This window comes from Taurulus bubalis, assembly GCF_910589615.1.
Source record: "Taurulus bubalis genome assembly, chromosome: 2".
In the NCBI taxonomy this organism is placed as follows: domain Eukaryota; kingdom Metazoa; phylum Chordata; class Actinopteri; order Perciformes; family Cottidae; genus Taurulus; species Taurulus bubalis.
Genome location: NC_136590.1, coordinates 13,504,576 through 13,648,754, shown reverse-complemented (window position 1 = coordinate 13,648,754; position 144,179 = coordinate 13,504,576). Strand labels below are relative to the sequence as shown.

At 43.8% G+C, this 144,179-nt stretch overlaps 2 protein-coding genes across 2 annotated transcripts; both read right to left on the bottom strand.

The window, feature by feature from the left end:
• Positions 1-14,497: 14,497 nt before the first annotated feature.
• nog2 (noggin 2) lies at positions 14,498-16,018 on the bottom strand. The gene has a single exon (XM_079234661.1). The coding sequence runs from the start codon at positions 15,819-15,821 to the stop codon at positions 15,189-15,191; it is 633 nt and encodes a 210-aa protein (XP_079090787.1). The 5' UTR covers positions 15,822-16,018; the 3' UTR covers positions 14,498-15,188.
• An 18,347-nt stretch (positions 16,019-34,365) lies between these two features.
• On the bottom strand, positions 34,366-135,881 carry ankfn1b (ankyrin repeat and fibronectin type III domain containing 1b; the record flags this gene model as incomplete). The annotated part of the gene is made up of 23 exons (XM_079234185.1): positions 34,366-34,671; positions 34,764-35,488; positions 35,645-35,852; positions 35,970-36,136; positions 36,266-36,434; positions 37,405-37,555; positions 37,764-37,930; positions 39,075-39,290; positions 39,456-39,575; positions 39,772-39,904; positions 40,270-40,369; positions 42,741-42,848; positions 46,509-46,599; positions 47,655-47,752; positions 47,936-48,049; positions 48,716-48,913; positions 52,448-52,655; positions 52,922-53,141; positions 67,440-67,562; positions 83,015-83,055; positions 124,717-124,955; positions 128,879-129,060; positions 135,763-135,881. 23 exons carry the CDS (start codon positions 135,879-135,881, stop codon positions 34,366-34,368), a joined length of 4,203 nt encoding a protein of 1,400 aa, XP_079090311.1.
• Positions 135,882-144,179: the final 8,298 nt, after the last annotated feature.

The following is a 144,179-nucleotide window of genomic DNA, read 5'->3' as shown; positions in this document are numbered from 1 at the left end:
AGCATCAATTTAAAAATATTATTGTATTGGCGTGTGGTTGCATCATGATGATGGCAGTGTGTGTGTGTGTGTGTGTGTGTGGGAGAGAGAGGGAGAGAGGAAGAGAGAGAGAGAGAGAGAGAGAGAGAGAGAGAGAGAGAGAGAGAGAGAAGAGCTTCGTTTTGGCACAGACAATGTGGCCCTGAGCCTTCGGCCATGACAGCAGCACATTAACTCATTAACTGCATGCATATGGCTTTATACCTCTCTCTCTCATGTGTAGGTTAAAGAGCAACACTTACATCTGGTTCGTCATGATGAGTGTTTGCAATTGTATGTCGCCTATCAGAGGAGGGTGTGCGTAAAAGCGCACTGAGAAGGTCACTGATTTACGTGAGGACATTTTTTTTTAATTCAATGTTAGACTCATGAACCCTATTAGCCTCATTGACACGACGTAAAGCAGTGGGAGAACATACGATGGAGACATTGATGTTAATATTGTCTCAGCCAATCGCCTCTGACAAGCACAATATTGTAAATACGTGTAGAATAACACGTTGTAAAACCAGTCCAATGGAGGCACAAACGCCCACAATCCGCTTAATGCATTCCGTTCATTTATGCGCGACAGCCCGCGTGTTGCTCTCCGTGTTATTGCAGGTGCAGCCTTTCTACCGACGGGTCATTATTCGAGACTCACGGCCGATCAAATCCCGAAGCACCTCCCGGCTGCGCTATAAGCTGATCAACATTCCTCTTGTATTTGCTGTACCATCCTCTGGGGGTAACAGACCGGCCCGGCCCGGCTCCGCTCGGCCCGGGACCGAGCTGCGCTCCAGGAATTCATCTAAAAACAATAATAATAATTAATTTAAGATAATAACCCCAATCCTAATTGTGTGTGTGTGTGTGTGTGTGTGTGTGTGTGTGTGTGTGTGTGTGTGTGTGTGTGTGTGTGTGTGTGTTCATTAGAACACACCTGCAGCCGACACTAATTAAGGGTGCAGTGACGCAATGGGACAGAAATCAAATGAAAAAGACACCGCCTATTAATGGGCATAAACACAAAGGGGAAAGTGGTGCAGCGTCATCAAAAGCAGGCTACAATTAATTAAATTGAAGCAAATTCGAGACAAAGTAAATGAGTTATTGTAAAGAATTGCAGCAATAGTCGGATCGTGAAAACGTGACACATTTTCTTCCCATTTATCTGCCATCAGACTATATTTGTTTTTATGACTCCTTTTGCACTTCTGACATTCTATTAGACTTTATATAGTTTTATGTTTATGCTGTCTTTATTCCTGACTGTAAAGCGCTTTATGCTGCATAGTAAAGCAGTATTAGCCCTTTTTATTCATTTATTTGTCTGAACCCAATTGAAATGCTTCTCTCCTTGACAATTAAAAGAAACATATTTTCAAGGGCTTCACAGGAGTCTAAATTGTTCTACAATTAATCCTCATTATTATCTTCTATTGGATTTCCCCCCTGGTGTTTATTTCTATTAATAGGAACTTCCTGAAATCTCTCATAGCGTGATGCAACAAACACACTGCTATCATTTGCTTTATATGTTTTCAATTAAAACGAGAGTGGGCCAGTGAAGAGAACAATTGGAACAATCACGGCAGGCTTTCAATAAAGCAACTGAGTTTCTTGGAATGGAACAAAATGCTGCACATCTTTAGTTCAGTAACACAACAACACAATACTGTCAGCTTCTCTCAGCTCATTTGTTTAGATGTATGCAGTGACAGTATAGTCCATGTTCACGAGAATCCTCCATACAGGGACAATTTTGACGCGTTTCTTTGAAATAAAAGCCAGCCACTAATCTAGTTAGATTATCTCTCCAATTACAACTGGAGGAGATTAGACTGCATTAAAGACATAATGAAAGAAAGCCAGACTAACAACAGGCAACACACTCACTTGCTGTCAGGCGGGGAGCTCTCCTCGGTCCTTTAGAGTTGTTCTTGGATCAGTCTGCTGATTTTAGTCTACAAAACAAGCCTCAAGTGGTCTGTCTGTTCAGAGCCCGGCTCTCAGCGGCGGGTTCCCTGCGGCGGACACCCTGGAGAAAATGTCAGGCTTCGACTCTTTCCTCGCTTCAATTTTTTTGGCACCCCTGCTGTTGGGCGCGAGGACAGACGCTTACCTTGTGGGGGGGGCCTTACCTGGTTTCTTGTGGTAACGTGGCGCCATCTTGTGGCTGATAACGAGTAAAGCGCCGTCAGGTTTTATGACCAGGGATCCGCCACACAGTTTATATTCTGTAGCATTGAATTCACTGTCGTTCTTGTCCTCTTTATATTGAATGAGTTAAACCCTGTTCCATTTAGTTGTCCCGCTCAGTCAGTCGGCAAACCGGGTATATTTTTAGTAGACGAGAGCAGGACAGTAACATTGGGTGAGGCCGGCATCGAACACCGGTAACAGTTAAAGGTTAACATATTTTACTTTTTTAATTTTGGCCGCCCACCGACATGGAATTTACAACCGGATGTTATGTATCTGGCTCACACAATAATACATTTGTTTAAGTTTGCAAATATTATGACAAAGCTGTTTTTTAACTACATGCATCACTAGAAAAAATGACATACAATTGTAACAGCGAAACATTTGTATTTATATTATTTTCCATCACCACGTTGCAGCAGCACATCAGTTTAGATCCATGTGGACCTGTAGACACCATGTGTGTGTGATACGTTGGGATCACATCCCCCTGTTGTATTTTCATTTTCACTTAAAAATTTGCTTTAACTTCCTGAAACAAGATTATTTGAGCATTCCCACGCAGTAGGCCGACTGCATCTCCTCATTCCAACATTCACTTAAGAAGTGTCTGAAATTCAGTAATTAGGTTCAAGTATTTATGGGCAATTTGTTCAAACGGAAACAATCTTGAAGTGCGATGAAGAATCATTTTGACATGTTTTCCCTCGTTGATCAGAACGCAACACAAGGGGTGTCTTGCCATGCATTTGTGATGATGAGTTCAACACTTTTTAATGACTTCATGTGGAATTATAAAAATGCTCTGGTAATCTTTGGTCTCTTCATTGTGGTCTTCAAACTCCCAGCAGAGATCATAAAGCTGTTTCACCTGCGTAGCGTCACTACCACGCTGTTCATCCACCTCATACTGTATGTACAATACCACTGCCATTGGCTACTATTCTTGTAACCTCCATAAAGGTGACCTTATTAGTACAGTATGTGGCATTGTCGTATGGAATGAACAAGGGTACGAGTTAAGCTCACAGCTTAAGTATCCAATATGTCCACGCTTCTGCACAAACCCAAACACCTGACTCCCACTGTGTCGACGCTGTTCTTCATTGTTGTGCGGCCTCCTGCTGATGCCTTTCAGTTCAGCGCCGAAACTCTGTGCCGTCGAACAGAAACATGACACTGCACATCCAACGCGACTTTACAGTCAGTGGTGGAGAAGTGGGCCAAACACAGGGGCACGGTGGAATCCGACCGACTGGTAATTAGTTGCTGCTGGCAAGAATCCCAGAGGGGATGGGGTAACATCGGGAAGGTTACGGCAAGGTTTTGGGGGGAAATGGGAAAAGGAAGTCAAGAGAGAGATAGAGAGAGAGAGAGCACTGAGGGCACTTCAAACGACATTGAGGTCCAATGTAAAAATAAACAGCTTGAGCCCCTCTCAGCACACCCCCTGTTTATAACGACAGCCGCTTGGGGAACCCCGCCTGTTTACTTTCCCTCTGCCGACTCATCTTAAGTCGGGACGGCGTGTTGGCGTTATTGTATACATCCTCTCACACACTCACTCACTCAGGGCTCAGCTGCCACTCCACTTCAAAGACTCAGGGCCTGAGTGGGAACGGAAGAGATATTAATGGGTATAATACCAGCATGTGCTTGTGCAGCGCATGTGTGTGTGTGTGTGTGTGTGTGTGTGTGTGTGTGTGTGTGTGTGTGTGTGTGTGTGTGTGTGTGTGTGTGTGCAGGCGAAGAGTCTCTCACACACACCCTCACATCCATCGCTTGGGGTGTGCGGTATCAACATGTCAACATTAAGGAAAGAGAGCTATCAATAGCTCTTCTGCCAGTATTATTGTCCCATCCATCATTTTGACATCACACCACTGAAGGTGGTCTCTTCCCAGCTCACACTGATGACTCAACCGCAGAGAGTTTTTAAATGAGGATACCTTGAGGCCGCAGCTCGGAATCTGCAGTAACCCAATCTGCAGTCCTGAAGACTCGGAGGATGTGTGCCGGCAGTATGTGTGTGTGTGTGTGTGTGTGTGTGTGTGTGTGTGTGTGTGTGTGTGTGTGTGTGTGTGTGTGTGTGTGTGTGTGTGTGAGGGGGTTACTGTTGACTTGCTGTGGGATTATTTTTGGGTTAGCTGCTCACATTTGACAGCAGTGACGGTCCAGAATGACGGTGGGAAATTGGCATTCCCTGCACTCAGTGTGCAGTGCATGAGGGAATAACCCACTGAGGGGGAAAAAAGATTACTTGGATGTTTTTACATACATGCATGTCTGTGCATTGAGGAGAGGGTTCAGGTACCTCTCTGGTGGTATTTAGACCCTTCATTTGTGTGGAATCCAGCATCATTATCCCAAAGTGTTGCCAGCTGGAAGCGCTTGGGAGTTCCCATTTGAACTCTATGTGTGTTCTGAAGATGTAGAAAGAGCAAAAGAGCCGTAACACTCTAATGAACGCTCACGTTCTGGTTCTCATTCCGCCTTGATATTCATGAGCGGCATAATCTGGCACTGTCTTGTCGATTAGCTAATAAATTGTGCGGCCACAACAATGCCACCCAAGTCTACAGAGCCTCTCTATGAAATAGTTGGAATTCAGTGAGTTGGAAGTGGATGATGATGAAGGTTAATTTCAAGCAGACTGATAAATAACAGCCACATAAATCCGCAATCTATTTGAAGAAACCCCTTAAATGTTTGAGTTGTTCCCCTCTTGCCTAAATTCATCAACATCAAACATGGTAATTACTAACAGTTTTGTTTGCTGGGTTATTACTCAGTGAATGAACCTGTGGCAAGGGGAAAAGTGAAGACACTAAATAAATTCCTATATGTAATGATCAAGTGTATACTATTGTTTGTCCTTCACTGGGACCATTAACCCCTCAGCCACCAGAGCACCAATTCCCTTTGCCTTGTAATTGAAAATGGTATTAATAATCTTCGGAAGCTCTTGGGATGGCGATGCCATTTTGGTCCAGACTTAAATATCTCTATGATATTCATGATTTTGAGAGGATTGATCTCAACAACTTTACAGCTCTAGCAGCAGGTCAAAGTTGTCACTTACACTGTGAAATCAATATAATCTTTATTGAATAGATTGATGTGGCACAGACTTTGGCGGCAGACTTTTTCTCTATAGCGCAACCATGAAGTTGACTTTTACAGTATTCAATGAAATGTCTCAACAACTATTATATTGCCATGACATTTGGCACAGACACTGAATCAATATCAGTTTGGTGATCCCTTAACCGTCCATCCATCAGTTGAAAAATTTAAATGTGTACAATACCTTGGTATATCACGAAACACCTGCTAATGACATAAACATTGGTCTTTATCTTGCTAATGATAGCACCCTAACTGAGGATAAACTAAGATAGTGACCAAGATAAATGTGACACCTGTAATCACTTTACAATCGAGAGTTTTCTAGGCTATCCAACCTGAATTAAATTGAAGATGTGTTATTTAACTTGTTTGTAAATGAGTGAGATCTCAGTCAGTTTATCTGATTATAAAGCTACATTTATGCAAGTTAACAGACTGGTTTAAAAGGTAATCAAAGGGTTAGCTTCTCACTGCCTATTTGGGATCACAGTTATAACCACAGTGTAGTCACACTGCTTGGAAGCGTACCCATAAATACAGTGAGCAATAGCACAAACCCTCACCACTAGATGGCAGTATAGGTCTAGTTTGACATGTTCCACCTGTTTCAAGGTTTGCTGGGCAGGTTAAACTATAAGACCATTGGCCGAGACCATATCCAGTCAAAATGGTCAAAGTTGTCACCACTTCTATGCAGTGATTTGCTGTCATCAACATAGCTCTTGCAATTGTTTCTTTTGTCTCTTTGGATTTCCGAAAACATTCAAAAGTAGTGATTGTATTTAAGAAAGCCATGGGCAGGTTCAGTTTATTTTTTAATGAATAACTTTACATAAAGTCTTTGGCCATTGTTGATGTTTTCTGGAGGGTTCAAGTCTCAAGTATCTTTGGATAAAAAGTCTTCTTTGTCAGGCCCAGTGGTCAGCTTATCGTAGTCATTTACATTCACAAAAGGGTTATTTATCTTCAATATGGTTAGCATAAGCTGTAAGGAGGCTCGGGGTGGGTCAATAATTACAATGCAATTCAAAACCAGCCCTCCCATTACTAAAAAGGATGTTTCTTGTCACCAGTTCAATAATATTAAATGGGCATAATGGTCTGGTCTGACCCATGCCTTTTCTTGGAACATTTTAAAATCTCTATCATAAGTTAACACAAACATGACTTTTTGCTGTTTTGTTTGAGGGATGAAAGCAACATTTTTAATGTATAACATGTATTTTTACAACAAGAGAGAGAGAGAAAGAAAGAGAGAGAGAGAGAGAGAGAGAGAGCGAGAGAGAGAGAGAGAGAGAGTATGGCCTATATGTCTTAAGTGGCGCGTACACAGTTTTGGATAACACTATGGGAAATTCACTTGACAATTGTCCGGCCAACTACTAGAGTATTACATTGTCTTGTTCATTGTGGCCTCTCTCAGTGTAACATGAACCATTCCTAAATGAGACTAAATGCCCTCTGATTCAAACAAGTTCATAGCAGTGTTCCCATGGGGTCAACCCTTGTGCAATCTGAGCTGAAAAGCATCCCATTCGGCTCTCCCTTTACATTCAGATCCCATTGACAAGTGCATGCAGGAAAGCACGCAACAACACACACTCACACAAAAACCTGCCCCCTTTGAGTCTAAACCTCTATAGCCGTATATGTCCATTCCCTAATTGGTGGTTCTTCTTTCAAAGGAGTGATTATGTGTGTATGTGTTTAGAGGCGTCCTCTCTATGCAAGGCGTCTCGATTCAGTCCATCTCCAACGCCAGAGGGGACAAAAGAGGCACCCGTTCCTCCTCTCGGGGCGAGGGGCCGTTGACACCAATAAATCCCCCTTCCACTTCCTCCCCGGTGTGTTGGGGTTATGTCAGGAATGTCCTGGGTCCTATTGTCCCCTGGTGCTCTGTTTTTGGTAACCCATCACCAGGCATTCTCTGCTGCTCACAGCGCCTCCTCCCTCCCCCCGTACACACCAACACACACACATACATGAACACACACACACACACACACGTCCACACCCCCTGGGTTGTGTGTCCCCTGGTCCCTCACTCTGAATAGACCACCTCGGGTGAATACGACAGACAGGCAGGCGTCAGGACATCAGGTTCAGCGGCCCAAGTCGTGCATGGCGGCCCGTTGGGTAAAATACAGCCAGTTGTGTTCACCTGTTTGGTTCCCTCGCGCTCTTTGTCTTATGGGAGAAAGAAAGTGAAATAATGGCCTGAGTGTTTTAGACTCCACTCTTAATGCTGTTCATTTTAGTGGAATCTAGTACACTGCCCTCTTCTCCCCTTTTATAGTGATCAGTGCTAAAGAACACGTTCACTTGATACCTTTACACTGTTATGTATATAATCCATCATGCATGGTGCTCCAAGTTATATTGTCATGATTTCCATCGTCTCATCTACCTCTACCTATATTAGTGAATTCCTTCATGTCCCGTAAAGAGAATTGAGGCAGAAGTTGTGTTATTCAGCTTTGGGTTGTGTGCACAAAACACTGACTGCACCATCTTTCGCCGGAGTTGTCTTGTTTTTACACACTGTAGTTTTGAAGTGGCACCAACGTTTTAGCACCTATAACATGTCTTACAGGCGGCCACAGATTCTGATCAATTGAGTTGAGCTTTGATGATTTAGTGCGAGAACATCTGCTTCCTCTACAAGGGGTTTCACACTGTGTAATGGCTACAATAATTGACTCCACTGAGGCTTTACTGGAAACATAATAATTCAACAACACATTGTGTTCTATCGAGTCATCAGCAAGGACAGAGAAACAATGAACAAGATATTAACATGCTGAATTGTTTTGCTAGGTTGTCTCATTCCACTGAAGATGTGATAGCATGCTCTGATGCACATCATTTTCATTTTGTATTGTAAATGTCACTTCTGTCTCGTGCAATTCATCTCACCAAGATCCATGTAAACAAGTAAAAAAACAACAACATGAATTACCTCTAAATTCAGGTGGTACAGAAACAGGATTAAAAGAAGCATACACCTTATACAACGTCTCTCCAGTTGACATGTATTACACGTCGCTCTTTGATAGCACCCATTTAATTAATTGTTCAAGCACTGCCTCATTCATTAAATAACCTAATTTCTCAAGGGACAAAAGAATAATTTAATAATAAAAAAATGAATGCTTATGAGGAACCTGGTATGAAGAGACTGATCAAAATTATTAAGGGTTGACTTAGACTTCCTTAAATTGCGGTCTTTCTACTGCTCAGCAATGTATTGCTGACCCTTGAGTTTTTTGTGAGTGTCTTGTCATGATTTTGAAAAAGTAGGCTACATGCTGCAGTGAACACAAGCCAAAGCAAAGGACAGGACAGTGTGACCAGGAAGGAGTTACCAGCCATCAGAAATCCAACTCTCTCACACATAGTGTCCATGCATTCCCAAATCTTCGCCAAATGTCACGCGTAGCCATTCAAGACATCACGGGTCCATTCATTACGAGCCCTTCGTGCATTCAATAAACCTCTAATAGCGCACAGACTCTCTCCTCTGGCCTTTTTTTTGGGCTTCATCTGATCCGCTCACTCCGAGCACAGGAGCGATAACATCACCTTCTGCTCCCTCGTGTCAACCGGTTGCATTAGAGATTGCGCCGTTGCCAAACCCCAAATACCAGAGGTTTGATTTGTTATTTGGTGGGAGCAATGTATGTTTTCTGTGCGTGCATGTGTGTGTGTGTGGGAGTAAGAGGGAGTAGGTGGGTTGTACACATGTTACAAGCGAGGCGCCATTGCGGCCTAAAAAACTATTAGGCTCTGTAAATACACACTGTGGCGAAAGTAAACATTCTCAGCATGCCATCTAGGCGCACAGAGGGGTACTGGGAGACAGCCGCCGGACAGACTGTGAGGGGGAGGTGTGTACGAGTGTGGGTGTGTGTGTGTGTGAGTGTGTGAGTGTGTGAGTACAGCGGCAATCAGTGAGCTGAGAGGAGATGGATATGGAAAATATAGAAAACTCATGAGTGTGTATATAATCGAGCTGGCGCACTAACGATCAAGTTGAGTAGTCGAGTATACAACTTAAAGATAGTTTACCTGTGTGTGTTCTTATGACGACCAGGGACCAATTAGGCATCCGGAGTGCTCTTGGACCATCTAGTGTTTGTGCGGGCTGTCCAGTTCTAATGTCGATCCTGAGATGCCACAGTGTGCGCTTGTGTGCGTTTGCGTTGTACTCACTTTGCCGGGGCCGGGGGGTCAACAGACTTAAAACAGTCTCAATGCTGTGTCCCGTTTAACAGACAAGCCAGGTTTCTGATTTTCGTTTGATGAGGTAAAGATGGTAAAGTCAGTAGTGGTTAGTGGCGTATTTGTGTCTACACATTTTTAGCCCCGGGGCATAACACCCGAACACGGTCCACAAACCTTAACGCACGTTTCCTGATTGGTGAGGGAAAAAACACGATAAAAAGCTAAATTAGGCCATTCTTACTGGGATAAAAACACGACCATTGATGCAAAGGGACTATTTTCTGAATTCGAGACCCATGCTGGCAATGGGAGAAAGCAGAAGTAACCATGGAAACAGAGCTCAGAATATGCACTATTCCCAGCACTGCAAGTGCCACGCCACCCGCAGCTCTATTTTTAGGCCTTACTTTGGGCTTACAATATCTGTTACATCTAACAAGAGTTAAACTGAGTAATCAGCAAGCATGACTACAGAAATGTGACTCTGACACTATGCAATGTCTGATTAAAAGGGTAGCAGCATAAGAGCATACAGTACCACCAGGCTCCTACTGCAGCCGGTAAACTGAGGGCTGCTTAACGGGAGCTCCAAGGACACAAGAAGTAATCAGATAAATTAAGTTATTTTATATGATTATGAATCTTCAAAGTGCTGGTGTCAAGAGATTAATAGTGTGGGCGAAAGGGTTAATAAGATAAATTGGGCTCAAGAGGATTTCAATAGGCAGCAAACAAAAACAAATAACTGTGTGCATGGAGAGAATTTCAAACAGGAGCCTGGATATTGAAGGCCTGGTGAACTTTGACCTTTAGCCTTTCCTTTAAGCAGCGAGCTTGGTATCACAAGCTGCTCTTCACGCTCTTCAGATTTGCAGAATACCGAACACAACCAGTGTTGAGAAATTAAGATTGAAGTCCTGTGAATGATGAATGTACTCGTGACTCTTTTTGGCATTGCATGCATTTCCAGTGCATTACCAGTCTGCTTAATTGTCAGAAGCGCCACTTGCTGGCGATGGCCAGGAGTTTGATTACAATCACCTGTTATTTGACTACAGTCACCTGTTGTTTTTCGGCAAAGATGGCCACTGTGTTGATGTAAGGGCATGTCATGAGTTCAGTGGCCGCTGCTGCTGACTCCAGGTCGAGTTGGTGAGCTCTTTCAGAGATTGATGGTTGACATCACGATGCTGCGGCTGATCTCGGATCAGTTTCGAAGCACTGCAAGTGTGTTCAGAGGACCTTGAAGAAGTTCCCATCTTAAACACACGATAAAAACCCACACATTTTTCACACATAGCCATGTTGACAGAAGAGGGTCATTAACCAATCAAGGCCTTGCTGTGGCTTTGAGAGTGTCCAATCAAATGAAGACCACCAGGAAGACTGTAACGGATCTGTGGAAACACATGCACTCATGCAGCATCACTGCATGCATACATCTACAGCTTCTCTTTACCACACACACACTACAGGCACACTGTCTCACATACATCTCCTACGCATGAACAAATGCTTGACGCCCACACACACACACACACACACACGCACACACACACACACACACACACACACACACACACACACACACACACACACACACACACACACACACACACACACACACACACACACATACACCTCCAGACACCACAAGCCTGGGTTGGTGGTCTGAAGGAATGCCGGGTATCATCTGCGGTGACTCCGTTTATGTCTGTGTGTGTGTCTGTGTGTGTGCCCTCCCTCCCCTCAGTGCTCCATCTAATACCCTGTCATCATCAATAACCTCAGCAGTGCTGACTCACTGGCTTTTACAACCATGGGGTTTGGGCCTTACTTACAGCCACAGACCCTTGTCTCTGTCTCTGTCTGTCTGTCAGTCCGCTGCACACACACACACGCCAGAGATGTGTGTGTGTGTGTGTGTGTGTGTGTGTGTGTGTGTGTGTGTGTGTGTGTGTGTGTGTGTGTGTGTGTGTGTGTGTGCGTGTGGCTGATTGTATGCAAGCATTCAGCATGCTCACTTACTTACACACGTTTTCTTCAGCGTAGATCCACACAGGTATGTATCTTTCACATGTTTGCTTGAGTGAAAGTCAACTCAGCCCCTTTACCACCCACCCACTGACCCCAATCATGGCCAATCGGTACACATGTATCAAAATGGTTCAGTCTCATCAGCAGAGAGCCTCATCATCTCCACCACAAATCTTGCCTCCCCTCTTCCTCCCTCATCATCCCGATCCTAATTGTCTCCAGGCCTTTATTAGGTCCCCCTTACAGGCTGCAAATATGCCCTTTATCCTCTATACTCATGAGGGTTTAGATATGGAGCTTATTCCAAATAGCTTCCAAATATACTGTATGTATTATTGTGGGGTCATTGTAGCCCATTTAGTTTGAGATCTATGCTGATGAATGTGGAGAGTGTGTCAGACTATAATGATGCAGAGTCCGACAGGGTAAAGGCCACTGCCGTGACATTTTTATGAACAGTGTGTGAATGCAGGCTGCTCTCACATGCATGCAGCACTCTGGTGGTGTCGATGGGGCGACATCTTCTCCTTGCTGTTTGCAGCAGTGAGGATTGTACATGTACATGAAGGGAATTTTGTGTGGACATTTGGTGATTTGTGGATGAATGAAAGTGTACATTTTGAGAATGGTCTGAAGTTGTGACACAGTCAACGTGGCTATTTTGCATAACGTGAAGACAGGAGTCTCTGACAGTTGCTCATTTGAGGATTGGCATTTTTTCTGCATGGTGTAAGAAAAAGACTACACGGTCCATATTTAATCTAAAACCGTGTTAGATTCCTCTGCATTCAAAAGGTTGCTGTTTTTAGGATGGCTTTCATTTAGTGCGTGCACAGTAGTTGAAGTTGGAACTTTATTTTGAGTATAGAAGAAATGTGAGATGTGATGAGAAGTAAAAGAATAAACCCAGAATGTGTAATTTAATGTATGTGTCCTGATCCTACGTATAGAACATTTGTATTTGGTTTAAACACAACATGACAAACATTAAGTCTTTGACCTTCATGTGTGTGCAGGGACTCACTAAGAAGAGTATAGTTGTTCATTTAATATCTGGCATTGATCCAGATTGGAGTGATTAATGCATATAACTGTCAAAATTAGGGTATTTCTAGTGAATCAAGTACTTTGTTGAAAATTGTCGATTCGTCATTTTGCTGAGGACCCCCTGGACTCCCCTCAAGGACAACCTGGAGGTCCCCGGACCCCACTTTGACAACCACTGATCTGACTGGCTGGCAGGGTCTGTTTCTAAAAGGTGCGCACCTCACTGGCTGGAGCTAGGGCGGCGTATTGCCTTTCACACGCTTCTAAAATACTCTCCGGGCAGAGCCTGAAAGGGTTACTGTTTCCCAAAGTGCCTCATTCTGCGCAGTCGAGAGGGGGCGGCTGAGTGGCGCCGTCGAGTCAGAGACGCAGTTTCTAAAAACCCCGAGACATCATCAAGAAAGAAGCTGACAGTAAGGAAAGCAGCCCCCCTCCTGCTCCTCCTCCTCCTCCCCCTCCTCCTGCTGCTGCTCCTCCTCCTCCTCCTCCGCTGGCATGCTGCCGTTCTTCTCCTCTGCTTACCAAATCCCCTCAGTGGTTCTGTCACAATAACCGGGCGGCAAGTGTCAAATCCAACTCTGCCCGCAAAAAAACACAAATCACTTTAACGCACACAAGATGCGCTCAGTGGAAACAGTTCGCTGCTTTTAGCTTTCAGACATTCAGTCATGGCTCTGTTTAAGTCGTTGATTGTATTTAAAGAATAATATAAACACCATAAAACCCCCTACTTACAGTAAATGACTCCTCGCTTTTCTTTTCATTGTTAATTTCCCTGTTAGTCTCCAGAGCGTTTAATTGGCCATATCTCTTTAACTTGCAGACAGCAGAACCCAGCTCTCCAATTAATAGTCTACTAACGTCAAAAACAGTTGACCATTGTTTTATGGGCTTTGTGTTTTTCTTTTCTTCTTCTTCTTCTTCTTCTTCTTCTTCTTCTTCTTCTTCTTCTTCTTCTTCTTCTTCTCTCTCTCTCTCTCTCTCTCTCTCTCTCTCTCTCTCTCTCTCTCTCTCTCTCTCTCTCTCTCTCTTTCTCTCTCTCTTTCTCTCTCTCCAGGGCGGTCAGACTTGAATAGGCGCCGGTCTGCTCCAGTCCACCTCTATACAAATACCTCAGTGGAACTTGTGTGGAGCTTCCAGAGGAGAAGGCTCAGACCCCAGACGCCCCTGGCTCGCGCACAGACGCTCGCCATTTCATCATCTGACACTGTTTGAAATGTCTGAATCATATTTTACCCCATTATGTTAACACCTCGCAGCACCCGAAACGAGCATGTGCGCAGACAGGGGAGACGGATGTGCGTGCCCTCTCCCCTCCCTCTGGCTGAGACAAATGAATGCCAGTGCTGTGGAGGTGCTGGAGGTATGTGTTGCGCATTACACGGCGCAGTAAATCAGCCCTTTCTAAAATCACTGTGACGGCGTGGAGCGTCAGGCAGTCCACGCAGAGTCACTGGAGCTTGAACTTACTGTGCAGTTTGGAAGTCCACTCCACTTCGGAGCCATCTACACTGCAAAAATGTCAGTGGTAAACAACGGGTTTCTTAAAACGTGGCTCAATTTCACTTGTTTGGAATTTCAAGAAACTCATTTTTCTTTCTGAATCAAATAACATTATTATGACACTTATTTGTGGAGAAACCGCGAAATTCAACTCTATTGCAAACAAGTGAAATGATTAAGGCCATCGGGAAACGTTTTTTGCAGTGAAGATTTTAAGACTGAATGAGACAACACGTTCAGATGATATTTCTTACAGCGTACACGCCCCCTGGATATAGACACTCGTTATAAGCAACATGGCTTGACACTAATACACGTTGACATGATAGACTTTATTGCTAAAACGTGTAAACATAACATGTACACTGATATGTTTTACTTTTGTATTTGTTTTATTCATTTTTTTTTATTTTTAGAAATATTCAAGTAGACATCTCCCATATTTTTTCTGGTATACTCTGCTATTCTCTTTCCTTATGCTCTATACTCACAATCGTTAAAATAATAAATAAAACGTACAGATTTGTTTATTTCTACAATACTATGTATTCCAAAAAAGCTGAGTTCACGCCTTTATATATATTTTTAACCTCAACTTTTTTTGTACAATTTAATTATTATTGATATTAATATTATACAAAAACTCTAGGCAGCATTGCAGTGAAATAACAGTCAGCATCAATGTTCAGTTGAAGAAAAAGTTCACCTCTTGGAGAAGTGTAGCATATGCATTGCATCTTCAATGTCTCATAAAAAATATCAAAAAAAAGCTCTTCGTTATGAAGTGCTCGTGTTCCCCCCAAAACACGTTTCAGGGTTGAGAATAAAATATGGTCCTGGTTCAATTAGAAAAAATAGCTGCATTTTTCTTAAATATGTACAATGTTGGTATTTCACTTAAAATGCTATATAAAAAAATAGATTTGCTATGGTGCCCACCTCTGTAGAGAGTTAACAGTGCAATAGAAACCGTATTTCCAGTCCACTCCCCCTCGACCTCCACTATACTTCCTTAGAGAAAATCAGCACGAACACTTGCACTCTGAGATGATTGGGTATTGCACCTGTATCCACGTACAGTACTGTCTTAGAAACCCTTGACAATACCACCGGAGGAAAATCTTGTTGATTGACTTGACGGGTTTGCAAGACATCCCCTCAGGGAAGGAGCACGAGCGCTCAGAAAAACAGTTCCCCTCCTTGATGTAACGTGGCCAGAACCTCACGCCCAAATCCTTCCAGGTGTGCACCACTGGGCAGTGCGTATAGGTCCACAGCCACTGCAGGAATTTCCTGCGGGCTTTCTTGCCCACTTTTACCCGCTTTCCATATGGGGTCTCTGTAAGGTCCAGCTTTTTAATCTCGTTCGGCATGGGCCCCTGCAGCTTCACCTGGTTGTCTAGCGCGGAGAGGTTCACCAGCATGGGCGAGGTGATGGACATGAAATTGGGGTCAAAGTTACTGCCGAGCTTTTTCCTCAGAGTCCTCTCAGCCAAGTCCTGCTCCCGGGGGTCGTACTCCGGGTCGGGGTCCTCTTTGAGGTCGGGCACAGGGAGGTGATCGCTGGGCGATGGACGGAGGCGAAGGTAATGCTGGGAAACTCCAAGGTGAACGCAGAGCAGCACGTAAAAGAGTAGCGTGTGTGAGAGGCCCATTATTCCTCTGGTTTTACGCACCGGCTCTTCTCGCGTAAAGTAGTGTTCAATTCTTTTCCCGGGCACTGTGTTGTCTGCAATGACTAGCCCGGGGCTTCATAAATAGTAGAAGTTCAGTCACCAGCAAGGCGATACTTTTAATAGACCACGTCGGGTTTGAATGACATGGAGCGGAGTGCTTTACTTTTTAGGGCTCCGTCAACTTTGCAACTCTGCAGCGCCAAGCGGTGCCGCAGCTTTGCAAAAAAAGTGTTCAGTCTAAATAAAAAAAAAGCACGAAACAAAATGGGGAAAACTCTATTCACGCTCTCTACGGCCTCACCCCGCTCCCTTGGATTCACTTTGGGTTTCTTTCGGTTGTCATGGTTACCCCGGGGACTCGAAGCCACGACAAACTGTCTACACTGGATGACAGCGGCCGAAGCGAGAGCTGCATGGAATGAAGTGTTTTCTAAAGAGACAGAATAGATCCGGAGCGTCCCGAGAGAGAAGGGCTCACAAAAGAGTACTTCACCAAGTTTTAAATGTCACGCGCCCGGCAATGAGGGGTGCCTTTGGCCAATGTTATTTTTACGCACGGCTTTTATAAACGTGGCTTCTCTTAACGTCGCCTGACGCTCTCGGCTTTGACAAGGTCCCAGGGCGCACTATCCATGGATTGAGGAAATGTTCTATGCAGTCAGTCCCCTTGTGATATTCCAGCCGTCGGTCTATATGCACATCACTGAAAATGTCCACAAAATGGAGAGAAACACGCGCCGCAGTGGGATGCAATCGCAACCTATGAATTACCAGCCATTTATCTTTCCATAGGACGTTCCAAAATCTTTCGGATCTTTACATGCAAGTCTCAGGCTGTAGTAGTCCCACAGAAATCTCGGCTGTGCCTATAATAGGAAAAAAAATGCTGAAAAACGGAGTTACAGCAAATTGCAGTGTCAGTGCATATCAAATGCAAACTGCACACAGCCAGTAAACGCTGTTAGTTCAGAGTTCCTTTCACTGGGGTAGTGCTGAATCCTTTCAGAAAAGCTCCAGATCCCACTGCCGCTGCATGACGAGACAGTCCATAATCTGGAGCCTTTTTGCCCGGTCGATGCAAGCGGTCAATCCCTGAGGGAACGTCTTCACTCCTTTGATACAGAAGCTCCTACTGAGTCGCTCCTACTTCAGGAGTCTGAGAGACTTGGCGCTGGAGCGTTTCTTTGCTTAGGCACACTGTGTGTGAGTGTGTCTGTAGCGAGTGGTGCTCAGTCCCAAGTTAAATATCCCCCTCCGACGGTACAAAGTGTCAGAGGGGCCTGCCCACCCCGGCCACTTTCACTATGATTGACAGCCCCCCCCACCCCACCACCCCCCCGGGCCGCCCCCTCCCCTCACAACGTGGAAAATATCAGCCACAATCACAAGGATCAACTGGGTCCTAAAGCACCAGTTTTATCCCGTATTAAAGCGTACTGTTCCACAACATGAACAGTGTTATTATATTACAGAACGTTTTAAATCTCTCTCACACACTTTAAGTGCTGTAGCAACTGTTTTGTCCTGAGCGTTTCAACAGAGTGTCTGTGATGCACTAATAGGTTCAATACGCTGTCAATATTCAGCTGAGGCGTTTAAAAGAGTTTCCTTGGCTTGAACTTTCCCATGAAATTGATGGGAAACGTTTAGTAGCTTGTCTAAGGAAAAGGGGCATCACATTCCACCTTTGTTCGTCAGTATTTGGGTCCACACAGGAATTGGCCCGTTGAACTCAGGGGTCACAAAATAGGCGCGTAATTAAGGGCTATAAATGGCCATGGATAACTAAGCGGTACCTTTCCCATGCTAAGCAGTCATTAGGCCATGCTGGACTTACTTCAGTCTGAACAATGTTGGTCCTCTTATAATGTCACTTAAAATATATCAAGCAAGTTTCATTTATTGATTTTGAAGTTAACATTCACCTATAATAAGCTGACATTAAAATAAAGTAATTTCATGCATAATAAATGTATAAAAAGGTTTTTAGTTCATTAAAATCAGCTATACACACAATGGTTATATTGAGCTTCTCCATAATTTGATCCTGGCTCTATGCGTGTTGTATTTATCCTGCCGTTTGGGAAGGCTGACCAGGTTTATTGGTCATTTTGACTTGTCATTGTGCTTGTCTTTTGTGGTGGTCACTAGAGGGCGTCGATCCAGCACGGTGTGGACCTGCAGCCAGACTCTCTCCCTCACTGTTTGACTACTCATGTTTGAGTGCATGTGGAAGGAATGTGCGCTCATACATAGTTATGGTGCGGCTCAAGATAATATGCTCAAAGATCAAAGATCTAAAAGCCAAAGCAGGATGCATTATGCCAAATTGAAGTAATAAAGCTGAATCATCCATATGAGTACAATGAAAAAACTCTCCGGCTGGAATCACTTTTATCATAAGAATCACTCTAACTTCAGTGTCTGGCAGAATTAAGATACATCATTTACCAATCTCAACTGCTTTTAAACACATTGAAATAGTTGGCAGCATACTTCTGCATCCTATTGGTAAATTACCGTTGATGCCTCCAACCTGCATGCAGACAGTCATAATGTGGTTAATGATTAGGGTGCCAGCTCAGTGGGCAGCGTGGACAGTAAGGCTGAGCTGGTTACTGTAGAACTGCCCATTTCCATTGTCTCCCTCCACAGGTCTTGGGGTGTTGGACTGAGAGAGAAAACCCCATGCAGGGAGAGACACCTCCCTTCCTCCTCGTCTCAAGCACTAATGCTGTCAAGCAACCTCGCAATGAAGTCCACCCCCATCCCTGGCTAATTACCGGAGATAAAGACAAGGAGAGGATAGAGGAGGGGACCGGTAAGCACAGCGGGGAAGGGTGGTGCTGGTGATGATGTTGAGTAAGTGGGGGTGAAGGCAGAAGAGGTGGTGGTGGTTTCAGCAAAGAGAAGAGGATGGGGTGAGGGGTAGTGGTGGTGCCGGATGGCAGTTTGCTGTGGAATGGCTAATTAAATAACGCCATAAAAGGACCCGGCTCGCTTTAACGAAGCCCGTCAACCTCTGACGAGTGGGACTGGGGTGCTGGGATGGGGGGTGGGACACATTATGGAGGAGAGAGGTGGGGCTGGTGCTGAAAACTGGGCTTGTATAACAAGGGGACTTAGCTCTTTAGTTTTGCAGTGATTGTTCACGCTCCCTTAGGTCTCAATGGGGCGCATGGTGAGGGTGCGTTGGGGGGCAGCCCTTAGGCACAGATAGGACCCCCTTCTCCTCTTCTGCCGTGAATGCTATACACACATACACACTGACACGTAACACATACACAAACACATACACACACTATAACACCCCCACGGCTCCATACAAAGGCCTCTACCCAAGGTCCAGGCTTATCCAGTGCAGGGGCACAGCAAGGGGTGGACCTGGCCAGACTGGCTGGCTGTGCCCACTGGGGACTGGTAGAATGGCACAGGGGGGTGGATGGAGACGGACAGCTTGGAGAGGACAGAGGGGAGTAAGCAGTGGAGACTCAGAGACGAAAAACATCAGCCGACAAAATCAACATTGTTTTTTTCATTTCATATCTTTTTCTTGCCGCATTAAATGAGCTAATCTCAAGAGATAAGTAAAGTTGAGGAATTTGGCAAGGTGCTGGGGCCATTTAGAAATAGTCTTGAGTGGCAAAGAAATCCCCAAGCCCCCCTCCTTCAAATCAACAGATATGCCTGGAGCACGTCTCCTAATTAGTTGTGTGTTGTGGCGTCTCCAGCAGAACACTCACTGTAGGATCTTTGGCAGGCTGACAGATTTCTAAACCAATCAGCTGTCAACTTTTCTGAAATTGTCAAAACTGCTGAAAAATTGAAAAGTATTTGAACTAAAAAGTCCAAGCAGCCCTGAAATTGGAACCACAAAGTATTTGTTTCTGGTGAAATCCAGTCTGTAAGCCCATTGAAGTATGTTGTTGTAATAGCTGTGGAAAAAAGATCAACTTATTGTATCTTTGAACTAGCTAGATTGATAGTTATTGACTTGCATACACATACACCCCATGCCATAATAATTCAAAACAGACCAAATGTAAATAAATTGCTTTCCACCCCTGCCTGTCAATATTCTCTCTATTCCCTGCTGCCCTCGCCATCTTCTCCAGTCTCACTCCCCTCTTCTCTCTCCTCTATATTCAACTCTGTCTCCGAGCCTTAACCCAAAGCAGATGGCTTGGGAAGCATGTCAAAAATCTGTCTTCCGTTAACGCTACTTTTGAAGCCCCCTCTACACTTTTTTTTTTCTCCCCCCTAAAATTCATCATAAAATATTTTTTTGCAAAATACCCAGTAAACAGCATCAAAGTGATATCCCCCCCTCTCCTCTGATGACACGAAGAAGAAATGAATACAGCACTTAGTAAATAGCTCATTGCTGTTATTGAAACTCTGATGTGCAATCTGAAGCCAATCCGAGTGTGGCCCCCATATCCTGTGTTTCTACTATGGCATTCCGGTCGTGATGGAGGAAATGTTCCTCGATGCTTGATCACAAGCTGTGATTAATGGTGATCATATCGCTCGGTGGCTTTGTGAGGTGATGGCGGGGCCCACTTTGAACTCAAGCGAAGCCAGAAAAACATCATACTCACACTCTTTAGATTTTATTTATGTTCAGCCACAGTTGAGGCTGATGGGAGTGTCATTCAAGCAAGTATAGTCATAAACTATAGAAGCTACTAGCAAATTGAAATTACAACCTGATGTCACTACATTAAAAGATCAGCGACGTGATTACAATTCATCCTGGGGGCAACATAAATGTCTGTACCAAAGCCATGGCAATCTATCCAATAGTTTTTGAGATATTTCTGTCAAAAAGGGTTAGGTTTGTGTTAGGGTGGCGCTGCAGGAAAAGTTAGGGGATCACCAAGATCCGTATGATTCATTCTCTGTGGACCATGAGTGTCAGTATAAATTGTCATGGCAATCCATTTAGTAGTTGTGTCAGTCAATGCCAAAGTGGTGGAAGGAACAACCAAACGACCGATTCACCAACAGACCAACCGACATCCACGTATTCATGCTGCTGGCTTGGCTAAAAGAAATATGAGCTAACTTGTGGAATTGTCCTTTATATTTCACTCCTTTTCTTGCAAATTACTTCTGCAGTTCTTGTGGACCTCTTCAGAATGAATGTGTTGGACCGGTGGGGTTACTTGGGTTAGTTGGCGGCTGTTCCTTACCGTAAGCCTATCCCATCTCTTTCTTCATGAATCACTATTAGTCTCCTGTAATGGTGCCCAGCAACTCTTAATTGGGAGGTCGACATGACCTCCAGGCTGATTATGCTTATTCACATCTTACAAAGTTTACATTTTAAAGCAGGATCTCAACAGCTTGGATAATCTTTTCCTCTCATTTCGGTTGATTTGTTTGAGTGGCCCGTCCTTTTTCTACTCTCTGCATCTCCTCCTCCTCTTGCCCACCCTCCTTCACCCCGCGACCGGGAGTGATGAGGAATTAAATTGATCACCGCCTTCCGGAAAACAACAGGAAAAAATAGTGCATTCCGAACGCCAGGAGGGCGTTCCCCCTGGTCTTCCCTATGGCAGGATGACATCATTGGCCTGCTGCCCAATTCCCACTGTTCACAATAGGGTCACTGTTGCCTTCTCCATGGTGGCATAACAGCCAAGAGAGAGAGAGAGAGAGAGAAAGGAAGGGGGAAAAGAAAAAGGTTGCCAGCTATGCTAAGACCTAAAGGCCTGCGCTCTACACACTAGAACACACAAAAGTCTCCAGACTGCCACGCTGACCAGCACTCCACATTCCTCTGGACAAATTTGGCAGGTTGAAGACATCAAGCGGCGTTTGAATGAACGCCATGGCAGAGATATGAGAGCTGTGATAGTGGAACATACGGCGTATCACAGTTTATTTGGAGAGTTAAGTCATGTGTTTTCACTGCTCGCGACTCCTCAAGATTCAATCTGTCGTTGTAATCTACTTTCTCATCAGTAAAATCACTGCTGGCATGCTTTATCGATCTCACTCGGCATGCTTGTTGTTATGACATTACTTCCAGCGCTCGTGGTTTGCACAAGATGACAAATGGAAAAGTAACTACAATGGAATAAAGACTTCAGACGAAACATAATTTGGAATGAAGAGGTTACTTGAAACTCTACAGTTCCACTTAAAAAGATCACATTTTGAAACACAAAATGTGTCAAGACAATGTCATTATCCTCTTTTATATCCCTAACTAAAGAGTGGTTTAATGTAAAATGTGACCACATGTCTCTCAGAAGCTCTGTCCAACTTAGGTAAACCCTGACCACAAGTACTGGCAAGTCGGTCATTCTCCCAACCACTAAGCCATTGTGTTGCCACAGGCCATCTTGTTGAAATGAAACAGTTTGCCCACAGCCACTGACCACAACAGATGTTGCCTTGCCTGACACTCTCCTCAGCATGTGTGTTCTGTTGAGTCTAGAGCCAAGATACTCTCATAGACTGGCACTGCCTAATAAAAACAAAGAGAGGGGAAATTCTACAATGGCGTCTTCATTGGTTTGTGACAGGATTCAGATTGAGGTAGCCCTGTTTAAACCTGGCCGCCCGTTAAAACCGCATTGAAAACTCCTGTGTCCTGGATGGAATGCAGTCAGATAATCACTGCAGGTTGCACAGACATGATGGACCGCATCGGTGTCACGACCTGAACGAGCCCCGCCGCCCCTAACCCCAATCAACCATGTCGACAAGCGGGCAGCGCTGGCCCCCGCCGCCCTTTGGCCCTGTTGTATGTTTGTGGAACACGCAGGAGGGTAAGAAGGTGACAGCCTGCCGAGATGCCAGGAGGACTGGGAAGGCTTTGGGAAATGTCTCGCCCATGTGTGAGCGCGCACTGCCGCCCAGGGGGTGCCTGCCTGCTTGGGAACGGGACGGAAAGGAACGGGGGTTTGACAACAGGCTGAGTGTGCGCTCAGTGAGATAGTTTGTCCAAGGGATGTACCAGATGTTGACTCACATTGGTTTGCTAATCGGGAGCCACAAGCCCCTGGAGCCATGAGTAAACAGGAGCGTCTGCCTTACTCTGTCACCGCAAGGAAATGGAACCGGGCTTGAGGGGTACACATGAAAACTGAAGGAGAGTAATGAAGTGACAATGTCATAAGAAATTGAAATGGTGCTATGGTTAAAGAGCAGCAGAATGGCACAGGCCTACAGCCCCCTTAGACCTCAACCTCAAACTGCTTGTGTCTCAATCAAGGATTGAGGTGTTTTTTTAACTGTGTACTCAGTGGGAACACCCATTCCCACCCACAAGTCACTGTGAACAACAATTTCTTCTTAATTAACCGACTGCTGAAATAAATGTGAGCGAGGGAGTTTAGATACAGACAGCATAATTACAATGACTGACAGGATTCTACACGCTGAACTACAGTACCTCGTAATGAAACTTGGGAGAAAATCCTCTTTTGTGATATTTAAACTGTGACAGAAATTGATTTAAAATGGTCTGATTGTTTTTTAGTTTTGGAGAACTATGCCTTGTTGAAAACAACACTGCTAGCATTGCCTCTCACTAGTTCAGTGCAATCTTTTATCCAATTGGAATAATTACATTAATCCTAGTTTTATAATTTAACTGATTTCCTGGAAATGTTCAGCTACTGTCACTGATAACTGAGGCAGGAAGCAGACAACACTCAGGGGTAGCACTCTCCATATGCAGGGCAGCAGACTAAGGCTGTTTAACACATTTACACTCCAATAACTTTCACAAGTCAGAGAGCGAGAGAGTGCGATAAAAATGAAATGCATTATTATTATTAGAGAGAGAGAGAGAGCCTGGCCAAGTAGATCAACAAGGAGCTATTGATACCAAGGCAGATCTGTGCTGGTGTCAATCGGTTGAGATCCTAACAGGATCACAATTGTGGTTTGTGCCCATAAAGTTGTTGACCTTATTTAACCTTGGATTTGGCCAGTTGAGAACTCAGACTACAAATGTCCATTCAAAATCAAAATTGGGAAATCCGCGTCTGTGTGAGAGCACACTGAATCTGACTATTCAGATAGACTCTGTGGCAAATAGTATGTGGAAGCCAGTGTGTCATGGTCTGGGCAAGGCCTCTTAGATTCAATGAAGGGGAATCTTAATGCATATATAAGGATGTTTTAGAAAATGTTGTGAATTCAATTTTGTGGCAATATTTTGGGGAAATCCCTTTCTCACATCAACTTGATAATGTGCCCATGCACAAAGCCCAGCAAACAAGTTTGGTGTTAAATAACTTGACTGGCCTGCACAGAGCCCTGACCTAAACCCTTTTCAACACCTTTAAGGTGAACTGGAAAAACAACTGAGCTACTCCTTATTGTCATCAGGGTCCAACCTCACTATAATGCTCTGTGGCTGAATCCAGTCCAACAACCAGGATATTTTCCTATCCATAATCATACACAGACATTGTAATGTATTTAGAAAACATTGGCATTGGAAGCTTTTATTGAATGTCATTTTTGGGACTTTTACAATTGCACACTATCAGTATACTTCTCTGGCAAATGGGTTGAATGGCAGCCAGGCTATAAAGCCTTCAGCAAGTTGAAGCTATTATGATATTCATGAGTGCACATACCTCTGCCCATGTTGTGTTTTGTTTCTGTTATTCTGTACCAGAGGTCCCTTTTTTAGGTCACCTCTCTAGAAAAACGATTGCAAATGTAGTTCTGAGGCGGTTCAGGTGTGTGATAGAGGATGTCGAGGTGCACATACAACTATAATTCAGGAGCTGGGCACCTTTCTCAGTCTGTCTGGTAACAGAGTGTGTGCATGCATGAATGTGTGTGCGTGTGCGTGGTGTAATTACAGCCAGGTCCCCGGCGTGGAGCCCAGTAGAAGTATCGTCAGTCTGTCTGTGGCATGCGGTGGTGCTGACCTTCCCTCTCTCCTCTCCTCTCCTCAGCCTGGTGACTCTCTGACTGGCTCTGGCTCCACCAGACCCTCCACCCCCACCACCCCACCTCACGCTCACACACAGGTGCTATCAGGACAGCTGGCTGCTTGCTTTGTGCGTTACATGTCCGGTGAAGTCGTTCCTATGCATGCATCAGACCTTAATCATGTTGAATTGTGTGCGTTCTGATGTTTAGTAAATGTTGATGCACCAGGCTAAATAAAATAGCTGTTACCTTCATTGTTTTGTAAACTTGAAGTTATCAGCGGTAACTGTGTTCAAATCCATTCCCAAAATTAACTTTTACTAAGCCGTTATATTATCACGACAGGAAACTGGGGATTCAGTCGGCTCCCGACGCTATTTTGTTTGTCTAATATTTGGTCGGTTGATCCAACTAGCTAGCTCTTACATCTTCATGCTGGGCTGTGAACACACACACACACACACACACACACACACACACACACACACACACACACAGAGAGAGCCTTATAATGAGTGAGTCTGACAGTAATCCGTAAGGGTTTGGTCCTCAGCAGGGCAGGGCTCAGGGCCTTGAGGATGAAGGTGAGCTGGACATTTGTGATATCACACCAGTGAAGAAGAATAGGGGAGGATGATGATCAAACAATCTGGTCATTATGAGTCACTAAGATCCCCTCAGGAAGTCCTTCCAGTCAAATCTAAATCCTGCACGGCACTCTATGCAGTGAGTGCCTATTTATTTGCATGTGTGAGCATGTTGCTAGCAGCGCTCAAAGTGTGTATGTCAAAGAGCGTGTCTGTACAATTTTGCGTGTCTCTGTTTGTGTATATAGTGTGTTTGTTTAAGTGTGTGTGTGTGTGTGTGTGTGTGTGTGTGTGTGTGTGTGTGTGTGTGTGTGTGTGTGTGTGTGTGTGTGTGTGTGTTTGTGTGTGTGCAATCAGCAAGTCTGGAATGTCTCATGGCATTATGAATCCTGATGGTCAACATTGTGATCCTGTGTTACATGTGTTGCATGCTCAGGGCACGCTCACCCAAAGTGACTCAGACTTCTGTCCTTGTGCGACGAGGCCCTCCGTCGTGTCTGACGTAGATGCAGCTATTTAGCATTTATTCAGTGTACAAAATTAGCTGAAAGTATAACACTTAGGTTTCAAGCGACCTGTCAAGGCAAGGGATTGTATCCTTTTGGTGCATGCCTTTTGGCTTATCTGGCACATTGCATTAATGTTCGTTAGTGTTTTATTTACTTTTAAGTAGCAAACTTAAAAAGTAGTAGTAACCTCAAACAATGTTTCACCGACAGACTGACGTGGGCACTTTGAAAACTGTGTGAAAAGCTGAAAAAAAAAACACACTTAAAGAGAATAAAAGATGTAGGTAAAGTTGAATCACTGAACAAAGCTGTTTAAAGGTTATGGCAGAAGATGAAGCACAGACAGAAGTTGATGTAGCTCTTGAAACAGAAGCACTGAAGGAAATTGAAGTGTTAGTTAAAGTGGAGGCGCTGGAAGCGAAGAGACGAATGTAGGATGGTTTTAAAAAGCCACACGAGGTCATGTAGACAAACTGTCTATCTGGCTATCTAGTTATCCATCTAAATGTGAGTATGAGATAGCTCAGGTAAACAGGCTCAGTGTGTGTGTGTGTGTGTGTGTGTGTGTGTGTGTGTGTGTGTGTGTGTGTGTGTGTGTGTGTGTGTGTGTATCTGTGTGTGCGTGTCCGCATGTATGCCTGCAAACTCCCCCCTTCCTCACTGCATCCAGGGGGATTTATTTGACCCCTTATTGCCAGCGGTGAGCCTGTGGTGGAGATGAAAGCATGCCTTCCCAGTGTGGCCCCAGTTTCTATAGCTATGGACACAGACTCACACTGGTCGGGGACAATAGAGGGGCCCTGCCACTCGCCCCTGCCAGAGCCCTCTCCTCTCCCCACCCCATCCGTCACCGCAATCATATTTTCAAAACAATAACACAGCCGGGGGGGTAGGCATGATTGAAGTGTGTGCGTGTTTGATCTGTTGGTATGCAAGTGTGTGTGTGTGTGTCTTTTGAGTGTGTATGCATGTGCATCGTTTATTTGTAGGCACGCGTTTGTTTCATCTGAGTGTGAACATGCTCGTTTGACTTGTGTCCGTGTCTGTGGGTCCGTACATACAGTCGGGAAGCAACTGTGTGCATGCATACTTTTGTGTGTGCAGATGCAAGTGTGTGTGTGTGTGTGTGTGTGTGTGTGTGTGTGTGCGTGCTGTGAGCCGGGCCTTTGATGGCGTGGCCGAAGCGTGCCTAATGTGACTGCTTGCTGGGGTGGGGTGTGGTGGGGTGGGGGTGGCAGCGTTGAGCCTCCTGCCCTCGTACTGTCTACCCTGCCATGGCCCAAGTCTCCCCCTGCAAACTTGAAAGGACCAAAGGAATCCCCCCTAAACCCCCCGACGCCGCCCCCCACATGTTTTCAGAAGGCATGACATCATCCTTTGCACAAAGGGGGCTGGAGCTGGGGTTAATATGGATGTATGTGTGAATGTGTGTGAGGTTGTGTGTGTCGGGCACAAGCCCATCGGTCACAGCATTTGTCCAAAGCCGAGCTGGGTTTTTGACTTCCTTTCTTTTCAAGTCCCTTTTATGTCGATGACTTTCTAAATGTCTGGTGAAAGAAAATAAATTGCTCTCAGGTTCTTTGCTAGGCGCAGGATACTGAAACTGTACACAAAATACCCTCGGCCGGTCATTCCTTCTCTCATCTTTGGCAGCTTCTTAGATTATTTTTCTTGGCATCAGTGTTTGCTCTCTTCGGACCAACCCACTGGCTCCTCTGCATGCACCCGACTTTCACTGGAGACCCAAGCTGTTGTTTTCCCCGGCATACTCAGCACAGGGTGGGCGAGGGAAGTTTGGAGCCTTTTCAAACTAATCTGTGTGATTCATAACTGTGCGAGTGGTTGACACGGGAAGCATCTGGGGTTGCAGTTACACACTACAACAATGTTGGATGAATTGCTTTTTCTTCGCCCTCCCACAGGAGACGTTTTATTTCCAGATATGACAGCTTTCTATTTTAGGTGACAGGAATTACCAAACGCATACATGCTCCCATTAGAAATATACATCAACTGGACAGCACTTGTTGATCAGATTCCGTTTACCACCTTCTACTCAAGCAAGAAATCCAAGTGAATTACCAAATGAGAGTCAGATGACGTGTAAGAAAATAAGATATGTTCCTGTCAGCCTTGATTAAAAGGTGAGAATACAACACCTCTGTGACAATGGAGTTTGTTGAGGGTGAAGGCACAGTGAACGCTACCAGCATGGCTAATGTCATGGCCACTGAGTTGTAACTGCCACTCCCAATACACACATACACACACACACACACACACACACACACACACACACACACACACACACACACACACACACACACACACACACACACACACACGTGTAAATCAGCATTCACACACAAAGTAGTTAGGTTTTGCATTTTACAGACACATTCACACATACAATGTACAGTTCCAAATTCCTTGATTACTTTTATCTCCTTCCCTCTCTCTCTCTCTCTCTGGCTGTGTCACACACTCTCTCTCTCTGCTCTTACAAGTGTTGCTTAGAGGTGAGGGCTCACCGCCCTCGCCTGTTTAATGGGCCGTCCGTTTGCCAACTGTTCCTTTGAGGGGGCCAGTGCGTCGGGCGTCGGAGCCGGGATTTGGGAGGCAGGGCCGGTGCCGCTGGATTGGACAGATGGAGGGGGGTCCGGCTCCATTCATTTAGCTCTATGAGAACAACAGAGCCCCACTTCAAACAACAAGGACGCAACACGCTGGCCCCATCGTCTGCGAACGCATACGCAGGCATACGCAGACACACACATGCTCCAACACATGCACGCTTGTGTTGAAACACATGTGCTTTCATTAGAACTTTCTTAACTCGTATTTGATTTGTTGTGTCTTAAATCTACCTCAAGGACATAAACTCAACACCCAAAGATAAAGATGTCACTATGGCTGTTCACACTGCATCTGCAGCTCATCTGCCACCCTGACACACACTTGCATGCATGTACACACACACACACATATGCACCACACGCTACACGCATATGCACAGGGGAGCATAAAAACACAGGCTCCACAGTGCCAACCCACTTTCCCAACCCCTCCCTCCCTCCCTGGGACTCCTCTCCTCCCTCCTCTGCTACCAAACAACCCCCCCTCCCGAATTCACTGGCACTTCCAGAAAGCTCCGAGGCGCCAGCGGAGCGGGGCTCATCTCTTGGGAACAATAAAGCCAGATCTTCATAAAAACTTCAAAAAGGCCTCGCCAAGTGTTTTATAGGTGCTTTAAAGGTTTATGGGCCCTGGGGAGGGAGGGAGAGAGGGAGAGAGAATGAGAGAGAGAAAGCGAAATGAGTGATTCAGTAGTGGCAGGCTTCAATTTTCCCACCCAGTGCACACACACACACACACACATACAAAAAACACACACATGCCAGCGTACACATACATATATGCCACTGCTAATCCGCCAGTAAGTGCCAGGTGGTGCTGGATGTGAGGGGTTTAGGGATGACAGGAAAACAGGTGATCAGAAAGAGGGATGTCCCTGTGGCTGTCAAAGCTGCTCATATTTTAACTAACTTCTGCAAAGTGTGAAGTTCAAGCACATGAGAGAAGTGTGTTGATCAGCACATGTAATTTATGTCTGTATCCTGTCACATGTTGGGACATACATCTATACAAGACAGTTGTACATGTTGGGTAAGCGTGGCTTTTTCTGATTCATATAAGCTTGAAGGTGTGTGCGTGTGTGAGTGTGTGTGTGTGTGTGTGTTCGTGCATGCGTGCGTGGGTCGGTAAGGTTATCTAGCCAAGGCCACCCTTTGGCCCATAAGTAACGAAACTCAGGAAGGGTCAAGTTAAAGAGCGCCGAGGTGGGGCACTCTGAGCCGGAGGAGATTAGGGCCTGAAGCTTTCTCACTTTCAAGATACATTGGTTGCTGTTTTGCAGGCGGATCGGTTTATATGTACACACACTGGAGCACAGGCTCATATGCACCGAGCAGTGACTCTTCCCGTCAACGGCCACCTGCTTCACTGCCAGGGGAGGTGCTGACGAAATCCCCGATCAAATGAATGTCCAAGATGCACAACTTCCCTTTGTCGCTGCAGATATTTTGATGAGTCACAAGTCGCTGCGCTCGCACACACCACTTTGAATTTCTTTTAAGTGCATGAATAGCCACTATTCAGGGCGTTTTGGGAATGTTTTCTTTTTAGGTATTCAGCTGTATGCCAGGATTTATATTTAGCTCGGGTCCTCCTGGAGTCAGAAGGTTTAAAATTAGGAGGTGTCAAAATTCCAGTACAATTCTTAAGTTACTGTCAATAAACGGTAAAGGGCTGCTCTTAAAGGCGTAGTGTGTTGGCAAGGATGCCTCACGGGATAATTTGTGTATGATAAGCTGCTTGGGAAAGTGTGTGTGAATCTTTCTTGATATAGTACAAAAGTGTAAATCCTCTACATGGTATCATGCGCATTTGCACATCTAAATATCAGGATTCCTGAGTGCATGCCGCTTGTGTGCACCAATGTGTGTTTGCATGTGTGTTTGTGCGTCCATCTGCACATTAGTGTTTGTAGGATCTGTTGACAGGGAAGCATGCAGCATTTTATTTGCTCAAGGGCTGAAAAAACACATGGCGCTAGCAAGGGAGCGGTGTGATATGAGCCTGCTGAAAGCAACCTGGCGAGCCAGATTGCAACCCTGGGATCACGATTCAACTAAACATAAACTCAAACTGTGTAATTACAGAGCTGGCAACAGAAAGCTTATTTATGTTTCTGCGTGTATTTATGGGTATGCAAAAATGCAGATATTTTTAGATCCATTATTTTTTATTCTAAAAAGAATATATTTCTTTGGACCAGTACTACCAGGACTAGCTTTCAATAGTAAATATGTATGTGAACTGGAAAATTTGTATTAGCAAGATATTTATGGAAATGAATTCTAACATTGGGTTCAACGTCTGGCTGCAATGATACACAGGTGTAGTCCAGGACACTGGGACATCATTGTTGGGTGTGGTCACAGGGAAATACACCGAGTAACACACGCATACTGGTGTAGTCAGAGGTGAGACTTTCAAAATAAAGTGTTGTATCAGTGTGGATGGATGCCTTAGTTCTGAAAAAAAATATAAATCATCTGATATAGGACTTGAGTGTTTTTTTCTTATTGTCTGAGAAACAACATTATTTCTCACTGAAAAACTCTATTTCAATATCTCATAAAAAAAAGGCATCTATGCCTTATTTTTGTGTTAAATGTATTTCTACAAGCATGCATATCTCATCTTTACAGTGCTGCATTGAGAATGTAGAGCTGACGTAATGCACATCACCCTGAAACTGGTGGAAGGGGTGTCATTATGTCAAGTATTTTCCTAATGCCAAACCTAAACTCTATTCAAACCTGTTACAAAAAAAACCCTCCATCAACATCGGCAATAGTAACATCATTGTTCATCCCTGGTGAGTGCGCGCTGCAGACTTCATGTGGCCATGCCCACCACTTATACTGGGAGATTCTGTCTGCAGCTGCCCACCATTCATTTTCATCAAGTGGCAAACACTGATGAGGTCATTGCAATATAGCATCTGTAGGAACATGTGCCCTCTATTTGTCATTTACTTTCATTCGTATCAGATTAACAGGCAGCGTTTGGGTATGTATCATACGTGTGGATGAAACTCCAAGCTAAAAGAATAAGCCCCAAAGAAAATCTGATCTGCACACACTTGAAATATAAGCTTGTTCCTTATGGCGGATGAGGTGTGCCAAAGTATATCGTGAATCCCGGGGACACTTTCAGCTCTCGACCTAAAACAATGTAGGGCAGTTAATGCATGCACTTTATCTCTCAAACAGGAAGTGTAAAAAGGTCAGTATCACATAAAAAATGTTGTTATTGCTCAGTGGGACTCACATGAACGTTAGAAACTTCCTACACTCGTGTGCGGTGATCTGTTAAAAGAGAAGAAAACCCTCATAAACAACCAAGGCTTTTATTTTGTAATATTCATTTATTGTTCAATAAAAATAGATTTTAAAAAAGTGACGTGATGTCTCCTTCATGACTTCGCCTGATGGATCTGCCAACAGCTCCTTGTAAACATGGGGCTTTACTTTATTTTTCAAGTGGAAGGGGAATATAAACCCCCCTCTTCCCCTTTAGCTTAATCTTAAGACAGACTCCTGCCTATAACTTCACTGACCTTTGACCTCAGTAGTGATGACAGTCCCACATTCACTTACTTTCACATTTAGGGCAGATACAGTACATTCATCCCCTGGTCTTGTTTGTCTCTGTACATGGTTCAGTTTCTGGTTGTGTGATTTGTTTTTGCAGATGTCCCTCGTAAAAACGGCTTTTAACAATGTGAATAAAGAAGACATCTAAGCGCTAACACAACAGTTCGAGCCATTAGTGAAAACAATTACAACTTATAACATCAGTTTGTCTTAAGACATCTTTATACAGTAGTCACACATAAACACATCTTTGAAGTGGAAGGAAACTAAACTCTTTAACCACACAGAGAGAGAGTGAGCTCTCCGGTGACAGGAACTTAAATCGCTACAATAACGGAGGCCAGGTCCACTGACATCACTCATCAAATGCTCCTCTTTTGGACCTTTCTGGTGCTACATTTGGAAACGCTGCAGGTTATTATAACGGCAAGATGTTGCTGCGTTAGAAAATGTTAATCATATGCTGAAAGATAAAAACAAAGAAACAACACAGCAGCCTGCAGCTGTAGATGTGGAGTTTGATGTAAACCAAAGTAAAGTTGTGAGGCTTCACAGACTGGATGGTGCGAACAGAGAAATATAAACTTGGTTCCTAAAAAAAAGCAAAAAAGGATGCTTTAGATTGTTAAGAGGCCTTATTTATTGTGTAGTTAGAAGCAATGCTATTCATTTCAAAAATATAAGTCGTTTGTAATGGACATAATCCACATATAAACCACACTGACTGTGAGTGTGACAATGTTGTTGGATGAGATTATATTCTAAAGCTCCTGCTATATATGCTATAGAAAATTAAAAATAATAATAATAATGAAAACAGATGTTTATTGATGTTTTGTTGATTGACGAGAGCCTTTGATTAAATCGAATGAACTACAAATAATGTTCAAGATAGATATAATTCCATCACAAATAAAACACCTTGCTGTGCGTGCATCTGAAGTTTCTCTCATAATCATTGTTTTTACATTTGCCATTTGCCATTTTGCCATTACTATTCTCCATTGGTCATTGCAGGTCGTAGCGGTTTGTTCATGGGCTGAAATGTATTTTTAGCCATCTCGTCCTTGCATATATAATTAATCTGAAGTCTGGAATATACAATATGTTCCTTCGCTAACAAACACCGGCCTCTTAACAACTGCAGTCATCCCTTTCCCAGTAGAATCCCTTTGGGAGACCCGCTCTAGACTGGTGGGCACCATTTTCTCATACATCTGGGAATACCACTGAACCAAACACAACAAAACACTGAACTGGTTAACAGTTAGCACAGCATGAACTACAGTACTTAAGAGGTACTTAGCACAATTCTGGAAGGTTAACATGCTTTTTTCTCCATCTATTAGAAAAACAAAACTCAAGTATTGCTTGTGTTTTCTCTGTTGTGAAAATCCAAATGAGCTGGTTTTATTTTGTGTTACTTCACAACATGAGTATTTGTTAGCTACACTACGACTGAGTCTACTATACAAAGATTTTACTGCTGCACAAGGGAGAAAAAGAGCACCGGAGAACCAGTGCCAGGTTCTGAAAGATGCAACCTTCCTCCTCCTCCTCCTCCTCCTCCTCCTCCTCCTCTCTCACTCTCTGTTAAGCTCTCTCTCCTTCACTTGGCTGCTTCGCTACCAGACAGCACAGTGGCCAAGAGCAGTTGAGTGACAACCTGACGGGCCAAATCGCCAGGCCGATTGCGTCCTCAAGCGGCGACGCCAGCCCCCCTCTGTACTTCTCCCTTCCTTCCTGGCCTCTGGGTCCGGTCCAGAGCCCACATCCTGGGGACGCGGGGCCGGGTGGCTGCAGCCGACAGCTCTTTGGGAATGACACAATGAGAGAGTTCATAGCAAAAGCTGTGCCCGCGTGTGGCTGGGTCGGATGATGCGGCCCATGTCGTTTTGGCAACGCGCACGGCCCAATGTGCCGTCGATCGTGCCAGAAGTCAGAGTGACGCTCTATTAATCTCCCTCAGCATCACAATCGTTTTCACAAATAATTCCTGACGGCACAAAAACATATTTTCTCATTGTTCCATTTGGTTCATTTGGCGTCCATGTGGGAGTCTCTGATGTTCGTAGGAAAAAAAAGTTCCAATGAACGGGAGAACACGTCATGGAAACAGAAGCGTTTCAGATAACAAGAACACAGACATGTTATAGCTGCAGTTGTTAACACCAGAGTTAGGGAGAAGATAGAGTTTAGGAGCCTGTTCCTTCATTTCTATACGCATTTATCCAAAGAGAATCTGGCATGAACTCTTAAAGTATTCACTATTTCATTTTCTCTTGTGGAACTGTCACACTGTGGTGGCCCGGCTGTGTTTGAGCGCTAGTGGTGAATACTCCTTCATGCGAACGCACAGTTTCCCCCTGAGCCAGGGGTTCTGGAGCTCCAGGGGACAGAAATCATCCTGAAGCCACTTTTCTCTGTTGTCCACAACGAGCACGAGGCCAAAGTGCTTCAACTGTTCAGGACTATAGTACACACACGGCTCCTGTTCTCCGTCGCCGCTGCTACCGAGCATGCGCCGTGACACAACGTTCATCTCCTGCACCACTAGCTGGATCATCTCCCGCGCTGACGTTCCTGGAGTTGCACAAAGCTGAAACACAGGAGGAGATGATGAGACTATTGGCACAAACACCACAGCAGTTTAAAGGTGAACTGCTTCAACGTGCCAAAACAGATCTATACCTTAACACTGGTTTCCTTAGGCAGGCCTGTGGGATACTGTGGGTACAGTCTGAGTGTGGCATGACAGCCTTTCCTGAGGGCAGCGGGTGATTGCGAGGAGAGTCTCTGTGTGCCGCTGTCTTCTGATAAAGTACGTGCTGGTGGAAGCTGTGGTAGGCAGCGCTCAGCCGAGCAACAGCGGTCCACTGACGAGGGCCTGGGCCATCTCCGCTGTGGCGAGGTGGAGGGTGAGGGGCAAGAGGTGTGGTAGGAGTAAGGCTGGTGGGCTGAGGTGGTGGAAGGGAACTCCAGGCTGCTGGTTCTCACACAGAAGGCCTGTCTCTTCTCTGTGATGTGCAGCAGCTCGATCTGCCTGCTGGGCAGGATGAAGTCACTGTCAAAAAGCTCCGGGCCCCCCCTTCGCCTTTCCACTCCGCACCGAACCCCTCCGCCACACCGCTCACCTTCCCTCCCGTGCTGCGGCTCCGAGGCCTGGAGGACATCTGGCGTGGAGTCCCTGAGCGACCCCGCTACGCGCCCACCCCCGCCGAGACACATCCCTCCTCCAGAGCCGCTCCCGTCACTACGCAGGAAACCGCGGGACTCCAGTGGCGCAGATGACGAGAGGGGGGAGGGGGGCAACAGGTCCAGCTCACGGGGGCTCTGCGCACGGCTGGAGTCGTAGTCACTGTCGGTGGTGAGGAAGACTTCAGAGGAGCCCTCCTCGTCTGAGAGTCCGGCAAAATCTGCAGAATGTGAAGAAAAACTGCTTGTAGTTATACTGTATTGACATTGTGTATGTAGAGGTAAAAAACGTCATTTTTCGAAGTTGCATATGGAATCGTACATGTATAACAGCACCATAAAACCCCCATGTTTTTGTTGCAAGAGTTGATTCAGACCTGAGTGCTTGTGGCAGGGTTCGGGCGAAGGCATGGGCGAGGGCATGAAGTCTGGCTGAGAGGAGGAGGATGAAGGCTTGTCGGGCAACACTTCCTTGGAGAAGTCAATTATCCAGCTTATGGAGATGCCTCCTGTTGGCTGCTTGTAGCGGGCATACTGCAGGGCGTCCATGATCCACCTCGCGTCACGCCACACCTCCTCTGTTTGCTGTTGTACAGTCAACAAGATCATAATAGTTGATCTCAGTAATAATGCAATTTATTATTGGAATAATTTGTATCTATACACATATATATATATATATATATAGCTGTGTTATGTTACCTGCATGTGCTCCTGGACCTGCCGATGTTTCTTCTTAGCAGCGAGGAGCTCGGCCTCAGAGAAGGCCTCCCTTAGGGCCTGCTGGGACATGAGGGACTCCAGTTCCAGCAAAGCCGACACTCTGCAGTACTGGCCAATGAAACTGGGGCAATATGCATTAAAGTGGACTGTGGAAGAAAGGGAATCCAACAAGGAAAAATAAATGTACACAAATGAATGTTAAACACAGGAGGAGCATATAGATGTGGAAAAAGCAGTTGGTGTTCCCATTTCTGCCAAAAGTCTGATATACTGACCCAGTTCAAAGATCTGCAGGGGCAGGGTGAGGAAGCCAGAGCGGGGGGAGTACGGGTTATTCTGACCAGGAGCTGTGCACACTTCATCTGAAGGTGGCAGGAGAAGCACGAAGGATACTTTCTGCCCAAACTCCACCACTTCCTGGCTGTAGATACGGAAGTCCTGCACCTAGACACACAGAGACAGGTGATTTTAGGGGGCCTTTGGAACCAGAGGAATCCATTTAAGGAAGTCTCACCTTAAAACAATGAAGTAATACTGACATCATGTCCACTCAAATCAATCAGTTTAATACAATGTTCTTTCTGTGCAAGATTTGCTCGACAGCTCCTTTTTATATTTGAACGTATATTTGTTTTGAAGGTTATTTCTGCTTTTCTTTGATAAATAGAAATAAAGGGCCGGCGCCTGGTTGCACTCAAAGGACGGAAGTCACAGTTATAGGGTATGGATCACAGGCCGCTAGGCCTCCATGAAGTACAATAATAACTATGTATCTTGAAAATGGAAATGGAGGCTCCAACTCCAATAGCGGAAACCAGAAATAAGAAATATGGCAACCGGATGGTTTGTTGTAATTAGTGGTTACTGCATACCACTAATCCACTGTTGGTTTCTTTAATGGAGCAGGTCAAGAGCAAAACTATCACACTGCCAAACCAATATTTGTTGTTTTAACATCTGTATTCCCTCTGCAAACAAATAAAGGTTGTAGCTCTACATTCTGATGAGTGTCTATATATACATATTCATGTTCATATTCGTGTAACTTTTAATAGTGCAGTTGTCTCTTAAGTTCTGTATATGGCTTGGTAAAGTGGGTGGTAAAAGGTTGAAGTCAATTGGACAATGATTGCCATTGTGCTGGAATTCAAACCATGTTCTTTTACAGAAATCATGTAGAATTAGTGGTCTAACCAGAACTGGCTGAATAGCCGTTGGAATCATGTTCACTGCTTTGCCTCTGGAACTTGGCTGGATATTTTATATCGAGTTTCATCTGGTTCCATGATATCAGTCAAAATCAGATGTATCAAATGTATTTTTTTTTGTATTTGGTAAAGAAATGGCTTTACATGTCACTGTAGAATTGTATGCTTATGAACAAAGACACAAAGTGCTTCAGATTGACTCTGACCTGATTGCCAAGGACATTGATGTGAGCCATCAGCTCTTTGATGGCGCTGCGCAGGTCCTGTAGGAGGCGATGTGGAGCACTCTGTTCTTCTTGGTCCATTTCCATTGCCTCCTCCAGAGAGCTGACAGCCTGCAGCCACTGCCACTCCTCTCTGAAACAACACACATGTAGAACACACCATTAATCCACATCATAGGTATCTTTTGTCATTGTTTTGCCTGAATGGTCAGGTTTCTAGTCAAAACTCTTAACTTTCAATCTCAGCCCTATACAAAAACAGACAAAGCAAATCCATTGCGCTTCACACCCATCTCAAACCCACATACACTGACACACATTAAGCGGCGTATGATCCCCACCTGGACACGTTGCTGTTGTCCCGAATTTTGGTGTGACAGAGGACGTTGGGGAGTTTCTGGGGCACCAGCGCTCTGATCTGCTCCACTGATGTACACAGCTTCAGGTAGCCCAGGTACAAGCCTGGAGACAACAGCTTCCTGCTGCGCCTGTGATACGCCAACTTCTCCTGGGAACAGCAGGTGGAGAGAGACTCAGTAAGAGGATGGTATTGCATTGTTAACTAGGGTCGATTGTGTGGTGACACTGATTCTAATTTAGTCTTTTACGCAACCTCTCATTCATTTGAATGATTCGGTTTTTATTTTTTGCTGTTGTTGGTCCTTGAGGGACTTCAGTCTAAAGTTATTCCAATATGTTTAAAGTGGAAGTCAGCACGGCAAAATAGCCCAACAGCACATTTTTATGTATTTCACCATACAATGTGTTCATAACTGGCCACAAAACAAATATTTCAGTGAATTGTGGTTTTGCCAAAGGGAGTCTCCACCATTGTTTTGGAACCACAAGGCCAAACTAACTTACGCTGGAGACAAAACAGCATTCCATCAATGGTATCAAGTTTACCGGGCTATATAGACAAAATCAAATTGTGGTTTGGTTCCAGATTGTGATCGCTCTGAGCAAAAAAGCCACACAGCATCAGTTTCAAAACACAAAACAACAAACATTTGCAAGATTATCATCGTCAGGTCCACAATGTTGAAATTCAAATTCAACCTTCCAATTTTCGCTGCCTGAATGAGCAGCTGTTAAAAATGAAGTGACTGAGATGATTTATATTCATGTTGGGTTGGTATATACCCAAGATTTGACCTGAAAGCTGGCTTTTAATTAGTTTGTCATTTCAATGTGTCTCTAGAAAGATGGTGACAAATGGAAGAAGAGAGTCATGATGATTAATGTTGGTCTAAATAAAGAGCGTCTGCACAAGCAGCACTCGTAATTGGAAGCACATTTCAATTTACATTCCTATTGTTTCAGCCGTGGAGCCTCGTGTTTACTGGCTTTGGTGAATGAGAGTTTAAAAACATTCGAGCGATACCAATAGATAAATGTTTTCCAGGGTTTTTGGGGTCATTTTGTTGTTGACAAAGTGCCTCACACTACACTGTTTCATCTCGCTAAATCTATGGGTAACAAACAAATGCAAAGAATGATCCTGATAAAACCCACAACCACTGCTTACAAACCCTCCGGTCATTCCTAACTGCTGTGGAATCAGCCTGTCTCCAAAGCAAAAGCAAAAATAAAACATTTTCCAAAACTGAACTAGCTACCAATGGCTGCCCGTCTATTCCTGTAGGACTCACGTGGAGTGTGATGAGCAGCATGTCCAAGGCGGTCGGCTCTTCGGGGGACGAGATGGACTTGCGTTGAAGCTGCAGTTTGCAAAGCTGCGTCCAGCGAACCCCATCCAGGTTTGGACAGGCATTCATGTCCTTGAGGAGCACCAGCAGGGCGTTACCATGCTTGTCTTTGATTGGCTCAAAATACACCTGACCAAGGTCCTGGGTTCCCAGCATTCCCTGAAGAAAGATGACAGATAATAATTGTGCTACACATGCTTTAAAAAAAAGAGGGTAATAATTAAAAGTGTTCAGACACAGAGGTCACAAGGTCATATTTACCACAACCGACACAATATAAATTGCACAATCATAGTCCCAGTAGTCTACTCAGCATTTTCCTACCTGTAGTTGGGAGACAGCCTGCAGCATCTTGAGTCGTGTCTGCAGAGTGCAGGAACAGGATGACTGGGAAGGAATAAGACACTGCTGCAGCCAGGGAATCTCCTCCCAGAGATAGGAAACCTGGCACATGGATTGTATTAAAAAAAAATTGCACTGCAAAATATAAGTTTATAATCTACTGTTGTGTCTGTAGCTGAGTATCAGTAACCGACGGATTATGTAATAATTTGTAGTTATATGACTATTGTATTCAGGTTCAATCAGGTATCTAATGAATATATAAAGGTTCTCTCTTTCTCTTTGTATGTCTGCCTACCTTGGTAAACCAGAGGAAGTCCTGCATAAGGGAGCTGGAGTAGGAATCTTCAACCTCTACGATAGGAATCTGGTCCTCTGCAGTCACCAACACATTGTCATCTCTGTAGAGTATGGATGTCAGATAGAGGCCTCTGGAAAGGAACATAGAAAAAGTACATGTGATAAGACAGAATCACTTTTATGCTATCTTTCCTTGACGTCTGAAGGTGTTTGAAGTTTGATGGACTGGCATTAAAATGTGTTCTCAAAGTAAGAAAATATAAAAAATAAATACATATAATTAAAAATGTGATTATTAGACCCATGAAAACCATGACACCATGAAGGCAGTAGTATATTTAATAATGGATATAATGGGATCTCTCAAAAATGAGTACTCATTACAAATATATGTGAACTAATAAAATAAACATAATGTTGGTAATACACACATTAATTACAATTCCTTTCATATCTAAAGTATCCCCAACTCTATGAAGGTCAACAGAGCATCTACCTTTTCACACTTTTAACAAATTTGCTGGTGGGTTGGAAGAGGTGGCGGAGGCTTTTGGATACGGAGTGCTTCCTCCCTTGCGGTGGAGCTTTACACTGTTCTGTGTGGAGAAGACAGACACAAGAAAAAAGAGGGTTGTTAATTCTGTAGCAACAGAATAAATCAGTTAGAATACTCTGCTTGATGCTTCAAGTCAACACACTTGTGAGAAACTGTGGCATGAGTCTGATTGGCTGTCTGATTTTCTTGCTAACACCAATGAATACCTCTGTCCTGACAAACTGGAGAAACATCTCTTCTAGTGACAGGCCGTTACCTAATTGACAGCAAACCTGACACGTCCAACAACGCGGTCAGAGTGGAATGTTTTTCGACGTTTCATGCGCTCCAGTGGCGCGACACCATTTGACTGGCATGCTGGCTGCCAACAGCAGACTATGGGCCTTGAGGGAACCACTAGCTCTCCTGTCCCAGAGGGACACTAACTTTGTGTATATGTATGTGTGTGTGTGTGTGTGTGTGTGTTTACCTGCACATACTAAAGCTGCTGGACCATGGCATGTCTTGAGCTCCAGCCTTACGAGTGGAGCCAGGGAGCTGCAGTAATTTGTGTGTGTGTGCCTGTATGTGTTTTAACCCTTTGCCACTCACTGACAGGGAGGTCAGTTAAGTCTGTGGGGACATGTTTATTTTTAGTGGGCCTGGAGGGGGTTGGAGGCGAGAGTGAGAGGTGTGTATATATATATGCATGTGTGTGTGTTTGTGTGTGCGCCTGTTGGTGAGATAACGCACCTCCCAACTCATTAGAAGCCCTGAGTCCCAAACCCTTCACAGATTCCCTCTCCTCCCCTCCCAGGTGCTCTTACTCCAGCCCCAGGCCACTTAAAGTCAATAAATCCCCCCATTCAGGACCCGAAAAAGAACTAATTTTCCCTTCAGGTGGACGAGTCGAGTTGGAGCAACAAGAAAAAACAGCACCCCTCGACCCCTCTCACCTCCACAAATTTCTCTTTACTCGCGAGTCTGTTCACCTCTAGTCCTCCTGGCCTCAGTCCGTGTTTGACACTGAGTAAGACAGACAGGTAGGGCTGACTGCTGGGGTGCCTGTGTTAGTCAAGGCCTCTTTCACAGTTTAATTAATAGTGTTTGGACAAGAGGGAGAATGTGGCGTGGGCTATAAGCCGGGCTGCGCCGGGCTGTGACGGAGGTGCGTACATGGACATGTGGGAGAGAGTCAGAGCTGAAAGAGAGAGCATGTACTTGAATATTTGTGTCTGTTTCTTGTACATGTGTATCTATGTGTGTGCCTGTCTATCTTTATGTGTGTATATGTATGGACAGTAGACAGGAGGCCTGGTGGGCTGTGGGGGGTGGAGGAGGGAGGCAGCAGTAGTCAGTGTTAATTTATGCCCTCTCCCGACTCCAGCCCAGGACTCGTCTCTTACAGGAATAACAAACATGACCCCGGGACACGCCACCTTGGCTACCGTGCCTGAACTCTCAAGCTCAATCAGTCGCCGTCTGAAGAACCAAGAGCCACTCAATACTGACTATTATATTGCGTCTCGCCCTATTGCAAATATGGTCTGGCCACAGTGGACAATAGTAAGTGGGAGAGTGTGTTTGGGCATGTGGGTGTGCGCGAAAAAAGAGACAACTTGCTCAATGCTAAATGCAGTTTGCCGTCATGTAAAAGAGTCAGTGTGGACAGGTTTTGACACTTATGGGAGCAGCTTACAGCCTGCAGTGTTTGGGGATATAAACAGCCTGAGTGTGAGAGAAGTTGATCTGCATTTTGTCACAGAGAGAGAGGTATTCAACAGAGGAAGGGCTGAGTCATGGAAAGATGTAAAAGGGTGTGTGTGTGGGGGGCGGTTGTTGAGACAGAGGGGAGGGTATTATTTTTGAGGTGGCATGCCGTCTTAGAGTGTATGGCCCCCAAAGTACTTGTCGTGCCTGAGATTGTAAAGTGTCCGTCAAGGTGAGATGAAACACAGCAATTGGTGAGACGTGTTACACCTGCGTGTTGAACCGTCCATTGCTCATGTTTGTTTACGCCAAGAATATTTTTGAAACATGAACGAGACGGTGGCTGAAAATTCAGATGTGTTTGTTTAAAATGTGACAGGCGCAGTGAAAACGACTCAGGTTTATGTCAGGAGCTCAAAGCACAGCTCAGGGTGCATTTCACTTCACTCCAGCTGATACCAGACCTAACAACAGATCTTAAGGTCATGCACTTTCAAGTTCTAGAAATGAATGCATATAATTCCATAGTTAAACCCAATGGCAGTTTAAAACATCTACTGTGGTATATCATGTGTATATCTACATAGAGTACAGCAAGTCTCTATCTCTACAAGGTTTGGGTTTCAGCCGGGGTCAGCTATGTAAAACGCTGAAGTTCTCATATTACTGGTCAGCCTTTTAGGTAAACACGGCCACCAAATCGATCAAAAAGTTGTTGATACCATGGCAGACACAGTGGCGGTGAGCTTCTTTTATTTGCCCGAGCAGCTGGTCTAGTGCCTCCTTCTGGCCTCTCTGACGTGGAGCACGGCCATCGATATCCCTCCAACCTGCAGACAGAGGTGAGAAAGATGACATTAGAAGAGCGACAATGCAATGTTCCAAATGTATCAACAGTCAGAGTGCTGATTCAGGATATCTAGACAGCTGTACTCTGCATTAATGATGGAGAAGCAAAGCATAGCTCAGGACAGCAGTGTCAAATGGTCGGTCCACCACATTGATCCAGAATTAAATATCTCAACAACTATTGGATACATTATCATAAACCTTTGTAGAAACATGCATGGTCCCGGGGGCATGAATCCTAAACCTTGTTACACAGAACCATCTGATAATCAAGAGCAAAAACATCTTTTCCATAAGAAAAGCCTTCAGTGCCCTTATTTTCTCTTCTTTACATGGATACATACTCTAGTTCTCTTTAGTTCTGAAGCTATCGCAGCATCTATGCTCATCTCTTCCATCGTTGTTGTTTCAATTAAACAAACTGGTTCTCTGGTCACAAGCGTGTTACATGAAGCCTGCCCAGATGGGGTGCGTTCCAATCTACAGTGTACATAAATAGTACACTCACTACTCCCTGTACAGGGAATGTCTGTTCAGGAAAATTACCTTGACAATATGTCTCTATTCAAGGTATACAGAGCTGTAACTTCAATATAGGTTGGGCTTGCAACGCCCTATCATTGTGTTCCAGAGAGGCGCAATGATAGATGGGTAGACTTTCTTGTCAACTTGTTCAGTATTTTCCTAGCATTTTTGGTTCCTATTTGTAATCTTACTCAACATGGCTGAATACCCTTTATTAGAGAACTATGAGGAATGCAGCGATGGATTTTGTTTGATCACTGATTCTGACATTCTGGCATGATCTCATGATATTACGAGATTCCAGTTATTGTTCACGGTAAGAGCCTGTGTTCACATATTGCTTTTATTGGCAAAAATGCACCCGCAGGGGGCTGGCAAGCGTTCCTCTCAGTGGGTCATCAAAAAAGCTCTCGGAGAGCTTAAAGATATCTTTAACACGAGTTTGCAGAAATGAGCTGACAAAAGGGAGTGCCCGCTGTATGTTTGGTCCTGCAAAAAAAGGTATTTAGGTATATCAGGTCATCAGTGCGTATCATGAAACTTCTAATACTCCAAAATGGTAGTTTGAACACTGAGACAAAGAGAGACGTCCTTCTTTGTTTTCAGAGAGTCTTTGTTTTATTGTAAATCAGTCCTGAAGTTGATTCTTCTTCTATGAATAAATAAACATTGACAACCCTTTTTTTGTTCTGTCAGCCTTGTCACGTTTATATTATGGACAGGCTGCTACTGGGGAAACATGCAGATTGTGCTAAGAGTAGAATGTTTGAATAACAGTGTTTGGTTTATTTGAAATAGGTAAACCTGGATCTATGGACTGTAGAGCAATAACTTTGGTTAAATGGAAATAAACTGGACTTAAACTGACACTTTCACTATTGTATGACCATACAGCGCTGACACATACGTCAGTGGGACTCTCTGTGAGGTTAGTCTGGGGATTGGGAGGGAGTTAATCAAATTTGACATGGGACCCCAACAATTCTTGGGCTGGCCCTGTTCCTGAGGCTTCCAATAGAAGGAGTGTGAGGTGTGTGAGACGGCCTGCTTCTCAAACAGGTCTTGTGTGTACTATAGGAAACAGCACCCACCCCAGTGTGAGGAGGCTGTGGTTGGCTGACAGACAGACCCACTGAGCACCACTGCTACTGGCTGCTCTGCTCACATTTGGGCTTGGAACAGCCAGTATGCACACACACAGACACACACACGCACATGCGCGTGCGCACACACACACACACACACACACACACACACACACACACACACACACACACACGCACGCACGCATGTAGAAAGACACACAAACATGGTGTGGCTGTTTAGTAACACACCACACATCCCGCTCTGCTTCTTCTGAGCAAAATACTCTGAAATTACAGTTATTGTAATACAACCTGTTTCTATTTCTCTGTGTGGTTTTCTTCCCAATCATATACACTCAAAAACATACTTTCCTTTCTCTCCTCATAGATCATATCTGCAGAAAACGATCCTTCAGCACCTTCTGCCTACTCTGGTAGTAAGCCAGCATCCTTGCTTGCTCACTGGAGGACATGTCAGCGATAACCCGCCCCCCTACCACCGTCAACCACCATCTTGCCCCCCATCCCATCCCCCCGACCCCGACTCCCTCTCCTTGCGCCCCCCCGGAGGGCGCGTGGGACTGAAACACGGTGAGCTCTATTCCCGGAAAGGTGCCTGTCCCGACAGGACAAGCGGGCCCTTTAATGGGCGTCTACGGCCCGGTATAAGGCCCCCACTGTTGGGGCCGCGCCGCGTGCTACAGCACAGACATGCAAATATTTCCAGTGGTAGGCCCAAATGGAAAACACAAACACGCAACATCGAAATTAGCTCTGAGAGAGGGAGGGAGGTGGACAGTAGAAAAAAAAGAGAGGGAAAGCCCAGTCTCCTAAAATGAAGACGCACACACACACACACACACACACACACACACACACACACACACACACACACACGCACACACACACACACACACACACACACACACTTGCTGAAAAACACTGTGTGCTGATGAGGACAAACATGTTCATGTGTTCCCCAGATGTGCCCTGAGTGTGCCAACACACTCATAGTACCTATGTTCACTCTCTTACAGTAGGTGGGTACTGACTGCACAGACCAAACATGCTGCATACAGCTACAGTATCACGAAACTCAGCTCATGAATCAATACACTGAATTAATCCCTTCACATACATTAATTAACTTACTTACAAGTCAGCAAGTGCCATCTTATGCTATTTGAAAGAAAACATTTTAAAACTCTGACCGAAATAAAAAAATTAAAATATAGATAGACAGAAAGAAAGACAGACAGAGACAGACAGACAGACAAGACAGACAAGACAGATATATAGATAGATAGATAGATAGATAGATAGATAGACAGACAGACAGACAGACAGACAGACAGACAGACAGATATATAGATAGATAGATAGATAGATAGATAGACAGACAGACAGACAGACAGACAGATAGATAGATAGATAGATAGATAGATAGACAGACAGACAGACAGACAGACAGACAGACAGACAGATAGATAGATAGATAGATAGATAGATAGATAGATAGACAGACAGACAGACAGACAGACAGAAGACAGGGAAAGGAAGAAAAAAGGGTCAGAGCTGCTCTGGTGAGTCAACACCTCAGCTGTTGTTGCACATGACTTCACGGTTAACTTCTTGGCTGAACCCGTGCAGCTTCTTCTGCCAGCCAGCCCCAAACGCCATCCTGAGGCTACGGTTACACACTCTGACGTCCACAGAGGGGGTCCCGAAACCCACACAGCCTGCTGGCCCTGAAGGGTCCAGCTGTTGTCCCTCCCCAATGATGTCAAAGCAACGTTGAAATGACGTTGGCATTATCAAATCATGTCTCTCTATGTGTGGGAAAGCTATGAATGATTGCATCATTCATGCAAGACGCACACACACATCTTGCAGCTAAGCTTTGTGTGAAGACAATTTGTTCAGAGGTGTTCATTTAGTGAAGGAAGCCAAAAGCCCTCATGGCTCTTGTTTGGACTGAAAGGTTTATGTATTAGGCACATACAAGAACACACACAAATGCAACACACTTACTGGAAGGTGCAGCGCAGGCAGGGATGGAAACTACTGGAGGCCCCCAGCCCTTCATGTTGTAGGCTGACACCTGGACATAGTAATAGGTCCCCTGTAAGGACAGGACACATGACAGTTAAGGCACCATATACATATGTATGTGTATGATTCAGTGCATCTGTTTGTCTCCTGCTAGGTCGCTGTCTGTCGTCATTTCAGTGTGTGTGTGTGTGATGGCTCTGTCTGTTTCGGTGCCCAGTCTGCAGACAGCAGGCCTCTGTCTCTCCTTTCTCAGCCAGATCAATCAAACCAACCGCCGACACTTCCTGACCTCGCCTTGACCCCTGTCATGTGACAGGAGTGAGCTTTGGCTGGCAGCAGGGGTCTTTAAGGGGGGAAGGGGTTTCTCTCACACAATAACAAACAACCAGTGGAGTGTCCATTTGTCTACATGCCCGCTTAAAAATGCCAAACATAAATCAGGTGGCAGGCTACCAAGCTGCTCCTTCCATCATTTTGGAGGCTGTTTGGCAACTGTTGCTTATGAATGGTCAGCAGCCAAGACTTTCAACAAATAACAAATAAACTGTGTTTTCCAATTGTGTTTTTTAGCAGGGCCATAAGTCTCCCCCTGACCCATCATTTAGGATTGATGGTGACTGAAACTTGTGTGGAGTTGGATGTCTGTAATAAAAGAAGAGTCACTTGGGAAATGCCTTCATATGTGACCGAAGCAAATCTTGCATGTTAATAAAATCAGAGGACTTCGTGTGGATGAATAGCTTCTACATTTTAAATCAGTGAGTAGCAACAGCTGGAAAAGCTAGAGCTTAGTGCTTCCTTGTGTAGCTCTGTGTCACACATAAAGTAACAGATAATACATGATTGAATTCTTCTTATCTGGTAGTGCCTAGGGACTGAAGTGGAAGAAGAGAAAATAGGACTACAGGACAATAGGTTCATACAAAAATGGCATGTGCAGGGGAGGATAGAAAAACATGAATCTAAACGCTCAAAACAAGTCTCTAATGTATTTTTAGTGCAGCAGCTCCCAGTGTTACCTTTTGACAGCAGATTTACTGTATTTTGGATTCTTTCGGATTCCTACTGATTGAATCGTGATACTGAATAACGGTTCAGAATGTCAATTATATAGTGGAGACTTACAGAGGTGAGTCCAGTGATGTTGAACTGTAGCAGAGTGGTGTCCTCCAGCACCATCTCCCCTAGCAGAGGACTTAATGAAGGAGCACTGCTCCAGCTCACTGCAAATACATGCAAACAAAAACAGAACATATTTATTTTACTTCAATATACACCTTAAGAGAAAATAAATTGGTAAATAAAAATGCTTGTCATCTGCATCTCATCCAACACCAGAGCTTTACATATTGTGATATTGAGAAAATGGTTCTGAATGAAGCGGTGGGACGAGCACGGTGGCTGACCTTTGTACTTGGTAACCACGGCAGAGTTGACACAGAGAGGTTCCTGGAGGTCCACCCTTAGGCTGGTGCTGCTGCTGACAGACAGGTGAACTGCACTCGGGGCGTCTGGAGGGCCTGTGGAGGAAGACAGACAGAAAGGTGGCAGGTAAAGAAGTGGAGAGACAGGCAGGTAAACACAAGCAAACACACAACCTGTCACTGCGTATTATTACCATTATAATGGAGCGAGCCCATGCAACTGGCAGCTGACAGTAATGACATCATTTAGTCCTCCTGGTCTGTTGCACAAGGCATTGCTCAGTTTCAGAAATGGGAAAAGTTTAAAGTGTCAAGTAGGGCTATAGTCAGTAATGGAATCTACTATCTTCACAAATGAATGTTGATTCAGTCGAAACTGAGAAGAAGCGAGGATGTCATTGATTTTAACTACACAAACATCATTTTGACATAGAATAACAACGAGAGGACGAGCTTTTTTGCATCAAAGTGCGAATTTAGATGGAAGGGAGGAGTGTGTGCGTGTGAGTGAGTCTACTTTCGGGGGTGGCTGTCTACCCTGCCACTAAGCGTGTCATGAAATCCCTATAAAGAATTAAAGCAGGAATACAGGCGTGTTGTGTTTGCGCACACACACACACTCACACACTCAGTCGTGTGCTATGCTTTCCAGCGTGGAAGCCATTAACTTGGCCCAGACAGAATGCCAGCAGAGAAAAAAGGAGCAAAAATGAAAACCAAAGACGACCGCTCGTATGAGACTTCACGTCTTCCCAGCCTTACTAGCATGTTCGAAGCCTGTCTGCATGCGTCGGAAGAGCCGGAGCCTCCACTCCCAGGCCTTTAGTTGCCTCTCCCGGTCAGATCCCTTCAGATCACCAGGACCCTCGCTCTGAACCTGGGCCTGAAGCTCCGAAACCCGCTGCTCGGCCTCCTGCACCAAGGTGGCCAAATGCACTGCTCGGCCCTCCAGACTCACAACTAAGAAACACGCGTGGGAGACAGTGAGAGAGAGAAAGGTCAACACATGCATACTGTATTAATTGGAGAGTTGTATCACCCTTAGGCACGTGTTAAAGGGACTCCAATAATTCAAACCTACTTTGATATGCAGAAAAGCAGCTCAAAGCTAAGCAATGATGGACAGTACATTTGAGTGGGCTCTTTTTTCAACCATGATTCCAATCGTAATGCAAAATACTGTGAAAACTATTTCAGAAAAACATCACTTTTTTGTCGTAGCCATGTGGATGTTTTGAGGAACAAAGCATGTGTTCATCACAAAATCATTTACTAACATAATTAGAGACGTAAATATTTTGTTGGTTTTACTTTGATCAAGTGCACATGGCTATACCGATATTACAGTGGCCTGCAAAAGTGGCCTACAAAAGCAAGTGAAATTGCTTTTGCGGGGACTCTTTTTTAATGTCTTTGTTTGCCAAAATGCTGGCAAATTCCTCAATAAACTTCATTTAACTGAGCAGTCCCTCTTTAGGAATGACATCACCTAGAAAATGACACAAAATGTGGCAATGAAAGTGAGAGGGGCAAGAAAGGGAGGAGTATTCTTCTTTGGCGGTTTTAAGGGAACGCAAAATGGTGGGAACATGCATACGCATCATTTTAAACGGCCATTGTAAAACTATTTTTCTGCAAACTTGTGGAAAAATGTGCATAAGTCATCTATTTATATTCATATGCCACAGCCTCACACAGCCTCCATCAGAGGAATGTTTTTCTGAGAGCAGCTTGGGTGTTACTAAAATGTGAACAATGATGTTTACTTAAACCAAACAAAAATCACTATAGCTGCACATAGCTGCAAAAAAAAGGTAGTTTTCATTTATCTCCCACAATCCTTAATGAAATTTAGTGGAATTATTAAAATCATGACTGTGTAGTTAGTGATAGTGGCTGGTGGTGGCATAACACAGAAATCAAAAGATTCCAACGTGGACAGATTCCCTTTAATAAAAGAATATATCAGGTAATGTACAGCTGCTAAGGTAAAACAAGACAGTAGCACACTGTACTGTACTTCTTTGGTGGCTGGTCAGTCTGGGAGTGTTTGGGACTGGTGTGTGTCTGTGTTTAGTCTGTGCGGTCTGTGTTTGTTCATTGTAGATTCCACTGTTGAGCGTTAGATTCCACTGTTGACAGTAAGTTTAAAGCCCCGTGTCAAAATGTCCATCTGGGTGTTTAATTCTGCGGTGTCTCCTCAGTGGCTGTGAGCTTCTCTTTGAATCTGAGTGTCTCTTCTGGGTGTCAGTTTTGTTGTTCTCTTCAGCCTGTTGTGTGAAGACTTAGAGGCTGACTGTCACTTAGAAAACAGGCAATGCCAGGGTCGGGGGTTAGGGTCAGTACTTAAATTTGGGATTATTACTGAGAGATCCTTGAATTTATAATCTGGGACAGATGGAACTATCTGTTAAATTTTGATTTACATTTCCAGCCCTTGCAGGGATAGAGACCGGTTCAGATGCTGTCACAAGTGTGTACGTGTGTCTTGATTTGTCCTTATTTCCCATCAAGGCTGGGATTCTCTACAGCACATTAAAGTGTCTTTGTCCTTTTGAAAGCCACCGAGGGATTTATAATGTGAATATGAAGTTGCTTTGGAGAATTTGTTTGATAGTTTTCGTCTGCCTTTGTCTCTCTGGTAACCACACACTGTGTAGTCAAGCATGTCAATATCAATAAGCATCAGAGTCAATTCCTTTCAAAGCTAATGGAAAAATCTGCAGCGACTTTGATGTAAATTCTCCTCAGATGGAGTTTGATTAGTAGGTGCTTATGAAAATAGAAGCCTTTACTTTCCTTATGGGCTGTTGTTCTCTCTCTTTCTTTGTGTTTCAGTCCTGTGTACACACACAACTCACACTCTCTCATGAGTTATTTGAGTTCTGGAGAGAGAGCACAATCAAAGAGCAAACTTCAGTAAACATCACTTTCCATTCAAGTGTTTTCAATTTAATGATACCTTTATAAGACGCCTGGCTCAGCTCTGGAGAAGTGTGTGTGTGTCTGTGTGTGTGTGTGTGTGTGTGTGTGTGTGTGTGTGTGTGTGTGTGTGTGTGTGTGTGTGCGCGCAACTACAAACACAAACAGCCTCGGAGCCTCACTGGCGAGTTCTAATCATTAACAGAGGAAGGGAGCGGAGGCTCAGCGGATCACAGACAGTGAAAAGCGCTTATGAAGATGACTAATATTACATCATGGTAACCACCCCTTCATCGCCTTTAATATGTTTTCTCTGCCTTCACAGAACAGAAAGAGATGTGTGTGTGTGTGTGTGTGTGTGTGTGTGTGTGTGTGTGTGTGTGTGTGTGTTTGTCTGAAGCAAGTGGACAAATGCGTTACTGGTATGCACAATGAGAGATTGTGCTTTGCGTTGTGTGTGCGTCGTTGCTTTGGACAACACCTGCGGTGGCTTCGGTGGCAGCCGACGTCCACATTGACAGTTGAATCCCATTCAAGAGTCTGTTGACGCCCAAACAAACTCTGTCTGGTATCAGTTATGAGCCATGCTAGAGATGGAAATCTACATTGGAAAAGAACGATAACAGATCTGTCAGGAGGTGACAGTTGTGGTTTGGGACCTCGCTGGCGTCATAAGTTGTACAACTACCGTTGGCTTTTCTATATATCACACGAGAATTGATTGGTGAAAGAATCGGGCAAATCAACTTGCTTCCTGTTTAAAGCCAAGGTAGCATTTGCTATGGTATGAATCATCTGTAGGCCAGCCAACATCCGAACTAAAGTAAAGAGCTGTCAAAGTTTACGAGGAAAAATACGACTGAAGCACTGAAGCACTGAAGCATTGCTCTTTTTAAAGACATTGTGGCAACCCCTGAGATCTTGGATATTTCTTACAGAAAAAAGATGAATAGAGCTACTTGAATCAATTTAATGTTATAATTATCTTTGCTCTTATAGACTGTAAGAGGCTTAATAGTAGCTTTTGGCAACTTTTTCGACCTCCCTTTCAGTCACAGAAAGTGAACACACTCCAACAAGTGGGTGTTTGTGACTTGCAACACATTATGGCAGTGGCGGGCCGTCAGGGCCTGCTAAGCCTTCTCTGCTGGCCTAAACCGAATCACAAAGTTATAGCTATTTTCTAATTTAATTGTTTTTCACAAATACACTACATGTATTATACTTATTTTTCCCTATTAGTTTATTTTCTCATTACTCAGCTCCTGACTTGTCTGTTCCTCAGTTTCTGGCTGCTTAAGCGCTCTGCTTAACGCTCTTGTCCAATCAGATTTCACCTCTGTTTCTCTCTACGGTAGAAAAGCCGGTTAAACTAGCGGTGCAGGTAGACAATCCACGGCCCGCCACTGCATCATAGTGTCATGATACTACAGTGTGCTACTATCTGCGTGATTGCCAGATCCGATGCAACTACACAGCAAGTGAACGAAGCAGATTACGTCTCGAGCTCTGTAGTTTTGATTCGTCCCAGTGAAATGATCCCCATGTGACTGCGTTGGTTCCTCTACTCACAGTGGGGGCTCTCCTTCGCACCAGCTCGCAGTAGCAGCTTGGCCATGGGCACGTTGTTGGTCATGATAGCGATATCGAGGGGCAGGAGGCCCTCACTGTTTGGGGTGTTGTGGTCCAGCTCTTCCAGACTGTACTGGGACAGAAGCAGCTGTACCAGGTCCAACTCCTGGTGCTCTACTGCCTCAAACAACGCCTCATTACTCTGGAACTGTAATACAAAGAAAGCAAACGTTTAAAAAAAGCTTATGTTCTGACCTCGGGCATGTCAGCTTGTATTACTCTTCCTGCACACAACCATATCCACATATAGGACGTATTTTCTGTCTTGCTCTACAATAGTGAGATGGCCGGGTGCAGGATTATACTACCTGAGGTTCTCTTACTTTCCAAGTCTATATGTTTTCTCAGAATATTTTTAGACTACAATATTCCTGGGCTTATTATTTTTTCCTTCCATGTCTCTCTCTGACTTACTATGGTGGTTTTGCGCAGCCTCTCCTTGTCTCCTCCCCGTCCTGACACCACACTGTCCTCCAGGGCAGGGGGGTTGGTGCCCACACGGAACTTTCCAGACAAGTTGCGGTATAGGCGGCGAGCCGCGCTTGGCGAGGACAGGCTGGCCGACTTGCGGGTTGGGGCCGGCTGGTGGGCCTGGTCGCCCCTCATGGGCTGCGTCATCTTGGCAGAGTCAGCCCTGGAGGAGAGATGGATGGGTGAGAGACAGGAGGGATACTGCAAGCGAGAGAAAAGAGCGAACTATGGCCTTTTCACACAAAGCATGGGCACAGTACTTCTAAAAACCAGAGAGCTTACACCCCGAGAGAAGAACACGGCACTCAAAGACAAATGCTAAGGTTTAGATTCTGGCTCTGGAAAACAGCACCAGGAATTCATTGGGCTCAATTTGGCAAAACTGGTTTAAGCGCCAAAGCATTAGTGTCTTACATGACTCATATTGTACTATATATCAGCTCTACATATGAATTGTTGAAACACAATTAATGCCGAGTGTTGATATAACAATATGTATGGCAGAGCCTGTCCATATGGCATTTTAAAGCGGAGAAATGTCAACAGCCACAAGGTTTATATGGAGAACGTTGAACAGCTGACCAAATACTTAGTTTGCCATTTGAGCTATTTTGATTATCAGAAACAAAATGTTGACATACAAACATCTTTCATAGTGTTTCCCATTGTTATCACAACTCAGAAAATGATCTTCAACCCCCTGGGAAGGAGGTTCAAACACCTGGCTGAGAACCAGTGATCTATGGCATTGTGATACATTACACTGATCTGCCAGATGGGCACCATGCTGGCATTATCAGTTCCCAGTCACAGATGCCATATGAGTCATGCTGCACTGGTGATGCCAGCCTGGTAGCCGGTTTGCTGCTCTGTAATGTCATATCTTTCTGATTTGTTTCAAAAGATCAGCATCTCTTGCCACTGCTGTCTTGGCTTCTCTGGTATGGCGACTATGCCGCCCCTCTCCATTCTGCCATGGGAACTATGCAGATGACAGTGAGTTTCTAGGGTGAGTCTGGTACGTGGCGTTCACACACCCTTGACTGCTGAAGGAAATATCAGCAGGCGATGGTGACAGACTCTGTGACGGGTCCCAACGGACACAGGCAGGGAGATAAATGAATTCCTCAAGGACGCACTTTCAACAGCTTTCTTTCCTTCTTTCCCTCTCTCTCGTCTCTGAACATCTTGTGAACTTGTTTCCCTTCCTATTGTCTCTCCCCCTCTCTGTTTCATTGCTCTGTTCCTTCCCTTGGCTCTTGACCTTTCACTCATTGCCCTTATCTACTTGTTGCCTCTCATTTCCCTCACCATCATCTCCCGCATTTCTTTCTTCACCCGCTCCTTTGTCCCTAACGGCTCTCTTCTTACCTTGATTCTACTCTGAATCATCTTTTTATTGCAGTTTGACAATAAAAAAATATTTCTGATCTTCCATTCTAGCATTACGAACCCACTTGAAACATCCATACTCAATTCATTTTAATACCGGTTCTTGAAAAGTAAAAAGATTTCGATGTGAACTGAAAGTCAATTGAGTAAATAGGTCGTACAACCATTTTTAAGACATTTATATTTCAAAACTAAGAGATAAAGATGTTTAATATATTTGATTTGAATGGGAGCTGTGACATCTTTTGGCATTTTTCGGGAAAATTTTTCCAGGAAACAAACGTCCACAATGTGAATCCCTACAGCAGTCAACATTTGTCTTGTGACACGTTTCCTGTTCGAGTCCTTGGAAAATGCTTGCTAGTTATCAGTCACTCTAGAAAACATCATCAGTTTAATACCGCAGATGTAAATGTTGTTCTTAAAAAGCGATGGGCAGGGAGAGGTGGAGGAGAGTAAATAAAGGTTGAGTTACGTTGGTCCATCAGGCCGTTTGCCAAGAAGTATCACGAAGGCCAAAAACAGATTTGTCAAGGTGAGAACATCTGTAGGAAAAACTTTATTTATACTCCTGCTCTGCTATGGACGCATGAGCCCCCCGCCCCCCACACACAAAATCCCTGCCCCAACACATGCAGTTTGTACAACAGCTGACGGTCAGCCAACATAGTAGACTTTAAAGCAGCTCCAAGCCCCCGCAACAAGCCCTTTTTCACAGGGCCGATACACCTAAAATACCCGCGATCCCCATCCCTTCCCGCTCCGTCCCATCCATCTCCACTCCATCCCGTAATAGAGGCCTTATTTTAGACATCCTCGTGTTCCCGGCTGGGCATAACCTATTCCAGGGTTCCAGATAAAGCGCGGCAGGTATTTGGAATAATTTTTCCATGGGCCTGGCCCGGAAGATAAAACAAGAGATATATTTGTAACGCGTGTCGGTATCCCATTTCAAAGAAAAAGCCCATTGGAATCTGGCCCCGGGCTTATTGTTATTTGCCTGAGATGGAACAGACAACTTTTTTCTGTCGGCAGGATGGTGCCCTATTACTCTGTGACGACATTAGAGAGTGTGTAACATGGCGTGTGTGTCTTTACTTTCAAAGAGATGCTGCATCCTACACGTGAGACAATAATTACATTAAAAAAAGAGAGAAAACACACGACGCAATCAAACAGAATGTATCAGACAGAACGGGAATGTGGGGTGAAGAGCAATTAATACGACGATTTTAACACTAAATTACAGTCACACATTTATCCATACTGTGAGTTGATGACCCTTATGATAACGTTATACTTTTGACACCTTATCTAATCAGTGGCCATAATTGCAGTCACAATCTGTTGTCAATAAATGCTGACAGTGACCATGTCTTGTAGAGACATTTGATGGACATCAGCCTAGGTTTCCTGTGACTGATCACAATAAAAGTCACCCCATGTTTCGCTAGTGAGTGCTTTTAATGTGAACTGGCATCGATAGCAAATGTTTGGTTTTATACAGCACTGATGCGGCGTTTAGTAGAGTGCTAATGGATTACATGCATGCATCGTTTCCTGTGAATCCTTTGTGTTTAGGGGAGGCAATTTGAATCCGGAATGGCGGAGTCCACCACTTATGATTAATACTATGTAGAGAGGTAATTATAGAATGCAAATAAATTGAATATCTGTTGCTGAAAACAATGCTAGTATCAAAAAATAGGGTCTAGTACTGTTACAATAACGTGAATAAATGAGGAGAGAGTCAAAAGCTCAAAGATATCTCACATACACACACACTAAGTCTATGCCACACAATTTCCTACACTTTTACCAGGTTTGGGAAACAGGAAGCAGTTGTTCTGGGAAACCAAAGTCTCTTCCAAAAGCCAGGCTTCATGTTTGGCCCTCGATCAATCCCACATCAAATACACCCAGTCTGCAGTGAGACTGCATCAGTACCGAAAAAACAATCAACACCCCCAAACACACATACACACAGCATTCGCTTTATTAGTTGTATCGGCTTGTTTACACAAACAGCTTAGTCCTCCAGACAGTGAGTCACATGTAAACAAAGACTACAAATAAAATGCAGACAGAGTCCAGACAATTACTGCTGTAAAGTCAGATGAGGAAAAACCTCTGACTTAAGAAAATGTAAAAAACAAATAATAATTCCCACCTTGCAGAATTTCCGAGATGTTTGTGTGAGCTAAAAAGCAGCCGCAAGTATGCGCATAACAGCTCATAACAGTTTTGTACAGAGGGAAATCTCAGAAAACCTTCAAAGCAAATCTGAAAACTGAAAAAAGGCAGTAGAGTAGAAAATGTTGCTTAGTCTGATGGCTCAGTTTATGTTGCAACATATAAATTACACAATCTAAACAGTACAGGCGTGACCACACACACACACACACACACACACACACACACACACACACACACACACACACACACACGCACACACACACACACGTCGGACTCAGCTGTTAATAAGATTTGATTCCCAAATGCACATCTAAGTATCTTGGTGAGCTAACAAAGCAATGACATCATCCACAGCCATTAGACACCTGACCCATGTCATTCAGGTAAGAATGACATGACATAAAACTGAAATTACTATTTTAAATCATTTCATTGTTCGGCCCTACTGGGTAGTGCAGAAATGGGAACTTGCATGTGAGCATGTGAGCAGAAAATATGTTCTGACCAGAGCTTCTACAAATATAGATAACTTTAATCTAAACTATAAACAATAGAAAATGTCTTCACAACACCCACCCACACCAAAGCACGTTTTGTTGCAGTGGTATACCTACAGGCATGTGTGTGTGTGTGTGTGTGTGTGTGTGTGTGTGTGTGTGTGTGTGTGTGTGTGTGTGTGTGTGTGTGTGTGTGCATATGAGCATGAGCACGTACGTGCCACAGAAAGACATTACATGGACTGCTGACCAAAATAACAACGGCAGCACATATTAGGATATTTTGATAGTGAGGCACGACAATACATTTATGTTAAAGTAACTAAAGCACACAATGCAACCATGTTTAGATAACTACATAGTTATATTTGTTCCAAAGACCTTCAGAGCATGGAGCTGTGCAGAAGAAACTATTTACATCAATGCTCTTGGTCAAAACCTGTTTTAATCAGTTTAATTCTCAATTCTCTTTTCTTTCATAACACCACCTCCACTCTTGCCTATGCTCCATCTCCTTACCCAACTCCATCCTATGCTATCCCATCACGGTGTGTCACAAGGTCTCTTACTGTAGGTCAGCTGTGTGCTGACACACACACACACACACACACACACACACACAGACACACACACACACACACACACACACACACACACACACACACACACACACACACACAACCAGAATTCTCACCAGTGGCTAGTTTACTGCCGCGAGAACACATAAATCTCTGTTGTATGTTAGTGTGTGTCTAATCGTGTTTATTACACACAGGCACAAATGACCATTTATATTAGTTGGCATGTATTGTATCGTTTGTCTGCATAGTTCAAGTCCCACAAAATAAACAAAGAACTGGAGCTCAGTTGATGGGTAGAGAGAGAGAGAGAGAGAGAGAGAGAGAGAGAGAGAGAGAGAGAGAGAGAGAGAGAGAGAGAGAGATGAAGAAAAGGCAAAGAGCGGCACCAGAGGGACAGTGCTCGCAGAAAACAGGGTGGTGGGAGTCAGAGAGGCAGACAGTGAGAGGAGAAAGTTACTTGCACACACACACACACACACACACACACACACACACACACACACACACACACACACACACACACACACACACACACACACACACACACACACACACACACACACACACACAAAGTACGCTGGCTGCTCTAAATGTGGCTTGTAGAAGGAAATTCTGAAATCTGAGTCTTGGCACCAGACAGGCTGGAAGCAGGCAGGCTGCTGGACGCACAGAGGGACAGGGAGAGGGAGAGGGAAAGGGAGAGATGGGGGTATTACTAGAATTCATATAGCTATCCCCTCTGTTTGGCTCTTATCAGCTTATAGGCAGAATCAGGCCATCTATGTCAACCACTGTGACCTGCAGCCCCTCATGTAAACTAAGTTGTGATGGCAACACAACAAATGCAGACATACACACATGAAAACATACACAACCCTGTGTAGAGATTTCAGACAATCAGAGTCACCCCTTCGGCTCTTAGGGCTCATATTATATGGATGAGACTTTTGTATCAATGGTGTGCACGACTGTATTAATGTTGTGCTGCCAGTTGTGCTTTTGAATAGTGGTAGACTGCCCTCAACACAATGTACCCAATCAGCTGTTTACATGGACTGTGGTATTAAATGGTGTTCCTTTGATAGCAAGCAGCTGAGTGCTGAGAAAACATCAACCAGCCTTTTGCATCACAGGCAGCAGACAGCACAACTGATGCCAGACAGGATAAAGCTGTTGTTTACACCAGATTTACATCTCGACAATATTGTTGCACTGTGCCACCCGTTTCTGGTAATATACTGTCCACCATAGCCTCAACGTCCTTCTTTTTTGATAAGCTGCGTGTGCCGAAATCATGCTCTCCATATCACTGTTGTTCTGAGGTGATATTTATTTGCCGTTAGCTTTGTCCTCTCCCCAAAATCCCAGAACATTGGTTGACTGTGATGTGCTTAAGTCTGTGCTAAGATCCCTGGTACTCATGTTGGCGTGTTCACATCTGCTGTTAGTCACAGTTAGTCAAAAAGTAACTGAAGTGGAAAACCCTGAAGGCATTCGTTTTTTACGTATGCTTTCAATTCATACGGAGCCACTTTGAAGTGTGAGCTGTGTGTATAATTGGGGAGTCGGAACAAACTCTGGACCAGGTATAAACGCTACAGAATACTGCATGCTCCCACTGTGCTTTATCTTGCGACTATTTACAGTCCTTTTTCTATCTCCCCTTTTATCTTGTCCTCTTCTCCACACTTTCTCTCTCCTCCTTCTCCCTTGGGAGAATGGCAGAGAAAGAGTGGGCGGTCCTGTGTATGTTTAACCTTTGAAGTGGGCCCGCTGTGCCGAGCAAGGCCTGCCACCTGTTGGCTCTGTGTGTGTGCATGTGCTGTGTGTGCATGCAGAGGTAAATCTCTCTAATTTTGATGAGCAGGGACAACAGCGGAGTCACCATGGGGATATGGTGGCGGACAGCGGCCGACGTTCTCAGGAGTGGGGGCGGGTGCTTCCAAGGTGGGATCACACACACACACACACACACACACACACACACACACACACACACACACACACACACACACACACACACATACACACACACACACAGACACACACACAAACATACACACAACCCCTCCTCTGTCAGAGGCTTGGTGACACCATGTCTCCCACGGCGATCGTGGGCCCAGCCTGGGTGGCTCCAGGCCTTCTGTGTGTCTCTCAGAGTGTGTGTGTGTGTGTGTATGTGTGTGTGTGTGTCACACCAAAGGGGTCCCTGCCTGGGCCGCCATATGCCACCCACCCAGCCAGGGAGAGGGGCGGGGGCGACCCCTGGCCACTGAAGCCACCAGTTGGCCCATTCTCTCAGTCACACGCCGGCCGGGCGCCATGTTTAAAGTCCCACGGCTGTTTATCTGGGATAGGGATGGAGGGAGGTGGTTGGGTGGGGGGGGGTTTAGCCTCCTGACTTTGATAAATCCTTTGTAAAAAGGATAACGTGCATTCTCACACACAAATATGTGCGCTCCTGATTAGGATAGATGGATGGATGCTTGTGAGAGTGGAAAGAGTGGCAGCCTGCTCCTTCATGATAACACAAACTCATCTGACAAGTGTGTGTGTGTGTGTGTGTGTGTGTGTGTGTGTGTGTGTGTGTGTGTGTCTGTTGTTGGGAATTGGTAGGAGCGGGTATAGTTGTTATCAAGTATACAATGTAATTTTTTATACAATTATTAATATCTATAGGATTATTAATATATATTAATAACGGGGCACCACCCTGGGATTAAGGACCAATAACCAAAATATAAATACTTATGGTATTCCACATTTAGAGTAAACGGTGAAGGGTTGAATTCAAGCACAGACTATAGCTACCAGGTATTACAACACCTATGCACAGAATAATCACAGAAAACCGCTTCTTAAAATAGTTTATTAAAAATAGTTCATTTACTTCAACAATACTGATAAATATCAATAATATAAATCGAACTATCTTTTATACAATTATGAAAGCATACTACCTAGAAGCAATAAGCAGTCACGTGGTGAGGGGAGTGTGCGTGTATTGAAGGGGGAGAAGGGAGAAAAAGAGAGAAAAAGAGAGAAAAAGAGAGAGAAAGAGAGATGGCGGACATAGTCACATAAATGACTTTGCCGCGTCAGACTTAATGGCGACGTGGCCCTGATTATTTAAACTGAGGAATTCAGCGCACAATGGAGGCCGCGCTTAACACACCACGTGTGTATGAAATAAGCGTAACAGCGTGTGTATGTGTGTGTGTGTGTGTATGTGTGTGTGTGTGTGTGTGTGTGTGTTAGTTTGAAAGGGAAACACAAAGTAAATCCTCTCAGCAGCAGTAAAGTACAGTAAATGCAACTTTATCACACAGAAACTTGACTGGCGAACTCAGGTTTGGCAGCCTCAACATCATTGGTCATCATTGGTCATCATTGGTCATTTAAGTGAGGAAAAATCGCTACAGTCTCTCGACATTATTTGTGGTGACCGATCTGAACACGACAAAGCTCAGCATTATTAGTCACGGTGGGGCAAAAAGTCAACTGGACCAGGTAAATCTGACAAGTGCACAAGGGATAATAGCGGGAACATAGCAGATGTATCAACAACTTATCAGACAAGACACAGGTGGGCAGACGCGAGGGCCGGCTGAAAGCTGATTGGTGGAAGAAACACAAGGGAACAGAGCAAGCTGACGAGACCAATACAACAAGAAAAAAGGAGGGAAAACCATGAAGACAGGAAAGCAAGCTACCAAAGGACACAAGAGGTAGGGGATTTGTACAGTTTACTTACTACACTTAAAACAAACAAACAAGGTTACAAAGAAACACACTATGACCTATCTCTGTCCAGATGAAAGCCTGACTTGAGTTTACTTTGTTTGCGATTGACTTGTATTTCTTCGGACTTGTTCGGCTGAGTTTCTCCAGCGTGCAGATCCTCCGTATGTGGCACTTGGGAAAACAGCAAATGTTGCTCGACCAGCGAGGTGGGGACGACCGATGTTTATAGTGTATAGTGTAGGCCTCTCTCTTTGTTTCACCCCACATGGTCCAGCAGTGTGCAAAACAAAACGGGATGGTGGACATGTAGGCGATGGAAGCTCACATGCCCACAAACATTATACACATGTACACTCACACGCCCATAACTTAATACAAATTCATTCATGGTCCATTGTGACATGGCTATTTCTTATGGAAGGAGTCTAGAAACCAAAGAACAATGAGCCTCATGGACCCAAATCTGGCCCCACTCTGTAGCTTGTTCTGATGAAAAACTGAAGTTGTCCAGGTGGAGGCGGGTCATGTCATTCAGACACAGGCACGAAAAGTTTTAAATTCTGATGGCAACAATTTGAGTTAACAAAGGTTGCCGCAGAATCTTATTGGGTGAGGTAAACTGGGGAAACATTGTCAGCTGATTTCTCTGGCTGACACCAGTAAGTGAGTAAGTAAAACTCCTTGCTGGCTCTCACAGCACTTCTGACCTATTGTTGAGTACACTGACGTGGGTCTAGCGGTCTGTACTACCTGAGCTTCCTATCTCAATCTGTAAACCATTTTCTCAAGAATAGTTTTAAACCACAAACCTCATGGGTTCCCAGCCGATTTTCTCTCTGCCTCTGACCCTGAATACAACCCTCACACACACAGAGAAAGTAGGCAGAGGGGTGTAGTTTCCCCGGCTTTGGTTGTCTTTTATCAGCTTATGAGCAACACATGGAGCCTCACTCACCCTCTGACCCATTGGCTGTCTGTCTCTGCGCGCACACACACACACACACACACACACACACACACACACACACACACACACACACACACACACACACAAACACACACACAAACTGTTTTTTTGGTCTCCCATGCTCTTTATTTCCTAACCTCTCTTTCTCTTTCCAACTCCACGGTCCAGTTTTCAGAGCTCTTCGTCACTCACTCTAGCTGTCTCTCTCCATCATCTTTTCAATCTGCCATTTCATCTACTTCATTCTCAATTATTCTCACTCTCTCCCTCCTCCTCTTCTTACCTATTCTATCCTTCCCCTCCCTCTCTCTCTCTCTCTCTCTCTCTCTCTCTCTCTCTCTCTCTCTCTCTCTCTCTCTGCCCTCCATCCCAACCCCCTGTCTCTCTGTGTGCTGAGTTGAGGTTTGGAGTGGAAACCAGAGTATCAAGTAGGAGACACACAGGACAAGAGGGAGCCAGCCTCATAAATCTCCCTTAGTGCGGCCCATAGCACCCAGAGTCAAGAAGACACTTTGTGAGTGTGTGGACCTACAGTATATTGGGAAGGTGCATGCATGTCTGCAGTGTGCACATACGTTTTTATGTATATGAGTGCCTTTGTGTACTTGATCTACTTCATTTGTGTGAGTGTGTAATGTGTCTGTGTTTGTTTACGGGTATGTGTGTGTGTGAGAGAAAGAACACCAAAAGGCCTATCCAAAAGCTGAGAAGGAAGCAGAAATGCTGTTCTCTTGTGTGGACTGGAATCTATAGTCTCTCATCTCGCCAATAGCTCGGTCTCAACAAATTAATATTACAGGCCAAGAAGCAGTTGAAGTCCAATCTCAGCAGTACAGCTGAAACAGCGCAAATAAACAGTTTTTTTTCTGAAGAAACATCTTCCCCATATATATGTAGAGAAAGGATTTGTCAATAAAAACGTATTTCAATTAGCGTCTTCGTCATGGAGCTACTTAAAAATAGATGAGAAAACAATCTCACCACAAAGTCTATTTAGTACCGTTGCTGTTGTAAAGCTTTAGATCATTAACATGGTTTCCAGTGACTTCTAGTCCATGTTGGCTTAAAAAAAGGCATTAATTCAAGTCTTGGGGCTGAAAATAAGACTGAAAGCTACTGATGAAAATTAATGGTAGATATTTTTGGTGATAAAATAAGCAACACCTGCACTCTGACAAGAAATTCTGATTTCTAATAGCCTTTTTGCATGTGATGTGTGTATATATAGCATATAACTACGCAACTTATAATCTATTTTCAGTGAAACTGTGAAAAATGTAAAAACAAAATTGCATCTTATCTTGAACTATATTTTACTCAAATACAGTTTAACACCATTATATGTATATGTCTGTCAAAGCTTCTTGGTGTTATTCTAAGAATAATGTAATTGTAATGCAGCCAGCACGCAGAAGTAAAACATTATGACATTCCAGCACAAGCAGGGATCAGTTTCCCGCTGTCGTGATCTTTAACTGGGTGTTCTGAGCAGAATGTCTAAAAAGAAAAATTATAGGGCTCTATAACCTCCTCTTTTGCCCCTCTTGTTTGAACTGACAGCTCTCGGCCTCAGAAGAAAGGAGAACAATCGAAAGGATGAAAGGAGGATGAAAAAGAAAGACTGGGGAATATTAAATCAAATTACAACCAACTAAAACCACTTTACACCCGGGCCCCTTGAGAATTGCCCTCTTTTTTTTTCCCACAAAGACTTTGGTGATTTCTCCGTGTTCTTTTTTATTCCCTTTTTGCTCAATTCATAAGGATTAGCACTCGGTAACCCCCATTCCCCCTTTACACCCCCAACTCAACACAGTCCTAACTATTGCAATGTGTGTTTGCTCATGTGTGTGTGTGAGCATGAATATCAAGGAGAGAATCAGACATGCAGACACTTGGTGTGTGTGTGTGTGTGTGTGTGTGTGTGTGTGTGTGTGTGTGTGTTTGTTTGAGTGTGTGTAAATATATCAGCTACGGGAAGGGGAGGCTGGTTTCTCTCCTGGCATCAAAATTAGGACGTCAACCTGAGAGTGCTGTCAGCTCCGAGCTATCCCTGAAGACAGGGTGGCACCAGGCAGAGCAGAGGGGCCTTCAGGGGATGTAGAGGGTTTAAACTCTCCATTGCATACTGCATAACCACACACATCACAAAATAATACTCACTGGTATGGCACTAACTTCAAATTTAATTTTTTCATTTATTTATAAAGTGGATATGGTTTGAGTGCCGATTGCTAGTACACGTTGATATTTAAGTACTTATGTATAGAGTTTCCTCTCCAGGCGTACTGCGGGGGAACTGTTAAGGGAAATAAAAACTGCTTGGCCGACATACATGGTTGCCTCTACATTGTACTCAGGAGTTTTGGCAAAGGGCTGGAACTGCCTCTCTGTCACTATGAGAGGATATGGAAATAAAGACTTATTTACTGTTCCTGTGCTGGAACAGAACCAGTGTCCCTTTATAGCCCCAGTATTGACTCTCAAACTCTACTGGATGTCTCCCGAGTTTACGTCATGCACGGGAAACACGGCATTAATTATAACCGGCAGTGGGAAACCGACCTATAGGCCGAGTGTATTAGTTTAGATATTTAACGTAATGTTCTCATCATGCAAACACTTATCTTATTGACATGTAGTATCAGATGCTGGCTAAGGTAAAATGGAAAAGGTTCTCAAATGGCTTCTCGGGAACCGGAAGTAAAAATTGCTTTTTATTCAGGACTATCGAACCTCACACCATTTTTACCCAAAGACGTCACAGATCCAGATTGTAATTATTCATACTAATGGTTTCCTGGAGAAAACCCTCCCCAAAAAAGAAAATCAATATTTTTTCAGCAATCTTAAGAGGGAGAAAATACCCTCTTATTTCCCCGCTAGCGCTCCCTCTCACCCCCTCCTTCTACTCTATTCTCCACCCATACTCTAGAGGCCATTTACTATGATTACCAATAACAATAACACTCCCATTATCTTTTATTATCGCATTTTCCCAAAGCCCTGCCAGCTCTCATGGACTTTGATAAAGCTACAAAGCGGCTCCTGTTTCAAGCTCGTATATGGGCTGTCTTGGCTAGGAATTCCCTTAATAGTCGCAGTTTGTTTGGGTATCTGACTTGAATCGACATAAACGGCAATGGTCCACTAAATAGATAGTAAAGTGTTGAGCCACCTGAGACTGGTTTACTGCGGAGGGTTGCTGGTTTCCAGCTTGGTATTTAATATAATCCTTGTGTAACTTTACACTTACAAGTTTTGATTTAAAGTGTGAAAAGAGGGGGGCAATGTGCAGATAAACATTTAGCCTGAATTAAAAAGTGTGTATTGGTAGATAACGCTACATTTACATATTTCCCTTTCATTAGAGACAAATACATTACAGCGCTTTTACAGCCTCTGTGACAGGAAACAGATGACTCACTGAACAGTACTTAGATAACAGGTATTTTTTTTACTAAAGCTCTATCTCAACCGTACTCTACTTTCTCAGCATATGATATTCACAAAATTAATCACAGCCCATGAATGAGTCACAGAATGGGAATGTCTCATGGCAAACTAGCCTTGATATTTCTACCTGAACACTTAGCCGGGCCTCGTGGCATTTAACAATCACATTCCAATAAAATATATTTGACGAGTACACTACTTGGAAAAAACATGTCTCTGTGATAACAATTACTTGTTAGCAAATCAATAATACAGATTCCTTGGACAGACTACAGGAAGTGCTGGAAGTGTCGAAGAATTCAAAAAATGCAACTGATTCAAGGGTTTTCAAGACGCTACTAGCACACGTGTTTCCTGTCGACCATGTTGATGACTGTGCATTCCAGAAAAGCCTGGCTGGTCTTGTCAGGAGCTGGACCGACCTTGTTTCACCTCCCAGTAGCATGACTCAGCCCTCAACCTTGAGTCTCTCCTCCTGGGGTCCCTTGTTTATTATGTCACAAAAGACCAGTCACACTCCTGTAACGGCGCCTCGCCGCGGAGAAAGTCAGAATCCAGCTGTAGCCGAGCCCCCCTCATCCCTCTCGTAAATGAGCATGTCCAATCTACCCACTGTGTTTCATTAAAACCAGACTACATCAATCAGGGCCTGAACTTTAAAGGCCAGGTCCCCTCTCCAGCAACATGGGAGAAAAACACGAAGCTGTTAAAGTAAAGGACCTCACACTGCACATACACTCCAACGCGCATACATTTAACACCACATTTCTGCTGGTGGACCACACATCGCACCTCCAGTCCGAGACCACGCGGTAGGTCTCATAAGGCCGACAAAAGACCTCGTAAGACCTCACACCGGGCCCTAGCATGATTCGATGGGACCTCAGAGAATCCCCCACCTGTAGCTCCACAAACCGCAAAGTAACTCCACTGAATAGCTACTGTAGTCCCCGCGCAGCAATTAGAAGCCTGGAAACTGTTTAGACCCGTGACTGTTTGGACATTTTTTACTTGACAAAATTAAGTGCAAAGGAAGTTTAAGATCCGCTTTAACCTGGGGCTATTTTCCCAATGGTGAGAGAAGTATAAAGGAAGAGCCAAGAATACATAGCAGGAAGCTCAGGGGGGATGCCAGACGGACAGACGGCAGGATGGATGGGTAGATAAATGAGTGGAGGCCGTGCAACAAGAAGGGAGACTGGGAAGGAGTCCCATGGGTGGGGAAGGGAAGGCAGCCTCTGGATGGAAAGCTTTCAAACTCCTTTCATCGGCTGCCTGAGGATTGGAGCGTTACAAGAGCAAGATGAGCCGGCGCCACTGGAGCTGCTTGGCGTTCTTCAACGAAACCCAGACGCAGAGTCAGAGCAGAACCCTATCACCACTCCTCCCACTCTCTGCACCCTGCCCCAAACACCAGCCGCCCAATCCTCATCAACGTCAGCCTTGATACACGAACAAATCAGAGCAAGGCCCGTTTTCACTTTCAAAGATTCAAATCAAAATCCTGCTTCTTCGTCTTTTCTAATCTTCACTATCTAAGAAGTAGTGAAGGCCGAGCACACGATCACAGCCTCAGGGATCATGAACACATTTGATTTAGCAGATTGAGAGATGGTCTTTGGTCTTACCAGTCCACACTGAGCGATCGTCTCCTGTAGGATGGAGGCCTGTCCGTGGAAGTCTTCTCTGCTTTGGCCACACGCTCTTTGAGGGACAGACGATGGGTAAATTTGGAGATCCCCGACTCTGACCTTGGGGACAGAACAAAAATAAACACATCAGAAGACAAATAAGACTCTATGGACGGGTTTAGACATGGCCATTGCGTGGGCAATCTTTGACATACCTACTGTCCTTTATACATTCTTGCATGGAAGTTCAGGAGCCAATAATATCAGTGCCTTTTTTTCAGTAAAATAATTGCTAATAAGAAATCACACAGGGGACCGATATTCATACTGTGGGTTTATCATCTACAGGACTAATTAAATGATCTGCCAAAAACAAAACATGTTCAGCCAAGGTGAAATGATGCTGGAGAACACAAATGTCTCAGTAAAATGGATTCCCTTATGTCTAAAACTAAAGGCAAGGCAAGGCAAGGCAAACTCAACTAAACTCTGTTTTGCAGAAATCCCAATACTCAACGGACATGCAGTCCATGAAGTTGATAAACAGTGTACAAATGCTGCAGTTCCCAGAGGAAACATTAGGTTTCAGGGAAAGCCGCATACTTCCTGCCTAATTTTCTCCAAATCTTTTTCACAGAAAAAAAAGTGAAGTCACACACATTTTAATCTCCTCTACTGGGCTGCCAATGTCCCAGCTCAACTTTTCATTCAAAATTAAAAACAGGAAATGTAATATTTCTTCCATTCCACATTTGATGAGACTCAGCATTGCAATATTGCTGTGGTAGCAGTGGAGACTAATCAAAACGCAATAATATTCACAGTCACAGAGGAACATTGCTGGAGCACAGAAGTGAAAAGATCCACAAGATGTTTTAAGCAAAGGTTTATATAAATGTAGACAAAGTGAATACAAATATGTAGATAACTTTAAGGTAAGTCAAAGGACCGTAGGGGAAAAACTAAAAATGAAAAATGCATAATTTAAGGAATTCCCTTCTAGTATTACCATGAATACTTTTTTCAAAATAATACAGAAAACGATGCCCGAGCATGGTGCGGCATTCTTTGCTCACCTAATCTAACACACATGCTGTTTCCATTTCATTATGAAATGATAAAACATCCCTAATAGTGACTCATACGTACTCACACACATACATAGACGTCCTCTCAACCCGAGCCAAAAAGTGTTTTAGTCTCCATGGCGAGCACGGTTGGAGACATGCTGCAGGGATGGCTGGGTTGAAGAGAGCACAGACTACCGGGGTGCACCCTGCCACTCAAAAACAAAGCTTGTGTCTGCCATCGCTGTCGTTAGTTTATGTAAGATGCTGCAGAAATAGCATTTCACATGAGGCTTTGATAAAACAGGATTGATGAAATCGTACACAATAGTTCATGCGGTTACTTTGATTACTGAACAGTGACATGGATAAATGACAGTGTGGCGATGCGTCCTGATTCACCTAACTCAATTGCCAAGTTGGCATAATGTCACATGCTCATTTCTTTGCATTGATTCATGACCTTGGATGAGTGAATCATACGTTCTTGGCCAGAAGAGGGTTTTGCTTCATAAAGTGGACAGAAGGTCTGAGTGCCCTGTCAAGTCTACGGGAGACGGATCAGATCTGGGAGAATGATCCAACTGGATAGAGACCTTTCTCGCATCACAGACTTGTAAACGTTCCCACAGGTGTGAATAAAAGATGGCTATGACCTTGGACAGCAAAGTGAACCCCTTTTTAAAGGTATAGATCCATGCCAGCTGGACTGGCTGCTCCCTTGCCTGGAACACTTTCGGCTCTTTTACAAACTGATGTAAAAACAAACGTCACATAATAAGATTGCTTCATTGCAAACATTTGATTCCATCCCTCTCTCAAAAACGGCAGAATCCACATCCTTGACCGTTGTCATAAATTAAAGCAACAAACTGAAAGGCAAACAAGAATAACCGCCATCACAAACCTTGGAAGTTACAGTTTTTATTCATGTTTGTCCAAAATGTCATCACTTCATAATTGTATGCTATTAAACATGCGTGTGAATTGTTAAAATTAGCGTAATAATTAGTGAGTAAAAGCCAAATATGTGTTTAGTGAGATCGCAGTGACCTTGACCTTTGACCACCAAAAATAAATCAGTCCATCCATGGGCATTCCTGAGATATCCTCTTCACGAGAACGAGACGTACGGACAACCCGATAACGTTAACGACGTGGCTGTTGCCAGCTCGCAGACATAAAAAGGGACAAATTAAGAGAATATATACAAATATAAATATGTACATATACCCAGACCATTTACCTAATGATCCTTGGCAGGGTTACACTTTCACGTGGTCGTATTAATGCGAGTGCATGATGATGATCATTATGGAGCAGGCACATCAGCCACCGTCTATCCCGCCTCCGCCTCCAGAGTCTCAAAAGTCATCTTGACAAGTGATCGGATGGAGGGTCGAGCTCGTCGGAGCCCTGTGCTTGAGGACCACATCTGTGCATGCGGAGTGGAAATGCTGCTTCGCGAGGAAGCTTTTCTGCTCACTGTGAGCTGAAGTGCCACACACGTTTTGCTGGTCACACTCGTATTCTTGCTTCGTCACGGTGCATTTTGTTCGTACGCCCTCTGGCGTTTCAGAGAATACTGCAACGGACAGCGTGACGAGCATAAACGCCATGTGAGAAATTGCGCGCCAACTGCGGAAGGCTTGCAGCACAGTGCCACGCGTGGGTTAGGACAACACTTTAGCCTGGAGCACTGAAGGGCACAGAATCAACACTTTACAATGAATATTTTTAAGAAAAGCTTTTCTCTCTATATTGAATCGGGGCACATTTTATTCTTGTTTCCTATTCTCTCATGCTACAACAACTGATTCCTCGTGAGGCCAGCTGTTGCACTATAAAGACGATGAGATAAGCTGAGATGAAAATACACAAGTTCTCATTCAAAATGACCTCATGCTATGGCTTATCTAGTAGAACAATTCCCCGGTCCTACTGCCTTCGTTCCCACTCCTACACCCTCAACTACTGTTTCCTGACCCTGCGCCAGCTTCTCCAAAGAGTTGGTTGACCTCGAAGACAAAGAGGCATATTTTCCTGTATGAATCACACAAATGGGGTGTGGGATTTTAGTCAGATGGCAGAGCAACCTCTAATTGACGGTATTAAGTTAGGCTGGGCTTCTTCTTCAAGGGCTTCTAATTAAATTAGTAGCACTGCTCTGCGCATGCCAGCTACTGACAACCATTGATGCTAATGCCCCTTTCCATAAACTGTATAATTCACAGAAAATCTGAATCATAAATAGACTACAGTGGGGATTGGTTTAGATCATCATCAGTTGTTAATAATTACCTTTGTTTACATAGAGCCACAATCGTTGGCCCTTGCCCAATAGTTACATTAAAAGTTGCCTGTAAAACTTCAAACAAACTTTTGGATCAAACGCATGACACAACATGACCATAGGATAATGACTTCAATGCCATGAAAACACATAGGATCATGACTTCAAAGACATGGGGGCCAGTGGACATAGAAGAGGACTCAGGGAATCCCTTTGAGGGGTTTAGAGGAAAAATGGACATGTGAAGCAGGTGGGTCTCAGAGGAGGGGATCTGCTGGCAACTGGCTGCCTCTTGGCTCCCTGAGAGCCTCGACCCCTGGCTCCGCCGCATGCAGCTGTCCCCGATAACATCATCACAGCAGACCCACTGTGATGATGCAATCCCCTTGGAGACCCACTCAGGATATCCCAGTCATTATCCTCTCATCAGATATACATTTTGTCTTTCATTTTCCTGGTGTTGATTACAGTTTATAAAATCTGTGATTGATTGCTTTTCCTTCTAGAACTGAGGCTATAATGTGACCTTCAAGCCACGTTGTGCTAAACACACACAACGATTTAAGCTTTTAACCTATAGCACAAGCCCAACACTGTTTACATAGGAGTCAGACAGTGCTTAGGCACCTGCCAGAATGCCCTGTCCTCTTAGAAGAAAAGTCCCACAAAGCCTATGTAGGCATACCTGTATGTGTCAACCCCATGTCCTTTACCATCTCACCCTTCAGCCACGTTGACCTTTTCTCTGTGAACACAGACAAAGGCCATAAAGTGGTTTCAGACCACATGCAGAACGGATGGCGAAGGCTTGGTTAGCGTTGCTTCACAGCAGGACGTGCACACAATGTACAGCAGCTCTGCAGTGGAAGCGCCCCAATTCCATCGCTTTTCTATTCGCCTCTAATGTACGAAGCGGGTGATTATAGAAAAACTATGTAAAAAAAACAACAACATTGAATTAATGTATTTACGCATTTGATCCCCTCACTTCTAATTGAGAACTTATCTTTATTATTAATTTCACATGAGCTCATTTTACTGGAATCTGCCTGAGACATTTTCGTTTCTTGGCGAAACGTCTCGACAACTATTGGATGGATTTTCATGATATTTGGAGCAGATATCCATGGTGCCCAAAAGGAAATGTTAGCACGCTAACTTACTAAACCTACTGTACATGGTATGTTGGCTCCATCATTGTTAACATATTTGCATGCTGACATTAGCATTTAGCTCATGACACGACTGTTTAAACTTTAAATATGCTCTACAAGTAATAACAACAATTTTATTATGATTAAAAAAAGACTGCATCGTATATGTTTTAAATTGGTTAATTCCAGATGATTCTTTATTTTATACTGTATGTATCATAACATACCCCTTATATAGTCCCAGTGACTACAAGATACAATAACTGTTACTAATAAATCCATCCAATGTGAAAGCCCACCGCTGCCTCACTGCAATGTGACTTAAGATTATGATCTTGCCAGCATTAGTAACTTTCCCCAATCCTGCAGCACAAGAGTGCTTTTGTCAGCACTGAAAGGCTTGTGTGGCGATACGGAGAAAATGTTGACCTACGCTTACACACACACACACACACACGCACACACGCACACACACACACACACACACACACACACACACACACACACACACACACACACACACACACATTTTTCACACTGTCACTCTAAGGATCGCTTTCTTGAAAACAGCTCACCTAATGTCACTTACCCTCTCTGTACTGTTGCCATGGCAGCAATTAACTGTTCAGGGGTATTCATGTGCACAACAAATTCTGCTAAAGAACTCATTGTTCATGCTCACAGTACACAAAGCTATCGACTGAGCACTTTGACCCCCGCTCATAGCCTCAGTAGCCCAATACTATTTGAGAGCAGAGTTAGGACTGCGTGGAATTCTAGCAAAAACCATCACAACCAAAAGCTGTGGAACAGTGAGCTACATAAGCTGTACACTGTTGCTAAATAAGCAATATTTATGAAGTATGCTTACATATTAACAAGCCTTACTCTACATTCTATGTGATCCTTATTTGAATTCTAAATGTTTGAAGACCCTTGTTGGTTGGAGCTATACATTGTCTTCTAATGAATAATATTATTCTTTAAAACAGTGGTTCTCAAATGGGGGCACGTGTACCCATGGGGGGGGGGTAGGGGGGGGGGGGGGAGGCACTCCAGGGGGTACGTGAGATTTTTTTAAAAATATATTTAAAATGAGCAAAAAAAACTTTACAAATATTTATTTAATAAATATTCAATAAAATATAAGTGTAAGTTCATAAACTGAAGTTTATACATTCTATTTGAAATCAGACATTGATGGCACAGCGCTGTGTATTACATCTTTTTTTCAACCAAAAATGCTTTGCATTGGTCAGGGGGTACAAAATAAAACTTATTTCACATCGGGTACATTACTGAAAAAAGGTTGAGAACCACTGCTTTAAAACTATGTTTTGCATTACCGCCCTCATGATACCATTCATTAAATTACATTTTTTGAAAAAATGGACAAGCATGCTCAGCAAAGCTTCACAGTTAATAAAGAGGGTTTTGTGTTAGATGTGTGTATAAAGGGACCCCACTGAAACCAGCAGAATGCAATGCATTACACAATCTACGTGGTCTGTCTGAGGCTGGGCTGCCCTCAACCACAGATCTTATTTCAGATTACTAAGGCGCAGACAGGATAGTAAATCACAAGCGGGACAGACAAATACCTGACCCTGTTTCAGCAATTATGGGCAATGGCTGCCTACCTAAAACAACTATTTTGGAAAGGAGGAAAAACAAAGCGCTCAGATTTCTTTCATCTCTGTCTCCTGCTATGGCTTCTTGTCCGTGCCAATGGAAGTCTAATTCGGCACAAGGAATGTGGGCACCCACCCATATAACAGATACATGCAAATTAAATGGATGCAAGCACACATGGTTGCTGGCGTGTGCACGCACAAATACACAAACACAGTTTAATTCAGGAACATACCCCTCAATGTGTTTCATTAGGCAAACAAAAAGGCTTTCAGTGGTCCAATCATAAAAGCACGCAGCCAAGCTATGAACATTGCTAATTAAAATCTGCTCAAAGAAAGCCTTGTTTTCCATTCACCATCTCATCCAAACCCATGTCTGTGTGTACGTCTCTCTATGTGGTGGAGGCTGCTTTTATTTTACTTGGACTGAGGCCTCACCAATAAAACACACTGATATTCCTTCAAGCTAACAAGCTTATCCGTCAGTTGTGATTCGATTACACTACATTATCTGAATTGCTCAAAGCATGACGTATAATCGCTGGTGGCAGCGGGGGTCAATAAATGAGAAGCAATATCGTAGCAGTCTGTTGCATAATACCTGACACCCTCTGGGGTCTAATGAATTAGACGGGCTTCTTATTACAATTGCCTGAAAAAAGATTGCCTGAAATAATGCATCAAAATTATATAATGCGTGACACACAGCAAATATGTTGATGAGAAGGATAATTCTTCTGGCAGCCACATGGGTCCAAAAGAGAAGGGAGGCATTTAACAGCCGCCTTGACAAACACATCTTTACAATAACTGCCAAAACTTCAAGTGCTAATGATCTAATCTTAAAGCTACGTGCCAGAGGAAGGGACTCTGTTATCATACGCAGATATTCTCATATGCTGCCCATACACCCACGACGGTAAACAGAGATATTTCCATCTCGGCTCCTTTCCCTCCATCCCCTCAATTGCACGTCTCTGAGTCACACTCACACTTTCATCTTCTTTTTTTTCTCTCCCCTATATTACGACGCTCTCGCTCGCTCTGGTTTTCCACGGAATCGGCACATAAAGGATTTGTCAGGGAGACAAAAATGAGGGAGGAATTCAATGCCTTTTTCTCACTTTTGGTTGGCTCCCTGTGGTGTTGGGCCTCTGTGTCCCCCTCTGCGTTTGATGTGTGCCATGAGGCTGACTCAACACAGTGAGATATACAGATGATGGATCTGCAGTCAAATTAATCTTGAATTGAGCTGACAAGCGCATTGGAAGCCAGACAACTGTTAAAGGCTGTTGCTGGAGTACCATAGAGGGGAGGAGCAGAGCAAGTCTTCTCTTTCCATTTGCTTTCGGTTTGCTGGGATGAGATAATAATGTAATTTGGAGGAAACTGATCTGGGGTCATTTAATAGCTATCACATTGGATAGATGTGGTAACACCCAATTCAACATACACCAGTTGTATTCAATATAATGCCAGCAGACATGTATGAGCACAGTAAGACACTCACACTATCAGTTAGATCCCAAGTCCAAGGTGAGCAGACGCATTACATCTGATGTATTAGTGGGCCACAATCCAGGAAAGACATACAGTAATATAATACAGCTCAAGTGTTCGGGGAGCTGGATTTATCTGATGGGACCTGAAAGGCTTGCCACTGATGTTAGAAAGCGACACAAACATGACAACAGTCACGTACCATCAAATGACATTGTAGCACATTAATTCTGCACAGAATCTCATAACGCTCCACACAATCTCCTCATAAAACTGCACATAAGTCTCCAGCTGGTCTCCTCTAGGACACAGAAAAGCTGATAAAACCCTGTGGAGCCGGGATCTTAACCCCCTGTATCGGAACACTCAGTATTGCAGCGCGGCTGCCGGCCTGTAAGGGTTCATGGCCCACTGCCACGAGCAGCTAAATGGTAAACAATAGGCAAAGGAGTGAACGGGAGAGTGTGCATGTGTTCCAGTCGGTGTTCGTCTCTTTGCAATTTCCGGTAAATATGCTATAATTTAAGTGGATGAGTCTGAAAAGCTGATGTGAGTCCATGGTTGTGGCTCTGTGTGTGCTACACATGTTTTTTAGAGGCCTGGCCTGGTGGAGGTGGACATCACTCTGGTATTATGTGTATGGTCTTGAAGCAGCTTTAAACATACACACACACAAAGGACAACCCACTTTGCCCCCATCCAGCCACAATTGAGCACGGCGTCGAGATTCCAATCAGGGTTGTGCCAGCAGACTGAGGGGATTATTTATGCTGGAAAGGAGAAGGGAACCTCGAGGAGGGAGAGAGATGTGTGCTCGCTTTCCTGCATTTCTATATTTGTGAGAACCCAGGTCTATCTTGAGGATAGAGAGCTGAGCAAAATCTTCGAGAGTAAACATTTGTCCAGTTAATGAGCTAATTTACAGTTGAAGCTTCGGTTTATGGTTTAAGTTACGAGGATAAGGTAGAGGAGAAGAGAAGGCTAGTGTTGGGCATAGGAGGAGGGAAACACATTCACATCCACACAAACAAATACCCCTTTGAGACAGACGACATGACGTGGGCTGGACCAGCGTTGGCGATCGATCTGAATGAGTCAATGTGCATCATGCAACCTGGCTCCACGACCCGGTGCTCTTGGTTGTTTGGAAACTGCTCGGCTTTAGTGAGCAGGCGTTTATATCGAGGATGAGAGTTGAAACTTAGGTTATTGTGGTTTAAACATTTAAGAGACTATTCAATTGGTCCAAAAAAAAAAGGTTCTTTGTGTAATCAGCGTGGGAGATTTAAAACATACATCCCACTCGCCTCTGGTCTTACAACCTGATAGGCTTGGGGCTCCTGTAATGGGAATTCAGAAATACAGGGAGTGTAGAACCTTGAGTCGGCCACCATTGTGGTTACTGAGCACCAGTGCCAGTAATATCTTGTTGTGAGGTTAAGTGAAGGACAATTCTGTGGGGTCGCCTGGTGAGAAAGAAACAGCAAAATTCAAAATGTCCACGAGTGACCATAAAATGGTGCTTGCGGTTGAAATGCTGAGTTGGCTTGTTTGTACCAAAAGCAGTTTAATCCTGAAATCATATTTGTACAACTGTGAGCCAGCAGACTATGAGCATCCAAAGTGTTGAGCTGTTTTTGGGAAAGCTGATCGAATTTTGATGTGTGGTTTCAAATGTGGAGGCAGATGTTTGGTTAAAGGATTCAACTTGTTGAGCAACATAATAGAACGATCCTTTCCCTGAGAACTCCCTCAGGTAATGCAGTTGTGAGAATGGAGTGTTTGTGTATTACGTTGTTACGTGTGTGTGTGTGTGTGTGTGTGTGTGTGTGTGTGTGTGTGTGCGTGTGCGTGTGCGTGCGTGTTCTTGTATCTAAAGCCAGAATGGAAAAGGCTATGCACTGCTGGAGTGGCAGTGAGCATAGCAAGTACTCCAAATTAAGCTCGCTTTCTTCCTTTTGCATTTCTATCTCTCTCTCACACACACACACACACACACACACACACACACACACACACACACACACACACACACACACACAACTCATGGCCAGGATGCCTTACCAAAACAATGGCTGTCTCTGCCCGCTCAGTTCTTTGGCCTGGCAGCCTGCTCTTGGGGTGTTCTCAAACAACCCACCATTGCTGCAGCCAAACCACATCAAATAAGCACACACATACCGCACACAGAGACACACACACACACACACACACACACACACACACACACACACACACACACACACACACACACAAAGGGCTAAATGCTAATAATAATCACACGATTATAGACTCTTCATATTTGTGAAATGCACACTGGATCAACAGTTTGGGTACGAACACACTTTGCTGTTGAGAACATGTGTGCGCACATACACACTAGATGAACTGTACAAATAGTCACACACTCAGCCAGCGGCAGTCTCCTACGTCCCGCTGAGTTAACTCCCTCTCCCACCACCAATACCACTATTGTAAATACTCCTCAATATGTATTTACACTGGGATTTCAAAACCCTGTGAAAAAAAACGAGGTGAAAAGAAAAAAGGTTGGAAAAATGAAGGAATGTGTTTCACGTAGGTCAGACAGCGGGAACCCTCAATCCTCAATCCGTATTATCTTTCTGCCAGAATTTGCCTTGGATTGTCCCTCTGGGAATGAGATAGAGCAATGACTCCCCACCGTTCTCCTTGGAGCCCCCCTTCTTGAATCCATTCAAATGACCAAAAGGCCGTACGCAGTGCTGAATGGTAGATTGACTCTTAAACTGTGTGTCCTCTAAGATACTGGAGAAGGTAGTCGCAAACCAGTTGTGTGACTTTTTACACAACAATAGTTTATTTGAGAAGCTTCAGTCAGGATTTAGAAAGCATCATAGCACAGAGACAGCACTAGTGACAATTACTAATGATCTTCTAGTTGCATCAGATAGGGGACTTGTCTCTGTACTGGTCTTGTTAGACCTTAGTGCAGCGTTTGACACCATTGGCCATGACATCTTATTACAGAGACTAGACCAGTTGATTGGTATTAAAGGTACAGCACTAAGCTGGTTTAAGTCGTATTTATCAGATCGATCTCAGTTTGTATTTGTAAACGATGAGGCCTCAATTACCACTGCCGTTCGCCATGGAGTTCCACAAGGTTCTGTGGAACTTGGACCAATTTTATTCACCTAATATATGCTTCCTTTAGGCAGTATTATCAGAAAACACTCCATAAACTTTCACTGTTATGCCGATGATACTCAACTATATCTGTCGATCAAACCAGATGAAACCCACCAGGTCGCCAAACTTCAAGCGTGTCTTAAAGACATCAAAACCTGGATGACCTGCAACTTCCTGCTGCTGAACTCGGACAAGACTGAAGTTATTTTACTCGGCCCAGAACACCTCAGAAATCAAGTATGTGATGATATGGTTTCTCTGGATGGCATCGCTCTGGCATCTACCACCACCGTAAGGAATCTCTGAGTTATTTTTGACCATGTAACACCTGGTTGATTGTGTGTGGGTGTGTTTGTGTGTCTCCTGATTGTCATTCCCTTCACCTGCCCTCAGCCACTCATGGGTGTCCCCTGATTATCATTCCCTTCACCTGTATTTCCCCTCCCCTATATATACTCCCCCACCTTCCCTTGTCCCCTGTCGGTTTGTCTTTGTTCATGTGCTCCACGTCCTGTGCCGTCTTTTCCTAGTTTTGTTTTCGAGTTTTTTAAAGTGAAGAACGTTTTGGATTTTTCCCCTCCCTCAAACCTGCTTCTGGTCTCTTCCTTTGCACCTGAGTCTCCGCACCACACACCCGGGGCGTGACAGACCAGGACCTGTCCTTTGGCTCCCACGTGAAACAGATCTCAAGGACCGCCTTTTTTTTACCTACGGAACATCTCAAAGATCCGGCACATCCTGTCTCAAAGTGATGCAGAAACATTAATCCACGCATTTGTTACCTCAAGACTGGATTACTGTAACTCCGTATTATCAGGCTGCTCCGGTAAATCCATTGGATCTCTCCAATTGATCCAGAATGCTGCAGCTCGTGTACTAACAAGGACGCGGAAGAGAGATCACATTACTCCTGTACTAGCTGCTCTCCGCTGGCTTCCTGTAAGATCGAGAATCATATTTTAAAATCCTTACCTACAAAGCCTTAACTGGTGATGCACCATCATATCTTAAGGACCTTATAGTGCCATATTACCCCACTAGAGCATTACGCTCACTGAATGCAGGGTTACTTGTGGTTCCCAGAGTGTTAAAAAGTAGGCTGGGGGCTAGAGCTTTCAGTTATCGGGCTCCTCTTCTGTGGAATCAGCTTCCACTTTCAGTCCAGGGGCAGGCACGGTCACCTCATTTAAGAGTAGACTTAAAACTTTCCTCTTTGATAACGCTAATAGTTAGGGCTGTTTCAGGCTTATAGTTAGGGCTGGCTCAGGTTTTCCCTGGTCCAGCCCCTCGATATGCTGCTATAGGCCTAGACTGCTGGGGGACATCTTAGGATACACTGAGCTCCTTCTCTCCTTCTCTTCCTCTTTCGCTCCTCCTTTCCTCTTCACCTCTTCTTTCTCATATTTGTGATGTTGGGCTATATAAAATAAACTGAATTGAACTTGTTTGTCTCATTGTAGAAAGTGAATGTCTGCTCTGTATGTGTTGATCTTGTAAAAAATCCTTAATTTTTTCCTGCAGTTCCACAAAACTCATAAGCAACCTGTGGAAGTCCATTTCTGCAAGAAAAAGTCGAAATTATGAGATACTAAATGTGTATGCACTTACATAGTTTTGACTTTCTTATCTCACTTTGCATCTTGCATCTTATCTCATAATTTTGACTTTCTATCTCAATGATGACTTTCTATATTTTTTTTTACTGCGGAAATGGGCTTCCATTGGAGCCAGTGTACGTACATCTGTGTGTAACAGCAACATTTGATGCGCTTCGTCCTGACACAGCTGGTCAAACGGTGTCTTGTTAGAAGGGCGAGCGTTAATGAGGTTTACAGCTTTAACTACAGATGCCAGGGAGTTACAAAGGTCTTTCGAAAGTGTTTTACTGGCCGATGCTTGGCGATGCGGCTGCAGAGGCTTTTTCCTTCAATTGCATTCAGAATATAATGATCACGGCACAACTCATGCTGTTCTCTCTTCTCTTGTCCGAAGGGCATTTCTCCTTCAGCGCAATGCCTGATGATATATAAGGCTCAATTAGCAACCATTGGTTTTGCACTACACTTCACGATGCGTTGAGGGATACTTTAAGTCCACTATAAAGGCTTATAACAATTCTCACAACAGAACTACAAAACCGCAAACTCAATATATAGACCACTATGTAGTGAGTATGTACACTTGCGTGATGAAAAATGAAGATGTGCTGTGGACAGCAGCTCTGCAGTGCAATGTTTTTATAACTCAACCTGTGATCCTTGGCGTGCCCTTGAAGGGGGCACTTTCTCCTCTCTGCTTATTTGTGATGCAAAACGCATGCTCATCGGCATGTGTGCATCTTTGTTCGGGAGACAAGATGTCGCCCATCGGTCAACCTATTTGTTCTTCTTTTCTTCTCTCATCTAAGGTCCTTTGATCAGAGACATGAGACACTGTGTTTGTTCACCCCCATTCAGGACTTTGTGTACTGTATGCTGAATGAAATGCCTGATGTAGCCATGAATTAACTGCTGCTGGGCTTTGGCTCCTGTGTGACGTGTAACCACGGAAACAAGCAGCGACTGCTGGGAGGAAAGTCCTAGAACTGTGGGGGATCATGGAGGTAAAACATCAGCTGGGTCTTCAGATGAAAAGAGTGAAAGGAATTGAGTTTGTCTGATAGTTGTCTCATCTTATATGTTATCACGTGATCACCTACCGCTGAGTCACTTAAAATGTTGTATGTACTGTATACCTCTTTGGAAAAACTCTCAATAAAGGCAGAGAGGAAGCGATTGTTAATATGATAGAGGAAGAGATAATACAGATGGGGTATTAAAGATCACACACACACACACACACACACACACACACACACACACACACACCTCTTTCTGTTATGGAAGACATTATGTCACTTACTCCTCAGGGTTAATGACAATTTTGAGATGACAAACATGAATGTGTGTGCAAACTATATTTTTCATTTTTGCCCGCTGTATCTGTTCATTTATGCTTATTTAGCTATTTATGCAGGCATTAATAAATGTTGTGTTTCACGCTATACTGAACACTCTTCTCTTTCCCTCCCTCCATTTTTTCTGGGGAAGACTTCTGTTACATGACATCCCGCGCTAGCTATAGTCTTGTCTCCTGGCAACAGATGTTTCCCTTTCTGGCACACCGAGTGCTCACTGTGACAGTACACCTGGCACAGCATATATATATATATATATATATATATATATATATATATATATATATATATGTGTGTGTGTGTATATGTGTATATGTGTGTGTGTATATGTGTATATGTCCCACTGTCAGTGACTTGCTGTATAGACAAATAGGAGTTTAGCTTCAAATACACAACATACACTTAGACCACAGGAAGAAAGACAAAGGCCAACCATTGAGTTTCACTATTGGGCAAAATTACCAAAGCCAATAGTCACTAAGTGATTGAGAGTTTATATTCCCAGCAGTGGTTCATGTGTTCATACTGTGGTAATGGGCAAATCTAACAGGCGCATATTAGAAACAGAGTGGGTTCTCACCTATCTATAATAATGTATACAACTGGAGAAATAAAGGTCAAGCTTTTTCTTCAACAAAGCGTGTCAGAAAGCACAAAGGGTGTTGTATGCTGTATTTATTGTAAAACACCCTGAGGCAAATTTGTGATATTGTCCTATATACATGAAATTGACCTGACTTGAATAATCCTCTCTCATTTTGTTGATACCAGTTAATATCCAGGCTGACTGGTTCACAGTGTCGTCTCACAGGAATTAGGTCCTACAGTGTCAATCACAATGATTATGTCATCGTCAAGCTATCACGTAACAGACACACTCTCAGCTTCTGGAAAAACACAAGACAACTTAATTCCATATCAGAGAATCGCTCATGATTTCCCTTTTTGAATCATTGGAAGCAGGCATAAGAGCTGTGAGTGCTACGGTGAAAGTGCTGACAGGAAGTGGGGCACGCTAACATGCACTAAAAGCACGCCCGGCCGCCCAGCAATGTAAACAACTTAAGGAGAAGCTCTGATAACAACACACAGATGAGAGTGACTTCTCTGCTCAGGTAGAGGTTCTCCACTACATCTTTAAATAGCAATAGCTGCTTTAGTAATGTTCAGAATGTTAAATACAGCTCCATTCATATAAACTTCTATCACGGAGCATGGCAAAAAGTTGTACTTCAGACAGCAATGCGGTCGACTGTTTCCATGGCCGGTATTCTCTGCTGACCTCACCTAATGTCACGATCCGGCTCTCGTCCACTAAAATGGAATCCGGTTTTCCGTCTGCCTGATTCTATGTGAATGCAGCATTAGACACACGTAACTTACTTTTCAACCACACACACACTAGCACAGATGAATCAGGTCAAATTCTTGGGTTTGTGTTACCATGAAAAACTAGTTAAAATGAAGCTTTTATTCAACCACAATGACATATCTGCTAATGTGTTTTATTTTCACAACACCATGTGTCATATATAACTCAAACGTAGTATAAGAAAACGTACAATGAGGAAACAACAATAAGTTGTTCAACAAGACAGAAATACCTTCATGACCTTCAGAACTGTTAATGTTACATGTAGTTGTTGCTGTCACCATAGCAAGAGATGACAGTGGCAACAACCATTGTTGGGATTACATAAAGTCTGTGGGAGCCTTTAGTATTCAACCATCTCCAAGTATTTGGTCTTTTTTTCTGTTTTCTAGAGAGGAATGCAAGGATGGATGGAGGGGACTTACTTCTTGCGCTGATTCTCCTTTCGGTCGGCGGAGCCCAGACTCTGGAAATAAGAGAAGAAAAACAGACATTACAATCACCAGCTAAGACAGAACCATTGTGGTTCTCCGTCCTTAAGGGGGAACTTGTATCGTTGCAATTTGGATCATCTGCGCAAATGAACGATGTTCGGCTTCCCGTCATGTTACTCAGAGCTCCCTACTCATCTGTTTTGCGTCATCACTCCAAATGCAACGATGCAAAGCCCTTTAACTATTATCTTATAGAGCGCATGCTGCAAAACCATGGCTAGGTCAGAGGCAATTCACCTTGCATTTTGTTATATTCATGTTTGCTCAAGGCTGCTCTGAAAAATAGACGGAGATATTTGTTTTCCCACTAAATTGAGTTTAGTTTATTACGATGACCAACAGTAATGCACGTCTCAACCCTCCCACAAATCCACCAACACGAATCAAGTGATCAATGCAACCCTGTGAGAGCTAATAACATGGGTAATGACCTTGTCTCCAGTAAAACATAATGAACTCCCTGGGTACAATTACAAACACGTATCCAGTGGATTTATTTTATTCCTGTGCATTTATCAAAATGTGGTGTGCAAGCGCATGTGCAGGTATGTTTGAATGTGAGACGAGGCAAAAGACTACAGGAAGTTTAAAAAAAAGCCATCTCCCTGATGATGAAAACAACCGAGTTCAGAAACTCCAGATGCAGGAATAATACCTCCCGCCAGCTCTGCTCAACAGGGGCTGTTTGAATACATCCCTCCGGCAGAGCCAACTTATTAGGCACACATGCAAAGAACACCCACTGACACAAAAACACACACCTATATACAGACACACACACATATATCCCCCTGCTGTTCGCTTCTTCTGGAGGTGTATAGCCCTCAGTGGTGACACGTGCTGGGACAGGCGGTTGCGCACACACGAGACACTCAACACATGAGCGCGCACACACAACTGGCCTTGGGCTGGAGGCATTTTCTTGGAGTGAAATTCAGTTGCTATTTTGCATTTTCTCCTTTGGCAAAGGAGGTTAATTCATATTCCTGTTATGACCAAAATACAATACAATACAATGTGGTTTCAAGGCTCACAGTACCCTCCTCAAGAATATGTTTACGGACTCCAAAATCCCTAATTTGCCGAATGAAGATGGTCCCAGCATGCATTGGGCTAGTGGCAGAGCACACTGTAGACATGTTGCTCATCGTACAGAGAAGAACCCAGCACGGTCAAGTTTGAAACCAAAACCCTTTGTGAGGTGGTGGTAAAGGCACAGATGTATTCAGAGAACTGAATATCATGTTTCAAGATGGCGCCCCATTCATACTTGTCCACCCTTTTGTAATGGTTGTGTATGGAAAACATAGCATCACATAACCTACAATTCCAATGGTGGTAACTGTGTTACTGAGGGCTTGGGAGCAGGCAGCATGTTCTCACCATATCTCCTGCCACGTGGGGAAAGCAGTAGGTCTTGTGTCAGTTGAGACAGTAATGGACATCAGTGAGTGACTTTGGTGCGAGCTGCTTTTCTATGACTCTCCAATTAAGTGTTTGAGTGCAGTACAGTGAGCGGATCCTCAAAAAAGAAGAGAGGAAGCATGCCCTCCCTTTGAATCTAAAACTGAACTTCAGAGAAAACCGATGCTCTGAGTGTGAGTGTGTGAATGTGTGTGCACTTTTATGTGAACAGTGCAATGACATTTTGACCAGCAAGTGACTCATCTCTGACGTTCCTCTCTCTGTGTTTGTGCGTGCATGTGTGTGTGTGTGTCCGTGCAGGCTTTTATGTGTGCAATGCAGTGACATTTTGGCCAGCGATTGACATCTCTGTGCGTTTAAGTCTGCATATGAGTTTCATCCTCCTGGTGGGGACAGGATAGGCCATACAGAGGGACTGACCTTTCACCTCCCCGCTCCCCCACTGTGCCCTCAGGCAGTGCCACTCTGCCATGGGGATGAGGGCAGGTGGGTGTTCTTCATTTGAAATACAGGTCTGTGGGGGGGTGAAGGAGCACTATTTGAGAGCCACCTTTCAGGCTGAAGTAATGGAACATGACTAGAACATGAATAAGCCGGTTGTGACTCCTTTTTTTCGGCAGAAACTCTCTCCAAATTGTCCACTTTACAAGAATACCAATACTATGGGATTACAAGCAATTGCAGCATTGTAGTTGATTATTTCATAACAAATGGTCAAGCAATTACTCTGTTGCCCTTGTCATATAAAATGCACGCCTTCACAACTTGGAATCATATTCAGAATCGTGATGTATTCATGTGGATAAGTTACTGGTGGATAAGTAGGATTTAATAAGAAGAACCTTGAATCTTTGACCACTTATGACCAAACAAACAAATATAAAAAGCATTCTCCATGTGACAGTGTGTCATGCACAATATCCTCTGTCAAAACAGAAATATACAGTATGTGAAGTTATGGAATCAAGCTTCAATTGAAAGGCTGTGAATACAATCACACACATGTTTGCCCGTTTGAACACGAGCCTCCCACAAACTACCTTCCTGCAACCTCCATCCCCTCACACACAGTATGTCCATGTGTCCACAGAAAGCATCACGAACAATCATACAAAAATCTGAGCAAAATGTCAAATCAGGACGAACAGCTCATGTTGAATCGCAGCTCAAACACAAGCTTTCCTTCTCCGTGCATCTTTTACCAGTCGATACTCAGTCCTTAAATCCCTGAGCCAAAAAAACATGTTTCCATGCCAATGATAGCAGGAGACATCACACCTGACAACTATTAACAGCGTTGTCAATTATCCTAATGATAGTGAGATGTATAGGAGACAATTACCTGATTTACACATCACTTATCGTACAATTACTATATGTGATGTGTAAAGTCAGCTAATTAATTAGGTAATGTGCACATCAATTATAATATTTGGAAATTCTGTGCACACCAATTTAAGATCATGAAAAAAGACCATATGGAAGGGATTATATGGCTCTAATATTAATAAATACTTACAAATCAATGAATCAGTTCTAAAATGATTAATCAGATTACAGTTTTACCCACAGGCTTCACTTTACATCTTCATTAGTGTGCTTATGGATCAGGTGTGTGAATGAATACCTTAACAGGAGGTACAAACTTTACAGTTCCTCAGTCATGCCAAATACCTCAAATGCATAAGATATCTGAACATATGTCTCTTCAAATACTGACTAATGAGCAAGCAAAAAACACACACGTATTAATACAAAGAAAAAACACCATCAAATCTGCAGAATACCTTCACTTTGTGTCCATTCATTCCAGCACTCACACGGATACCTGTCGAGTCCAACCCAGTGAACCCAGTCGGAGAACGCTACTCCACTCTCCCTTGATTTCTTTTTCTTTCTTTCAAAAGAGAAACCCAAAGTCCTCACTCCGGTGTTCCAGTGGTGGCTCTAATTGCTGTTTACCTGTCCAACTTCCACTCTTTAGATCCGTGTTCCCTCCCTCCCTGTCAAATTCTCTCTATGTTCCGTTTTTTTTTTTTTCTGTCTAAAGCCGTTGGTCACACAAAGGTTTGTGAAGCTTACTCCGACGGAGGCTGCTACCGCCACTGACTTGTTGTACTTTAATTGTGGTTGCTAGGCGATAAGCTTCTCCAATTCTGCACACAGCAAGAAGGGGAGGACAGGAGAGGAGGGGGGAGAAAGTGAGAGAATAGGTGGCAGGGGGAGGCGGGGGGAGGCGGGGGGGCTGGAGGGGCTCATTATAGACACAGTAGCCTGAAGAGAATGATCGGCAGGGAAGAGGGGGACGGTTTACAGGAAGCCAGAAGTTGTACAGATGAGACACATGGGTGGATGGAGAAGAGGGGACCTCATGGAGCAGGTGCACTTCCTGGTTTTCACTCTGGGACCTCGAGCAGTCTGGAGCGCTTAAGCCAGAGCAATAGCGCACTTGGAGGATTTGTTGTAATAAAATGTACAAGCATTCAAAGAATTTCTGAACACACATTTATTAAAAACCCTGTCACTTTTCTGCCTTTCAAAAAAAATCTTTTGTTTGGGTTGGTATGCGCTTTGCAGTCATTCAAACAGGAGCGTTGAGACTATAGCCGTGTAGTCCAATTCTGTTAAGAATCTAGAGTCAGCAGTAAATAAACAATTAGCTAATTATCAATTTGAGCCCACATCCCTTCTGCTATTTGTTGTTTTTGATCTATACAGGTGTCCTAAGCTCAAAGTAGCCATTGTGTGTGTAAACACACTTACTAATGGCATTTCACACCACCGTTTCAGTTAAAGAAAGCTTTATATGGCATTCATATAAAACGAGCAGGAACAGAATGTGGTATTATGAGTGATACCTTTGATTAGCCGAGAACAGCAGCTAGTCATCAACATACAGTGAGTTGAAAAGGAAAATTGTTTTTAGAGCAAGATTCCAATACGTCGTAGTTTAATAAATATATAGTGATGATCTCCCAAAAACATAAACACGTTCTACTTCACCATCAAGCTACAAAGTGATACTGCGAGAGTGTGAGAGTTCAGTCACTTCAACATGTCAGTGATCAGACATAGTCATTGCAGATGGAAACGTAATTGTCTTTTCCCGTAATCAAAAAGATGATGCTGCATGGGTAACATGCATGGGTCAGAGTAGACAACCAGAGAGCCCCTATTACCATTAACACTGTGAACATGTGTGAGTGACTCACATGGGACGTATTGACCGGTAACCAGTCCTTAACATAAGAGACTCTGATAAGGCTTTGTAGTGTATAAATGGCATCAACTAAAGAAATGCAAGTCGCCATGTTTCTCTCAACTGGTTTGGGGTGAATAAACTTGGCAAAATGGCTACAGCGTCGTTTCATCAGAAGTTGGAGCTGTAGGCTATGCATGGCTCTTAGTAGGATCGTCCAACTCACATATATCTGCGATGAAAACAATTTGATTTGTTTCAATTGTACATGTTTTAATTGTTCTCACAGGTCAGTTAGTTATCTCCGCCAGTAGAATTAGGGCGAGTGAAAAACATGCCTAATACACTTACAGTCTAGAAAGGAGTAAGACAATCGTAGGTTGTAATTATTCAGTCGCACAATACAGCAGTGCTTGTTGCAGACACACCTGGCTGAGATCCGCAATCTACTAAGTGTGCCTTTCTAGTACTGTCTAGCCTTGTTTCACGCAGACAAGCATTTGCGCATGATAGAAATATATAGGAAGAAGAAGCCAGCAGAAACAGAGGATCAATCATGTGCGTTAGACGTTTGCTACGTCAGAATTCATTCGGCAAAGGCATTTCTATACACAATTTAGCATATCAACTCCTTTTCGACAAAAGCTAAATCTAAAACGTTTTTGCACAATTGAAGATGTTTTATTTAATTTTGCCCTTTCCATACAGCGTTTTTATATCGGTCTAAAAGGATGATTAGACACATGAAAACCAGCAAAATTGGAGAGCACTGAGTATGACCAGGAAGAAAATCATGCTTCCTGTTACAGAAATGGTCCGCCTGCTCAGACTTTAGCTCTGGAGGACGTCAATATAAATCAATTTAGTCATAGAATCTACATTGTGTTTAGTGTCTGGCGACCTTTACTTTGACTGTGGGTAACTGCTGTGGTTGACTTTCTGTGGGTATACATATGTGCATGTATGTGTGTTGTCATGGTGTCTAGTGACTCACTGTGTGTTTTCAGTGCCTGGCTGTGGGCACACACAAATCTCTGCCACCTCATTGTCCAGTGAGCGAGTACTGTGCAGCCTGAGCACAGAGTGGTATAGGAAACATTACTCATAGTTGGTGAAAATGTCAAACATGTCGGCATTGCTCTGAAAGGAGACACAGGAAACACTGTCACCCTTTCTTTTTTTATCCCCCCACCCCAATTCCTTCTTGTGTCCATCCATGCCTCCATCCACCCTTGCTTTGCGCAAAAAATAAAATCCACCCGCCATTTTCTCAACCTGAGACTAGAGGCGATGCGAGCACCCAGCATGCAACACTGAGGGGCCACAGCAGGTTGTCCCAACACCTGTCAGTCAGGAGAAGCTTTTCTAATTATAACTCACACACAATTACGCACACATCCCACTACATCCAAATTCACACACACTCACAGCACCCACTCTCATAAACGCACACAGCCACACACACGTTTAGCAGCATCCTTGAAGGGCTCTCAACGGGTTCCGGGTGGCCATTCTGTGCATCCTTCCTATAAAGGCTTCTGGGAGGAGATTGTGACAGCTGGCTGCAGGTTACAATCTATGCACTGCAAAGCCTCCGAAAGACAATTATGTACTAATACGGCCGCTACAAATACTAATTATAATAGGTGCAAGTTATTATATATAATCTAAAAACTGTTGTTAGATTTTAACTGTAAGTGATGAAAGTGAACATTCTGAAAAATACAGTCAATTTCTCGAAGAAACAAAAGTTCCAACTACTTGCTAAACAAACACATATGGCTGTTGATGTGGAGGAGGAGCAAAACAACAACAGCACTAAACAACATGCAAATCGGTCTCCAAGTATAAGTAAAAGAATATATACATTCATATAAAACACTTTGTATGCTCTCACAGAGCCACTTAGAAAACATTACAGCAGCTTTGAGATACAACTCGTCCACCACTGTGACCAACTAGCAACAATTGGCCAGTAAATTTGCCAAACAGTGAGTTTACATGACATTTACAGCCATCTGCTGTCCTTTTTGCTAGTATTTGCCTCAGTGCATTTTCACTGCTGAATCGATTGTCAGATTTGTTTGGACTGAGGGCAACATTCTGCGTGCTGTGGTAACAAAGCACAACTCAATTATAAACAACAGCTCAAAGCAGTCCACTGGGGGCCTCCTACGCATCTGGGCTGGCAGAGGGAAGAGGCAGGGTGAGAAGGTGAAAGAGAGGGAGAGATGTATAGAAAAGAAAACAATGGGAGAACGAAGGGAAGAATGGTACAAGGAAGCCAAATAAATGGAATATACTTTATGTACGGTAGTTCTTGGTGTAATTATAACCTGACTTTTAGTTATTCTAAAAGTCAACAACAATTTAGTGTTGGGCAAAAGCTTTGCACAAGTCATCACAAGGTGGTTTTAGGTTCACACAAAGTGTTCATGAAGATGTGTAGTTCATTTTTGAAATATGCTCCATAATTTTAGAATAATAATGAATAACAAAGAATGATGTGGAGGTACCGTATTGTACGATTAGAAGAGTGTGTTTTTCTTCCTATTTTTCTTGTGCTAATACATTTTCCACTGTGGTGGTATAGACAGAATTAATAGGGCTCTTAAAAACTCAGACACTTCTGAGGCAAAAGAAAAAAGAGGGAAGGAAAACAGATGACAAAGGAGAGCTGACAAACAGATACATGTCAAGAGGGAAACAAATGAACAGAAAGACTGGGAGGCGAGAGGGACAGCTAGCTCGGCACGTACACATTTACAGGTGAAAACTAAAGATGACTGGAGGGCAGTTTTAGCGGGCATCACAGATGCGTGTGGCAAGCTTCCTGATGTCCCTGACCAATCAAAACATGTCAACAGCGTTGGATGATGAGAGAGTGACAGGGCGGGTCTTCTCTCCCTGTCTCACGGTCTCCAGTTTTACAATGTCATTATGTGTACAGGATTCCCACTCCCAAGTCTTGTGGTCTGGGGACCAAAGGGACCAAAACATGGCTTATAAATCAACACAGCAGAGAGAGACTATGGATATTTACCCATAAATCACTGCGGCGGAGCCACCTACAATCAGACTAATAGGGCTGGAAGACGTGCTGTCATCCACGCCATGATGTCACCAAGCCTGAGCCTGTGGGTGTTGATGTTGGTGGTGGTTCTGTGTGTGTGTATGGGGGGATGCCTGCATATGTGGCTGTGGGTCTCTAGCTATGTGTGTGCGTGTGTGTGTGTGTGTGTGTGTGTGTGTGTGTGTGTGTGTGTGTGTGTGTGTGTGTGTGTGTGTAGGGGGTTGTCTGAGTATGTGGTGGTAGGTCTACGGCACTGCTTGTGTAAGTGTCTGTGGTGAGTGTGTGTGTGGTGTATATGGGAGGCGGGATGTCTGTTTATATGGGTTTGTGTGTATTAGGGTGGTCAGTATGTACTCATCATGTTTCTGCATTTATGTACATTACATTGGTCGATACACACACTGGTATTATATACCTCAGACTGGACTTAGCACATGCAATAAACACACATTGACACACAGACACATGCAGACACACACATTGGTCTTGTGGTTGGTGCTGGCTTACAATGGGTGTGGGATTCCATAGAGAAAATCTAAAAAGTCAAGCGGTTAGCACGGGTCTGCCACGTTTCCACACAATGGCGCTCATTGACCTAAATAACTGGGGACTTTGTGAAATGGGACACCCATTAACTTCTCCTCCACAGATAATTGCCCATTAGATCTTGGAAGAGCAGTGGATTGAGAAATAACTCAACTCCGACACTGACATTGTGAAAGGGGCCTGGCATCCGTTAAGATGGGTTGGCTTTTCGCACTATCATCAAGCCAAGCACTTTGATTATCAAGAAAACTATGGCTGTGTGCCTTTTGCTTAAGCTGTGCTTTGAACATGGAACAGATGATGACAACAAGGGGAAAGAAAGACAAAGAAGAAGAGAACTGAACAATTTAAAAATAAGAGAACGGAAACTAAAAATTGTTGTAGTAAAAGAAAGAAATTGGTGAAGGAATCAAAGAAAACTATTAAGTTCCTGTGAAGCACTTTGTTTCACACAGTTGAGATACATTTCTGAAATATCCATGTATTTATGATGACTAATAAATGCCCACAATGCATCCACTGCTGATGTCACTCATGGCTGTTGTCTGCCGCGCAGAATCTCGGTTAATTGACGTGACCGTGTCAGCACTTCCACTTACTTGTCTTCCGTCTCACTCGGTCCGCATGTGCCTATTTGAGTGGGTCACGACAGCATTAGGAGAAGACAAACGATCCAGAGTAACATGACTCATTCATAAAAATGAAATGCCTCCGGTCTCCATCCTTCAAGAGCGTACCACACACAATACTATAAACAATCACAGCAACACAGGGTGAGTCAATTTTTATGTAAGATATGACGACAAACAGATCAATTCTAGATCCGCAGGCGATGACACATTAGTGAGGAGGCTGACCTGGCCTGTCATATAAGCCGGTGAAGATTCTGCTGTGCGTCACACGATTCACATAGCTCATAAAGTTATGACATGGCCTGGTGCTCAGTGACGTACAGTACCTGTTCTTTCTGCTCTCACTCATGCGTCGGATATTGCACCATTACCAGTAACTTGCAAACACATGTTGTTTGTTGCTCAAAGATAGTCAGCCAGACTGTCATCATACGGACACAGATGAAAACATATCGTCACTCCAACTACACACGCCGTTAGCCTCGGCTCTTTTTACTTTCCCTCATTAGTTTTAAATTGGCCCGTCCAGACGTTACCGGGGCCGCTGCCTCTAATCATTGGAGAGAGCTCGGCTCAGCGCTGGCTTCGTCCCCTTTGATGTCCCCAGTCAGTACGCGAGCCAATGTCTCTCCTCCGTTTCATTTCTGCTAATGCAAACAGCCCGGCTCGCTTCGCAAAGCTTTTTTCAGACGCAATCGCACATCATCATCGATCAAAATACTTTAGTAAGTATTCAGATATCTGTTTGATTACTGGGCATTAAGTGCATTTATGGAAAGGACAGCGATGTACAGTACTATGTATATACAGACTGTTCAGCAAGAGAGAACCATCAGAGACAAGACTGTGGTACAGTGGTAGCTTTCACTAACATGCAGGTGTAATAGAACATTTGTGAAACCATAGCTTAAGATGCCTAAAGATACATTATGACAGAGATAGTCAAGCTGGGGTGCTTGAAGACGGTCTAATGTTTTATGGGTTGGCTGATCCAGAGGGAGCAAGGATTTACTGTATGATATGAAGAGTAATAAAAGAAAGCTCCCATCAGCTTTTCATTTCACAACGCCGGCCTCTCATTTGAGTTCATCAGTTGCAGGATTAGTTGCCTCCCAGCAGTCTTATTTTTAGGACTTCCTCTATGCAGTCATATTATTAAACTATCTGCACTGAGACTCAGTATCAGTATCAGTTCAGATATCTTCTGACAACAGACAACGTCACAGAAGGGAGGTGAAGAGGTCAAACAAAAGGATTTATCACCCTGGTTCACCTGAACCATAGTCCTGTTAGTACTACACTGTATTCGACAATTACTGCAACAGATGGACTCTTGATAACTACCAGATAACCGCTTATTTTTGGGACTCTCCAAGGTCTTTGTATGACAGCGAGTGATTCTTCAATGATGTCATGGTCACGGTCATGGATTCAGAAACTTTTAACAATTCCAAAAAGTGTATCGAAGTTTCCAACCTCTATTTCCAGCCAAGACATCCTGGGGATAAGACATTGGCCAGAATGGTGTCCTGAAGTGACAGAGGTCGGCAAGCTTAACTGAAGGCACAAGTGTGGGAGAGAGGTTCTCTGGAAACTTTGAAGTGCCCTCTAATCCGCATGACAAATGACCTTTTCCACTTTCCTTATGGACAGTTGCGCAACCTGTTTAATACAGCAGATTTATTTATTTCCTCACCCGCACACTCTGATAGGTTGGTACTTGTTGCCTTCTTATAGCATTTATTAAGTGTATTGATAATGAACAAGATAGATGGAAAGTTGGATGTTTTCATACAGATAGCAGCATTCTTGTATAGTGGTCTCATGTATATATTCATATTGTCCTGATTATGGGAGAAAAATATTTTATAATAAAGTTGCTATCCATTTATGATGTGGTAATAATCACAATTTAACTTAAAGTGAACCTTTATGTTGATATGGCACACTGATTGTCATTATATATCAAAATGTTTGCCGACCTGTGCTAGTCTACACAATGTCCTCATGAGTATATCTAAACCACCAGAGAATGTGAGTGTGTCCCCCATATTTAACAGCAGGAGTCTACCGACTAATAAGAAATGCTCAGAAGAAAAATAAATGAATGACATCATCTCTGCCTAACCTGTTATGGATTTCTGACCAGGAGCCTAAATATACAATGTTAGCAAGACTAGCATATCCTTGTGGTGGATAACTGGACTCGTGCCTCTATTCATTACATGTAAACGAGTGACTAATGGGAAATTACAGTCAACATGGTCTGAAAATAAACAACAATTAATTTCAATTTAGCTTCATATCATCACAACATTTACTTTATTTCTCAAATTCACAGAGAAAAAAAAAATATTATTTCTAAAGCAGCTTGATAATATTTGGCCTGTCTTTTCCAATCAGGTGTCGAGAAATATGGCGTTTCGGGGTAGGGTTAAAACAGCAGGTACATTCGCTGCGGTACTACTGGGTGGCTCAGTGTTATACCAAAGAGTGTGTGTTCTCTCCTGATCCTGGAGTGATTTATTTCATTTTAATACAGCATGTTTGCTTTGGAGCATTATATGTATTTAGTCATGAGACATTAATAGAGTAGAAAACATGTTGAAAAATGAGCTTGCTGACGTGTGTGTTCGAGTACTGTATGTTCTTGAGTGTGTGTGTGTGTCTGTGTGTACTGCATGAGTCTTAAGGCCCATGCTGTCACTCAGCCCAGCTCACAGGGTGGTCCAAACACTGAGCCCTCTCTACTCAGTCACACACACACACATACACGTACGCGCACGCAGACACACACACACACACACACACACACACACACACACACACACACACACACACACACACATGCACACAAACAAACAAACACTCACTGGTGTACATGTAATGACATACATAACAAAGTGTACATAAATATATGGCCATATATATGACCATAATGAAGCAATCAAATAACCTCAGCGCTTCCCCTCTTCCTGTCCCAAACCGTACACCTAAATATGCTGCCGCAGATTCCCATCGCACAGCAACACAAACGGAGAGGAACGGCGCTACACAGCAACCCTTTCATGCTTCACATTCGGTGCAGCAAAAGGTTTCACTGGAAGGAGTTTGACAGTATGGTGTATTACCCAGTAAGTGACAGTGTCATCTATTTTTTATTTATTTATTGGTGCGCCGGCATATTAGCAGCACTGACGTTGAGGTAAAAGAGGGTTTTTGTTCCTGATAAAGCTTCTTAATATTACATGGTTCTTGTCAATGGAAGAAATCTGTCTCAACTTTCCAAAAGCCACTTAACACTTACGCTTAAGGCTGTTTTTGTTTTTCAGTAAATTGGACGAGAGGGACATTGACTTTGGCCTGCTCATGCTAACCTGGGCAAGCAATGAAGCTAGTCCCGGAGGCCAGATATTTAATATTTAATTATTCATACATTTTATTGATGTTAAAATGTCACATTATGTTAATATCGATGAGAGCAACTCTTGTGTAAATATCATATCACCATGTCAGCTGAAAATTTAAATACTGACCTCACTTAGCCCTAACACCTACCACGACAAAGACACATGGCGTTGAGAATGAAACGGGGGAAAGAAAAGAGATGTCTATTTGAGCATGTGTGTCTAATTGAAGCAAAGGAACACAGAACGCAAGTTTCTCCTAAGGAATGTGACACAAAGGTTGACGGTGTGATGTTTCTATGTCTAGAATTAAACCAGAAACGTAGATGTTTAATCAGAGTCGTTGTTCGCAACAAAGAGATGGTTTAAAATAAGTTCAAACAAAAGTAAATTATGCTCATCCCATGAGACTTTATTTTCCATATCTGTTCCGACAAAAGACAACAAGCCGCAACGTGAGCTCACAAGTGATTCATTTGGGCTATTAGCGCTGATGTGTCTGGATTAGCTCCACTTTCGTCTTCCGGGTGAGGGGGAAATGAGCCGTTAATATTTGCGCTACGCTACAGTTCTCCCGCAGCAGGAAGGACGACGCTCCCGCCCCCTTTCCCACTATTAGACGTTCACTGAACAAATACTGGAAATGAGTGCCCCCGAAATGGTAATAAGCCATAATTACCTGAAATCAGAATACATTAGTCGTAAGAGGGTCGCGTTGCTTTTGTGTGAAATCATGGTAGAGCTTGAGGACTAAAATATGATGGTAAGAAAGAATGTGTGACCCTCTGGTAGCCACATCAGGTTTGATTTTAGATTAGCTCATGATGTCATGCAATGCACAACACAGTCACATGTATACGCGTATGTTCATGCTGTTTAATTAGATTCTCATGAAAACAGTTGGGCTCCTGTCACATATGAGAAAGTGGTGTCGACCTCAGCCAAGCCGATACAACTGCAGTTTCTTGGAAAGCCTATATGCACATCAACTTTAAAAATCCACAGACACAACTGATCGATGGGGATTGCGATCCATTACAATTCTCACGTAAGCCTCTCGACGACAGCTTCTTTATTTATTTGCCATTTTATTCATTTGAGTTTTTCTGAACGCTCTGCTGAGTGTGATCCCCTCACGATCATGTCTGAAGGTTGGCAGGCCTTCCTTCTGTCGCTCTTTTCTACCTCTTTTATGTTCTCCTTTCTTTCTCTCTGACTCTCCAGAGTTGGAGGCGCCATTGTGTGCTTGCGGCTTGTTTACGAGGAACACTGATTCGCCCAGTGAGGTTTGGCTTGCTCCTACGGGGATGGGGGAGAAATATGAATGAATTTACAACACTCAAACCCTCCGCTTCGACCCTCTATTCCCAAATTCTCCCATCATCTTTCTTCCTCTCTCCATGCTACTCAGCCACCTCAAGGCACACTTTTCCACTAGTGTGTATGTGTGTGCGTCAGTGAGAGTGTATTTGTGTTAAGCCAGAGGGGCGGCCAACACTGGCCAGAGGCTCATTTTTGTGGCCAGGCCAGCGTATCCCGACGGCTTGCAGGCGTCTCGGGGGCCAGCTCCTCCTTCCAGCTCCATTCTTTCACCCAAGAGCCTCTCCAGAGAGTCTTTGCCACCAGCTATTGCTTCGTCATTTCTAGATCAACGCAGGACAAAATACAGTGCTTGGTTTTGAGCATTTATTAAAAATGACAGGCTGTGTTTGTGGGACCTGTCTGGGAGCGGAGGCTGATGAGGAGGCGGGGAAACAGACATGTATCCAAAACTGGAAAGAACATTGAGAGTGGGTTTCATGGCTGGGTTGGCGATGGGAAGTCCTGGACTAACTTGTAATGGTATCGCTCCAAAAATGTCAAGGTTTAAAAACGTCTGCCTGCCTGGCCACCGATGGCCATGTTCTCTCCTTTGCAAAGCCTGTGGTTGCCATAGAGACCCGCAATATTGCATATTCTGGTCCTCTAATGTATTATTAAAACAGTAAACAAGCTGTAACTCTCAAACTCAAACATGCCGAACCAAGGACAGAAATCTATATTTATCAATAGGGAAGATATTTAACTATGAGGCACACGGCACAATGTTTGACCTACAGAAATGATAGCAGGTATTAATTCATCATATCATTAGGAATGACAGGCAGGATTTGGATCTTTTTGTGTGGTTAATGAGCTCTTGAATTAAAGAGTCGTTTGGAGTCTCTTTCAGGCATGAAGAGCTGAGCTCCAGCTTCTGGCTCACCTCAATAGTTCACGTGGCGAACAAATAAAGCAGCACATGCCTTTCAGAAAGTTCACGAGTTCAGGACATCGGTGAAGGGTGGGAGGGGGGTTCATTTCTCGCTGATACAAGAGGAAAAAGTTGGGGGTTGATGAGTGAAAGCAAGACGGAGGAAGAGACAACAGCATCCTCTGCCTCTCACCTAATCTTTCCCACGGTATTTGGTTTGTTTACAAGCAGGAGTCAGTGACAGGTTCACTCCTTGTATCCTGGCTCCAATCAGCACCAGGTAGGAGGCCGCCAGGCTGGACTTTGAGGCCTCAAAGCCCCACACAGGGCCAGCATGACCAACAGGCTGGGATTTCCATGTCATAACATACCCCTCCCCAACCCCCGCCTGACGCCAAGGCTTCCTCTTTGCTGTCTCATACTCCAGCCCCCCTTCCGTTCCGTCTTCATCCCTCCAGGGGGCTACAGTAGCCGTGAAACAGCGTGACCCACACTTGGGGTCCTCCGTCTCTCCCCCTCTTCCCTTCGTCTAATCGTTTCTCCAGTTTGTGCTGTTTTGGCGACGGTGTCCGGATGCCGATACCCAAGACAGCAAACCTGACCCCTGCTGACTCCACAGTGCCTCATACTCCCCAGAAACAACCCCCAACCAGCAGTTAGACTCAAATTGCCTCAACCCTCTCCCTCCCAACCGCGGTGTCCCCCCCATTCCCTTCACAACCCTTTTTTGCCACCTGCAGGCCTCTAATTTACAGTGTTTGTGCGTACTGAGATATCCGTGAAGGGCTGGCTATTCTGGGCATGTGGAACATGGCATCAATGCCGGATCGCATCCATGCCATTTCCCCTTACTGCACCCCACTCCCATACCACACTCACCATCCCTTGCAGAAGCATTTGTGCAGGCTGGCTCAGGTGTCTTGCCCAGTTGCAGTCACAGAGTCTGGAGAACATTTTGCTTTGTCACAAAAGGCTAGAGAAGTTATACTCTGCGCTTTAGGAGGACTGGCGGTCACCCGGGGCGGCCATTGATATGTTTCAGAGAAACAAGAATGCATCTCATAGCAAAGTCATTTCCATAAACTGCATCAAACTTTTGGACATGCCCCTTCTTCATCTCAAAACAGAAACTGTTGTTAAGTGTTTTAATACAAAGTTCTTGCCGTGATTACAAGCTCATGAGATTACATGAGTGACTCTGACCGTGTCTTCCAACTCTTCAAAAAACAGGCTTCAAAAAACAGAGAGAGTAACAGAAAAGAGGAGAAAGAGTTAGAGAGAGTAACTGGCCTTAGAGGTTCTGTGTTCCTCATAACATGCCTTTCCATCCCAGGCATTTGAAAGAAGAAATACCACAGTCTCTGCAGCACTACAGCTCTTGTAAATAATCCGAGTCTGGGCGCCACCTCAGAATCCCCAGCCTGGTCCCCGGCCTGGTGGGTGCCATGTCAGTTCAGGAGGAGGGGTTTAAGGTGGGGGTTCTTGAGAGAGGAAAGAGTGAGGGAGAAGAGGGGAGGAGGGGAAAGGGTTCTTGCATCATCACTGGAGTAGTACTTTCTGCATACTGCCTGTGTGAGTGGAGTGCATTTAATATACTGTGCATTGCCTTTGTCTTTCCCAAGCAGCACTGTTTGACTGTGAGACCTGAAAATAGCTTTAATAGCTGTTTTTATCATTATTTGGATAATATGGGATGCAAACTCTTGTCCTGTGATAGACACAGTGGATGTGGCACACACACACACACACACGCACGCACACACACACACACACACACACACACACACACACACACACACACACATACACACATAGAATAGACATAAGTAACTACACGCACCCATTGAATGCAGCTTCTGGAATGAGGCTGCAATGACAACTGTGCATAAGTGCATTCCACAAGGCTTGCAGCAGCAATCAGAAAGGCCAGACAGATACAGTACATAATACAGGGGGGGTAAATTAGCTCCAGGCTACAAAGGCAGGGGAGCTAAACTTGACCTGCCCTTTGGCCCCAACATGAACACAGCTGCTAGGCATCCCGATTCCCACTCATTGAGCAAGAGGGCAAAACATTGTGTTACTATGGGATACATCCCCAACAAATTCATACAAATGCGCACATGTAACCTGTATTTGCAAATTATTCTACTCTCTCCTTATGGCAACACTGCAAATATGTCCGCTCTGACAGCTTTAAAATCTCGACAGTGATGACGGCAAATATGTGCATTTCAGCATGGAAAGGAAAGCAAAAAGAGGCGGATACATTTTTTAAATAGCCTGGCAGCAAAAATATGACAGAAATATACTTCCAGCCTATACAACATCAAGGCAAGTTGAGCAGGCTGGGTGTGTCTCCTGAGATGTATTTACAGTAGCACCTAATTAGTTCCACCAAATTGATTTACTGTATGTTTTCAGGAAGTGACTAGCCAAGAGACATAATAAGAAAGAATCAGGCTTATGAGATATTGTAAAAGAAAGCTGCAGTCCATTATCTCTTTAGTATGTTGCTGGGTTTAATACTTGGAATTAAATACAAACTACTTAAGTTCTTTGTCAAGCGAGCAAATGTAATTTGTATTTGGATTGCAGGGGGATAACTCTGGGACTTGTTTGGAAAATGAGAAAGGAAACGACACAAAAACAGGCAGAACATTTCCCGCTGGAAATGTAATGGCTGAATTGTTCCAGGCAGCTGACACCAGCACCTCGGGCCCTTAACATCCAGGTCTCCTGCTTGGCCCATGGGCAGGGTGGCAGGTGAAAGCCCCAGATGGTTGGCACTGCCACTGTCCCCTACACTGCATCCAGCTTCTCAAATTCAATATTGGGCAAGAGGTAGACACAACAACAATTATCCATTCATACCGGCATGATGCTGGCACTTCTTTGGCAGCAAAGACAAGAATGGAAAGAGAGAACTGAACAGAGTTACCGAGGATAAGTAGGTTGATTTGATTAATGCAATCACCGTACATCGCGCTTTTTTACATAGCCAGGAAATCCTGTTAATTGTGTTGAGCAGTCAAATGAAGTCATAAAATATTAGTCCCTGACCAATATTGAACAGCACGCTTTCAACATTATCGAGCGACACAGATATACACTGTGAATATATGTTGTCCTCCGAACAAACAAAATGGAGTCTTGCCTTTCAACAAACCCAAGACATGCTAAGAATATAAGTGTTAGACAAATGGACTGCTAGTCATGAAAGAAATTGTTGCAGAGTGAAAATAAAAAAAATCTGACACTGAATATTTATGTGATTGCATTATTTCATTGTTTGCTTTTTATTTGAGTGGCATTGCAAAGCAACAATCAGTAGCTGTGGCAAACTGTGGCTGGTCACAGCTGTTTGTCAGCCTCTAGTGGTTACCTGTAGAACTATCAACTCTCTACAGCAGGAACAACTGTCGCAGCAATACCCTTTCTACTACTGGAGCTGCTACACTACTACTAACACAATAATAACACACAGTGTTAAATTCATTTACGTAAGTGCATCATTCTGATTACATGGCCAGAGGAGCACCGGTAACACCCGGTGTCCCGGCCCCTGATGGCAGAGACACTGAACCTCTGTGGTTTAGTGACATTCTTTCTTGACGGCTACTTCTATAAGTGAAAATGTGTTATCGATTAACACAATGCTCACTGTGGTACAGGAAATTCGAGTCATGCGTGATGCACAATGAAAGGCTGAAATGGTGAGACGCTATTGCCTTTCACATTGTTTCATACATCAACTTCCATTCATCAAGCCATTCATCTTTCACACTCATCCCTCCTTCTGTTTCATACTTCTGTGTCACCGTCCCCAGTGGGTTTGTGTCTCGAAGTTCCATCTGTCAGCACCATCCAGGGGGGTGACAGAGCGGATGAGGCCCAGGGGAGAGACATCAAACGTGGGATGCTGGCCTTGGCCCTCCTCCCCCCCCCGCCACCTACGCACCATCCCATCTCTATTTGAGTTGCTGGCCCCTCCATCTGTCTGTGCATGGTTTGGAGCTAGCTGTCGTAGGAGGGAAAGAAAGACCCTCCACCAATGACAAATGACAATCTCAGAATAAACACACATGTTAGGGAGGGGAGGAGAAAAAGAGCTGAATCACTCTTTCATCATTCATCAGCCTCTGCCCCTCATTCTCTTCTGATCCCTGTCACTTATTTTCTTTCTTTTCACTCCTTCTCCTATACTTTTGTAAAGATTTAAGGCAATTTATCCTCAAAAGTGTAAGACAATTTATTGGAGTTATCTCTCAATCACTATAGTCCCAGTTCACTTTTTAACTTTAATCACAAATTCATAACATCGTTAAATGCTTGAACTCAAACAGCTGAGACAAAAAAATGTTGCTCTCGGCTCTCCTGAGCTGCAAGTTAAACTACGACATGCATGGACGTTAATGCTGGAGACATGGATACCACCAGCAGTGCAAATTGTGAGTGCATACCAAAAGCACGCCGACTCATTCCCTACTCTAGCTCTCAGCACCGGCTAAAACCTGCAGCCAACATGCCGAGCCCCCCTGATCCCAGTGCCGGCTCAACCAAACACATACATGACAGATGCCTCCTCTGCTGCAGCGCAGGCATTCAGAGCATCTCCTCCGCCACCAAAGGCATATTCCTTTTATAACCAGCAGGGATTAGGGCCCATTGGAGGAAGCTAGCATGTGCGCTGGCCTTAGGCGGCTTGCAGATAAAAAAGCATCTCAAATTGAATCAATAACCACCAGCCGCCAACTAATCCTGGCTAGCCCCCCTACACACCACTACAGCAGTCCACCCACAAACCCCTGCCAATGCCCTAGTCCAGCCCCACCCCGACCCAAGCTCCAGACCCCTTCATCTTTTTATAACTGCACCCCAGGGCCATGCAGGGGTGCTCCAGGTGAGGGCTTTCAGGCAGGGTAGGGTGAGCAGTATATTCAGAGCGAAAGGGGATGAAGGGGTACACTCGTTCGCCCAGGTAATCCATCAGCAGACAGGCCAGCTTTGGACTGCACGGCGACTGGCAGCCGGAGAAAAGTGGACAGCTGATGTGGGTCGAGCCCAGCCACAGCACGCCAGACAGGATAAAGAGATATAAGCCCCCCCCCCCATGCCCAGAGCTCCCCCTCATCCCCCAACCATAGACCCATGTCATCCCAAAGCTCTTTCATCTTCAAACCCAGCGGGTGCTAAAGCAAACTTTCCACTTTGGCTCTCTAGGGGCTGGGCATTGTGGAATTGCAGAGAGACCTGCACTCTTTGCTCGGTGCCTCAAAGAAGGGTGGCCACACCCCTTGGCGGATTGGTGGACTCAGAGACCAGTGACAGCTTAGCAGCATCAAAAGGAGGCTGGGAGATCCATCCTATATGATGATTGTATAAAACTCACCGGGATAAAACACCCAGCTAAAATAATAATAGTGTTATGGTAGAGTTTGGATTTTACTATTGACAAGCTCACGAAAAGCAGGCTGAGTTTTAGAAATAGGTATGACAAAGAACTGCCTGCCGCCTGTCCCTCTTGTGGCTCTCTGGTGTGTGTTAAATACAGAATATGTACAAAAATATTGCAATTATGAATGTGTCTTTACAGTGAAATCAAGCTGTCAACAGTCTCACAGACTCCAAGTCCACAACGTCCCGCAGATCACACAAATTCCACACAGCCCTCTACTGGCTCACCTCGAAATGAATATAATTTTCGATCTTTAAATTCTGGGTTGGGACAGAAAATGCAAGCTGAGATGAGGATCAAGCCGTGGAGTGGTGGGATTTCCAAGCTGTCAGGAAAACTGAGCAAATCCTATCCTCAGGCCACAGGCTCCACACAGGAATGTGGGGCGTCCACTTTAATTGTGCTTTTCTCCCGATCCCCATCTTGCAAAATCAAATTTCCCTTTTCCCACTTGTGGATTCCCTGAAGAACTTGGTGTAACATCTTTAAATGCCACATATAAAAGTCACAGTGAGTAAAAGAAGGGGCTTCGATGGTTCGATAACTGAAAGCTTCAAAGTCAAACGGACTATAAGAGACAGCCGGACAGTAAATTAGGGAGACACTTCAAAGCCAGCTATGGAGACAGCCGTGCACAGATAGACAAATAGCAGAGCAAGACAGGCGGTCAAACTCAAAGAAAAGGAGCACGGAGCAAATCAAGACGCCGCACACAACATGCAAACATCGCCATGCAAGGACAAAACAGAGCAACGATACCCTGTCTAAACAAACTATCAAAGTAGACAAATTGTGAGCAACGGTCACACACACAGCTGTTGTTAGCAGCCAGCCAGGCAGGCTGACAGAAAGGCAGACAGACAAATAGAGTGAGAGATCCCCGTGTGAAAGACAAAGGAGGGTACAGTAGTGGGTAGCAGCAGCCAAGGGAGACTTCATTAGTGAGGTCAGTGCCCCAGGGTACTTAGTGTAACACTGGAGGCCTATGCAGCCGCCCCCCCGGCCCTATGCCGAGGTGGATATTGCATCTTTGCGATAACATCTCCCTACATAGGAGGGGGCCCCAGCATCACAGCATAAAGACCCCTGTTTTCGGCAAGTTTGAAATAAGGCTTTGTTCCCCCAAGGCCTCGGTCGTCCCCCCCCGAGGCCCCCCCACACACCTCCTCCTCCGACTCTTTCCTCTTGGGTGGGCCAGAGACTTTCCAAAAAACTGAGCAACTTGTGTCTGGGGATAGACCCCCCCTTCTGCCTTCTGCGCATACACACACACACACACACACACACACACACACACCCACACACACACGCAAAAACACACTAGCACATGCACATATACAGGCACGTGCACACTGACACACACACGCATTGACACGCATATCTCCCACCGCCCTCAACCCCTGATCCCGACAGTGGCGTCCGCTGGCTTTTGGCCATGCCTGTGTGGAGCGGTTGGTAAGAGAGGTGGAGATCCAGGGCTGCTGGGGGAACAGCTCCAGGGGGGGCTTTGGTGGGCTCATCTCACCCAAGGGAGAGTGGGGGGCTCACAGAGAGAGGGGTGTGTGTGTGTGTGTGTGTGTGTGTGTGTGTGTGTGTGAAGTGTGTGTGTGTGTGTGTGTGTGTGAAGTGTGTGTGTGCCTGTGTGTGCGAAGGCCTGAGGGGGCCTAGTCCTGGTCAAAGGTGCCTGGCTGCCTGGGCACTCCAGGGAGCTCCAGAGACAGGCAACCTTTACATGGAGCCTCCATCGGCACAGACGTGCCACAGTCAGTTACATACAGTCTACTGTAAAAGCCCTCACCACTCATCAATAGCCACACTCACACGCACAGACAATAATAGTAACATTCATGAATCAGCACATTCATTTTCTTTTTTTTTTCTTTTACCAACAAACATGCATCATGCTAACTCACAAAGCATCAACAACATAGCTGTCACTATGAAAGTAAGAAAAAAAAGCTGTATGCTAATTTCCTTGTCCATTCCTGACATGTGAGGGGCTTGTCAAGGTCTTACAGTAGGATGGACAGTATAAATATCCCTGTTGTGATGCTGAGATGGGTTGCCAGGTAGGAAAGACATGCATGCCCCCATTTATACCCACATCAGCTGGTGGATTTATAGGACCCTTAAAACGGATCAATCATTTTCCACTCCCAGGTCTCTACACCTCTCATCCCCTCTCTCTACACTCAGAGGGTATATGCAGAAGTGTGTGTGTGTGTGTGTGTGTGTGTGTGTGTGTGTGTGTGTGTGTGTGTGTGTGTGTGTGCATGTGTGTGTTGTGCGGACATTGTGTCTGAGTGCACCTGTGTGCCTACCTTTAATGTGTCTTTGTGTGTGCACATACATGTAGAGTTGATGGCATATGTGTGTATGCACACGGCTGTGTGTGCTTAGCGGCTCAGTCGACTACCAGCACTGAGTGCTTTTCATGTTCATTATCACTTGTTTTATAGTGGAATATTTAAGTCTGGAGGCCTTGGCACGGCTGCGGCTATAGTTAGAGAACAAAGGAGAGTGCTGGGGGTGTCAGGAGGGTGTGGCATGCCGGAGCGCAGCGCAGAGCTTCTCGGTAAGTGTTGCGCCCCACACTTCATGGAAAGCCAGGGGGCCAGCCGTGCAGGCAGACGGAGCTAAATTCAACTCATTCCTGTATTAATGGGAGCTTATGTGCCATTCCACCTCACTGAAGAGGGCATTAGCCAGAGCCAGACAGCCAGGATACACCTCAAAATATCCTCTCTCTGGCCTTCCCTGTCTCTCTTGCATTATGTTTTTTTCTTCTTACATGTGGGTTTGGCAGTAAGACTGGTAAGGCTACGGCTATGTCTGTGTGGGGAGGCTATCAGAGAGATTGCTCTGTCTAAAACTCTTTCTTTCCAATGTATGTGAAGCCTTAAATAAACCAAATAAGACATGTGCCTGCTCGGTATGTAAGTGGTTTGGCGTAAACATTAATTCCACTCAATACATTATATTCCATGCTACACCAGAGGGAGAGTTTGATTACGGTTAAGAGGGTTAATCTATAATGCTACAAGCCCTGCTCTTCTGTTTTTGACACAACACAAACATAAGGTCCGTTTGGCAAAGGGTGAGCTCAGCTTTCTGTAATTCGGCAGGAAAACACATTTAAAAAAAACAAAACTAAATTGACATTTTGCTGGCATTGAACCCAGGGAACAGCTATAGCTGACACACTGATTCATGTAAGTGTCACTTTCACTTGGCAGTGAACAATAATTAGCATTTTCTAATCCAAAGTGAATTTACAACAACATAAACAGCAACAATGACAAACTGGTTTAAACTTAGAGGAACAACATACTGGCCTGTCTTGTCCAATGACAGATTTACCAACTGAGAGGACACTGTCATTTTTACAGTTGAGGGGACATTATTCTTCCAATGGATGTAACTTTTGTAAGTTGCAGACGAGGACAATAAAATATTGGTCAAATGTAAAACAACAGGAAGCTTTAACGGCAGCAGGGGAATAGTATTTATAGTATAAAACGTGAAAACCATACTTTTCAGTGGTGATAGTACATTTTAAAGTGATTATAAAAATATATAGTAGACCAATACATACAAAAGTATAATCACAACTTTGTTATTGGAAGCAAATTACATTATCCCAATGTACTGTCAGATTGTTCAACGCAGTCTACAACTTTCTCCACTTTTCTGAAGTGTATGGTTCTGCTTTGAATTATTATAATTTAATTTGGTTTGTTTTGTTGGCTGGTACACGTTCTGTCTGCGTGTGTTAAAAGAGATGCAAATATGCACATGGAAAGACATCCATTGTTTCACAGGGAATTGTGTGTGCTGTGCGAAGGAACGAGCTGAGCAGTTATTAGCTGGCAGGGATAATTGGACTCTATGTAGGTGGCATGACCCAGCTGTCTGCAGCAGGAAGGCCCAGAGCTGAACGTGACCTCAACCGCTGACCTTACAAATGCAATACAGTGACCTTTGACCCCCTCCCCCCACATTAAAGAGACGGTGTTGTCTTTCTGCAGTCAGCCAGCAAATTAGAGCACAAGAGGCCAAATAATCTTCACCTATTCTTTTTGTTCAAATCGGTGTTGCATCCTGTTGTATTGTCATTAAACTGCGACAAGAAATATCAGGGGGGCTGCTTTTGACTTGTGGCCGGGAGCTATGAGGTGCATTTAACTGCCTCTCTGACCCATTCCTTTATGAAGGGATTTCTCATATTTTCTTTGTCCTGGGTACATTAAAATGCCCATACTAACCATAACAGCCTTTTCAATCGTATGGATAAGGTATGAAAAATCCATGGTGATGATTTTCAATGAACAAAATTGACAAACAGCATTCCACCGTGTGCATGAATAAGACCTATAACAGAACTGAACTGTAACAAGGACTACTACTACAGTTACTACAGATGAGTATGATCATGAATCTCTACCACATACATCACTAACAACAGACAAACTCTTCAGACTTCTGCGTGGCCTTACATGTCGTTTATCAAGCTGCTGCTTGCTGTTCCGGAAGCTTATTAAGCCCAATATTATATTTAATAAAGATTGAATCATTTTATTTAGTAAAAAACTAACCATGGCAGGTTTTTTGTGACCAAACTGAATGTGAACAGAAAAAGTGTGACTCCATTGGAAAGTCATGGACACACACACACACACACACACACACACACACACACACACACACACACACACACACACACACACACACACACACACACACACACAGACACAGAAGGATAACCTTACAAAGTACATGAGTACCTTGAATTTATGATACAATCTTTCAGGAGATCCCCCAATGTGCCTCTTGTCTCCCTCTGTGCATCAGTCACTAAAGAGAGCAGGAGGCCTCTCTTGGGGGACATTAGAGGAGAGATATCTGTCAAGAAGGACGCAGCGCTCCCTAAGGCTGCCACTGAGCGACAAGCGTGTCCCCTTGCCGGCTCTCCTGTATCACAATACTGCTGTTGAGTGACTGGAAAGCCCTAATGGATGCAGGTATCTGCTGTTAGTCTGATCTTCTATAAAAGCCCTTGGCAAAAGAAGAAAAAAAGATAAGGGGACAAGTCAAGGGGAGGGCGAGAATGTGTGTGTGTTTGAATATGTGTATATGTAGGAACTCCTTTGATGGGGAAGTGCGTCTGACTCGGTAGCTCATGCATTGGTGTGAAGAAAATATAATGAGGACATGTATGGGTGCACCTTTAGAGAAAAGAGAAAGTGTGCACGCGCATAAGTATATACAGGTGTGTGTGTTGCTAAGTGAGTGTCCAGCGTACACATGTATGTGTGTGTGTTAGGTCATTAGTGCAGCTTTAAAGGCTTAGCATCCCTGCTGAAATCTGCAATAAACCAGAGGAATTCAACAACTCACAAAGTCATCGGGGGAAAAGAGTTTGCCAGCTAATCCATCAACTACATGAGTGTTTCTCAACCTTTTCAGCATGCAGCCCAAAAAACACCCCTCTTGTTTCAGGCAATAACACACAGAGAGGTGCACTTTAACACCAAAGGATGGATTTGATTTCCTTTCCCAGGATATTGTAACTGACTACTTAGTGGAAGTGGAGAAAAAAAACAGCATAACCTTTTGAAGCAGCGTCTCTGATCATATTCATGATCGTCTTTTCTACAGAAACACAAATTGACATCATTGTCGACTCAAGTCTTTCTCCTAAATCTTCTAAGAGAACTGTAGAGAAAGCACACTGCTTCCCCTTATCGAAAATGTTTGACAACACTTCAAACTAGTTTTATGGTGTCTTGTTCTTTGGGCCTCACATGGACCACCCTGATTCATCCCACCCCATTTTTCATTTCACAGCTTAAATCCCTCTTTCCTCTTTACTTCATCCTCTCCATATCCTCTCTCAGCCCCGGTGCTCTTCTCTTTCTTGCTTGGCATTTTTTTATCCTAACCTCTCCTTGCTCTCTTTCACTCACCTCCTACTCTCCCTGTTGTCCTTTTCTGTTTACTCCACTCATCCATCTGGCCTCCTGACCTGCATGTTGTCTGCAGCCTAAATGAGCTATTGCCTGGCAACCCGTCAGTAAGAGTATTTTTTCTGTACGATACAAAAAACAAAAAGCAAGAAAGGAAATTCCAGAAGGTGACTAAAAAAAAAATTGAGAAATTGTTATAATTTGAAATGTACTCAGTACTCCAGTCCTCTGAAGGTGTTGCTTATAGCATAGTCAATGCCTACACAGTTCTTTAAAACCCTCATTGAAAATAGTTGTGGCCACTCTACTATATCTCCATCCACAGAGGTTTTGAGTATCTAAGAAGGGCTGTGCGTCTGGAGAGAGATTTCAGATCATGAATAGGAAATGAAGAAAGACAGAAAGGTGGCTGAGAAATGTGAAAGGGAAAAGTGAAGGTGAAGAGACAACAAAGAGCAGACAGAGAAATGGTGGAGAGAAGTTGAGGGACAAGGAGAACTGACACATTGCAGATAGAGGCGGAGTGAATGGCGTGGCCTATTGTTTCAAGCTAATTTCATGGGATCAAACCAAAGCACAGCCCCAGACACAGACGGAGCTGCAGCAATCTGTTGGGAAATCTCCCCTCTAATTGGCCCCATGGAAGAAAGAAAAAAGGCCACCGCCAGTGCACTGCAACTTGCTCTTGATTGCTTTACCTCCCCACATGACCGGCTGTACAAGCAGCTAGTCCTGCCAATCAATCACCGCAATGGCGGCTTGCTGTGGCTAATACGGAGGCGCACAGGGTTAACAGTAAGTGATTATTTTATGGTGCTGGAACAATGTATGTCAGTTTTGATTTTCTTTGTTTTAAAGCAATAAGCAGGGCTTTCACTATCAATCAGTCAGTCTGAAGGAAGAAAACAATCCCAATTTTTGGGGAAAGGAGTGAAAACTTGACTGGGATTGACTGTGTGTGTGTGTGTGTGTGTGTGTGTGTGTGTGTGTGTGTGTGTGTGTGTGTGTGTGTGTGAGAGCGGGAGAGTGAGAGTAAGGGAGAGTGAGAGGCTGTTTTAAAATGCTTTATAATGAAAGAGTGCAGCAGCTGAAGAAGGAGAGTACAGACAACTCAGTGGGTTTGCAAGCATCCTCCCTCTTTGCTCTCTGCATCCTCCCTCTTTGTTCAACTCCCACCTGCCCATCTATACATCAGTAGCTGTCATTGCAGTGCACTCCACACCCCCCCCCACACACACACACACACACACACACTCAGACTCAGTATCCCATGAGATGCGGTCATGGCTGGAGTATCTCTACTATGGCGACGCCAAAGAACAATGCAGCTTACACAATGATTATGGAGATCAGTGTGACATACATGTACTTTGTGAATGTTTATCTACCTGTGCGTTCAGGAAAAACACACTCTCACAAGCAACAATCCTGCATCGCCTCATTCTGCCAAAAAGCTATGCTCACCGAACCACAGCCATTCTGCCCAAATGGCGGGGAAAACGGTGGAAATTCACCCCATCATCGCAGGGGACGAGTCAGTGGCTAAAATGAAAAGCGCCGACATAGTCAGCCTTTGCAGAGCGCCCACTCGGGCCCGATAGTGGCGACGGTCCCGTTCTAGGGTGACTCATTGTTTCCAAAGGCCCCTCATATGTGTCGCATTAGGAGGAGACGACAGACAAAACAGAGCTCTTCCCCTTGTCTCCTCCTTCATAGCTCCTCTGCCCTAGTCTCCTCATCGCCCTTGTCCTCTGTTTCTCTGCTGTCAATTTGCTTTTACTCTTGGGGATCGCATGTGTCTATCATCTCCACTTAAGCCTCACTCTTATTGATTTTCCCCACTTTCTTTATTTTTCTTTATGTGTCAATCTGCCTCTCACCTCTCTGCTTCCCTGCTTTCACCTCTCCTAAGTGTCTACATGGGGAATTAATGAGGCAATGAGGAAAATCTTTGTTATCTCATCAACTTCAGATTTGTTAAATGCACCCATCACTTGATTCTTTTCGATCTACTATCCCACACATTTCCTTGCATAATTCGCTCAGTGTATTGTTACTATTTTGGCAGCTATTTTGCCTGGTATCTGCTTACCTTCGTCTTGTTAATCAGAGGGCTTCGGTGGCCCCCATTATCAGATCAGTTAGACTTTCTGTGTAGGACACACGCTCCGTTGTCACCTCTCACTTTAGCTCTTTTGGTCTATGCCAACACATTGTGCGGTGTTTAAAACCTTGTCACTGGAACCACAGGTATTCCTGCTGGTAAGTGATCAAGGTCCTACCCTTGTCCTGTCAACACAAATATTGTGAAAATACAAGTTGAGAAAATGAAGACAGGAGCAAGGAAGAGGTGAAGTGGATGGCGGAATAGGGAAAAGTCCTGCCTGGGCTTGGACAGCCAACAACAAGAAGCTTTCCAACAAGTCTGCCTCAGTGTGTGAGCGCATGTGCGTGCGTGTGTGTGTGTAATGATGCGTGTGTCCCTGGTGACAGGCACTCTTAGTGACTTACAGTATGTGTATGTGTGTGTTATGAGAGTGTATGGAAGATGGGAGGAGAACGAGGGGGCTAAGTCCTTCTAAATATGCATCTTAATGGCTGCTCTGTTCCCACCATTCACACCGAGTGATGGAGAGGGCGAGGGCGAGAGAGGCAGGGGACGAGGAGAAGTGGTGCTGCATGTTTTCAAGTGGGCAGCCGAGACAGGGACGCAGACGGAGAGACAGCGAGTTGAAAAGACAGAATGGCGCAAGCAAACGTCAACAAGAGAAAGGCTATGTAAGGAGCCGCCATACCTGACTCCTTCAACCGTGGCCCCATTCCACAGTGAAACACACACACACACACACACACACACACACACACACACACACACACACAGGCCTCAGCCGCAGTAGTATTGAGGAGCGGAGTGGAGAACTAGCCTCCTCAGGCAGTAGCTGTTTGTCGCTAAATGAAGGCCGGCATTCTTTGGTTTCCCAGGGAGCTGGGTGCCTGCCAGTCCCCCGGCCACTGAGTGCCATTTTATTAAGAACAAAATGGAGCCCCTATGAAAGGAGCCCAGCACTGAGCCTGCACAGGTCTCACTGAGCTGAGCTTCGGCATAAACAAACACCACCTTAAAGAGACAGGCTGGCAGAAAATGAGGGACGGCAGGGCCCCTCAAGAGCCCGCTAAGAGATACAAACTGCTTTGGGATTGGCAGTGGCTGTTATTGATGAGCGGGAGAATGCAATAACAAGCCAGTTATATCCTTAAAAAAAATAACATCGCATTTTGTTTCACAACCAGTAGATTACCAGTAGCTAGAAATGGTAAAATTGTGTGGATGAGATAATAACAGCAAACAACCCATCGTATCACTGTATAACCAGACATTACAAATAATGGACAAGAAAACAACGAGGTGGCACCACTGTCAGATCTTGAAAAAACACAACATGTTCAGCTTTGAAAGCTTCATAAGCTATTCAAGATTACAACTTATTTTCAAATGCCTACATGGTAATGCTCCTTCCCTCCTGAATGAATTTATTAAAAGACACCAGCACACCACTACAGTTAACACACGGGCCTCAGTGAATGGGAACTGCCGGGGTGCAATGCGCAGAACCTCATTTGGTCAGTCAGCCTTTTCTGTTTGAGCAGAGCAATGGAACCGTCTCCCAACAGAACTCAAAGTACAACACAATTGTAAGGTTTTTAATAAAGGTCTTAATTTATGGTGAAGAGAAAAACAACATTGTTCACACATTTAACACCCTTGTAACACATACTTTTACTTTGTGTGTGTATGTATGTATCAGTGGATGAATTCTCTTTTTTATTCTATAAAAAAAAGCCTCCTGTGGACAGGTGTTGGAAATTAGCATTTCGCTATATACACTTAACACAGTGCATCTGTTTTATTTTTTATTCTAATGCCACTGTGATGTCCACATCAAATACATGAAGTAAACTCAAGTCATGATCAAAGTCCACCTTAAACTGGCCAAGGCTAAGCAAAGTGTCGCACCTATTTGCACACCACCCCACAACATGGGATGTCTATAATCAACACTGAAAGGAGAGACCGTGGAGGGACACACCAACAATTATGGACATGCAAGCACACAAATATGCAAACTTGAACAATTATACAGTCCACAGACAGACAGAAGTCTTGAGTGGGTTTAAAGCCACATTATTGGACAGGTGGAGCAGTGGAAGGGTGGATGATCAAATGATGGATGAATGGATGGAGGGATGAAAACTGACCGAGACACCGTTGTTTTGTACACATCGTATTTCACTGGTGTGCGGATTAGGACTCGCATCTCATTAGGAGATATTTATTACAGATTAGTGTAAACATACTGTACATGCACCGGGCCAAATGTCCAATTCCCTGGGTAACCATGAGGGGTCAGTAACACAGAGTACCTGCTGAAGCTCACTGTCAATGTGGGTTTGTGTGTGAGAGAGAGAGACCTCTCTGGTTTGTGTATACAAGTACACGAGAGACACTGTGTGTTATGTCTGCGCATGAAAAGTAAAAAAGATAAACAAATTACTGGAGTGATGAATAACTAATTTGTTGTGTCACTGCTCTACAAATGTTACATGAATTATTTAATTCATGTAGCTCAAGGCACTTATTCAAAGAACTGATCCTTTGTTAACTGTGTAATTGAGGAATTTTCTATAAACTGTATAAGCTTTACTATTTATTACTATTATTATCATCTATGTATTGATGTCAGGACCCTGTAAATAAGAATGCTAACATTACTTTATTTATTTATTACCAATTGTTATTGGTAATAAATAATGCAAGTATTTAAAGAAATATTCAGAAGAAAAAACAAAAGAACAATATAGTGTGATTACATAGTCAAGATAATGGAATCTTTTCAGAAATATTTAGTGCCAAAAAGCTATTTGTATTTTCCATACATGTTTTAATGCTACAAATGAGTGACAATTATCTACAAACATGTAATGATTTCCAAGGAAACATGTGTTCCCATGGGGCTGCATATCAGTCCTCTCTCTCACACACACACACACACACACACACACACACACACACACACACACACACACACACACACACACACACACACAAAGTATGATGGGACCAGAGCCAACATCTGTCTTTGATATTATTTAACTAACCGCTTATTGTGGGAGCCCACCAGCACCACGGATGGCGTCTAGCGCTGTGTGTGTGTGTTAGTCTACGAGCGTGCTTCGGCGTCCATTCAGACACTTTGGCAAGCCGCTGTTGTGTTGTTACATCCTTCATGGGTTGAGCTGTGTGTGTGTGTGTGTGTGTGTGTGTTTGTTCAGTATGTGCGTCGGCATTTCTGAGAATGTGACTGCATACCAGCGTGCAATGTGTGTTTCCACAGACATGTGAGAACAGTGTGAGTGTGTGCGGTGGCTATCCCCCTCCATAGTGAAAGCCACAGCCTCAAACCACATCAGAGAGCGTGTGGGAGACAGAATGACAAGGCCAGGAACCAGCCAGCGTCTGCCTACAGCCACACACAGGCACGGACACACGCTCGCACACATTCATACTTACATTCACATTTATCACACTTACTCATCTACGTATTGACACACGCTGTCTCTTAAGCTCTCTCCCTGTCCCTCTCTCTCTCTATTTCCCTAACACACACACACACACACAGGCGCGAACACACACATGTTTAACACCAACCGTCATTACACCACAAGTCCTATCCAGTGGTCACCGTTTAGGCCAAGGATGCAGTCTGCTGCAGGGCGAGATGTTTGTGTTTGCATACTTTCTCACAGGCCGACATTGACTGAGCAGAGGGCAAAATAGGCTTTCTACTGTGGATTTGTTTTAGCATTTTGACTTGGTGTAACTGTCACTCATTGGTGTGTGGGATAAATGAAAATGAAAATATTTGAATAATTTATTTATGTTCACCTCACTGGGTACAGAAATATAGGGCACACAAGCAATAACGAGGCTAACAAAAGCTCTGAAAACAAGATAATTACAGACATGTGCACAAGCACAACTAATCATATTCCTCCTGCGCATGCGATTTTGCACACATTCAGTTAACAGCCATAATGTGCACACACTCATAGTCATCAACAAACTGACAAACTCATATTAGCAGCAGAGACGCAGTATGAGTATGATGCATGCTTGCCTTGTCACACACACACACACACACACACACACACACACACACACACACACACACACACACACACACACAAGCATGCTGCTATTGCCAACGAAAGACCATTCATGCAATTTCTCACGCTGACACAAGCACGCGCACACACACACACACACACACACACACACACACACACACACACACAAAGTCGCAGTGCAAGTGTAGATCATCCATGGGTCAGTGAAAGCTAGAAGCGGTGTTTTTCCTTGCGGTGGACACACATCAATTTCAAGGAAATTGCTCGCCCCATTATTGGAAAGTGTTACCGGAATGTCAATTAAGGGGGAAGTTTTTAACCTCGCACCACACAAATAAACAGTGCACCCCACTCCCCCTTATTAAAGGCGGTGTCAGCGCAGACAGAGAGTCTGGAGGGGGTAGAGGGGAGGGATGGAGGGAGGTGGAGATTGAGGAAGGGAGGCCCGGGGAAAGGGAGAAGAGGAGACAGGAGATTTGGTGCTCTCAAAGAAATGCTTTTGGCCCTCCTTTTGTGCCCGAGGCCCTAGACCCTGAGAACCACTCAAAACCGGGACTTTGGCCCAGACTCAGGCCCACTTAAGGTTAACCTCAACAGGCAAGGATGTGTTTGACAGCTGGTTGGATCCTGTAGGTGCAACTGCAGCAGACCAATTAAGGGCAGGTCAGCGGAGGGGATGAAGGAGAGAAAGAGGGGGCCCACGGAGATAGAGGTGGGAGATGCAAGAGGGGGCGGAGGATGGAAGGGCAGATGGCAAAAGAAGGGCTGGGGTAGAGAGGTGAAGGAGTGTGGGAGGAGTGATATGGGGAGGATTGACAGAGGTGAGAATAAAGATGTAAAAGAGGGATGAACAGACAGGCAAGACTTTTGCAAAAAAGGTGCGGGAGGTTAGAGGTGAAGGGGTAGGAGAGATTGACAGTGTTTGTTAAGTGCTGTTCTCAAGCAAATCAATATTATGGGTATAATATTTATTAGCAATAGCCGGCCATTAGAAATGACCAAACAAGAGAGAAAAACTGCAAAAAAGACAGAGGCAATATGATGATACCAAGAACGCCAGACAAGGAGAGTCGTATAACAGGGTAGGAGTATTCAAGTATGAAGGTTACACGTTACAGTGTACAACCCTGTTTCTGTGCAGACAGACAAAGCTCCCTAATGAGCCATTTAGGCTTGACTTTTTATTATCTGTGACTATTCAGTGAGCTACAGAGCATCATGGATATATATACTGGGGCTAGGAGTACAATTCATACCATACCTCCTCTGTATTGGGAAGTTGGAGGCACACGGCATTACAGCTTATATAGTATGGACATAAGGTGGCCTCAATGAGTAGCACAGCAAAATATATCCTGAGCACTGATCTCGGAATGATCCAGAAATATCAGCAGCGTCGCAACAGATCAAAGGCCCAGACAACTTCAAACAGGTATCATGTACTGATGCTTTGCTGAATAGAACCTCTAGAGATGGGTGGAGTGTGCTCAAATGGCTCCGGGGGTCGAGCTCATAGGCAAATGCCTTCACATAGCCGGCGTGTGATCCTCTGTTTGGAAAATGGCCTGCCAAGGGCCCCATCACCATAACAGACAAACAGCAGCTGAGAGGCTGCGTGCTCCATGTAGTCTGCTGGAGCGACACAAAAGACACCAACAGTGCAACTCCTCTGTTCTCTCTGGGTGGAAGAGTCTTTGAGCAGAACTTTAAAAAAAAAAAGTTAAATTTGTGAAAAATACATTTTCATGTGACATAGCACATATGGTGTCTTGGGTTTCGATATGTCCCGCAGTGTAAGCATTAGAACATGGTGATGTCATGTAGTGTGGAAAACCTTGAGAGATAGATTTCTCCGCCGCGGTTTACAACAGGGCTCCAAAGAGAGCTTTGAGCCCCAGGGGAAGCTCCCACTGCTCAGCCAGCCTCTGCCACCTTACGCGCTGCTGAAGCATTTAGGGAATGAACCATCATACACCGGGAAGTGGTGAGGCGAGAGAGCCGCCTTCCACCCGGGTCATCATCACCTGATGACAACTGGAGGGTCAGCCGGGGTGGCGCAGCGTTGAAGGCGAAGCCTGAGGCTCGGAGTTGTACATCATCCAGTTTGTCACCTGATGTCTAGGTCACACTGCGCCAAGTAGCCATAGAGGTGATGCTGTATGACGAAGGCAGGAAAATCGGAGCGCTATTGGAGGATCACGGAAAGACGAGGCACATCCTGGATGTGTTGATGAGAGGAGGAGAACGGTCAACCCTGTGCTGAAGCCAGGGTAAATACAACAGGAGAATTGAAAGCCAGTAAGTACAGCGTGTAATGCTGTTGCAACCGTCAACGTGGAGAGGAGAGTATTATACATCATCATTAGTGTACCACTGACTCCACAGTAATCCTCTGCAAGAGCCCCCAAGTCAGGAAAAACACCAAACCAGCCTCGACTGCAGGGTGAAAAGACGCCAAGAGTGGAGAAAGAAAGAAAGGGAAAACGAGAGAGAGTGTGATGGAGAGCAAGAAAGAGGGACAGATCGGGAGAGGAGTAGTTCTGAATCTACATAGTTAATGAACACCATTTCATTGGTTACCGTCGGGAACCAAAGTGGCTGCAGAAAATATTCCCATGCCATTCTGCCAGTCTGTTTTGGGTGAGCGCATGTGCGTGCACGTGTGTCAAAGAGAGGTCTAATAGGACAAGTACATTCAAATGAGCGGTATTTTTTCACGTACAATAACCAGAATGTGGTACTTCTCTCTGGCCCAAATTCACGTCCATAAAAGCTGCAGCTATTAGAGCTCCGGCCTTTTTAGAAGCACGGGGAGAAGTAACAGGAATAGATGGAAAATAGTACACTGCACAGAGAGGGGGACGACAGCTGAAAATGGTGATGAATTATGTGTGATGATGTGAGGTTGTGTGTATGGGTACTCCAGTAAGTGCGTATGAGTGTGTACAAAAAAAGCCAACCGAAAACCATCGTAACCATAAATGCGCCTTTCCAAGCCAGACCATAGTTTTCATTCTGAACTAACTTTCACCACTGCCTTTGGTGTCCGAAAAGAACTTTAGCCACTGATGAAGTTAATGAAAAACGATGTGTTGAGGGAAGTTTAAATCAAAATCCTTTATTTTAGTGTTGTCTTCTTTATTTGATTACTCACAAGAATATTTTTTACAGAGCTGACAGAAAAGATGGAGTGTGAGGGGCCAAAAAGCTTCGGAACCAGACTCAAAGCTGTGACTTTGTGACGTCATACGTCCAACCAGTTCGCGGCCCTGATTGTCACAGGAGTGATGAGCAAACAACAACTCCACTGTTTTATTTTCACAAAGTAGCCAAGGGTCTGGCTTCTCTCTCTCATGTTTTTCACCCGCTGCTGTGCATTCCAATAAAAGTCTCCATAGATAATGATTGTTAGTAGGCCGTCCGCAGCCAAACCTTGGCTCCGATGGTGGCGATGACTGTCCGCTGTGGTGTCTGTGTGTTAGTCATCTCAGGATGAATGAGTCACTGGAGAGAAACCTCAAGCACCACCCAGGTAACAGTTCAGCCACACACAAAAACACACAGCCCTGAGATGAGCAAGGTAGAGACTGTAAGGCCGGACTTCTGTTGCGTGGCTCTATGCCGCCACCATGTGGCTGGTTTAAGGATGAACGGAGCTGGCGGAGGCATGCAGCTGCAAAGCATGAAGCACAGTGAAGGAATATCAACTAGGAGTTTGGAGTTAAATGGCAAAAATAAAATAAGTGACAGACCTGAAGCACAACATGTAATTAAGATCTAGGTGAGAGATCGTAGGCTGTACTACTACTACTGTGAATATGTAGCATTGTGCGTATCATCATCACCCTTAATACGCCACTACAGGTGTTCTCAATTATCTCTGATTAGTTATTCTGGGGAATGTGTGGGTGTGTACACCTCCTGATTATCATGTCTTACACCTGTTGGAGCAGGACAACTTTTACCTTCATTATTGTCATGAGTACATGCATTGTATTCAACCTGAGCAGAGGACTAATCAGAAAAAAACTGTGTGGGTTTGTTGGCTTTTGACGAGTCTTAACTTTGTTGTTGAGGATACAACATCTCTTATCTTAATGACCAGACCTCGACCCTAACACATATGGCTATTTGCATGGCAGCTAGATGATGTGTAAACTAAATTGGAGCAGAGCAGGCACACCAGATCCTAAGTGAAACACAAAAACAAAGCCCCTGCAATGCAGAGACAAACTGCAGACAAAGAGCGCCCAAAGGTGGAATTCAAAAGGCAGGTGTTCAGACAGAAAAGAGGCGAACGTGGCACAGTCGTGATACGAGGAGCAGATGTGATGGAATGAGAATAACTGCTTTTTCACCTGCAACTTAATCAGTACTGACAGAGCACATTGTTTTCAAATCCTCCTCGCAATCCTTACAGACGCTTGATTATTTTGTCCTGGCAATTTGGGATTTTAGTTAAGCTCATTTGTGTGTCGCGCAAATAAGAATAAGCTACATGTAAATGAGAAAATCCACAGAAAAGCAGAGCTCGTCTGCTGATCTTGGCCAGCTGAGTCTAGATTTGTGAACTAGATCAGCCTTCCACACTGCTGCATGCAAACACTGTTGAATATGAGCAAAAGTCCTGTCTAACAAGTGGAAATGGGAAGCTAATTTGGTTGTATATATATCATATAGGTTTAGTCGAAGATGGTTATACGGTAGTCTTTAGCATAACTATCACAAAGTAAATATTTTCAAAGTGGGAATATACATAGTGTAGCTGCTGTTGGTGATCAAATTAGTAATGTGGCAAGTTAGCGGACATCCATACTTAGTCCAGCACCTTAGCTAACATACTATGAGTCTTTCAAGCTCATACGGAGTGTGACCACAGGAATATTCAACGCCAAAACAAGTGTTGTTCCTCTTCCCATCATCTTTACAGAGTGGAAAAGACTGAATGGAGGCAGACACATGGCATGGGAATGAAAATATGGGAAAGACCAATTTAAAGACAGTAAGGACGATACCACTGGAAGGAAAACAACTTGGAAGAGTTCCCATCACCATGCCCTTCCCTGACTCCACATGGGCCACATCATCAGACTAATTACCCCAGTAATTACTGTACTAATGCCGAGAAGGCCTTGAGGCATCCTGTTTTGATTGAGGCCACTGGAAGTTGGGCAGCTCGGGGGAATAATGTAGCTCTCCAACTGCTGCCAGTGCGCCATTCAACATCTGTCATCGCTGGCCTTTCAGTGGATGTGTCCAAGTGTGTGCTTGTCGGTGTCACAGAGTGTACAGTGTACAAAAACAATGACATTTTCATAATGCTCAATAGCACTCCCCCACACTCTGGACTCTAAGCTTGCATCATACTGCCGTGTCGCTACCAACAACCACTTCATCTTTTAATGACTGTAATCAGAGAATTAAGTGGCTGTGCACCCTGAGGCCCTCCACTGCACCTCCCTACTGTGTTGTTCCTGAATCAATACTGACTCAAATAACTTCCGATAGTCTGAAGGGTTGCTGACATAGCCGATGAAGCGGAGAATAAACACCCAGTTCTGCAGGTTTGTCCCCTTTCAGCTCCCTGCGTTGGTCAGTATAGTCCCTGATGGAACATTACTTTATGAAACTCTGTACATCCACTCCCCTCTGACAAGCTCACTGATGCTGACTGTACGCTATCCGCCTAGCATCCTAATAGAGGAAAGACAATATAAGCAGCAGTTGAAATAGAACCAACTTTTTAGCTGGCTATTTTGGACCAAATATCTATCTATATCTATTTCACTCAGCTATTTCACGACAATATTGACTCAATGCTGACTTTGTCTTTTGAGGTATTTCATGATCATCACATCTGATCAGATGGCACGCATGTATCAGATGGTGACTTAGCCAATGACAACAAATGTAGAGCTTTGCAAAAACAACATATTGCGTCCAAAAAGATCTTTAGTCTGTATCACACAACTGATTGAAACAGATGGGAAGTAAACGACTTAACAGATGTCGAGCATAGAGTCCCATTTTAAACAGTAAAAATGCTTCTCTTTTGCTCTCTAAGTCCAAACTAAGGAAGATCTTTGCTCACAGGGACACAACAGGTTTTGTATTCTTGGATTTCACAATTATTGAAGCTACTTTGCAAGAAGTTTTTGAGGTTCGGTGGAAAGCAATCGCTTTACAGACGTATTACTGCTACTCATGGAAATCTCTGAATATCTCCCTGCAGTCCCTACCTCAGGTGAATGCTTTCGGTCAGAGAGGCAAATGTGCGGGTTTACACACAGATCCGGTGCTAAGAACTGACAGATCTGTATCACTTCTAATTCTTCCATTAAAACCATGCCAATGCCATTGAAGTATATGATATTTGGATACACGCAAGACGTTCTCTGGCTATCTTTCATGTGTGTGATGTGGATACTTGAAGGACTGTGTGTGAGCTCACTCTGTGCCGTGTGTCCCGACAGCGTATTCCAAACAGTGTCCACAAGGAACAGTGACATATCTCTTACACCAATCCAGACAACCCACAGCCCTTTGGTCCAAAGCAACATGCAGAATATCAATCGCCTTATTGGAATTTTCTGGGAACCATTGAGTTTCTTGCCAGTATTATCAATATTATTATTATTAAGAAGCCTGCATGTGTGCGAGGACGTATTCATGGACATGATCTGTTTGAAATCTGTCTTGTTTGTTTCCTGTGGGTTTCCAGTAAATCAGGAACGAATGACAAACAACTCCTTGAATTAAAAAAATAAAAATGAAAGAACATCGACTCCCCTTGTTTCATTTAATAGAGAAACTTTGTGAGTCATCGCACAAACAGAGAGTGTGTCAGACTGAAGTGTTGCAAATCAGCATGAACAAAGCATAATGTAGTTACAGCCATTCAATCAACAAGAATGATACTACCCTCACTTTGATTATGTTACTCGGCCCCCAGCTGCATTTGCACAGACACATTCATACATAAATAAAAGTCACACACACAAACATATTTATAGAGGTAAAACAGATGTCCACTTAGTTATTGACGTACATATCAGACACGTCACCTTATAAAAGGCTCCCTGAGACTTGCAGCTACACGCTTTGTCTTTTGTCCGATGGTAAAATGTGTCATCATCTCAAGATGCTTCCATAAGCATGAAGGTGACTTCAGATCGGTGCCCAGTGGTCAAACCAATACCGGCCGAGCAGTGAGAGGAATGATGTGTGACGTTATCGGGCAATAAACTCCGTCTGGTATGCCAGCTGAATTTTAATAAAATGTCTAAACAGGAGACAGCTCTGGCTAGACATAGAGTCACACACAGCCATACACACACGACCGCTATCCAATCCTGCAGAGATATATGTCTTTGTAGGAGGAGCTGTGAGAAAGTAGAGTATCATTTATTTTTGTCTGCTAGATAAAACTATGTCCTGAACGGTTTATAGCGAGAGAGGGGGTAACTTTGCTGGAGGCGAGATGATACAGTTACGGTAGATCATTAACTTACACCATGATGTGCTCGTTGACAGACTTACAAACAAAGGGTTACATTCTGTTTTTCTCTGTGCATTTAACTTAAACATTCTTCAGTGTAACTCAGTATGTGTTACTGCATCATTGTTCTGATATTGAGGCACTGTTGTTCTGCTGTGTGCTGTAAACACCCAAGTTCAAACAATGACACCTGTCTCCGAGAGCTGGATGGATGAAAACAAGCTACCGGGAAGGAACCGAAACAATGCTCCCTTCTATAATCTTTCTGATGATCTGTAAATCTGTAATTTTATTTTTGTCTATTTCCCGTCGTACTGGCAACATCACAGTCCCTGTGGAGCTGCACAAAAAGGGACGTTGAATAAAAGCATCCACCGAAAGCATCATATTGTGTAAAGTGTGTGAACCGCTGAATGTGAATGTGTTTTTCTAATTGCCCTCTAATACTGTGTGCTATTATTAGACAAGACTGCGTGTCATCTCACCCCAAAACACACACGGCAGGTCATCAGATCCAGCGCCGTCCCCATTGCACCAACATGAATGAGATACAACTTTGTATAATCTGCTTCTTTCCTCCTGCAAAAAAGTGCTCCAACTCCAACTCAGCCCACAAGATGTGTCAAAGACAACTTGACTAAAAATGAAGAGTCCTTTTGAGTTCTGATGTGTGAATTCCAATTGAAATCCAGACGATTATCTCAACTACATACATACTAAAAACGATTCCTTCATTGGTGCAATATCTCCTTTCCAGCCACATTTTAAACCGCATGCGTCCACATCCAGCTCTATACTTGAGAAAAAAAACCTGCCCCACCAGACCATCCCCTCCCTATGCTGGTGTCCTCTTACACCTGTGACACTGGAGAATCAATTACAAAGTCCATGCTGGTAATGACATCTCCAGTTACCTGATCCAGTGACCAAGGGACAATATCAAGGTCTTCAATCATTAATGCAGATTCACCTGCCCACGTCTGGCATCACTACCCTCAAAAGAGCCAATAGAACAAACACTGAGGGGCCACAAAAGGACTGTGCGGTTTTTGTGTGTGCTAAAACTGTGCACATGAGACAAAAAGAAACCGTGAGATTCTCAAAGCACCCGCATAGAGTGAAATGCACCCCTAACGTCTCGTTGCTCCTGTGCTAATTGTACGTATTTTAATAAGGTTATATGGATATATTTTAATCTGACCCTTTCTATGCAAATTAACCTCAGACCAATGCATAAAGATCGCTAATTGCCACACTATGAGCCTCAAGCAGTTAAAGTTAAGTTAAGTGAAATTATCAGCGTCTTCAGAGAGTTGGTGCTAACGGTCCGCTCAAAATTAAATTATTTTTAATATCTTCTGCGGCAGATAAAAGATCATGGAGCCAGCCATTCTTTGTGAATTTACTCTCAACTGTATTGATAACAGATTATACAGAGATAAACATTTCAGATGAAATATAAAAGTACAGTTACAATTAGATAAAATATGGAGAACTTGGTCAGGGCTCAACACTTTTAGAAGATGGTAATTAACAAGCAGCTTTGGGTTGCAAAGATTGACAGAGTGAAAAAAAGTCACGCGTAATGGATTGATGTGTCAAACATCTTAAAGAAAAAGGGAGCAAGAGAGGTTGTGAGAGAAAAGGAGAGAGACATTAGGTACAGCACAGAGAGACAGAGAGTCATGATGTCTTCAGGTGAGAGCTGCTGTGAATGTCTGCATGATGGCACATTCTCGCAGTGAGAGAAAAAATTTAAGCCATGTTCTACTCAATGACCATATGTTTTGGAGCAACCTCTACATCACCTTCAATCCACACAACACTCATGCCATTGTGTGGTACTGTGCAGTCTGTGTAGCTGCGCCGGCGTGGGTGAATGTGTGAACATGTGTCAGATATAATTCCCTCCTTTGGCTATGGGATGTGTGAAAGCCAAGATTAGTTTTTTGAGCCAAACTCCTACCTAGTTTTTTGTTTTTTTTAAAGGAAACAAGGGATCAAACTTACAAACTTCCTCTTCAGCTTGCCCTTGTTGCTACGGGTGGGCTTGGGCTCGACGACGGCCGCAGAGCTGTAGTCCGAGCCCATGTCCAGGTTGTCATCTGCTGAGACGCTCTTGCGGAGGTAGGCGGCTCGCGCCCGGAAGTGGGAAAAGGGGGACTGAGAGCGAGGCCGGGCCACGGAGCACCCGCCGTGCTCAGGCTCATCTCCGCCCTCCATGTCATCCTCCAAACGCCACAGCTCCCCTGGGGGAGAGGAGATGGAACAAAGGGACAAATGATGGGATTAGGGAACAGTCAGGAAGGAAACAAGGGAAGAAGAAAGAGAAAGGAAAGAAAGGGGTTGGAGATATATGAGAGCAAGAAAGACTGGACGGATAATGAATATGTGATTATTGCAAACGTACTCCAAATTGTGGAATGTCGTCCACTGATTGCTTTCATAACACATTTCCAGAATGTAATCAAGCTTCCTTTAAAGGTGGAATATGTTACAAGCATTATTCTCAGCCTGCCTCCTTAACAACTCGAGTATGATTCCATACGCTCCAGAGAAATGATGGCTCGTGTATAATGAAGAGGAAGGAACACATTTGCAGTGACATTGCCATTTTTTTTTTGGGGCAATGACTGATGTGTGCTGACAGAACCCACTAATCACAGCCGAGTAAAACCTTTACTGCTCTTTCAGTTACTTATCTGATGCATGCTGGGTAAGCTACTGAAACTCTGTCCTTTGAAGAGAGGGACATTGTTGAGTTAAAAACAGTAGAATATTGAAGCATGCTCACGTATAATTCTACTTGAAATCTATTGCTAACACTGTAACCTGAACAGCTGTCCATCTTTAAACCAGTTAAGTTGCTAACGTTGCTACTGGACAGAGTTTCACCCGTGAGTGAACTCATAAATTAAACAGTCGGTCTGTTGCTGACATTATTACAATGGGTGTGTAGTATCCTCAAGTATTTTATTTTATTATTAGGAGGTAACTAGCATTCGAGTCATGTCTGTTTCTGTAAACAACTTTACAGTCAGTGGACACATCAGCTGTAGTAAAGGGTCCGAGAATGGAAATCAGTTACGTTATTATTTGATCCACTTTGGCAACAAGCTTCTTTTCTTGCTTTAAAGTTAAAAATATCTTTTCCTCTTTACATTCCTTACGTACATGGCTAGATGTCATTATGTAATTTATGATTTTTTTGTATTTACATTGCCACTGATCTGAATGTAATAGCATGTATTTTATTCATTCTTTAAATTGCTGAAGTAAACAAAGTATTAAGAGCATAAAAACATTACAGACCAATTGTTGCATTGGAATATCTGTAAATCAATTTGTGACTGACATCAGATAACCTGTTTTCTTAGTTTGATCATAGATTAGTTTACATAGACCTACACATACAATAAGATGTTGAAGTTTCAGACAAGGTGTCAAGCTAGCAAAAGATTTTAGTCCACGTTTTTGGAGTGACTATCCAATGTGTTTAATAACTTGCGTGCTAAGACAAATTTATATTAAGCCTTAGAATTGCATTGTAACGGCATCTTTTATTAAAAGATTTCAACAGCAGGTCTTTTGGTAGTGACTGTCGTTGTGAGTGCTTTGAATGATCTGCACAATGAAATATTACGCCATCAGTTCCACTGTCTGAGCAGCAGCCAAAACACATCTGGCTTCCAAAGCTGAGCCAAATAACACTGCAACAAAATGACGAGGAGCAACTCCCGATGCAAGCTCCTTGGCATGCTTGCCACTAATATGGGATGTTGCCTAAATCCGTGAATGAAGTGTAACTGGAATATTAAACAATTTGAATAAAAAAAAGTTTTAAAAAAGTTTTCTCAGCCCCGTGTGAGAGATTAAGAGAGAGAGAGAGAGAGAGAGAGAGAGAGAGAGAGAGAGAGAGAGAGAGAGAGAGCTAGACAGAGAGAGGCCCCATCATGGTCGATGACAGTGGTTGCTAGGCAACAAGGGGCCATGTGAGACTCTCTCTCAATTTGAGCAGCAGTCGGGCAAGGGGGAAACAGACACAGAGACAGACAAAGAAAGGTAAAGTAAGGACACAAAATGAAAGCACTTGGGCTAAATAAACCAATCACAGGGGATGTCATTAAGTCCAGGACCATTAGACATAGTAATAGTACAGATTTAGGAGCCGTGAGGGCTGGGGTCGGCTCACTGCTCCTCTAAGTGGTGTTATTAAGAACACAACATCCTCATATTTTACACAAGAGAGAGGTTGGGACTGTGGGAGGTAAAAAGTGTTGGCAAGAGTCGGAGAGAGAAAAGGAAAGTGCTTATTCATGTTTCCTTCTTTCCCTTAAACTTGAACTACTGCACACACAATGAACTGCCTAATACCAAAGGTACTAAATGTGTGGGTTGCAATCTAAACTTCTCTGTGCTTTGTTTACGTAGCCGGGCCCGTGCGTATATATATTCTAGTTTATGTGAGTCTCTCCTGTGCCACGCCTGCTAGCTTATAGCCGCCGCTTTGCACTGCGTTGTTGCAGAAGCACAGCATCAACCCTCCGGTTCACCCTCAGGTAAACACCGTTAGCTCTGTCAGCACTGTTGCCATTGTTGGCGCTGTTCGCACTGTTAGCTGCGAGCCTCCAGCTCTGCCGTCACTATGTCGAGAGCCAGTGGTGGCAGAAGATGTGCACCGAATTCCATATGTAGCACATTTGACTGTTAAACAAGAGATAAATTAGCACAAAAATAAGGTTCTGAGAGACAGTGGTGGTTTATTACACTGTGAAAACTTTGTGCTTGTCTGAGTCGGTAGCTTCTGTGTTGCTGCCTGTCTCTCTGTGAATCCAGTGGGACTTTGGTTGACTTGAAGTCGAAGACTTCGCCTTATTTTAAAGTTTAAAAGTTCCTTTTCTCGAATGTTTGCAGTTTCTTTTCTGTCTTTGTAAAGTTAAACATGTCTTTTCTCTCAAAAGCTACACAGAGAAAAAAACATTTGGCTTCAGGAATTGGAGGGCTGAGGGTGTGTGTGCCCCCTCTGCAAGCTCCACTAAAACATCACAAATAAGGACTAAAATAACGCAGCCTTTTTCCCCTGACACTTGAAACGTGACAATTCTCATCATCTGGTGTTGGTGGGGAGCTTTGATCAAGTTGAGTTGTGCGACGTCAATCAGCGGTCGACGGGCTGCTGTCAAACGTGTGTGTGTGTGTGTGTGTGTGTGTGTGTGTGTGTGTGTGTGTGTGGGTGGGTGGATGAGAATGAGGAGGAAGTTGTGAACGGATGTTTGATGTGATGGCTCGCTGACAGCAGTGGAGTCTGTCCATGTCTCGGGTGGTGTTAATAGGTCGGAGCGAAGATTACTTTACAAATGACCCACTTTGGGAAAGTGTGAGAGCGGCTTAGAGCAGAATCAACTGATGTTTAACTATCCACTGAGAAATTATGAATGCATTAAAAAGTGCTGTATGTAGGTCACTTTTTAAACAGTTTATAAGCAAGCTCACGCATAGATTACATATCCTTAAGAAATAAAATAAAAAATGTTCATTACAAGTGACTTATTATCCTGGGGGGTTATAGAAAAGCTCACCACCTGTAGGTGTTTTCATCCTTGAAAAAAACAACTCATCCATCCATAAAATGAAAGCTATCTTTGTCAGCAGGTTAGAGGATTCTCTGCTACAGTTTTCCCTCTCTCCCTCTCTCTGTTTGCACACACTTCTTTCTCGAGAGACACCTTGTACTCACCATCATGACACACCTATCAGATCATAGTTCAAGAGGCACAAACATTATTAATTAAGAGGTCAGAGAAACAGTCACCCTGAAACCAAGTGTGTCAAACAGTGCTGGTGTGAGCAAGACATTTATCTGGCCATTTACAAGACTGTTGCTTTAAGAGAAATAAAGTGATTGTCAATGAATAAATAAGAATCTGCTGCGAAAGCCATCATTGTGCTAAGTGCATTTGGGGGACATTTACTCTCGGCTTTGTCAAAAGTGGATTATAGATTTGTCAGAGAAACTATGTAAACAAAGGGAAAAAACAAAGAAAGAAAGGAGATGAAAGAATCACACAGATGTCGTCAATTCTACCAGTTCGCTTGGTGCTGTTTTGGGAAACACAACCACCGGAGCAATGAAATACTGTTGTTTAGTTGTTGGCTTGCATGGTATTTTTACCTGCAGGTGGCAGAGTGCAGGCCTTTGGGTGGCTTGTGGCAGCGGACGGGTTCTTCCTACGAGGAGGACTCCCACCAATGAGATGAGAGTGATGGACCCTGGAGACTGTGGGAGACTGGGGGATGCTGGGGAGAGTACGGGACTTCGCCAGTATGGGTCTCTGCAGCTTCCTTTCCAGCGACCTGATTGGACAGCACAAATATTCAATCAGTCGGAGCGTGTTGTTTCCAATGATTATCACAATAACAGCTCATGAAAATGTCTCTGAAGGTCCCACCCCATCACTGGAAGCAGATATTTTAATAGCCAGTGTTAACAGGAGGAATGATTACAGCAAGATTTAGGAAGACAAACCTGTTTCAATCTTCATGTAGCATCTGTTTGAAGACAGATTGTTAACCTGTCCTGTAAACTATAACTGTGTAATACAATACCAGCACACACACACTTGGACACACACACACACGCACACGCACACGCTCACACACACACACAGCTTAATGAGCACCAAGAGAGCAGCTACACTGATCAATAGTGAAATTGCTTCCACCTGAGCATAATCAAGGTGGAAGCCATTTGGAACACAACCAATAGAAATTGCTTTCTTTCATAGCGGTTGATACCACGTCCTCTCTCCCGCAGGACTCCAGTCAATAGCCACAATCACAAGACCGGCTTAATTGCAAATTGTAGACAATTTGCAAGCCACAACACAGTCAAATAATCGGCATATATCAATGATGAGACGTGAGGTGGTTTTGTATGTCAATGTATTTTAAATGAAGACACAGATGGGACTTATTTTTATCATTATTCAGGGACCAACTGGAAGCAACACGCCTTGTGTTACTGCAGCGCCCTTCTGTCACGCCTATACCTTGTTGTTTCTCTTTTATCGGAGGAAAATACATTCTTCAAACCTTTTTGGCAAGGAGCTGACACAAAAGACTCCTTCGTTCCCTAGATTGCCAGGATTACATTACACTACAACATATGCGATTAATATTACATGAAATCATCCCGAAAATCTTTGTGAACCATTTATAATAGAACAGAGACGAGACCTGAGAAAAACAATACTGTGTCACTCCCTGCAGTGCCAGCTGTGATCACTCAGATGTGATCAAATTCAATGAGATGTGGCCAACATTTCAGATATCACAGTCTGGCCGAAGTGGCTGAAAGAACACATGAACTCAGGATGAAAATCAGTCGGGGGCTGAGTTCCCCCGGGAATTTTATATATGAACATAGAGGGCTGATATATGAGATTTATTTGTCTCATTTTTATTTTGCCAAAAGCATCAGCGGCAGAGTAGGATACTGTATACAAATGTCATTCAAACTAATATACTGACAGAGCAGTGTGTGTGATTATAGCAGTACTTGTATGAGTTGTGTGAACTTCCCAATCTCTCTTCTTCACGTCTTTGTTTTTGTTCTCTCACCCGCCACATACTCCTGACCCCAATACCCACTTTTATTTCCCCAAACCATGCATGCTTTGCTTTCATTTAAAGGAATGGTTACATTCATTTAGAAGTCGTTTTTTGGCGAAAAGTGTGAGGCAAAAACATTGATATCTCTCCCGTATCTGTCCATTAATTACAAAGCTGGAGCCAGGGGACAATTAGCTGATCTTAGCATAAAGAGTGGAACCATTCCTTTAAAGTCATCTTTAAGAGATATGGCATAAAATCTTACACAAAAACGTGATTGCATTGCATGTAAATGTGTGACCATGTCAAGTTTGGCAACTGTGGCAACACAAATTCCTGTATCATCACCCAATGAGCATAATCAAATATCATCAGCATTAGCTGATGTGAGAGACAATTAAATTAGTGTTTGATTTATGCATGGGATCACATCTAATCCATTAAATGCTTGACATTACAATGGCAGATTATAAATCATTATTAATTAAGGAATGAGAGAATCAAATGATGCAGCCTCATTCAGTTGCTTATGCATTATTACAAATGCCTTCTTAGTGCCAGCATGTTTTACAAGCTACTTTTTAACATCATGTTACAGACAAGGGCTCTTCAGTAAAACTCTAAATGTGCCTACGTTCGTGTAAAGTACTTCAGTTCTCTTTTAACTCTCTTGGATGTCTGGCTCAGGATGTATTTTCGGGCTTAGGGCTGTTTATCACTTGGGAGCGATCAGGTAAACCGACAGCTAGCTCTAAGTCAGCACATCCGGAGGCGAGAGAAGTAAAGTACTGACATCTGCCCGCTGTAAGCTAGTAAACTACTCCCCTGATAGAGAAGGTGAGTTTTGCAGTTGTGAATATTTGACCTGGGATCAGAGAATTCCTGGATGAGATTCAAAGCAGAGACATGGACGGTCTGATGATGAATAATGCTTTCATATTGCTGAATATCAGAGGTAGAGCCGATAGTGGCTGTTTACATGCAGGAATGTCACACACACACACACACACACACACACACACACACACACACACACACACACACACACACACACACACACACACACACACACACACACAGACACACTTGGATGGTAATAGAAACAGGCAGGTCTCTCACTCCTCAGAAATCCATACTGACTTGCAAGCATTTGCCTGAAGCAGACACACACACACACACACACACACACACACACACACACACACACACACACACACACACACACACAAACAAACGCATTAACACGTACACACATGCATGCATACTGAAACTCCTCACGTTTGGCATGAGATGAAATAACTCAAGGTGTAAACACATGCACACACGTGCAACCGCACACATGCACAAAAACAGTTGTTGGCCTCCCAGCAGCACGTCATGATGATAAGACACTGGGCTGAACAGCTGGCCCAGGCCAATCGGGCAATTTGGGCCTACAAACCTGTTGCTAAGCGACTCTGTCCACAAAAAAAAAGGGGAAACGAGAGGAGAGGAGAGGATTGCTTCTGAGCAGTAATCTGCATTTTTTACAAAAATCTATGTCTTGCCCTGAGTTGAAAGCATAAAGCGTACCACATGTTTTATCTCTGGTGCTGCAGTCAAGGGATAAAATTCACTTTATTTGTGAGAATCTGTGTGTAAAACCGCTTCAGAATATGATAAAAAAAAAAAAAAAATTACACAATGAGGTACTTAAGAGAGGAAGAGAAGAGAAAGCAAAAGAAGCACTGGATGACTGAGTGAATGTGACGTGTGTAAATACGCTTGCCCACACTCTGCACATGCTCCTCATCTGGCTTTTGGATTTTTCCCTCCATCTCTTTCTGGACTTGATGAACAATGAAGAAGACTTCTGTTCTGTTTCTTGCTACAGGGCTAAAATACTGCAACAGACGTACAGCAATTTGTATTAGTGACCTATTTTCATGCTAAAAGTAGCACATGCAACGCCTCGACTCTTCTTGGCTCGGCGATGTAAAAACTGAAACTGTTAAAGTATTCTCTGTAACACTTTATAATAATTACACACTATTTAGCATTAGTAAAGCATGAGTACACACTTAATTCATCATTTATAAAGCATTGTTCTAACATGAACACTCATTAGTATGCAATTAATAAACACAGTTATAAATATTTTATTGATGATTAATAAGCTTGACTGTTATGCGTTTCATGATTGAGTTTTCATACTTTATAAATTAAAGATTCCCCATTTGTCTCAATGTATTAATGCGTTGTAAAGCATAGATTGTCCTCACTTTAGGTGGAGTCCCACAAAATAGTTAACTAATATTTAACTAACAACTAGTAACTACCTGAATTAATCATGAATTGCAGCATCACAACACGTTTACAAAGCACATGTTAACCATTAGTGCATCATCTATAAGTCTTTAATAATTGGTTTGCAATATATATTACTTCATTTACAAACTTCCTCTTATTAATCAAGAATAAAATATGTATAACTGTGTTTAAGAATTAAGTATTTACTCATGCTTTGCTAATGCTAAATAGTGTGTAATTATTATAAAGTGTTACCGTATTTACTCCACCTGGACAGAAAAGGCTATTCCTAAACGATGGAGCAGAGTAACGGTGAGTTTATACTCTCCACCTTGACCCCCAGGCTGCTGTCTGATTGACTGTAGCTGCTGTAGTGAGAACTATCCATGGTGCTGAATCAACTTGTGACACAAACACATACTCACATACCCAAAATGTGTGTTCCCCAACCAAAGGAGGTTTCATGAAACGATGATCTCCAGTACGAGAGGCAGAAGATTTCAGTTCTATGATTAAACTATTAGACGGTGTAACGCAGTTCAGACCGACGAGTGATATTGATATTAATGAAATGCAATGTTCTTCTGAAGCCAGTTAAATAGTACATGGTTATTCATTCATAAGAAAAGCTTACTCATTTAGTCGTGAGCTAGTCATTAAAAGTCTTATTCAGTATTAATGTGTTCCCACTGTGTTTAAATGGGGAAGTGTGTTTTGGGGGTGAGGTGATGCTTCTTTTTTACTTTTGTCCTCATCTCCCTTTTGACTCTTCTTTTGTCTCTTCTTTTTCCAACACTCGACCCTTTTTGAGACGTCTTCACAAAAGAGATTCACAAACGTTGTACTCTACGGATAAAGCCGACCCATGATAGCAGCATTTATAAATCTCAGTGCTGAGTAGGGCAGACGTTCATAACTCTCAGGAGGATTGGAGAAACAGCACGGACCCCATGAGGCAAAAGGGCATGAACGGATCGATCTCTGTCTTTATCGTTCAGTGGTCCAGTCGACATCGGTCAAGGAGTCACTCCACTAAAGAGATTGAATGGAGCAGCTTTGAGCAGCTTGAGTGACAGGCCGGAGCAAAGGCCAGGCATTGTGGACTTGCAGACTTAACCCTCTACTACAGAGTGATGGACAATAACTTTTTCATTACACTACATCACAGCCTAAGTCATCCTCATTGCTCATCATGGCTGTATCCCAGAGAGGGCAGAGTTAGAGCCTTCTGCAAAATAAAGTGCTGACACGATAGTATTTCTCTTTTTCTTTAATCTACAAAATATAGGGGGCGGGATAAAGGGAGAAAACCCAGCAAAACTGACAGACCTAAAAGGATGTGAAAACGTGAGCATATCTGGGTTGTTGACAGCAAAACGTGATGCCTTGTCAAACTATGAAAAAATAATGTCCATTTCCAGTTGACGTGCCATTTACACATTTTGATAGCATCAGCGAGGTGGAATTGCGTGGTTGTATTGTACCAAAGACAAACGTGAAGATTAATATAGGCTGAAGTTCTAATTAAAAAGTTACAAAATATGTCAACGAGATCTGGCGTGAGTGGAAATGTGATGGCTTTGAGGCCAATGGGGGCAGACGTTCTGTACAGTGTGAGCTCTTGGCTAAATTAAGAAGCAAGACCATTAATTAGTCTCAGTAGAAAGGTGGCAGGTGACATGGGTACTTGCTCGACAATACTAAAACGTTGGAATTTATAACGTTGCGCTTTCCTTCCTCCTCCTATTCAGTCAGAAAACAGACGCTCGGCTGTCCTGGTCCAACATCGACAAACAGACTTGTCTTAACTTTGATAGCAACAAACCCCTCCAAGAGACAAAGAGGGGTTAGAGAGAAAGAGACTGAAGACAGAGCAAAAAGATGGGATGAGATGGACGGGCGTAGGCAGGGGGTGGCTTGTGAGACAGTGAGTGGGAGAAACAGAGACAAAGAGACTGTGGGGATGAGAGAGATGCTGGGTTTGTGATGGCTGGGAATCTGAGAGCTTTTTTTGTATCGCACGTCCACCCACGCTAACGGTTGTGCTGTGAGTGAATGATATTGAAATTTGAGGGGCATTATTTCAAGGCTAGAGTAGTGGCAGTTTTTTCACATTAGCATGTGTTCATCCCGGTTATGTAATTTGATGTCAGCTCACAAGCAATTTAACGGGTTTTTGTTTCAGCTTAAAGGTTCCAGGACACTACAAAAAAAAGAGAAACACGGGACTCTTCCTAACAGCTTTCCAAAATGTAGGATGCTAATTGCAGCGCTGTGATTCGAAGCAAAAACTTCTGAATTCAGCAAAGCCCTGCAGACACTCGCCTCAAAAGTGCTTTCAGATGTGATTGCGAAATTAACATTGCTGCTTCAAACCCCGCAGATTGTCTTGGATGCCAAACACCCCCCCCTCTTCAACACCTGCTGTCAATGTACTGAAACCCTTGTATTCTCTGCTGGAAGCTCCCAGCATGGAACAGCATAGTTTGAACCATATCGACTTTATCCTGTTTCTATCTATAGAGATGCCTCAGTATGTAATGGTGCGTCAGTGGGAAGAATCCATAGTATCCAGGCGCACCATGCTTGTCAGCACGCATCCCCTGCACCTCCATTCTTATGTAACATAATGGTGGCTCACACATGCACACACTCATGCTTACATGTGCGCACACACGCACACACACACACACACACACACACACACACACACACACACACACACACACGCACGTGTATACAAACACCTGTATGCGTGCAGTCCCATGCAAATGCACAGATATATTGACTATATATTGAAAAAAAATACATTATTAACTTCCTCTCATATTGTAATATACATGTATATGGTATATTCACATAAAATATATCTTATAAGTAAATCATTAGATTGTGTGGCATGCACAATGGAGAAAGACACCAGACTCCTCAAGACTCGGCATGTAAACAAGCACATTTTGCTGCACAAAGAGCAAAACATAGGGGCGTGACCAAGTATATTTACAGTCACAGAGACATGCCTCCGTGTGTCATACCTGCACAAAGATACAGACGCACACAGACACACACACACACAGACGCACACAGACACAGACACACACACACACACACACACACACACACACACACACACACACACACACACACACAGGTTACCTGGCCTCTGCCACAGTGCAGCAGTAGCTGCCACTGCGCTGCGAGCTCCTGCCCACCCGTAGCTCCTCTTGAGACTTGCGGCGATTAAAGTAGTCTGTGAGTTTCCCAAAACTCGCCATCTTTCCTCTATCTGCTCACCTCCCTCTCTCTTTTTGTTTTCTTTCCTTTTGATCCGAGAAAAAAGAAGAATAAAAAGAAAAGGAGGGGTCTGGTTCTGTTCTGCAAAGCTCCTCGTCACACAACCCCCTGACTCATCTGCTTTCTTCTGCTTCTACCTGGATTCTCCGTCAGCCGCAGGTCCGAGTCTCCCTGCGCTCCATCATCCTCTCGTACACGGCACTTAATGTGCAGGAGAACGAGCCAAAACCCTACTCTGCCTCTCTCTGCCTCTCTCCTCTTTTGATCGTTTGCTACGGTGCGCAGAGCGCATGCATTGACTCTCTCGAAATAGTAACGTTTGTAACTGCCTACCAATCGACAAGGAAGGAGCCGTGCCCCCTTACTGGAGAGCAAACAAGAAGGAGGAGAGAGAGAGAGAGAGAGAGAGAGAGAGAGAGAGAGAGAGAGAGAGAGAGAGAGGGGGAAAGAAAGAGAGAGCGATGGGGGTGGTGGCTCAGCGTCTGTGGTCTTCTTGTGTGCTGGAAAAAGCAGAGCTTGTGGGAGAATATGAGCTGCTATGATGCCTATATCAAAGCCCACCCCCCTCTTTCCCTCTGTATCTCTCCTGTTTTTTAGAGCGTGCATTGTCTATGTCCCTCTCTCTCTCTCTCTCTCTCTCTCTCTCTCTCTCTCTCTGGCTCCATCCCTCTCTCTCCTGTGCGTGAATTCCTTCGATCAAAGCTGGAGAGCAGGTGGTAGTGGTTGAGCTTTGTGTTTGTGTCACACCGTCTCGCCCTCACATTCAACCTCAAGTGCACCTTCTCCATGATCCTAACTTCCCCTGCTTGTTTGTGTGTTTACTCTCTTGAACTCGATTTCATCAATAATGAAAAACAAGCAGAGAGCCTTTCATACGGAATGAGCGGCCGGCGGCCTCGTGCATTTATCTGCTGTCCACTCAGAATATAAAAAAAGATGATGGCAGGCAGCAAGGGAACGAGGGAAGGTCAGAAGGGAAATATAGGAGGAAGGAGGAAAATTAGATATTAAGAAGGGGGGGGTGGGAGGGAGGCTCTTTGTAAACAGCTTGTTAGTGAGAGTGTGTGTGTGTGTGTGTGTGTGTGTGGCTCCCTCCCACACATCCAGACATCGTACATAAAGGCATTCCTCTGTCTATTCGCTACCTCTGTTTTTTCTTTTTTTTAAAGGTGTCTTCTTCTTCCCTCTCTTTCTGCTTTCACTGTCAAAATCTCTCAGTGGTATCCTCCATTTACCTCTCCATTGCCCCTAGCTGTCTGCTCCGCCTTCCTTTTATCCATTCGCATACCTCCCTTTTTCTAAACCTCTCATCCTCCGTCACTCTCCTTCCCCCTTTTCCCCTATTCAAACAGCCAGAGGGTATCGCTTCTTAAATGATCTGACGTGATTGTGCTGACTTGAGAAGGTGCACATGAAAGCCCAAAGTATATTATATATAGATATAGATATATATATATATATATATATATATATATATATATATATCTATATATATATATATATATATATAGATATATATAGATATATATATATATATATATATATATATATATATATATATATATATATATATATATATGTATACAGTGTATGCACTTACACTTGCAACAGGCTCTCTGAAGCAGCCAGGACATACACAGAAACAACATAACCTCCCTGCAGTTCATATCACTGACAATAAATTACAGCTCTGATGAGAGTGTGCAGGTTCAGCGGCACCATGCAGGGTATTCATTTGAGGACTAATTTGCTGGAATGATCATGTACAATTACTGGTCAGCTCACATCCAATTTAATAACCTCACAAGGAATAGCCCGGTTTACTCGCATCAGCAACTCACACAGAATATATGCATCACATTACTAATATAAGTCTGCGATCATACCATTTTCCCCCCACTGAAATGACGCATTTGTGCGTATTCGTGGCACATTTGTGAGCATCGCCACTCGGGCTTCAACTGACTGACTGCAACAATATTTTCATTAGCAGATCACTTTCAGAATTAAGTTTCCGGCCAGTAAAATATTGGACCACAGTGAAAGAAAAAACACACACAACAATAAGATGACTGGTGTGGGTTTATGTGCATCTGTGTGTGTTTGCTGTGATTCCACAGTGCAGTTGAATGTTGTGTGAAAAGTGTGGGTTCAGCTTATCGATAATGATCGATTGCCTCCCTCCCTCTCGATCTAAATTATTTCCACCCCCCCCAAAGTAATATTTTGAGTCTCTGCGTAGAAAGAGCAGGGAGAGAAAGAGAGAAGGAGAGAGAGAGAGAGAAAGAAAGAGAGAGATATACTATCCAAGAAACAGGGATAGACAAATTAATAACAACACAGTGTAATATGTTTGACTGTTAAAGTCTCTGCATTCCTCGCTGACATTACAAAATGACTCAAACATAAATCTGCAGTATTATAGCAAAAACATACACATTTACAGTCCAAACCAGATACATCTATAGCAGTGGTTCTCAAACTGTGGGGCGCGACCCTCTAGTGGGGCGCGGAGGTATATTTTTGTTGTTATTATAATCCTTTATTAATCTCACGGTGGGGAAATTAGTCTCTGCATTTTAGTACTTAAGGAGCAATGGGCTGCTGTGAAGCGTCCGGGAAGCAACTGGGGTTCAGTGTCTTGCTCAAGGACACTTCAACATGCAGACTATGGGGAGACCATAGATGGAACCGGCTACCTCGTGGTTTGAGGACGAGCACGCTCCCCATGAGCTATATGAGAGCTTCACATAGTACAAAAGTACAAAGTACACGGACATAAAACGTCAGTAAAAAATACATGGCGAAATGCCTGTACTGGTAACTGTTTACGCTACAACGTTAACAGGTTACGCTGGCGCATGCGCAGCATCAAATATATGTATCTCACAGAGATCGGCTTTTTGTCGGGACGGTGGGGCGTGAACATTTTTCTTCCTCCAAAGTGGGGCGTGACAAAAAAAGTTTGAGAACCACTGATCTATAGTATGTATGCACACCCTGTGCTGCTGCACTTGAAAAAAAATAATCCCTGTACATTAATTGTAGTTGAAATGTTGTTCTGAATCGGCATCAACAGCCCTTTTTATCAACCATATAGGGAACATAATCTGAATGCTTGAGATGAGCTGTTTTCTCTGCAACAGTGCTGTTACCCATAACTGCAATAGAGGCAGTGAAAGGCAGATAGAAAACATAACATAAAAAATATTCTGAGCATACTCCATGTGTCTAAAACCAAATTAGCCTATATGTTTAAAACCAGTTCCACCTTAGGGTCCCCTTTTTAAAGGCAACTCCTTGCCTTTTTTCGGTTCAGAAATTGAAAAATGACCTACTTTGACCTGAATCTTGCTCGCACCATAACAAACAGGGTGCCAAAATGACCCCCTCCTTCCGCATGTGCCGTCTGGCGCACTTCAGACGAGTCTGAGGACCAATGAGATCGCAGGATCTCGGAACGCCCAAAAAAAGCACAAAAAAACTTCTATTCTTGCTTTGCAATTTGGAGACATGAATACTCGTCAGAAAATGATCTAGACTCCGACAGGCTCGTACGGTCACAGGGATGTGTCTTTGACTGAATACGGCGTTGTAAAGGGTACTTATGGATGTTTTAGTAGTGAAACGTTATAATCGCTTAGTCATTTTAAGGAGTTTTCGAAATTATTCAAACCTAATGTTTTTTTGTTTTTTTTAAATGCAACACCACACATCTCTTCTCACAAGGGTTACGGTACTTTAGCAATTTTAATGAATTAAAGCGGAACTGTGGATGAGAAGATAGCACAGTTTTAGTTTAGAAAAAACACAATTCTCATTTTCGGGAGAAGGGAAAAAAGAGCTACGTGCTTATAAGATAAATACTTTAGTTATGAATAGACCTATGAATGTTATTGAGAAAAGCTTTTATCACTGCTGCAATCCTTGTGTAAAAAGTTGTTCACAACTTTTTTGAGGAAAAATTAAATAGAAAGAGGAAGAGGTGGGAGACAGAAAGGGCTGGAGTTCAGAGGACTGAGGGAGACACAGCAAAAAAGAGTGAATCTTGAAAAAAAAAACCTATGCAGCAGCAAAGCCTCTGAGAGAAATGCACCACCACAGCGAGAAAGAGCTGAGCTCACTATTGACAGCTCAGGCTTCTTTTTGCCTTTAGTCCACATTTAGCTCTAAAATGGTTTTGACGGATGAATAAATCATGTACTGCTATTTTTTAAGGGCTATTTTCATTCAAACATTAACAAAAAAAGAATCACTTTGGCAACATCCACTTGGGAACCTAATACTTGAGGGGCCGTGGAGAAAGCCGTCTCCACTGAGCCAAAAACGGCTAGTCTTCTGTGGACAGTCAACTTTGTATGTAAATGCTGAATAATTCAATCAGATTTTACATATAAATAAATAATTATCCATGACTTATTTATTGTATCAGCAGTTGAAACACAGAGTGAGGTTAATTCAGTTGTCGGGCCACCTGAATATTGCCACAGCAATTAAGACTGTCATTGACAAACTGTGAAGCGACACATTAGCTTACTGTTTGACTGTGTTTTCTCCTCATGTGTGCAACAGTCCGTGTCTTTGACCCCTCTGCTGCCTCCTTCTTTACAAATGCCGCCAGCAGTTTGTTTTCTACCCGACAGAGTTTCCCCAAACTGGAGCTGCTGGTGCAGCCACCAGAACGTGAGGCCTCAACAGCAGTCAACTCGGGCCCCGCAGTCAGGAGCTGAGCCGTGTGCCTCCGGTGGTGGCAGAGTAATCAGCGCTCACACGACACCGGACATTATCTGAATATATATGGACCTTTTTCCGCAGAAGACATTTTGACATTTCGTCGTAGTAGCTCACTGGAATATTTAATCATCATTTGATCATCATCGTTAATGTTACCGGTTTCACCCGTGCCTTTCCCACGTGTCAAAATATCTGCAGTGAAAAAGGTCAGAGAAGCCCGAGAAACAGTGTCGCCATTATAGCACTGATGAGTTTATTTCTACACAGTAAAATGTTCGGTGCATTTTTAATTATCACATCTACGAGATCGTAATCACAAGTGTCTGTTTATGTTATAAAGCAATATCAATCCATATGTATTCTCGTTAACCTTTAAATATTTATACCGGTGTTATACTAAAAAAAAAAAAGATTTGTTGGAGGCCTGGGCAATATGGCTTTCTTCAAAATGACATTCCCTCAAAATATTTATTTATATAATATCAGACTTTCTGCAAAATTTAGTCAGTAAAATTAGTTTGCTCGTTATTATCAATTTCGACAATGTCATTGTTGATCACAATATCTGAATGTATGATGCCCTTACGATACGATTCCACTTAAAAATGTGATTATCACATCGAACTATCGCCCAGCCTAAATCTGAGCATGCGGGTAATCATGATGGTGGAATCAGTTTGGACTTCCGACACCCTGAAGGGTGACGATAAATATTCATTGCAGACACCTCGACGCATCGTTCTACTCGACAGCTCATTGGACAGGCGAGAGAAAGTGAGAGGCAGTTTAAGAAAGCTTCTTCCTGTTATTACTGTGGGAGCAGCAATCAGCAGCCTCCCCAGTCCCTACTGGGATTAGTCAGACAGCACCAGTTATAAGACGACACACAGAGAATCTGAGCTACCCCGCAGCAAAACCAACACCATCATTTTGGAGCACAAAATCTTAAATATCCTCATGGAGTGATCGTCACTTTCTCTCACACACACACACACACACACACACACACACACACACACACACACACACACACACACCGAGGAGGAGCACTGCCCCCATATATAAGAGTCATCAGTAAAGGGTCCTGCAAAGCAGCCCCAGGATTAACTCCCTTTGTGCAGTGTGCTGTAGCCTTGACATCCATCTGTGACAAAGACATCACCTCTTTTAACTTTCTTTTCTGCTTTATATCTCAGCATTAGTCATGTGTTCCTTTAGCTCTAAGTTCCTTTTCTCTGCTGTCAATCTTTTTCTTAGTCTCACACGTTGCACCTGTCAGGTCAATAAGCTCTCAAACTTTGTCTGTCATGTCCTTTTTTTTAAGAATATTCACAGCTGTTTGGGATTAACACAGTATCTTATGATTTACAACAGTGCAGTTTCCGTTTTCATATCCTGCGTGTTGCCGATGAATCATCCATCCTACACATATTCCCGCACATACCAGTCGCTTGGCATTTCAGCTTCTTTCAATTTAAGTTCACAGAGAATTGTTGCGAATCATCGACGTGAGCCCATGCATCTCTGTGATCATGATTCATATCCTCTATTGATTTCACGTACACTTTTAAGAGAGGAGTCGCTCTTTGAAGCTCAAGGCGCATTAGCCTGACAACAACTGTACTGTACAGAGACAATGTTCAAAATCATGTTTGGCCCTGAGCACCGAGACTGAGTGAGTTTCATTCTGTGTTTCTAAATGATAAACAAAGGTTGTAAAAGTAATTTACGTAGTCATGCACGTTTCCCGTACGTTCATTTGTCATCTCTTCTCAACAAAGTCAAGCTTGAATATTGCATGTTGGAAAACAATGATCTGCTTCAGAAAGACACGTCCTCTCTGAAAAAGGCCAAAAGTCAAACTTTGAAAATGTCAATTAAAACCACTTTGAATTCTTAAAAAGAAGACATGGGGAACTTAAAGTACTTAGTCATGCGATGTCTACTCTTCAGCGTGTAGTGGAATAAATCAGTCACACATTGCCGTCCCACATACTCAGAGCTCTTAATATAGGTTTTAGTTTCACTACTCCATGACCATATCATATCACTTTGCAAGGGATTGCTCCCTTTTCTCCCCATTACCGTTCTGAAATGTGAAGTGTTCCAACTCGATTTGGGTAAAGAAGACAATGTCCTTTATAGTGTATAGTGAAAAATGTGGTTCGAATAATCTGTTACATAATATTCCCCATCTTTCTTTCTGGCTCACAAGAAAGCTTTTTGGTTAAAAGTGTGGGCACAGATAAAAAGCACACAAATTCCCAGGAAGCAAAAGCTCTGAATAAAGTTAGGCATGACTCTCATCCTCGAGGAGATGCCCTCAGGAGATAAAGACAGCTTTATTTTAAATGTGAGAGGTTCAAAAGAAGAATCGGAGGCTGCGGCCTAAGGCTGTTCGACTCTTGAGCCGTAAACCGTCGGCCCTTTAAGGTACATATTTTTAGCTTTGTATCTTCTCTTCATTTTTATATGCTAGTTTGTGTATTTTCAAAAGTCTTTTGTTGGTCACCAAAATGCAAGTTGCTCAAAAACGTTTGCTGTAAAAGCAACAAAGTTAACTCAAGTCAACATTTGTTTGTATTTTGAATTGAGCACTGCTCTTTAAAAAGGACTAAATGAGCACTGTTCTATAAATACATTTCACACCGACATAGGCAAGCACACACACACACACTGTTACACCACAGTGTAATTGTTGATTTATTTCTCTAAATTAATCATCCTCAGAGAGAAAAATAGAAACGCTTTGCCTGGAGGACTTGGAACCAAATGCCTATTTTTTCTCTCTGTCTCCATCTTTCTCCGTCCATAACCCACTCTTTTCCTACCTGTCTATCCATCTCTTCCTCCTGCACACTATAATATGACCCTGCCCCTCCCAGTCTGCATAATGCCAGTCAGATATACTGCAATGTAGAGAGCGTCAAGTCCTGAGGGCTGGCTTGAATAAAAGATGAAGCAATGTAAGTCTTGGCTGCTGGCTTTGAACTTCTCTTTAACTCCCTTAACCTCCAAAAGAAACCTTGGACAAGCCCCACTTTGAAAAAAAAAGTCCAATGTTTTGTTAATTACAGCTCCGAACATAAGCAAATACAGTATATATGCAGTTTACACATGTAGACGATAAAACTGACGTGTTGGGGAATGTAAATATTTCCAAGCATCCTATATTTGTTCCAATCCTTCACCCCCTATGGTTCCTGTTCTCAGTAGTGATTTTACAGCTAAATCTCCAGTGATTAGAGAGCTAATCAATTCTTATGGGTGGGGGGTGAGGCGTTAAGGTGTAGCTTACACGTGCACACAAGCTTTATAGCAGCAAATTGTTGTAATCAGAAGAAAAGATTGTTGTTGTTTTTTACTGGGCTCAAGTCCCCTTGTCATTCACATCCAGTGTGTGTAGTGTCCTCGAGCTACACACGTTGATTTCATTTTAAGTAAAAAGTTTTGGTACAATTCTATTTTACTTCTAGGAGATGCACTGTGAATAAGGACCAGTCTTATTTGGATGAAAATATTTTTTCATGAGCAGGAATGTAGCA

Bases quoted from the DNA above. Each gene is read 5' to 3' on its own strand.
- nog2 (XM_079234661.1), bottom strand. From the start codon at position 15,821: ATGGGCCTCTCACACACGCTACTCTTTTACGTGCTGCTCTGCGTTCAC.